The sequence below is a fragment of the Oryza brachyantha genome, chromosome 2 (genome assembly GCF_000231095.2).
Source record: "Oryza brachyantha chromosome 2, ObraRS2, whole genome shotgun sequence".
Classification (NCBI taxonomy): Eukaryota; Viridiplantae; Streptophyta; class Magnoliopsida; order Poales; family Poaceae; genus Oryza; species Oryza brachyantha.
In genome coordinates this window covers 17,577,475-17,696,124 of record NC_023164.2, presented here as the reverse complement: position 1 = coordinate 17,696,124, position 118,650 = coordinate 17,577,475, and the positions used below count along the sequence as shown (strand labels likewise).

The following is a 118,650-nucleotide window of genomic DNA, read 5'->3' as shown; positions in this document are numbered from 1 at the left end:
CTGCTTTTCTTTTGCGCGTACTTCACCGACTTGTTACGTGGTGCGACGAGGAATCATTTGCGTTGCTCCTCCGAAACGGTTGGGACTTGTGGGAGCCTTTCGTTATTTGCGTTCGTGCGTGCTGTCACGCGTTTCTCGTGGGTTTAGCGACCAAAACGTCATGAAAACGAGGGCTTGTCCCTCGGTTTGGTGAGAAAAATAGTATAGCACGCACGACATCGTGGAGCATGTGAGTATTTTTGTCTTCGGTTACTCTTGTATCCCGTTACGCAAGGTGCGATTATGTAAAAGTCCATCTCCACGGCTGCATCCATGTGCTGCCCAACCGGGCTGTGGGCCAAAAGAAAACTATCCCCGAGATCACCGGTGATCTCGTCGATGAATACGGCCCATGTTATCCTATCTGGGACCGAAAGGATTAGGACGTACGTGAGGCCCATAGTACTTGGGCCGGAAAACCGCTACCGCGGAGTCGTCGAATTTTATAGGGGGAAGTCTAAATTGGACTCCTCAAATATAGGTAAGATCTACGTATTAATTCATATTCCTCGACCAGGAAACAGCAAAACTGGCTATAACAACTCATATCATTAAAACCTGTATTTTGATAGTGGTTTTTGTGACATAACGTTTACGTGGCTTCTTTGACTTGGGCCTCATCCCTTATGGTGTTGAGTGTTGACGTGACACTACGTGTTATTAGAATAAATGGCTAAAAACGATAATTGAAACAAATATGTAGATTCCATGTGCCAATAGATGTATGCCCTCAATTGCATCACCCCTTTCCTCCCATCTTCAGCTCGACAAGAAAGAGTGGTAGAGGCAAGTAAGCCGTTGCAGTGAAGGTCCACCATCATCGATGTGCGTGGCGTATGAGGAGTGAGTGAGTGACATGCTCTACTCTTCGGTCACCGTCGTCTATGTACATCGCGTGCGCAACGGGAAAACTCAAGCTTAAGTAAAACCTCACCGACCATCAATATTGCCACCCATCATGTGCCTAGGTGGGAGAGAGCAATGTCAATTAGGTATCACCACTCTTTGCGCACCCTTGGCAAAAGAGCTTGAGTTGAGAAGGGCTTACAACATCGAGGCCTCCTGCAGGCTACAACTTTATCGAAAATGAACCATACGTAAGGTGCTCGTTGTCATCATGGAGGGCTTCTCAGGGCATTACTATCATAGATCCATACTATCTGTCCACCTATCCCAATGGTAGGAGAGAGAGAGTAGAAGAGTGTTGGCAACCAGCCACCACTACTCTCCCTCACCAGTGCCTACGTGCCAACAACTGCACCGGCAAACTTCGACCCACCGTCTCACTGGCACATACCCAACGGTGTTATTGTCAATGTATTTACTCGGTGGCTTGTTGTGTGCCTCACTGATATGTAGGTCTCACCTAGGCCCATTGTATTTTTCTTTTATTTTGTTAGTAATGCGTCCCACTAACTCGAGGGTGACATGTAAGTGTCACGCTATGTGAAAATCAAGTCAACCATGCCACGTAGACGCCACAGTTGAGATGGTTTGTTTTGCACAGTTTTAACGCTTAAAGAAGCTACATGGTTTTGGTTTTAAAGTCGAGGGATACGAATGAGATTCTACCCATATCTAAGATATACATATTGGATCTTTTCCTTTTATAGGCCGCAATTTTATCGTGATGTACATGCGGCCCAGTGATAGTGCTGTGACGCTACTGCATTCGACCTACTGTATTTGCCTGTTTGGGCCAGAATGTTATTGTGCTGGACGTGCGGCCCCCTTGAGGCGTGGGCTGTCGACAGGTGGATCCGTGGATGAACTCGGTAGCGATGCAGCGAAACGCGCATGCGTCGTGCGCGCAGCCACTCCTCCCAGTCCCATCCGCCTGCATGCACTGGTGCTCTTTGCCTGAGCTGAGTTCTTTTGTCGCTCAAAGAATTTGTACAAAAAGTTATCCGATTTTTTCATGGCTATTTGATTATATAAATAATGAAATTAATCACATAAAAGTTAAAAAATCTACTCTAAAAGATAATAATAAACTTTTATATAGATTTTTTAAAACAGAAAATACATCGTTTGATAGTTTGTTAAGCAGGTGTCTAAAAGCCGATGAAAAATCTAGCAAAAGAAACGTACTTTATCAAAAGAGTGAACATCGGATCATATGTGCCGCGAGCAGCAAAGTTAGGAACTAAATTACAGTAATAATGGGTTTATGATCAATTTTTTTAATTAAAAACATATTGCAACCCATCAGCAATATACTAAATGTCTTTGAGATATGAAACCAGAGAATACATACCTTAATTGTTTGTATATCACTTTATTTATGGTTAAATATACTTCTATGTATATATATATATAGTTCTATATTTTTTAAAAAAATAAATAAAACAAACAATTAAACATATATAAAAAAAATCAATGACGTTAAATATCGAGCGACAGAGGCCATGCCACTGACCGTTCCTCCCCGTCTCTGCCACGACTGCTAGCTGCTGCTGATTCCACTACGCGAGGATAAAACGGAAACGTATCTATCTCGTTCGGCGTCGACCACGACAGCGAGGGCATCGTGCGATCGATGGATCGATCTAGCTAGCTAGCGCTTTCCGCCGCGGAACCCGCCCGTCGCGCCGGGCAAGCGCACTGCCACGCCGTCGCCGTCGACGACAGCGACGCTCGCTGCCGACATGGCCCCGCGGAGGGTGAAATTTATTCCTGCGTATTAATACCTAACCACATGTGGCATATCATGGCTTCATGGGAGCTAATCAGCTAATACGGAGTACTCCATACTTTGATTAGGGCATGTTCGTAGAGCCTATTATTTGACTTTTATCTGATACACGTGAGTAACAATAACATATTGTTATAATGATAAATATAAAGGTAAAGTTAGTTATTGTTGTTTTATTAATACAATAAAATATTCTTTATTACGTTATTTTTTTATCAAAGTTTTTTTTTAAGAAATGCTAAAAGTTGACTCTAAACCGTTGTTATGCATAATAACGGTTTTTTCTCTCTTTTCTCTTTTTCTCGACCACGTCACCAGATTTACTTACACTTGCTCTTAACCGTGTTATTACAGCCTCCTGGGCCAGGGGAAAGCATGGGGAAGCTACAGACGAACTGCCAGTCACCCACCAGGGGCCCACCTGTCGGGCTTCAAGTAGGGGCAGCGTATCGATCGAACGGCAAAAGGAAACTCGAACGAAATTATTGCTATTTCAAGATCTGCCGTTTGGTGGAGGATGAGATATGATGATCCGATTCGAGTAGGGGGGATATTTTCAGTAGCTCATCCACTATCAGGTGTTGGTAGGACGCCACAAAATAAAATGTGTCGCCTCAAGTCGTCTCAACCGACCGGATTAAGCACGAACTCGACGTAATCGCCATTCCGAAGACGGGGCCGCGCACTGTTGCCGTTGAGGCGCCGAAACAAAAAAGATCTCCGAAAGAAACCAAGGTTGGACACCACTCCAGAAAGCATTACGTGCTGAGCAACTGTTTTCCCTTTTTGAGGAGATTCCATGAAAGAAACGGAGCCGATTTCATAAATACTTTGTCTTACAAAAAAATATCATAAATTATATTTTTCAAGCTCATCATCTTTTTCGCTCATGCTTAAGCTATTTAAAATTTTGAATTTAATTGACTTTATAGTTTTTTATTGTTTTTTGGCCTTTGTTTTTTATTATAAAACACACATACAAAAAATTAAACTACAAATTATTTTTATCATTAATAAGCGATCCCGCTTATGCTTTTCTAAAAGCAAAACAAAGAGGCTACAAAACTTTCATTTTCTTTCGTCGTAGCAAAAGTAATTAAAAATACCAAACTGTCTAGCCGCATGCCATCCATCATCACTCCACGTCTCCACAAAAGAAACATTATACTTAGGCCATTTCTTTAATGAACCAGTCTAAGCTTGCAGGAAAAAGGGTTTTTTTTTTTTACAACGCAGGAAAAAGGGTTGAAAATTCAACAGACAAGTCACACAGGCACACAGCACGTCCGGTTTTCCAGCTAAGCAACAAACTACTCGTCGGCAAGTGTTCTCACGAAGCGACAAAAAAAAACCCCACCACCAAACCCTCCACCCCACCTCTCACTGACAGCACGTCCCAAAGAGGAAACGGCCCCACCTGTCAGCCACACCGAGCAAACCCGAGCTCACGCTGCAATTTTTAAAACACCAACCACGCGCGCCTTTTTCCCCACGCGGCGGTTATATTCTTTCTTCTTCTAATCTTCTCCCGCAACCGCACGAAATTCTCCTCCCCCCACCTGCTTCCCACTGTTCCAGTTCCATCCCGATGACAAGACGCTCGATGATGATGAGTTGATGACGAAGTGCTGCTGGTATATATTCCGCGTATTATTCTACTAATAATCGGTTAACTAGTACAGTATAGTAGTAATAGTCTCTCTAGCCCCACGACCCCGCCCTCGTCGATCCCATCCCCAATCCCCAAAAGCATCCACACTGACCTCGCCGCGCCGCGCGCGAGATCCCACCGGCCGGCCCGGCGGGAGGAAGGGGTTTTCTTCGTCGGGGTGGGGGTGAAGGTGGAGGTGGAGGTATGGACGCGGCGGCGAAGCTGAAGCGGACCATCTCGAGGCAGCTGTCGTCGGGGGCGGCGAGGGTGTGGCGGCAGCTGTCGCTGGAGCCGGCGGCGCACACGCCGCGGCGGGCGGGGCCTGGTGCGGGGGCGGGGCCGGGGCCGGGGCCGACGAGGTTCAGGCTCGCGAGGCAGTCGTCGCTCGACCCGACGCCGCGGGGGGACGGGGGGGCGGAGGATGGGGCGGGGTCCGGGGCCGGGGCGGCGGCGCTGCTGGCCGTGCCGGAGAACCTGGACGCGACGATGCGGCTGCTGTTCGCGGCGTGCCAGGGGGACGTGGCCGGGGTGGAGGAGCTGCTCAGGGACGGGGTGGACGTCGACAGCATTGACCTCGACGGGCGCACGGCGCTGCACATCGCCGCCTGCGAGGGCCAGGGGGAGGTGGTGCGCATGCTGCTCGACTGGAAGGCCAACATGAACGCCCGCGACCGCTGGGGCAGCACGGTACGACGCCATCCGTCTCGAACTCTCTTTCTCTCCTCCCATTCCTGTTCATGCCTTCATAGTGATCTGTTCTCTGTTATGGAATCTGGACGGAGACTGTTCATGTGGATTGCTGTTGAACTTCAGCTACACCTGTACCTCATCACACGTCGTCGTTGTGCGATCGAACTTTTCCAGTATTCATTTTTTTTCTGCAACTGTCTACAGCGAGCCAGTTTAGACTAATGCAACGCTTTATAAGCGAAATTTAAGGCTTAGCCTATCGAAGTGTATCAATTTGACTGGTTGAGCATTAATGATACGTGCAAGTTCTTATTTTCAGCCAGCGGCAGATGCGAAGCATTACGGGCACTTTGAAGTTTACAATCTTCTAAGAGCAAGAGGAGCAAAAGTTCCGGTACTATATTCAGTTACTTGAACTTCTCCTGGAGTTATTCATGTATCTGCTCTTGCTTGCAGACATATATGAAAAAAAAAATGTCATGTATTTGTTTTGCTTCTTTAGAAACAAAAGAAGACTCCAATGGCAGTTTCAAATCCCAAAGAAGTACCGGAGTATGAGCTGAACCCACTCGAACTCGAGTTCAGAAGAGGAGAAGAAGTTACAAAGGCATGCACTTGTAACTTCCCCTGTTTGCTTTCCACTAATTATTTTCTTCATATTTTTTTTGAGTGAAGTACACCGGCGGTCCTTAAACTTGTCGAGATGTGTTATCTAGGTTCCTATACTCTCAAATTGCACTTTAATGTCCCTAAACTTGATTATGCACCAATTAGTGGTCCAAACCAGCCTCGGGATGACTTTTTAGCCGAGGTGCCATCCAATTTTTTTTTATTTTAGGTGATCTAACTTATATAATTTTTTTTTAACTTTCACAAATATACTTATAACCTAGATCATATCTATTTATACTTATAACATCAATTATTGAGGATATAATATATAAATTAACCGTTAAGATCCCTGTACTTGATGATAATACTTGTAGTATAATAATAGTACACATGAGTTTGTAGGCTTTTTATCCGAAACAACTCAGTTCCTATAAAACTCGCAAGTCTTCAACCACTCTAAATTTTGACCAACACAATACACCAAACGAACATACGTCTCTTTTGTAACTCCTAGCCTTGAAATTAAGTATAAGCGAAATAATTTATTAATGATTAAAAAATTTATGGTTAAAATTTTTATATACATGCTCTTAGCGATCTAAAAGCAAGTGCTAGAAAACAAACTACGATAAAACCCCTAAAATCAACTCTAAATCATTTCACATTTTTGAAGAAAAAACGAAACAACTTATTTACAAAAAAAAATAATTTATAAGTAATTATTTATATACATGTGCATAGCGATTAGAAAAAGTGTTGTTAAATGAATTACAATGAAAGAATCAACTCTAAAAATAAGTGTTACAATTTAAAATTTAGCTTATAAGCAGTTAAGTAAAACTCAAAAAAATAAGAGACAAATATTATTTATTAACATAGGTAAAATTCACTTTTGATCAATTTTACATTTCTGTATGTTATATTTGTGAAAGTTAAAAAATTTTATATAAGTTAGATCACCTAAAATAAAAAAAAATTGGATGCTACGTTGGCTAAAAGGTCATCCCGAGGCTGGTTTGGATCATTGATGGGTGCATAATCGAGTTTAGGGACGTTAAAGTGCAATTTGAGAGTATAGGGACCTAGATGACACACCTCAACAAGTTTGAGGACCGCCAGTACACTTTACTCTATTTTTTTATATTTCTGGTATTTACCAACGTCCGATAAGTGTTACTACCTCCGTTTCATATTGTAACACTTTCTAACCTTGTCTAAATTTATTTATTGATGAATGTATATAATTTATATATGTGGTCTAGATTCATTAGCATCCATATGAATCTAGACAATGCTATAAAATTTTACATTGCGAAACGGAGGGAGTAAGACTTATGATACTTGCAATACTAGATTTATGTTTGGACTTCCAACGAGGACATGATTATTGGACAGTGCTCCACTTCCCACTCCCTATGGGAGCTCAAGTTATATGACAGTTCTTAGCATTTTCAGAACTTGGTTGTTAAATGAAATTTATCTTGTAAATTATGATTATCGTCTTTGGTACTGCATATTCATGCAAATGTACATTTCCATTTTTCAAGATTTTGCACAGAATCTTGACAATCCTACTTGTGATAAAACTTTTTACAGGGTCACTATGTTGCCAAGTGGTACGGATCCAAAGTGTTTGTTAAGATACTTGATAAAGACAGCTTCTCCGACGCCAATAGCATGTATTTAGCTGCCTCCATAAATCTCCGTTGTTTTCTGTCTCATTCTATTGCATGTCTTATGCAATCAACTAGTTACTACCATGATTTATATCTTGTTTTGATGTAAATAAAAACAAACACCCCTCATGCATACCATAATTTTAGCGCATGGATATCTATTATGGATGCATATCCAGAAGTGTGAAATGTTTGTTTTTTGGGGACTGCTATATATTGTGTGTGGAAATCCTATTGCTCAGTGATTTCATGTCCATTTTGTTCACTAAGCTTGATCAACAATCTTTGTTTCCACACAGGAAACAAAGAGTAAATTATATCCTTGTTACCGAATTGCTGCTTATTGATATCTTAAGGGATGTTATTTCATATAATTACTGTGTAACCTAAACTAAAATTAGATTTAAATGATAAACATAGTCTATTTTTTTCCAGACTATAATGGTTTACTTTTTATTTGTTGTTTTCGCTTTTTTTCCTTTTATTTTTCATGCGATGCTTCTAGCTCTAAGTTTTCTTGCTATATCAACTCAGAAATGAATTTAAACATGAGCTTACTTTACTGGAGAAGGCACGCCATCCAAATTTGGTCCAGTTTGTTGGAGCTGTTACACAAAATGTACCAATGATGATTGTTTCGGAGTACCATCAAAAGGTAAGCTGCTGTGATTGATTCAACCTGACAAGGCAATTTGTCCTTTTCCATATTTCTTCAAACCGATAATTTCCTTGGTGCAATGTTGGCAGTTTATGGACTATTTTCACATAAACTTGATAGAATACTATGAGCTTAAGTTACGTGAATAATACACCTCCTGTGTTATCAGTGACTATATCCTCTTTTTTCTGAATCAGGGTGATCTAGCCAGTTATCTTGAAATAAAAGGTCGCTTGCAACCTTATAAAGCTACCAGATTTGCCCTTGACATTGCAAGGTATGGAAGAAGTCATAACCCATAACACCATTCTGTTTTCTTTTTCCTTTTTGTCGAAGTTGTATTTGTCCTGCAATTTTTTTAGTTGCCATGCTAACTCTTTGACTGAAGTGGAGAAGATAATATTCAACACAACATACTTACTCATTTAGAAATAAAATACTAGTATACTACTACGTTGCAGTAGTAGATGAGATAGCTTCTGAATTTTCACTTCAACTTGTTCACTTGTTCAGTATAGTAAAATCAAGCTCATGTCTACTACGCCGAAACCTGCATTTATGTTTTTCTACAAATTGATAGAACTTATCTTTCTTCTCATTTAGGGGATTAAATTATCTCCATGAGTGCAAGCCAGAGCCAATCATCCACGGTAATCTGTCACCAAAGTAAGCTGAATTAAATTTATTTGATCATTTATTGTATTAAATATTTTAAATCATACTGCCTTTCGACTTGTGCACTGTACGTTATGATACTTTGGTAAGGTTGCAGAAGCATTGTGCGGGATGATGAAGGGAAACTTAAAGTGGCAGGCTTTGGTTCACTTAGTCTGATTAAAGTTTCAGAAGATAATACACAAATGGATCAGACGACATCAAAATTTAACAGTATGTTGAACTCCCGTTTGGATTCTACATCCTGAAGTGGCACATTTGTGGTTTATTCCAACTTTAGTTCATGCATATTCTAGTGTCAGAAACTATGGCAGCGACATGTTGTACTACTTAAAAAGTTAAAGTACACCTTAAGGCTTATTCGGTTTGGAGGAATTTCAACCAAAAGGAATAGAAAAAGTGAAGAAATATGAATGTATGACAACACCAATCCATAGAAATTTTTCTAAGAGGTTTGAGTGGATGGAAACTTTCCTATGTTTTCTCTCTATATCTTGTAGGAAGAAAAATGTTCATTTGATTTTTCTATGGTTTATTCCTACAAACCGAATGGTTTTCAAAAGAATTCAATCCTTAGGAATTGGATCATTTGTTTTTTCTTCAAAACGAATAGGTCCTAATATTATTTAAATGGATGCATGATGCATGCATTTTGAGAAAGACATGCTATTACGGTTAAAAGGTTCTAAGCACTCAGCTTTTACTTTATGGTGTTCATCCTTTAGATGAAACATATGCCTTTTGTCCATTTAATTGCCCCCGTTGCAGGTGTATCTGTTCTTTACTGTGAAGTTAAGAATGATTTACTGTATTTTTCTGTATCATTTTAACTGAACTTTCCATAGTTTTAAATAGAGACAGATTGACAGTTTATTACGGCTGTGTGCATCTTTTCATGCAGAGGCCAGGGTTTTTATCCTCTTTTAACTAAAAAAGAGTCATTTTACCACTTCTTTTTATTTTAAAACAATCATTTCGCTACTTGCTACATTCTTTTCACCAGATTATTACTTGGCTTTTGTATGCATGTTTCCCGAATTGTTAAACGATATATTTTTACCAAAAATATATAAGTTTATCGTCTCACATTTTTGAAGTAGATTTTTAACTTTGTAGTATTTAATTCCATCATTTATACTATTAAATAACTATAAAAAATGAGATAATCTTTAATCTTTCATCTACGGAAAGAACACATTAATGTTTCTGTTTTGTACTCAACAATGTTTATTTTCCTAGGTGTATACATCGCTCCTGAGATATACAGAAATGGAACGCTTGACAGAAGTGTAGATGCATTTGCATTTGGTCTAATTCTCTATGAGGTATGCATTAGTATTCAGCTTACATGCAACTGAATAAATTTGTCTATGCTCAAGATTTGTCACACTTGGAATATATTGTAAGAGAAATAAATCCACATCGACGAATTAGTTTTACTGTTACTGATATTTAATTGAACTGGCACCATTCTTAAATGGATGGATTTTTTTCTGAATATATTTTATGGTTCAGATGATTGAAGGAACTCCTGCTTTCCACCCAAAACCACCAGAGGAGGCGGCGAAGATAATTTGTTTGGAGGGTATGAGACCACCGTTCAAGAACAAACCCAAATACTATCCTGATGATTTGAGAGAGTGAGTGAATCTTATTCCATTAGTAACTACTTCATCTGTACTGTATTACCTTGATGGTATCGCAATGAGCTTCGTTTCTTCTCGATCAAATTTCGCATTGGGTGGACTGGGATTGCAAAATTTGCTTCATTTACCCTTTTTTTTCTTCAGCAAGCACAGTGTTCTTTTGAATGCGTAGCTGGATATGTGCCTGTACTTACTCTGTCGTCATGCCATTTTCTTCTCATGGTGGTTCTTTGCATGCAGGCTTATACAGGAGTGCTGGGATCCAACACCTTCCGTCAGGCCGACGTTCGAAGAGATAATCGTACGCCTGAACAAGATATCCGGAAATTGCACTAAGCAGACTCGCTGGAGAGACACTTTTAAGCTACCATGGTACACTGCTCTTCGAGCTCTCAAACTTTAGTTTATCTCCAAACTTTTTTAAAACTTCCTTGTTTCCCTCTAATTGCTCTACCATCAGAATCTGTCTGGTTCTCACGTTTCACCTGATTCAGGAAACAAGCTTCGGAGAGATAGCCTGGATGTCGTCGAGATTTCCCCCCTTTTTGCGTATGTGAGTAAACACGGTGAAAAATGTATCGAGTTGTCGAGGAGATAGTGTTCACTTTTCACGTTTTTTATTCTCCAAAAAAATATGTGTAACTATAATTAGTTCGTTTTTACTTTCTTACGAATTATGTCAAATTTATTTTATTTCAAATGGAATAATGTATTAAGTTTCTGAATGTTCAATACTGTTCTCTGCATTATCACAAGGCCCCTTTTTATTAGTCATATTTCTAAATATTATTAGGACTTCAACACAAATTTAGTGAGCTACGACATCATAGAGTTTCAAAAGGAAGCTCCAACCGATCTCTTTCTAAAGTTTATATGGACATTGACGAAGATCTCTAGTGTGAAAATGGGATTGAGCGGTGGTGTTACTCGATCTTATCCACCTCGTGCCTTCATTTTCCGGTTTCTGTTTGTACTTGTAAGCCTAAAATAAATTGTGAACCTAAAATCTAAAGTAAATTTTAGATTTTTTATCACAGTTTTTTTCAAGTCTTTATTTTCGATCGCTAAGAATATATATAGAAAAAAATTCATTCACAAATTCTATTGCATTTGCAAATGTATCGATTTTCTTTTTCTTTGAAAAAAATGCTACTCCCTCCGTTTCATAATATAAGATGTTTATTGCTTGCAATGTTTGATCATTTGTCTTATTCAAAAAATTATGAAAATATCATTTATTTTGCTTGTGACTTACTTTATTATAAAAAACTTTAAACATGACTTGTTATTTTTTATATTTATACTAAATTTTTAAATAAGATGAATGATCAAACGTTAAAAAAAATCAAACAGGTAAGTAATTTGCTTGTGCCGCATGTTCCCTCGGCACTTCTAAGAGCTTTCCTGGGGCCGTACCCGACGTAGCTGTGTTTTGATTTCCGATCGAACTGTGGGTTCGTTCGTTAGACTTTTCGTCTACGGCCCAGCCCACGCACTAGGTGGCAGCTTGCTCCCTCCCAAACTCCCACAGTCCCAACTCCCAACACGCTTGTCCAACCCTGTTCGCCCCGCATCCTCGCGGATTGGGATTTAGTGACTTTGTATGGCATGGCACGGTGTGACATTGGAGCGATCTGGAGCGTTCAAATTTAATCAAACGGTTAGCTGCGCCGGCCCACCTGCAGCTCCGTTTTCACCCCCCATATTTCCTACTGCCTGACGCCGTCTCGCCCAAATCCTCCGCGCGCTCGCTCAGTCTAGTCCCGCCGCCCGCGCGCACCCGGTCCCGTGGACGTCCCAATCCCACACCGGAGCAAGGCTGCCGGCGGAGGTCCCAATCTTGCTTGGAGCAGGGCTACCGACGCCGAGGAGGTGCAACACGCCAACCAGCCGAGGCCGGGGTGGGGGTGCCTGCCCTGCCATCGCCACCGGATAGGCGGGAGGCAGGCAGACGATTTTACCCAGCTTGTGACAACACCAAGTTGTGATGATGATATTCTCTGTGAAGAAGATTTGTTCTAGTCTTTGCAAGATGGTTAGATGCTTGTGGACAGCATGGTTAGATGGCTTTTGTACAGGATAGTTTCATATTTTTGGACAGGAATGGTTAGATGCCTTTTCGACAGAACTAATTATAGTATTTTGTGGTATCTGTTTAGTATTTGGACAGGGCCAACGATAGTATTTTGTGGCCAAATTGTACAAGTGAATATGACCTACCCTTGGAATAGTTTTCTATATGCTCCACATACTAGTTTGAACGACATGTACGATCCAAAAACTTATCTAACAACATTATCAACTTCTATATGGTTGTTTCCAACTATCTGTGATGCCTGAATGCTCCAAGTTTCAAGTTTATCAACTTCTATATGGTTGTTTATGCTTTCTGTGTTGTCTGAATCCATCCACCAATTATGGGGACATGATGTCAAATTTTTCAGAGAAAAATATCACAGAAGTTACTGATTTATTCATTCATTTAAATTACAGCATACATGAGTCAAATCAATTGTTTTAGCATAATGGAGGGCTTTGCCCTTTGCTAAAAAAACAGCTAAACAGTTGCGAAGACCATCTCCTCCATCAGCACCCCAACGGCCGACCGCCTCCATCGCCACGGGTCACGGTGTTCGCTTCGACGCCACTGATATTAGCCTGATTGTAAGCAGCTAGAACCTGACAACTCCTGTCTTGGATTTCCCTTCAGTTCAAGCTAAACCTGAAAATGATTTTGTCTTAGAAAGTTCAGTTCAGTCACACTTGAAGCAATTGCATAGGCCAATTTTCACATGGTTTATTCTGTTTGAAATGCCATATTGCCATGGATACAAGATAAGCAAGATATATTTCTCATTTCACACAATCAAGACACAATGTACAAAAAAAGAGATGAATTATTTGGAATACAAATTCGGATATTTGTTTGGTACTGTATTGATCAGTATTTTCAACATTTCAGTAGGTATGCCATACCTCTACTAAGCAAACCATCAACACTTTGGATCAAATTACAGTGTGAGAAGTAAAAATAAATCGATACCATACTTTTTAACCTTTGCCCATGGAAGCTGCTATGACTTTGCCATCGCCTGCATCGGCACCCTGACGGGCGGCCGCCTCCATTGCCAGGGCCCCGGTCCCCTCCCCACTAGCGGCGGCAGCTCCCAGCTAGCTTCGGCCTGGCACGGCGGCAACGGCCAGGCGCAGGCGAGGGAGGCAAAGCTGCGGGGTAGTCATCCGGTCCCCTCCCTACTCGCGGCGGCCTGGCGTGGCGACGGTGGCTCCCAACTAGCGGCAGTGGCCTGGTACGAGAGAGGAAGGCGATGTGGCGAGGTGGCGATGCGACCACGGGGGAGCGCGTGCGGGGGATTTGGCCAGTCCCTCCTCACTCGCGGTAGCCTGGCGCCTCTTCGGCCTAGCGTCGCGGTGGCTGGCACGAGCGAGGTGGCGATGCGACGACGGGAGCATACGTGAGGGGGATTTGGGCGAGACGGCGTCGGGCGGCATAAAACGGAGGGGGATGAAAACGGAGCCTGCAGGTGGGCTAGCGCAGCGGACCGTTCGATTAGATTTGAATGCTCCAGATCGCTCCCATGCCACACCGTGCCATGCCATAACAAAGTCACTGAATCCCAATCCCATCCTCTCATCGATGCACGTAGCGTGACTGCGCGAACCGTGATATTACGATTAGCCGCCTGTTGCGACTTTTTTTTTCTTCTTCTTCTTTCTCTCCTGTGAACATTTCTTCTCCCCTACTAGCCTCTCTCTCGCACGCGGCAAAGCCTGCACTTTTTTTTTTCTGTTATCTTTTACTATTTTCTTTCTTCCTTAACACGCCCGAGCCCTCCTCCAAGTACCCAGCGGCTGCTGGTCTCTCCTCTCTGGTTCCCCCCTCCACCCACTCCTCCAAAAACCCTAACCCCTCGACGCACGCAGCTCGACGGCTCGGCCGGGGACGGCGGCGCGCCCCTCGCCCGGTGAGCCACTTCACTCCGCCTCGCTCGAGACGATCCCCGGCCGTGTTTCCTTTCACTCTGGGGTTTCTGCTGGGGGGTTTTCCGTTTGAGGCGCGAGTAGGGTTCTCCCGTGGGGTTTTGCTTTTTCCTGGGGATTTGTTTCGGCTTCCGCGGCCGTTCGGCGGAGTGGATCGGGGGCCAGTGAGCTCGCTCTCTGCCCATCGATTTCGCGTGTTTTTTTTTTTGGGGGGGGGGGGGGGCGATTTTGCGGTGACCATTTCAGGGTTGATTTGGCAGTGTTGATCAACCCAAACGAACTAGTGTTATTTTATTTTATTCGCATGATGTGATGTAGTAGTGGTACACTGGTACTCTAAGCGGCGTGTGTTCGGATTATCTCTGAATTGTTGGTTCTCTGTAGTTACCAGAGCTGTATCTTCCCCTTTGTTTGCCTACACAGGACTGGTGAAATTAGTGTACTTGATTATACTCGGGCTCTGTATCTGTTGAATTTTAGCAGCATGTGTAGCTGATACCAGTTTGTGCAAGTAATTTACTTGTCTGTTAGGTTCGATGAATTGATTCCTACATCAGTTCTTACGTTCATTGGGTTCTAGCAAACTTATTGAGTTAAACTATCATTTCGGTACACTCCGCATTATTTTGGGGATCTCCGGGTAATCCTTATTTCATTGTTGAAACCAGTAAAATGCAGGGAACTCGGCGAGGGTAGCAAAATTTATTTAAACATGTAGCTAAAATGCTTGAAATGGATGTTATTCTAGCTTTCTTTGTTATCTGTGCTGCTTCTCCCCCCTTGTGTGGATAACCCACACATTTATGCTTATGGGTGGTGAATTGTATTATTTCAGGGTTTATCCGAAAGGAATGACCTTGGCCTTTTAATTGGAAAGGTGAGAATCAATCAAGTATGGCTTCAAGGGCAATCATCAGAAGAAGAAAGTATCTATGGGACCATATTAACAAACCTACCCCTTTCTCTACTTTCCAATATGGGAGATCTGGTTCTGAGGATGAGCCAAGAATTGCACAGCGATATCCTGAGCAAAGCTCTGGGGACTTCAAATGGGAGAAAGGGCAGTATGGCATGAATTTGATAAAGAGAGATCTACTAGGCCTTGGTAATGGGATTCTGAGGCAACCTCTATCTGGCTATGAAATCAGAAAGAAGGAAATTGGGTTTCCAGCGGGAGCTAGATATTTGCTGCAGTCAGTCCGCACAGCCTCAACTGCAACTGCTGGGCAACCTAAGTTGGATATTGAAGATGAACAGAGTGAGGAGCAGAAACAGAGCAAAAGAAAAAAGGAGGCATCCCCAGAAGAATGTGATCAGGCTGTGGAAGGCCTAAGCAGTGCAAAAGCTAAAGCCAAAGCCAAGCAGGTGCAAGAATCTCTAAAGGCTGGACAATCGATTGTACAAAAATTCTGGGCACGGCTTCTTGGTATTGGCCCTGCTCTCCGGGCTGTTGCTTCGATGAGCAGGTCAGTTCCTTTTCTTTGCACTCCAGCACATAATTTTAAGACAAGGATATTTGTTTCCCCTTTTCCTTTCCTTATTGACATATGTTTTTTTTTCTCTGTTTGTTAAGAGCTGACTGGGCTGCAAAGCTGAAGCACTGGAAGGATGAATTTGTGTCAACGCTGCAGCATTACTGGTTAGGAACAAAGCTGCTCTGGGCAGATGTTAGGATATCATCAAGATTACTGGTGAAACTTGCTGGTGGAAAGAGCCTTTCAAGAAGAGAGAGGCAACAGCTGACCCGTACAACAGCAGATATATTCAGGCTGGTACCTTTTGCTGTGTTCATCATTGTTCCATTCATGGAGTTCTTACTGCCGGTGTTCCTCAAATTATTTCCAAATATGCTCCCCTCAACTTTCCAAGATAAGATGAAAGAAGAGGTATGTGATTGTAACCACCTGACTTGCATAATATGCCACTGATACTTTTCTAATGCATGTGTACTATCATTATGGTAACACATCAATGGGAGGTGGTTATGCATCTTCTGTGTTTTCTAGTCATGAGAGATTTTTGCAGTTTAAATTGGCTTCTTGTACCACCTATAATATTGGCGTGCAAATAGATTGGTTTAAAGATGCAGTTCACATACCTGTGCAGGAAGCATTGAAAAGGAAACTGAAAGCAAGAATGGAGTATGCCAAGTTTTTGCAAGATACTGCAAAAGAAATGGCAAAGGAAGTTCAAACATCACGTAGTGGAGAAATAAAACAGACAGCTGAAGATCTCGATGAATTTTTGAACAAGGTAAGGTCTATATATCTGCTATTTGTCACTAGAAGTTTAGATGATTTTCTGAATTTATTTCTTGCATAATTTACTTCAAATGGTAGGTCAGGAGAGGTGAAAACGTCTCAAATGATGAAATCTTGAACTTTGCGAAGTTGTTTAATGATGAGCTGACTTTGGATAACATGAGCAGGTTACCCATTTTTAATATCCTTGTAGGTTCATTATCACAATTACACTAGAGCTGATTGCTGATTGATATTTCTTTTTCAATTTTCCTGCAGGCCACGCTTGGTAAATATGTGCAAATATATGGGTATCCGACCTTTCGGGACTGACCACTACTTGAGGTTCATGCTTCGCAAAAAACTGCAAGAGTAAGTACTTTGAGAAGATTCTATGACATGTATGAAAATATTCATCTAAACAATTGAAGCGCCGATTAGTTTGCATATTTGGCGTCTTAAGTCTGTTGTACATAAATAAAACTGGAAGTTTGGAATGGTCAATTTTAAAATACAGTAAGTGATAAATACCTGGGGTAATGCTTGTTGCTAACCTTCTCTCATAAAGCTTATCAGACAACCATCAGATTGTCACACTGAGTTATTTTTGCAATCTTTTAGTAATGTAGTCTCTATCATAATTACATAATATGAATACAAAAGGAGGTAGGTTAACTGCAAATTGTAAAACAAATTAGTGATTTCAAGCAAAAGTCTGCAGCACCTAATTCATATACAAAGAGAAAATAAACAGTATTTCTTTTTCTTTTTCTTTTTGCTGAACATTCAATTTAATCTTAGTGAACACCAGAATATTTAGATCTCTTCACCTAAGTGTCTGCAGAATACATAAGTTTTGAACAGTTTTTAGGGTTTAGCAACTATGTTTATTTGATGTATAGATAAGATCAACACACTGGTTGTTTTGCTATTTATCTTGCTGCTGTTTGCGTTTACTTCAATGCTGTGCATTTTCATAGTAGTAATAGGGCAAAGTATCTCGTTCTTGTTTGTAATGATATTCTTCTGTATGTAGCATTAAGAATGATGATAAAATGATTCAAGCTGAGGGTGTTGAGTCTCTCTCTGAAGAAGAACTTCGGCAAGCCTGCCGTGAACGTGGTCACCTAGGTTTGTTGTCAACAGAAGAAATGCGCCAACAGGTTATTTTGCATCATTTTTGATATACACTTATCCACACAATTTATTCACTTTTTTACTTGTTGGAATTATTTGTTACTCCCTCTATCTATATGCCACTCAAGGCATTTATTCTTTTTTCAGATCATATGCCATTCTTCCTTCTAGGACGGATTAGTTCGTATTAATTTTCCATCCATTCTCCTTCATTAATCCAAACAGAAACAACATATTTGTAAATGATGATATCTGATGAACATGTGTGATGTGTCTAGGGTAAACTTTGGTCATTTTTAACACAACTTTGATTATTGTACCAAGAATGACTTGTGATACAAAGTATTCATTTTTGTGTTTCTATATATTAGAACCATACACCATCAATTTTCATGGCGGGTCTATAGTTTTGTTCTACAAAAAAATATATGTTTGTTCCATGCAAAATTATTTGTTGTAGTTGTCATTATCTCATTCTTTCTTAAGATTCAAATAGCACCTAGCCTCCACAGTTCCACCTTGAATTGAACACATAAAAAGCTTGATCTATTTCCTTATTGTTGTGTGTTACAAAAACCAACTGCTACATCGGAATCGAATATTATTCTAAGCTAGTTATTTTGCTTCCTGTCCAGCTCCGAGACTGGTTGGATCTCTCCCTTAATCATGCCGTGCCATCCTCTCTTCTCATACTTTCAAGGTAACATTTATTGATATCATATATTTCTCATTTGCTATGCTATTACTGTTCCATCTGTTCGCGCTTGATTCTAACTCATTTGGTGATGTTGTTAGAGCTTTCACTGTATCTGGGAAAATGAAACCTGAGGAGGCTGTCGTAGCAACCTTATCTTCTCTACCAGATGAAGTCGTGGATACAGTTGGGACAGTATTGCCATCTGAAGATTCGGTTTCTGAGAGGAGGAGAAAATTGGAATTCCTTGAGATGCAGGAAGAACTTATCAAGGTGATGTATAAATAATATGGGCCTTTGTTTACATATGGAAGATATTTTATTTTGCTTCTGATTAAACTGTTATACTTGGGGCATTTATGAGATCAGTAAATAACTTTGGTAGTACAGATGATAAGTCGATAGAGAACTGCCCTCCATTAAAAATGCTCCCTGTAATCCTGTATTTACTCTTTATGTACTGTATCTTAGTTTAATTAAGTTGTATATGACCTAGTTCAGAAACACATCCATTTATAGGACAACCCGTGATCACATGCTCTCTGCATTTCAGATTCTGATGTGTGAATGTTAGGGTAGTGTATTAGTATCACATGTCCTGTTGTGCCCTTGCTAGCCCTCCTTCTTGAACCTCAATACCTCATAGGATCTGTTCATTTCCTCTCGGTAGTGCATATATAGAAAACTGTACATGGTTTATGCTATTCCATGGTAAAACAATAAGGTGTTTGGATAAAAAATAATTTGAACTGTTCTTATGAGTGTGAATCACACATTCACACGTAAGGATGGTGAAAAAAGAGTATTGGAGTAAACACCATGTATACCATAGTGCCTTCATCTAAATTGTGATGCACGAACTGATTCTTATCTCAGTGTGTTTGCACACGTACCAAAGACTGCAGTTTCTGTTTATGTGCTCGTACTAAGAAGTTTGGAGGAGTCGTTACAAATTTGAGCACTTTCTGTTCCACAGACTTATATATATCAGTTGCATAGTCAATCCATAGGATGTAAATATTATCGTGATGTGGCATATGCTGTATTTTCACATAGCTCTGGAGGACGATAAGTTTGCTGATGAAATCAACTTCAGTTCACTATTATTTAAGGAACAATTTTTTCCTGAGTTGGATTACTTTACTTTCAACAATCAACACAATACTGCTAGAAGTACGACTAAACTGTATCCTAATTAGTTTATGTTCAGCATGATACTGCTAGACCAAATTGTACCCAATTGTTCTATCTAGCATTGAACTGTTAATGATTTTTGATATGAAAATATTCAGGAGGAAGAGAAAAAGAAAGAGAAAGAAGAAAAGGCAAAACAAGAGAAAGAAGAAAAAGCGAAGCAAGAGAAACAAGAAACGGGCAAACTCAAAGAACCAAAGGCTGCTGAAGAAGATTTGGCTTTGAAGGAAATGATTGACCCCACTGCCAGGGAAGAAGAAGAACTGAGGAAAGCGAATCAGCACGATAAGGAACAACTCTGTAATATTAGTCGAGCACTGGCCGTACTGGCATCTGCATCGGTATGGTCCTTGATTCCTAGTTACTCTATACATTCTTTTGGTAGTATCCCTATAATCCTAGAAAACTACTACTACCTCCATCCCGTAGTATAAGGGATTTTGGCAGTAGACATAGCGAAAATCCCTTATATTATGGGATGGAGGTTGTACTTTTTATATCATTGAAAATAATTATGAGCATTGAGCGGTTTTTCTAACTTATGTTGCAGTCTGTTAGCAAGGAGCGTCAGGAATTCCTAAGCCTTGTAAACAAAGAGGTATGATGTGAACTTGTGCAGTGATATTAGATTGCAAATTATTCATGCAGTTATCTTCCATTTTTGTTCCAAATTTGTGGGGAGGTTTAATATTTCTTGGTCTTTGTCGACAGATTGAACTGTATAACTCTATGCTTGAAAAGGAGGGTACAGAAGGTGAAGAGGAAGCTAAGAAAGCATACATGGCTGCTAGAGAGGAGTCGGACAAGGCAGATGAGGTTGCTGAAGAAGAAAAGGTTTCATCGGCGCTGATTGAGAAGGTACAAATTATTTCATCATGCATGCAAATCCATAGTTTACCATGGTTACTGAAATCAGCACTCCCTCGCCCCAACTAATATGGTATATTAGCTTTAAATTGCTGTTTGAAAGTATGAGCGCATGCAAATCCTAAAGGGATAAATACAAAGTCATCCGACACTTTTGATTTATCATTTTCTGATATTTTTTCCTCCATTTGTTGCATCTGCATGATCGTATTCCCCCTTCATATGTTAGCCTGAGAACAAAACACTAAGCTAACATGAACTGCGTTGTACTCCAGCTGATTGCTGGTAGTACAAAATTCAGAATAAGATGCCAGCACTTACTCTGAAATCTCTACTCTTCTCTTGCTTTTTTTTTACCATGTTACATGTTATATACTATCGTGTCGCATGACTGGTACTTGTGTGACTTTTCTTCACCTCTCAATGCTTGAGAAATTTCTCTAAGGAACTACCATTGCTGATCTATACATTTGTGATTTACTGATTAGTTGTTGACACTTCAATCTTTCTGTAATTTAGGTTGATGCTATGCTCCAGAAATTAGAAAAGGAGATTGATGATGTGGATGCACAAATTGGAAACCGATGGCAAATTCTTGATAGGTATGTCCCTTGGTGTGTACTGAATTTGTTTCTGTGACGTGTTAGCTTGTGTGTAATGCTGTTTCACATCTATTGGTTTTTTATTACATGCTCTTTCTAAAATAGTTAATGTCAATTTCCCCCTATTATGATAATATTGATGTGCAGCACATTTACTTGCCATCTCTTACCACAATTTATCTACAATACAAGTGATTTTAAACTTAGAAACCAATTCAATCGTCTATAGCTGTATGAAAATCATAGTTATAGAATAATTGGGCTAATTAATGTGCCTCCCTCAATACAAGAAATATGTCAGGCATGCTCCCCTAACCAAGAAAAAATATGTTTTGGCAATTAAATTTGTTTGCACAGACACTTCTGGATAATATGGGAAGCTTGATGTTTACTTGATTTGTAGCAAAGAAATCATGGACCAAGATATCAGGTTGCACTTAGAACACCTTTCACCAACACGGGGATTTTGTTTGCAGAGATCACGATGGCAAGGTGACTCCTGAGGAGGTGGCGGCAGCAGCAGCTTATCTGAAGGATACGATAGGGAAGGAAGGCGTCCAAGAGCTTATCAGCAACCTCTCTAAAGACAAAGGTCCTTAATGCTCTATAATTCGATGTTCTGCTGATGATAGTGCACAATTGTTCGCACTGTTTCCTAACTGGTCTTCCGGTTTATTTTTGGTATGCTACAGAAGGGAAGATCCTCGTGGAAGACATTGTGAAGCTGGCATCACAAACAGATGAAAACAATGAAGATGAGGAAGAAGCACGACAGTAAATGGAAATGCGTCTGGAAGCTTTTGGCCTGTTAAGATTGATAAGTTTATCATTTCAGTTGAGGCGAAACCTTTCTAGTATCTCAAACCATTTCATGGTTGTGCCGTGTGTAAATCAAAAGCGAGGCAGCCATTCAATTTTTGTGCATCTCTTCCCTGAGTAGACTTGGACAGTGGCCCGTGATTCGCCAAGGAAGCTTGCTGTAAAAAGATGTAGACACCCATATAGTTAGGCTCAGGTGCTGTGGATCGGCAGGTAAATCGCAACCGAAATTTCAACTGGTTGCTGTGGAGGTGGAAATACAGATTGGCTGGATTTGGATGCTACCCACTAGTAAGGAAATCTTAAATGATTTAAGTTAAATATATTTCGAACCTTGGATATCAGTTATATGTATGCTTAGTTCAGTATATGATTTTGTCTATGGTCTTCAATTACACTGCAGCTGCCTGCCCTCCCTACCAGGCCATGCAAATCGTGCCGTTCTGGGATCCATCATCCATGGTTAGTAACTTAGTAGAGTATAGCTCATTCGGGCGCTGGGCGGAGGTGTGAAAATGGTCACGGGAATTTCCACACGAGTGATCGAGTGTCATTTCTGCAACTGTTCCTTTTCCGACCGTTTTTTTATTTAAGGAATATACAGATTTTTTTTTTTAAAAAATCTGCCAGCATCGTATTCTATGTCAATGCTAAATAGTTAATTAAGTAGGTATACGTGATCCCTGATCGATAGAGCACCGTTTTGTAGACATAATACCGATTCTGATCATTTCCACCCGCGCTTTGCAAGAGCAAGGATTTGCTGGAGCAATCAGAGGTCAGCAGGAGGGTATTGGAATAAGTTCACTTTGGATCTCTCTCAAGTTGTCATGAAGTATCAAAATCATTCCTCAACCGCAATATCGGAAATGTTGGACCTCGAAGTTACGAAAACCGTTCAAATGAGTCCTTTGGCAGTATTGGAGGGTGGTTTTGTTGACATAGTATCCCAGTCAGCAAAAAAATATATTAAAAAATTTATGGGATATACCTGTCGGTTGACAGGTCAGAAAAAAGTACTCAATAAAATATAGGGTCCACCTGTTAGCCTAATAAGAAAATAAAAAAATCTCCTCTCTCCCTTCCCCATGGAGGCCGGTGGCTGGAGCGCAGGTGGCGGCAACAGGCGAGGGCGCGGGCGGCTCGGGCGCGGGACGGCGAGATCGCTCGGGCTGGACCCGGTGACGATCGCGTCGGTGTTCTCGGCGGCGGTGCACGTCGGTGAGAAGCAGGTGGAGGGCGAGGACTGCTTCGCGCTGCAGCTGGACGTGGGGCCGTCGATACTGTCGACGTGGAGCGACGACGCAGTGGAGGTGATCCGGCACGGCATGACAGGCTACTTCAGCCAGCGGAGCGACCTCCTCGCCCGCCTAGAGGACTCGCAGCTCACCCACAGCCAGGCCCTGGAGGCACCAGCCATATACTGGAAGACCACTATCGCGTCCAGCGTTGCTAACTACCGCACCGTCGACGGCGACGCCGTCGTCGCGCCCGACAGATCCATCGCCCCCTGGCGCGCTTCGGCTGCCGCCGTCGCCTGCCCTGCCCTCCCGCCGGCCATCGCCCGCCACCACCGCGTGCGTCGGCTGCTGCCCTCCCGCGCCGCCAGCTCGGCCGCCCTCGCACTCCCGCACCGCCCACTGCCGACTGCCACCGCCCCCGCCCTCCCACGCCGACCGATGCGTGTGTCGGCTACCGCCTTCCCACGCCGCCAGCCCGGCCGCCACAGCCCCCGCCCTCCCGCGTCGGCCGCTGCCCGCCGTCCCTGCCAGCCTAACCGCCCCACCCCCGCCGATGCGCTCTGGAGGAGGAAGTTAGGAAGAAGAGAGGAGAGAAAGGGAGAGGAGAGGAAAGGGACTATTATATTGGTTTCTCAGACCTCAATATACAGTCAAGGTTTTCTATCTCTTTTTCGCACGTGCTTTTTAAACTATTAATACGATGTTATTTTAAAAAAAAGCTACAGAAACGTTGCTTAAAATCATATTAATCTATTTAGTTTTTAAGCTACTATTTAATTAATCACGTGCTAATTCATCCATCTGTTTTGCATGCCAAAGAGAACTGAAATTCACAGGATGCACTAAGTATCAGCTCTTAATAACAGGGTTAGTCCAACAACAAAAAACATTTACATATTATCACAGAAATGACCCAGGGATTTCAGAAGTTGTCACCATGGTAGACCCACAAAAAACATTCTCAGCTAATGCTGCTGGAACCAACTAAAAGTATTTTCAACCCTGGAAAACCGGACTGGACTCCAGGATAACCCAACTGAAAAATGGCGCTTGGTGGTGCTCAATTTCTGCAGCACAAACGCTTCAGGTCACACTGTCAAGATCGATTTGATGTACCTATGTTAGTGGTAGCATCCGTTTGAAGTGGTTCTCTAGGGAGCAACTCTTCACTTCTCTGCATATTTACAAAGACCTGGGATGCAGGTATGGGTAGGACGCCAGTTACAGGGGCAAATGTGGCTATAAGGTTATTACAAACTCGATGAACGATCACGCAATGCAGGTTAATAGGGGTAAAAATCAAGAAACCTGTTCTGAGTTCTGACTAAATGTGCAAACTGTTTCAGTCTACCCAGACGCAGGTCCTGGGGCTGGGGTTCCATTTGATTGTTCAGATGTTTCTGTCAGCTTCTGGGCACGGGGCCGCTTCCTTTTTCCATTTGCTGATGTATCTTGCACGGTTCCATTTGGCTGCTGGGGTACCTAAGATATACTAATATGTGAGATGATCCTAACAAGACACGCGATAATTTCTCAAGCCCTAACATAAAAATACACAAACCTGGAACATCTGCTGGTACATAACTGGCATCAAAACACCATTTCCGAATGCCTGTGGGTCAACACCACTCTGAAAAATTAAATAAGCAAGAATCAATTTCACAGCATATATCCTGAAGAATGGTGTGGTACTTAGGGCTTATGCATTAACAAATACAGACTAGTATAAATCCACAAATGTTTGTGCAAGAAAAGCATCCAGATATCCTAGAATTTGTCCTCTGGTTCTGTAGGTACTATCAAGGCTAGTTTTTAGCAGATATAGTCACTTGTAACTGACATACCGGAACCATGTACACAATGCTTGGGCGAATTGCTGTTTGACAGCCTACGAATTGCTGAACATTAGCTGGCAGTCCAATGTAACCAGCAGGAACTATGCCCTTTTCTGCTCCTCCCTATAGTAATTTTTTTTTTAAAAAAAACTAGATATCAATATCCTCATTAACAAATATTTCAACTATGAAAAGGGCAATGCACCAAAATTTACCTTCTGGACATCCAATCCCTGCGTTAATGAAGCCTGCATCTTGCAAAATAAGATCAGTCAGATGGGTAGTGGTTTAAGAAGATTATTCTCATAGTTATTTCCCATAATGCTTCAAGCAAAATAGGTATTTTTGTAATATTTACTACAGGTTGAACTGATACCTCTATCGTTGCTTTGGGCCCATCATTTCCATTGTAAGAGCCAACATTTACCAGGTTTTGACCAGCCATTGTATTTGGTTTATTTGCTTTGGGAATGCGAGACCTGATCCTTGGTTGTGTATCATCATGAGTGTTGCTATTTAACATGAACTTCTCCATTTCCCTCACCAATCTCAAAGCAAGACGATATTTATCTGATAGGACTGCTGAGTCAACAAGCTGAAGACATCTCATTGACAAATAGTCGTATCGATCCACACGATTGTTTGGAACAACATCACTTGAAGGGCGGCCCATCACATGCAACTGTCTGAAATCCTTTTTCCACCTATCAAGAACATACTGTGGAGGAATTTCACGAACCTGTTGAAACTTGAGCACAGAGAGACTATGCCGACACAATATCCCATTAAACTGGAAACCTCCACAGATACAAGTAAAATCATTTTTGTCTGTGTTATACGTCACTGTAAAAATCTTGCTCATAGTTCTTTTACCATCTTCAAGGAAAATCCATTCCTTGACATTGAATGTAGAGATGAGCCCGTCAACATTAACTAAAGATACATGGCAGTACATTATTGCTTCAATTTCATCTTGGAATTTCTTGAAGATGTTATGGGTGTATACCTTGGAAAGCTGCTCTTCCATATAGAATTTTGACACAGGTGGGCGCTGCTTATGGAATGTCTCAAAATCTGCTTGGGCCTCCTTTTCATATTTGCTCTGCAAAGCCATTTCATACTTACCAAGAAAGTGCTTCAGAGTGGTTTTCAAATCTACATACCCATCAAAAAAAGGAATGATATTTTCATTTCTTTGTGTAGCAGACATTCCTGCCCAAAACGTATCTTTAAGAAAGACAGGAACCCATGAGTATCGGCATTCATAAAGTGATCTTAGCCAGTCATTACCCTGAAGCGCGTTGTATGTAATCAGAGCATTCCAATTTCCTTCGAACTCATCTACAGTTAAAGAATCGTATACAGCCTTTTGGAAAGCCTTGCTGATAGCTGTATACTCTGACAGACTACCTAATCGCTCTGTCGCCTTCCTCATTATATGAAACAAGCATATTCTATGATGGCCTCCAGGAATAACCTCAGCAATCGCACTCTGGATGCCCCTGCAGTGGCCAGTGATGATAGCCTTTGGAAGACTACCAGACATGCATGCTATCCAAGCCTTAAATAGCCATGAATAAGTTTCTGCTGTTTCATCTGAAAGCAGGCCACAACCCAATAAAACAGATTGACCATGATGGTTCACCCCGATAAAGGTTGCAAGAGGCATATCATATTTACCAACCACATAGGATGTGTCGAGTGTGACAACATCGTTATAAAACTCATACATGGATCTTGAGCGCGCATCCGCCCAGAAGACATTCCTGACACCTCCTTCATCATCCAAGTCAATGACATTAAAGAAGTTTGCATTCTTGGCCTGCATACGGGTAAAGAAAAGTCGAAGGGCTTCTGAATCTCCAGGTTGGAACTTCAAGCGGCCCCTCTCAACAAAACTATGGTGCTTACTCTCTCCAAACAAAAGCTCCTCAAGTGCACCCAACTTATCCACAGGCATCTTGCTTGGTTCTTCTACTGGCATAGCTCCAGGACCACCCATACGTAACCGCCTCTTTGCAGGACCAGATAGCTGCTTATAGGAGTTCAAGAACCTTGCCATTGCTGGGCTAACAGGATGATTATGATCAAGGATTGCCAGCTCTACATGCAACAATTTATCTCCCCATAACTTTACTCGTATCTTGGCTGGACAGTTGGTGGTTGAAGATGCCCTTTTCCTGAATTTTGGCTCATAACGTGGCCGCCCTCCTTTGCAGCACATGAGCTCCAGATATAAGCAGGTGCCCTCTTGTGAAAATGAGGACCTCCTAACAGACACCCCAAAGCCAACACGGCGAGCATACCTTCGGTAGAATCGGTTGACCTCCATGTGGTTATTGAACACCATGCCAACTTCTGGAACACCAATGTCCTCTCCATCAGATTCCTCTATACTGGGATCCTGAAACAAAACATCAATCATCAGAACATGTCAAATGCAACATGTTCAAACCTAAAGTTGCTTCCAGCTTTTTCTTTAAAAAAGAGAAGCTCTTATACAAATCAACGACAACTAGCCTTCTCCACAGCATAGAAACGGAATCACTAATTACTGAATTTGCAGATATGGAATGTCTTAAATTTAGGTTTTTTGAGGATGGCGTGGCATGATACCTTGTTTGGCCGATTAAAGAACCGGAGCAATAATCAACGATAAGTACTATATCCTAAAATTCTCAGTCTAAACTAGAAGTTGCAACATACAAAACCAATCAAGGATGAACTGTATAAAGGGTGGAACTAAACTGCTTCAGGAACCTGAAATGACACGCCAACTCACCAAAATAAAACAGTAAAGACTAAATACAAACAAGTTGAAACTGCAAAAATCGTAACATTTCAGTCCGAACCCTAAACCCCCGTAAAATCGAAACAATCCCTTCTACGTAAAACCTCAAAATGTGAGTCCAATCTCATCTTAAAACCTCACAAACCCTGCACGCACCAAACAGGCAAACATCTACAGTTGGCCACGAACATACAGGGCGGGTAAAACGATGGGTGATTATATAATACTTTTCTGGGGAAAAAAAAGAGCTGAAGGGATCGATCGGATCAAACCAGTGCGTTGAGGTCGCGGCGCCGGGCGCGGCGGGGATTCCTCTGCGAAGGGAACGCCTCCTCCGCTTCCATCATCGCCGGAGAGCAATCTGGCCGTCGGGTAGATTAGAGAGAGGGGGGAAGCAAATCAATACAGGCCTCAAATCTACGCCACCCTGGAACGCGAAGGGAGCGAGGGATTCGAGAGAACAATCTTGAACTACCTTGCATTCGATCCGAACCGAGATGGAACGAGGCCGGCCGCGTGCGTCGCTCCCCACCCTGCGTCTGAGTCCAAACCTGCTCGCCCCGGCCGTGGGAGCGGCGGGGGAGGAGGCTAGTGCGGGGGCGGGGGATAGAGAGAGAGAGAGAGAGGAGCTCGTCCACACCGCCTCCTTTGAACCTGCTCGCCGGCCGCGACCGCGAGGAGGCGAGGCGCGGCGGAGCAGGTTGTCCGTGCGCTCGTGCCTCCGCCGGAAACGCAGAAGAAATCAAGAAATACAGGTGACTGACAAAAAAAAAACAGCAGAGGAAGAGGGATCGTGTTGACACAAAACTCGTGGCTCGTTAGCTCGCTCGACTCGTGATAAATTCGGCTCGGTTTGATTCAGCTCGTTTTATTTTTCTAACGAGCCGAGCTAGTATTTTAGCTCGTTAGAGATAACGAGCCAGCTCGAGCTGGCTCGTGAGCTGATCGGGAGCCTAATGAGTTAGACCAAAGACACAAGATTTACCGGTGTTTATTGATTTCATCGTGTTCAGTACTTCATGTGATTTATTGGTTCAAACTTTAATATTTAAATATAATTTCATATGATTTGCATGTTTGAAATGAAAATTTACTTGTATAATCTATTGAAAAATTATTTAGGTTAACTTTTTATGCATGGCTTATGAGCCTAACGAGCCAGCTCGAGCTTATAACGAGCTGAGCTAAATTTTTAGCTCGTTAGCAGAGCCGAGCCGAACTGGCTCATTATCCAGCCCCAGACCTTAGGCAGGAGTATTTTTTTTATTCGTTGCACCTTTTAATATTTTCAAAAAAACAGCTCGTCCTAATACTCAGAGGGCGTTTAGTGGCTGAAATAAAAATTTTTGGATATCACGTCAGATGTTTGATCGGACGTCGAAAGGGATTTTTAGACGCGAATGAAAAAAACAAATTTTACGACTGGCTTATAAACCACGAGACAATCTTTTGAGCCTAATTAATCCATCGTTAGCGTATATGGATTACTGTAGCACTTATACTAATCTCGTACTAACAGGCTCAAAAAATTCATCTCACAATTTCTCACATAACTGTGTAATTAACTGTGTAATTAGTTTTCTGTTTTATAGTGTCTAAAGTAAAGATTCGATACGATGTTTATGGACGAATTTTTTTTTAGAACTAAACAGCTCCTTATTATCAAATCTGCACTGTTTGATCATATTATTATGTATTACGCCGTAATACGTCGTAGTTGCAACGATTTTAACCACATCGATTCTTTGTCACTTCATTCCCTGCCAGTTGCATAGCAAGGCTGTCAATCTGCCGCTCTAATCGGTGGGCTAGTGCTGTGGGCATTCAGTTATATTTCAGTTAATTTGCTCTAGGTCTTCGACTAACTTTTTGGGCATTAGAAACCCCAAACCGATTGATCTTCAGAAAAATGAGGAACAGACATGGTTCTATTAAAATTTTCAAATTCTAACTATCAATATTTTCTTAATTTTTTTGGAGATAATTTTTTAATACTTGATTAAAAATAAAAGAAATATATATGTAGATTTACATTTAAACTATATTGTAATATCGTAATATTACTATATTTTATAAACTTAATATAATATAAAACTGATGAGTAATTTTTATATATTGAACTATATACATGGCCAGAGTTTCACAGCATAAGAGACAAACCAACATTTTCACTTATCAACGTGTATCTTTGTAATGTTTGCACTTTGGAGTAGGGTTGAGCAGATTGAGAAAGTTGTCAGATAAAAGCTCGTCTAAACCAACTTTTTTTTTTTTATCGTGCCGTAGTATTGAGGTAAATATCTTTAGAAAATCTCATTAGTCGGTTTTTAGCATATGACAAAACCACTTTTGGGCAAATCACACAAAATAGTGTTGCCAACATGTTTAAAAATGGCACAAATTGATTGAATACATACGTTTGAAAGTTGAGTAAAAAATACCTTCGAGAACTACCACTACATAATTCAAAACTTCTAGCGTTAACATATCCATCGCCTACTATGACAACATAATTAAATGGTTCTATCCATTTCTTTTGTAGCCCGTAGATTCCCTTCAGCATCCTTAGCACTGATGAACTCCGATTGCTAAACGAGTGACTGTTTAGTTTTTTCATAGAAAAAGTCAAACGATATATTTACAAACTAAAAATAATTTATAAATAAAACTTTTATATATGTATTCTTAGCAATATAAAACCAAGGGTGAAAAATAAACTAGGCTGAAAAAACTTTAAACCAACTCTAAATTTAAGGTTAAAAATTTAAATTTTATCTTACAAGCATAAGCAGAAGCAAAAAGACAAGGATGCTAATACCTTATTATGAAAAGCATCTTGTAGATACAGTTTCTTACCAAATCTCTAGTTATCATAAATTTTCAAAATTCATGAGAAAACATAGCCTTTTATGATTCTTATTAGGTGTTTCTCACCGATTTCTTATTGGAATCTGTAAGGTCGAAGAGAAACAAGCCTTAGAGCTATCATGGTAAATGACAGGCGTCAAAGACTAGGAATGGAAGCAAAGTTGGAAGAGACGAGGCACGAATGTATGTGAGGTGAATGTGACTGAGAAGGCAGCAGCAGAGAGAGTGTTGGGTTGACGAGACTGAGTTTGGCCAAGGTCTAAGATTCTAAGAAACATATAGAATTGAAGTTGATGGGGGTGGACGTTGAACGATGCTTTAGAGGTGAAAATGATGTGGTTATTTTGATATGATGTTTTCTAGTTTCTCTGTACGATACAAGAAAAACAGATGTTGCTGAAAATATATGAAAGAAATGAGGAAGATATAGGAGAACTTGCCGAAAGAATGGCGGACTGACTATTGTAATGTTATATCAGGAAAAGAGAAGAATTATAGTTAATGGTTCCAATTTGTTCTGAATTTTTTAGCCTATGACAGAAGATTTGACAAAAGAAAAGTAAGTAGAATTAGATTCAAGATTAAAAAAAAAGTAAGTTTTAGTAAAAAAACGTGGATTAATACTTGCTCTTTTTTTGATTTTAGATCATATTTTTTTTGCGACATGGCCAAGCGGCAAGGCAGGCAGGGACTGCAAATCCTTAATCCCCGATTCAAATATAGGTGTTCAAAGAGAGGTGGACGGTTAAAAAAGTGGACGAAGATAAGGACATTTAATGTTATTTCCAAAATTTTACAGCCTCGTTATAAGCCAAAATCTAAATTTTTCATCATAGTTTATTGTTTTTACCTCATAGTTTATTTTCAACATTGTATTGTCTTTTAGATTACTAAGAACACACATAAAAGTTTTATTCATAACTTATTATTTTTATTCACAAATATACCATTTGACTTTTTCTGTAAAAAAACCAAAGAATCACACCCCTTATTTTCTAAACCCAAACAAAAATAATATCATGTCAACAGATGGGCGGGTTCTCGCAAACAAGCGAGATAGCACGGAGTCTTTCGAGTTAAAAAAAGGAATTCCGCGGTGTGTATTGGAGCACCTCCAACAATATGGAGTATTTGGCAGCACACGGTTTCATGTAATAATTCACCAATCTGCCGCAACTAGTAATGTACACATTGACTATCTCTAATGCTATGTACAACTTGGAGTCAACATATATGACCAGTAACAGCAGCTAACAGCCAGGAAACAACAAAAAAGTTACAAAGGAATAAAGGATGTCCTTTGGATTCATCTACCAGCTAATCCGACGTGCCTTGTAATGTGCTACCGCCCCAGCATCCTCAGGTTAGTTAAGGCAGTAACTACGAACGGCGGAGAAGTCATAGTATCTGAAAATTTACCAAGGTCGAGTTAACACACAGCTAAAATGACATGACAAATGCATATGATGCGTGCTGCTTCACTGGAAAGAATTTCAAGTCTCCAAAACATATCATCTTAGACAAGGGAACACCCATCTTACCGAATTTTGTGAACAAGTCCAAACGGAACTTGGATAGGTTAGGTAGGAGCTGTTGATTATATATTGAAAATCCAAATATTCTTGCCAGTCAACCAATTTATGCTCAAGAGTGAAAAAATCAGAGCTCCAATTGAATGAAACTGCAATGCCCAATCAGATTTGTGCAAATTCTAACAAAAATTCCTGAATCTTAAGTAAATTTGGTTGGCATGTCTTAGGGCAGCAAAAAAATTCTAACAAAAAGGAGGGTACAGAACTACGCAGGGCTGTATGCTGCCATTGGTCTAGTTTATGTAAAAGATTTTGCTGTTTTAAAGCTGAATATAAAGGTTTCTTATCTACTATCCACTCCGTGCAAATGATTGAAGAACATAAATTTTCACATGATGTTTGGTTCCATTAGGGAAAAAGTCATGAAAAACTAGCAACAGCAAAGTGTGTTAACATGCAAAGGCTTAGGTAATAAAATTGCAAATTGTAAGTTCACAAATAAGGTTTACGCCCCAAAATTTGCAGACCCTATGCACCTCTCTTACCTGCTTCACAGCATTAATATGTGACACAGGCATTACCATGCCAAGCCAAAACATCTCAAGAAACATGAGCTTCCTAAGAAGGAAAGCAGTGGACTTTATGCACCTCCGTTTGTATGTATAGAACGATAATTCCTGTGTTCCTTTTCGATGCTGTCTCACAATGTTACTTTTGTTGTCACTTTAGATTTTCTAGAAAATATTTTCCTAAATTGCCCTTATTAAAAGCTAGCTATCACAAATGTCATTGATCTAATTCAGCTCAAAGCTAGGAGTAGCATGTTCTGTTCTTAGTTGATACAGATTGTTAATATCAAAAAAAAAAAAAAAACTGGTATGCCGTCTTCTTCGGACACATGGCAGGGCATCACTCGTCTGTGCTCACCCAGGGCTGTAGGATTGAATGAAGACCAGACTGGTGGACAACCTAGACTGCCATTAATATAGAGAATATCATATGGAATTGCGTAATCACTAATCAAGTCTGAAATGGAAGAACTTTTCACGCCTTGGTCTTTGTGATTTAAAATGATAGAGAATTCTGAATGAAGCTCCAGAATAGTCAGTAGTCGACGGCAAACTGACTCGAACAGGGGGTAAATGGTGAATTAGTCGGTGCAACCGATTAGTCAGTCAAAATCAGTCAAGTCAGACAGAATTAGTCGGAGACTAGTCAGCTAAACGGGCCCACTAGGATATAGAAAAGTGGTGCAAGATGAAATTTTGGACCAAACAAATGGGCTGAGGGGCGGGAATGTATGCTAGCGTTAGGACCTCACTATTATTCCCATCCGTCACACTGTCTCTTGCCTCCTAAGTGTCCTCCCGCAATAAATTTAACAAAGCAAGAAATGCAATACCTTCAAAATAAGCCATGCTTATCAAATCTCAGTTTTGTACTTCTTTGTTTTTTTAATAAACAATATTCAATACTCACTAGTCCAAAAATATGCTATAAAACATGTTAAAAATAGGTATTAGTTGTGTGCAAAATTTTATTTTTGGCGTGTTGGAGCCACTGACTAGTCGGTTAGATGTCGCCTAGTCGGTAGTCGGTGGGTCACTGACCGACTACCGACTAGCGTCTAGGTGAACACTGCCAGAATCACATGTATTTTTGTAATAAATAAACTGTAACAAGAAAGATCATTGGGGAAAAACTAGTTGGAACAAAATTAGAAATGCTTGGAAAGAGGTGGGGTTAAGTGATAAGAAAGATCAGGTGATATGGAAATTAACAAAAGATAGTAAGTTTTCTGTCAAATCCTTCTATAAAGCCTTAAAATTATAGTACGTACCATATCCTTATAGGATGTATGGCAATTCAAGATCCCATTGGAAGTTAAAGTGTTCATTTGGCTGATGTTGAGAGGTAAACTTTTAAAAAGGATAACTCAGAGAGAAGGTGATCGAAAAGAGGATATAGTAAGTGTCAATTTTGTCAGGAACCTGACAAAACTAGAAATGTGATAACAAGTACCTTTGGCTTGAAACCTACTAGTAATGTGTGGATGATGAATTTTGACAAAGAACAGAAAAATCAATTGGCAGTAGGATGTGCACAGTCATACGGGCAATTTGGAAAACCACAAACGATGCATGTTTTAGGAATAAATTCCCAACTAGTCCAATTGAGCTAATGAATTGTGTTTGTTTCTGGATCAATGAATAGTCTGCTCTACAGAAGTCGGAGGAAAAAAACAAGAAAGTTGTTGTGGGAGTGCAACTTCTAAGCCAAGTGATCAAGGAGGTCTTTGGTGCAAGTCATGGATGGTGCAATGCTGGAAGAGGACTCCAGTGAAGAAAGCTGAAGAATATGTAAACAGATTATGAAGATGGGAGGATCCCAGATGGCCTTTTGTTGGTAGTTTTATTTTCCTCCTGGGAACTTGGAGTTATTTTGCTGGTTGTAATCTGGGACTCGGTAGATCTTCTAGCTAGTTAGTAGCACTGTTGTCTGATGATGGAGTCAGTAGAAGCTAGTTAGGCACGAGCGTTATTTTTTAATAGAAAAGAAAATTCATCCCAGAACGGTCACGTGTATATTAAAAAAAATAGCTGAAGTGTATGGGCATGATGGATAAGAATAAACAGACACCTTACCTAAAATTCTACTGCTGTAATTAGGGAGGAAAAGGGTCTACACTCCTCTTCGAGCAGCAGTTCTTAGTATTGAGTTATCCTGGAATATAACCATATCTGTCATTTCCTTATATATGTATATCTGTAGGAAGACATACCAAATTCAAGAACCAAGGAAACAGACCTGCAAGGTTGGGTAAGCCCATTGATTTCCATACCCCTGGGAATCTGCCTGGGCCTGCAACATTTAAAATGAAAGGCATTGATAATTGTACTAGACAAATATGGACAGGCAGTGAGTAGAATTATTACTTTCCTTAATGATATAAGAACTAATAAGTGCAAATGAACATTATGGAATATTATAAAGGTTTGTGCAGTTGTATGGTAAAAACCTGCAAAAAGTTGTTTGGGAGCATCCTCGGTTGGGTGGGCACTTGTTGTTGGTGATTAACATCCATTCCAAAAGGAGGATTAAATGAAAGGTTTGGAGATATTCCTTCCTGTGCAAATTCAGAACAAAATATTTACACGCAATAATAATAGCAGTAGCTAGCAAAGGGTAACAAGTACCATCAAATCAATGCTTCCTTGAACTCCCATGTGAGGACTTTCAAGATGTGAGGCCGAGGGTGCCCCTTGAATCATATTAGACTCATCAGTGACAAATGATGACCGTAGAAAATCCTGCTCAGAATTAGATACAAACCAATGAAGGCATATTCATATAACAGAAAGTGAAATATGAATCTTAGGTTATTCAGGCCCCAACAGGATGAGAAAAAAACAGACCTGCTCTTTATTTGGCCTTAATACAGTATCAGAATTTGATTCTATCAGTTTCTTTGTTGGACGACCTCGACGCTTTGCATTTGTTGACTGAGAATTCTTTACACCCTCCGAAAACTCAGGACTGAAAAGTCCTTGGTCATTTTCAGGTGCTTCAGCCTCAAATGAAAGAAGCCCTGGCTGCCTGTCCCTAGATAACCCATCATCGAGAAGAGTCTTTTCTGCTTGTCTCAGTAACTTTAGAGCTACAAGGTACCTATTCTCAGATATGAACCCTAGCTTAAGCACCTGGCGAGACTGTGCAAACAGGTTATCATGACGCTCAATTATGCCATCAGGTAGCACAGCAGGTATCATTTCATCATTACGGTAACGTGCCGAAGCATGCAAATTCTTATAGTCTCTTTTCCAACGATCAAGGACAAACCTGGATGGAATCTCAAACATCTCCTGCAACTTTAACACAGATAATACATGTCTACATAGGATGCCAGTGAATTGAAAGAAACCACATTCACATTCAACAACGGTCTGTTGCTTGCAAAAGTAAACCTCATAATTCCGGCTCTCCGTCTCTTTTCCATCTTCCATATATGAGCATTCTTTCACTTCAAAGGTGACAAATTGTCCATCAACTTTAGTTGGCATACCATCACAATACATTGTTGCTTTCAACTCATCCTGAAACTTCTTAAACATGCTGATTGTATATTCTTTGGCCAGCTGCTCTTCCATGTAAAACTTTGTTACAGTCAAAGGAGTCCTATGGGAGGATTCTTCGTCAGCTTGCAACTCTTTCTTGTATTTATTCTCCAATATAATCTCATATTTACTGAAAAATTGCTTCAAGGAAGTTTTGGGGTACACAAACCCATCATAGTACGAAACAATAGACTCTCCGCGCTGTGAAACTGATATCCCTGCCCAGAATTGATCTTTGAGATAAGCAGGTGCCCATAGATGCCGATGCTCATATAGGGAACTAAGGCATTCATTTTCTCCAAGTCCATGTTCCTCAATAATCTTCTTCCAATCAGCTTCAAACTCTGGGGCCTTCAGTGACCCATAGGTTACTTTCTTCAGTGCTTTCTTAATTGTTTTGAATTCTGCATGTGCTTTCAAGTTCTCTGTTACATCTTTCATGATACGATACAGGCAAAGGCGATGTTTAACTTGGGGTAGAACATCTCTTACAGCATCTAAAATAGCATTGTAGTGCTCAGTGATTATTGCAGCTGGGTAGCAGCCCTTCATGCATGCAAAAAATGCTCTAAATAACCACACATAACTGTCAACACCTAGATCTGAAAGTAATCCGGTACCAAACAAAACAGTTTGACCATGATTATTCACCCCAGTAAAGAAAACAAGTGGCAAATCATATTTTTCAGTCAAGTATGAAGTGTCGAAGTAAACAACATCACGGCCAAAGTAATCATCTGCTACCTGTGACTTAGCATCACTCCAAAATAAGTTCCTTAGACGACCTTGTTTGTCTAAATCTACTAAGTAGAAGAAATCCGGATTCTTGTTCTGCATGCTGCCAAAAAACTTGTAGATATATTCATCATCTCCTTCCCCAAATTTAAGCCTTCCTATCTCAGTAAAGCTCCCTTGCTCTTTGTCGCCTATAGGAACATTCCTACGTCCTTTTGATCTTGAAGCAGTTTCCTCATTCTTGGCATCTGTCAATTTCTTATAACAGTTCATGGGTGACACCGAAGATTGATTGGGTGGATGGTTGTGGTCCAGCTTAGCATCATCAATGTGAAGCCATCTATCTTGCCTTAGCTTCAGCGAAATCCTAGCTGGGCAATTTATCTTCGTTGATTCTCTAGAAAGATAGCATGCATTTGCCCTACCTCTTCCAGCTCGACTACATCCAAGCACCAACCTCCGGCACACCCCTGACTTCAAGTAGGACGACTTCAGAATGATAGCTGAAAAGCCAGAATCTGCAGCGTACTGCTTATAGTACTTCAGAGCGTCATCGTAAGTTTTGAACCTCAATCCGACCCGGGGCACATTCTCATCCACCTTGCCGCTCCCATCGTCTTCCTGCTCACTGTCGTTGTCATCGACGAGGATCACCTCTTTGCCTTCATGCAACGGCAACTCTGCCGTGCAATCACCTCCCATACCCTAGCAAGCAAACAATGCATCACCAGTCATTTCAAACCGAAGCAAACATCAAAATCAGGTACTTCCGAGAAGGCCATAGCACTTTCAAACCTGGGATCCCTCCGCATTCTTCAGTGATGCGCCATTCTCTGGCAGCTCCGAGCTCTTGCCACCCAAACGAGCGGCCACGTCCACGATTGGCAACTCCGCCGGCAGCCCCTCTACCATATTCCTTTGAAGTTTAGGAGCATCTACCACTACTCCACTACGCACCAAAGATTTCCGCAGTAAACTGCGACTGATTCAGAGTATCCCTCCCAGAAGAACAATTTAGAACTGAACCCCCCAGACTTTTCTCTGGGAGAACACCAGCTGCGATTGCTACTCCATCACCAACGAAATCTATAGGAAACTGGGCGAAATCAATAAAGTCCGGACGGATTTCCCATGTACGGGCACGCCTGCTCTCGAAGTGGCCGCGGGGGCAGAGAGGGACGAGGATACCTTCGGTTCGTCTCGAACGGAGATGGGAGTCAGGTGGTGGAAAGGAAGGAGGGAGGCCGGCGGCGTCGCGCGCGCCCCTCCGAACCTGCTCGTCGGCCAGGCGACCGCACGGGGGAGGAGGCTAGAGCGGGGCCGGGGAGGAGGAGGAGGAGGAGGCCGTCGACGCCGTGCCTACGGCCTTCTCGCCGGCGGCGAGCTCGAGCGGGCGGCGCCTACCTCCGGCTCGCTGCGTAGATTGGAAACATGGAGTAGAATCGAGACACAGAGAAGTCGACAGTAGGAGCAGAGGGAGAGAGGAATAGATGCAGAGGAAAGACCCGAAAGAGGGGGGGCATCTTTGTAATTCGCCACTTTCTCAGCTCCCAACTACTAAAATTTTACTACTTGAAACCCAGCCTTGGGTTTTACATATCGCTTTTTACATTTCGCTTTTGCTATATATCTATCGTGTGATCTTTTTACTAAAATTACATAAATATAATTATAGTATAGTTATAATATAATTTATATTATAATTACAGTGCAACGATCATACAAGTAGCGGTAAGCTACGTGTATTTTATTTATTTACATGAGATTCGTATTATTTATATACTAGTTATATTTGCAACTATATATGTAACTAGTCTACGACTACGTTCGTGTGATTTTAAGTAAAAATTTACTCGGATGATATATATGTGCTGCCTTCGCATTTTGGAATGAAAATAATGGGAACCGAAATTACAAGATTTCAAATAAAAATTGAAATGGACATATAGGATTGAGTATATTTTGAAACAAACAAAATATAGGATTTTCACTAAAATAGTTTATTTTTTCTGAAATGTTATGAAATTCCTTTATTCCAAAAGAGACATTGATTTTTTTTTGGCGGGAATTACGTCCTACTATGAGTGTAGGACCCACCAACGTCGTTAAACTTAAAACCCAAAATTTAAAATAGATATTTCCAAAATTGTACGCCCATATTCTCCATTTAAATTGTTATCGAATCTTACCCGCTTAAAAAATAGGATGGTTCTATCTTTTTTTCGTCTCTCTCTTACAATTCGATGACATAGTGCTTTATGTATCATATTGCTGCCAAGTATATTAAGGCTCAAGTCCATGACCTCCTCCCTCCCGTATTGGCGGTCTTACACCTCGTATAGATGAGAAGTAGCATAAGTCACCTTAAAGGTTCTCACAGTATTTCTCCTGCCATCACATGAGGTAGTCTTATAATAAAGTTCAATAATTAAATTCTTTTTACTATGGTGTGTAAAAATATTTTGTAATAGATTACAATTTGATCCACTATTCTATCCTCTACAAACTTATTTATAGGTAAGGAAATTATAATAGCTTTGTGGTAATATAATACCCAACATTCCATTAGGAAACAATATCAACACTCCATTAGGAAACAATGTTCGAGTGTTTAGTATCGTTTACGCTGTGAAAGAATATTTCCCTTTGATGGCTCTACATGAGCTACTTCTTAATAATATGAAAAAAAATATTTCTCATGTTTCTTCTAATGAAGCACATATAAATTGTTGCAATCTTCTCATGGTAGGGGACAGTTCACAAGTCACTCATCCCCACCATGTGCAGCCCTTAAAAAAACCCTAACAAAACATGTCTGCCACAAAAAGAGGCAGATAAAAAAGACTACAGGCTCCATCGTTTTGCGTTTTAGCATGATAGGTTGCTGCTTAAAAGCAACAACAATTCTATTGTTTTGCTTATGAGGAAAGAATAGCTGATTAGTGGATATTCACTTTTTATGAGATTATACATGTTTTTGGACTTCACTGGATGTTTTCTATTTTACAAAATGAGAACTAAATATTGAACACAAAACAACAAATTAGTAAATGACTCGTTGGCATATTACTTATTACACACATAATCTGGTTGGTTTATTAGGAGATAGTCATAGACAAATCCAGTATCACATAGGACCCACTATCAAAGGCTGATCTACATTTAGCATGATAAACGAATCGATGTGCTTATATTGAAAATCCTTAGCCGCATCAGCTAACCGATGGAGCCCTACTAAACCATACCGAACAACTAGAAGCATGTCCTTCCTAATCCAATTGCAACGCATCGACGTAAAGCAACTATTTATTTAATGGCTTATCAATACAGATAATCTGTATAGTGCGTATGAAATCAAACGGCTATGCATTTTCAATAGAAACCAGTACCGTTATCATCACAACACAAGAATAGATACTTGTCACCCTATACCTAATACATATATAGGCATTTTGTATTTTTGAACCGCCAGTTTTTATATTTATAGAATTGTGACCCTAATGATGGGCTACTGATACATAGGAAGGGTTGTGCTTCTCTCACGATATCCAAACAAACCCTTGGGACATTTTTCCGCTTGTTAACCAGGGATCGACCAGTCCCAAGGCAGCGTCGTTCTTGGGCTCTTTGCAACCTCTAGCGCTATTTAAAGCATCTTCTGCATACGGAGAGAGCTTCCTTCTCTTTCGCTTATAAATTAAGTTTAGTGTGTAAATCTCGTAGTTTTACCTCGTGTGATCATGTGACGTTGTGAGAGATTTATAGACCAAACCAGGGTAGTATAGCTGTAGTCTGTAGACTGTAACTAGTAAGCTAGATCGAACGATAGCTAATCTCGAATTGTGAACCCATATGAGATCAATACACATAAGCTACATGAAACAACGAAACGAAATAGTTCATTACAGCGTCCACGTGACGTATATACTGGGTTATTTAGATGGGGCTAAACTTTTTAGGCTCATGTCACGTCGGATGTTTGGACACTAATTTGAAATATTAAACATAGATTAATAAAAAAACTAATTTTATAAACGGGTGGTAATCACGAGACGAATTTTTAAGCCTAATTAATCCATAATTAGAGCATGTTTACTGTAGCATCACCTAGGCTAATTATGGATTAATTAGGCTCAATAGATTCATCTCGCGAATTAGCCCAAAATTATGGATGAGTTTTATTAATAGTCTACGTTTACTATTTATAATAAACGTTCAAACATTCGATAGGACAAGTGACTAAAAGTAAGTCACCTGTCCCAGACACCATCGTAGGGTGTGAATTTTTCCTGTAAATTTTACTTTCTGTATAAGCTAGAACAGCTGGAGCCCTCAAAGTGACTTATCAGGGTTGACACTGCATGCAAATAAGCTTAAAATAAGTAAGCTGAACGAAGTGAATAAGATAGGAGGAAAAAGAAAAGCTGATCAAGATGTGAGCAGTATATAAAGTACTATCCGTTTTTTTTTACTGCATATATAGAGGACTTTTCAACGGAATAAAAGAAAACGGTAAAATGCGAATGTCAAACTATAAGTGAAAGGGAAACGATCTTATACAAACAGCTGCAATCTGTACATATTAAGAGAAGAAGGCGTATGTTTTCTACATTTTAGGCAGCTGGTTGCTACAAAAGTCTCGTAGTAATAAGCTGAAGCAAAGACCGTGCTGTTTACCCAAAATTTGAAGCAAAGACTAAACATATATACGTTCACGTGACTAGACGTTATTTCCCTTTAAGGCTTGTTTGGCTACTAGGTTTATGATATATTCTCCCACCCTTCAAAAGGTAATTTTTAATCTTAGCTATATCTTTAAAAACATGATGATAAACTGGCCGCTGCATGCATGTAATATGCACAAAACCATAATCAATTATTACACTCATTTCACACAATTTTGGAAAGATAAACATGTAACAAGTTTAACAAGCACATTTTGTAATCTTAACAATTTATCCTTTCCATTCAATTTTGTCCTAACTCTTCGTTCATTTCCATCTAATCCGCACATAGGTTCGACCAAGATTTTGGGCTGGCAAAAAGGACCCAGCAATGGTGGGCCAGAGATTCGGAACCACCTCTTGAGAAGCCTGCGGGGCTTATATTAATTAGGAATAAGTTCACTTGAAGTCTCTCAACTTATCATTCAGTCTATTTTTTATCCTTGGATCGCAAAACCGGATACAATTGGTCCCTGAACTGTCAAAACCGGTGTAGAAGAGGTCCCTTGGCGGTTTTGAAGGCGGTTTTGGCTGACTTGGCGCCTACATGACTAGTTTGACTAAGTTTCCGTCCCATGTGGCATTGACATAACACTTACGTGGCAATTATATATCAAAAAAGCAGTGGGCCCACCTGTCAGCTACACATAAAAAATGATTTAAAAACTGCCTTCAAAACCATCGAGAGACCTATTTTGCACCGGTTTTAATAGTTCAGGAACTAATTGTATCTAGTTTTACGGTACAAGTACGAAAAATAGACTACGCGATAAGTTAAGGGATCTTAAGTAGACTTATTCCTATTAATTAGCAACCCAAAGTGTAAAACTATTTACCGGGCCGGGCCTGGTCCAGAAAAACCGATTATTTGTCTGCTCCGACTTGTCCAGCTCGCATGCTGCCCTGTGGCAGAATTGTTTAGAGATTATTACAGAATTAGAGAGATGCACAACAGTACTTAATATATTTTTTCGAACGTATATAAACTCACACCTATAAGCACACGTACATAAACACTACCCTCTACGGCTCTACTATCTCCAAAAGACTGGCCTCACTAGTCTAGAGCATAGCTAGAACAAAAAATTATTGGTGTCATCTCTATTACTGGTTAGAAATAATACACATAAAAATAATATGATACATTAATTCTTAATAGTGTTTGTAAGATTTCACTGCTATCATTGGACACCATAAAAACCCTCTGGCTCCGTCCTTGAACTAGTCATAATATCTCGTAGTCGAAGAATACGTCGCTTACCACCTAAAAACCAACTAGTCATAGATTAACTTTTTTTAAAAAAAATGTTGCACTGGAACGGATCAATCGGCGACTCCGCCAATAGTGGTTGCGGCGGTGTGTAATACTAAAAACTTTGGTTGCACGTGTACTGCACCAACATGACTGCACGTGTCACACGTGTGTATATATGTACTTAATTAGCTCAGACGTCTTGACTAAGCGTTTCTGAATATAACTAAACAAACTGTTTTTTTTAAGTCCCAAAAGGCAAAGACAGAGCCAGAAATCGTACTGCCGTAGGCGTATATGAGTTATACACGGTTTGGACGGTGCAGTGAACCACTAAACAGCTAACCCAAAGCTATCTATAAACATATACATGATAGCTAGCTAGGCTAAGCCACTGGCAGTTTTCATAAACCCTAATTAAGCAGCGAGAAGCACACGCTAGTGGACTATCTTAATTAGCTAGCCGCCGTGCTAACCACTATTGTGCGCCTGTGCCTAATCAAGCTCGATAATATAATTAGTGGCTGAGAGAGCGAGCTAGTTTTTCCTATTTGTGTTTTGTAACTAACGTACTACTCAAATCATCCTCAAATATAAATATACTTATAAAGATAGAAAGAAACAAAAACTTGGCGTTACTCCTCTTTAGTTGATGTGACAAGTAATATTCTAAAAATGATTATACGTTTATGGATGAATTTTAAATGTTTGGAATGCTTATTTATATTTATGGTCTGAGGGGTTAGTACCTTGTGTAACAGTACTAAAAGTAATAATTAAACAATGATGGTGAGCAAAGTCTGCGGCATGCGCACCGGATCGATCAGAGTTAATCACGTGGTCGGTGCCATCGCGTCTCCACACTAAACAATGTTAAGCTCCATCTCATTTTCAAGCCTGAACAACCATGCGTTGTGCTGATGCTTGATTAATATTGTAACTAGCCTTTCGTGAACCTAATATGCACTACTAGTAGTTCTCTAATCCTGAGAGAGGGTGCTGCGTGACAGTGGATTATTCCGCTTTTGATGTCACTTTGGTGTAGTAGTTTGGCCGTTAGTTTCTTGGGTGCTAATTTAAATTACTATGCTACGTATTGCTTCCTCTATTTTTTATTTTTTATTTAAGATAGTTAACTTTTAAATTTATGTTTGATCTTATTCAAAAAATTACATAATTATTAATTATTTTATTATGACAATTTATTACTAAAGAACTTCGAACATGACTTATAATTTTATATATTTGCACAAAACTTTTGAATAAGATGATCAAGTCAAATATAAATTCAAAACCCAATGGTATCAAATAAAAGAAAACATGAAATAGTACTACTTAGTAGGAGCCATGAAACGTGAAAAACGTGATCCCGACTATATCCCACATTCTCATTTCTTCCTCCACCACTTAGGCCACGTTCACAAGTATGGCTAAGTTAACTTATCTCTCTCGTTTTCACGTGCACATTTTCTGAAGTACTAGACGGTGTATTTTTTTAAAAAATCTATAGAAAAGTTGTTTTAAAAATCATATTAATCTATTTTATTTTTTAACAATTAATAATTAATTAATCATGTAATAATCTATTATTCTATTTTCCGCGCTGGGTAAGTTAACTTACTCCTCTTTTGCCGAACGCGGCTTTAGCATGTATTAGATGCGGGAGTTGACAGCCGTTTATTACTGTAAAATTATGCATTTTTAAAAGCATTAACTCTACTAAAAGAATGTTATTCAAGTTAGTTTATACCATGTAAGTTATTCTGGCCATGTTTAAAAAAAGTCAATCAATTATTATAGGGTTGGTATAATGAACAACCATGCATTAAATATCACAATCGATTATACATGAAAATTAATTAGAACACCATCTTAATGATAAAACCACTGTCCAAACAGCCATGATTCGACTTGAAATTCCACCTACTTCCGCTTCAGAGCAAGTATAATAGGAGGCTATAAGAGCAGGTACAATAGCAGGCTATAAGTCAGCTATAAGTATATTTTAAATAGATAAGAGAGGAGAGAAGAGAGGTGGGCTACTAATTTGTAGTCAGCTGCACGTGGACTTGAAGACAGAGTGTGTATATAACATGTGAGACCATGTAGTAATGTTTTGTAAACAACTATTGTATGAATGAGCTATTAGATTGGCTATAGATGAATTGGAGCTATTAGTTGGCTATACTATTTAACTTGCTCTAAGCTGGTTAAATGCTTATGTGGAGGAGAGAGAGGAGGACAAAGAGGAGTAGTGGGTTGTAATGTTATAGTCAGCTTGGACACAAGAACCAAGAAATTATGTGAGAGATATGTGGATCCTGCATTAATGGTAAAGAGCTAACTATTATATAAGTAAGCTAAGAGAAGACTACAAGGAGTCTTATAGCCAACTTGTTGGCTATATATTATTAGGCTTGCTCTCACAAGAAGGCTTTCCACTTACGCCCCTATAGAGGTTGCAACGGGATTTATTGACACCATTCGACTAAAAGTTGAAGAAATGTTTTTGCCTGAAAACAAGTGCGATAATGGAGAAAATAGTTTTCTTTAACATCTTTAAAAAAGTATAACATCTTAAAAAAAGTGTCTCAATATATCACATTTCTATAAAAAATTAGTACCCTCAGAGTACATTGATTGTACCTTGAGTTAACAATTATGCCCCATATACAGAGAAAATGATGCCTATGGATGTCGTCGCTGTCATTTACATTCATGAAAAAAGAATGATTAAAAAGGAGAACTAAAAATTGACAGTTTGTAACGTGTACTCCAACAAAGTAATTAAGATCTAGGGTGTGTCCAAATTGCACCTAAATACCTAATTAGTCTATTATAGTTTCCGGGAAGAAATGGGACGAGCCGTTAATGTTCGCGTATAAACGTGCGAGTCATGCTTGATTGGAGACATAATTTCCATTCTCCACACATCTCGAAAGTGAAATTTTGATTGTATATCCAGTATATCCGGATGTGAGAGTTTAATTAATCTGACTCGGTCTCGAGCAGCCTAGCGACCAAATTAAGAACTCGAAGACTTCAGCAAGTCTACTTCTGTAGTAGTATTTGACAATTGATGCTCGTTAATTAGCAACGACTTAGTATTAAGGGAATTGTTCGTTTTGTGACTATTATTACCCTTTTTTTTCCGGATGTGAAGCGTGCAAGTGAGGTCCTTTTAAATCCGTTCGTGGCATCAAGAAATAAAGACCACTTGATATGCAGGTTTTGCATATCGATCTTGGCAAAGAACCAATAGGATTTATAAGTGAGGAAATCGTGCGCTTTATTCAAGTCATCGCCTATTTCAATTCTCATAACTGGGCAAATACTGGCGATTAATCATTAAACACCAAAGAAATGTTTCTTTTAGAAATAAAGGTGCCCGTAGTATAACCGAATTTTTATTATTTTCAAACCTTTTTATTTAATTAATTTTAAAACTAAATCTCACAAAACTTATTTTCAGATTTGAGTCTTTTGGCTACACCATCCTGCATGGTGTCACTAAATATTCTGGATGTCGTGATAGCGTTATTTCATCGGCAGTGTTATTACTTTAGCCATATCAGTCATATCATGTATGACAATATTAGTTGGCTACGTCAGGCGGGTTAGTGTGTTAAAAGGATCGGTATGGAAATAAGTTTTTGGAGAGTTTAGTTTCAAAATTTTAAAAAAGTTCTAATAATAATTATAAAAATCAGTACAGCCATAGAACTTTAGATATATATTACAATAATAGCTATCAGTAGTTGTGTATGGGTGGGTGAACATAAAGTTTCCGCTCTTTCACGCACTTGATCCTCCTTTTTCCTAAAGAACAGGATCGCTTTTCTTCCTTCACTAACCAGTCTGATCTGACGGAATCATGATCTCTTGATTGAACTAGGAAAAGGCGGTGTTTAGTTTAGACTACTTCATCGACGACCCATGCATGGCCATGGCCATGAAGCACGACAAACACGAAGACGGGCAGGTGCTGAAGCTGAACAACCGGTCGCTTCCGTTGGATACAGGGAAGAAAACTTCCAAGGCTCCAAGCTGCCCCACTTGCATGCCCAAGTGGAGAACACCGCATGCAGTACGCCGATCGCTTGGCCAGATTAATTATGAAATTGAGGGGCACTTTTTACTGGTCTCTGGCAGGTTTTCCTCGATCAAGGAACGCTTTCAGGCACCCCAACTTACCATCTGTGCTGGCGATTAAAAAAAGAGGCATTGAAAAGGTAAAACACATTAGTGTTTCTTTAGTTATATGGAAGGCATGTAAACACTCTGCCACTGTGTACACATGCCAAGAACACCCACGAAATACACCTCGCTAGAGCATCTCCAATGGCCTACCCAAATTAAACTCACCATTTTAATTTACAATTTGACAAGTTTGCTAAAATGATTTCTTTCTATATTTCATTCGCTCTATCCATTTGCACTATTATCTTCGAGCTCAACTCGTTGATGGCCCTACTCCCAACCACGGTCAATCCTACTTTCTACAGCTGTCCACCGTCCACCGACAGCAACATTAACATTTGACAACAAGAGGGGGAAGTCGACGACTACAGTGGTGAGAAGAAGCCGGCGGCAGCAACAACATCATTTGAACAAGGAGAAGAAGTTGACGACGGGAGTACCATTATCTGGCATCAGGAATTATCAAAGGTGGGGATCGGGTGCGATCGAGGAGGAGGCTAAGGCGGGGACGACGATGACAATGGTCTCCTATGGAGAGGCGGAGACACGACGACTAGCAACCTTGGTTAGTGGTGAAAGGAGTGCTAACCTTGACAGGCGAAACAGTGATGACCTAAGACATCGGGTTGCTACTAGTACCTATAGGGTGACGATGGTTGGCTCGTGTGGTGGGTCGGCAGAGACATAGGCGACCGGTGATGGTGTGTGCTCATGCTCTAGGGGAGGTGGCGGAGTAGTGGCTTCAAAGGGATGGCGGGGGAGTGGAGAGAAGGTAGGGTGTGGGACCCCTATTTGGCAAGGGGTTTCAACTTGCTGGATTTAGGCCACGTTCTTTCGCCTGGTTAACTAAACCAAATTACCTTGTTTTTCGTATGCGCGTTTTTCAAATTACTAAATTGTGTGTGTTTCGTGAGAAAAATATATTGAAAAGTTGGTTAATCATATATTAATCTACTACGACGTTTTTTGCGCCGATTACTTATCCAACGAAAGCCTTAGAGCATCTCCAACAACCTCTCTAAATTGAACTCTCCAAATGTCTATTTGGCCTCTCTCCATTTTATTTGTCAAATCAAATTGTTTTTTTAACTCTAACAGTCTCTCCATCCATCCTCTCTATTCTGAGTGTATAACATCCGGACCCTACATGTCAGCCCCTCTCTCTCCCTCTTTCTCTTTTCTTTTCTCCATCTCTTTCTCTTAGCAGCCCGTGAGGCAGGAGGCGCAGGGAGACGGCGCCCGGAGCGGCACAGAGAGGTGGTGCGGCGTCAGCTTGGCAACCGAGCGGCGCGACCCTCGGCGGTCTTCGACAGTGGTTTCGTCCGGCGGCGGTGTCGGCTTGTGGCAGCGCTCGGATCTGGATGGCAGCGACGGTTGAGCTCGGCCTCGGTAGAGTGGTAGGAGAGTAGATGGTGGGCCCATGTGTGAGGTCCACATTTGGCAAGTGAATGGCAAGTGTACTAGGCTGGCCAAGTTTAGCTAGTGAGGGAAGAAATTTGGCTATTCCGATGGCTTGGAGAGTGGAATGGAGAGACGGTTGGAGTGCTTGTTCAAAATAGTTAAGTTAAATTTTGGCTTAGAGAGTGAGATGAAGAAGCTGTTGGAGATATTCTTAGTTAGCCATGTGAGAAATTTGGCCAGCCATTCTGCTTGTCATGTTGGATGAGAAGTATGTTGAAGGATTATTTTTTGCTTAAAATTACCAAAATAGAGTGAGCTGGAAAGGCTACGGGAGATTCTTATATATTGCCTCAAAGAGATGGATTTCAGCGGTAAATCATTAGTCTCATTAAATTCATTACCTAACTAGCGATAGTTGAAGTCTTAAATTATGGGATGTGCTTATGCATGTGTGGTGGTGGCAGGTATATGCATGTACGTAATCAGTTGGCCCCCAAATATATTAGAAGATTAACGCTTATGTTTTTTCTAACTAACCAAATGTTTTATAAACAATTTTTCATACAATATACTTATATACTGTAGTTTATAATATACTTATATACTGTAGTTTATATTGAGACTGAACTGCCATTGTTATTCAACTCTTAAACATTGTTCCGGAAGGTATAAATGAAACTCTTACGAGTTAATTAAAAAAACTATTGGTATACCAAGTCAATTTGCTCACTTTGCCCTTAAACAATTCGAGAAATTTTTCATCGGGTAGTAATGAGAGGGGTGGAATTAAATTAAAGATGCTAGTAATTGGTTAAAAAAAACTACGTGAAAAAAATTTAAGCGAGAGATGATTATGATCGGGGTGGGATGGTGAAGCACATGTGGATCGCAAAGTTGCTATATTCTGTAACAAAAATTGATGCTAAAAGTGCTATACGCCTATACCGTGGGATAGAGATAACGCGCAGCTGCAATTTTTTCAGTTATACTAGCAATGTGCTTTGTAATTATACATTAAATACTTCATAGATTCTTTAAGAGGGGTAAAGTTATATTCTATATATGAAATAATAAGATATTGATAATACGTAGAAGACTAATTTTTAACACTAAAGGATACTGAGTAGTTGGTAAAAAGACAAAGACACCAGTAAATTTCTCATCTCAGCGGCCGGGTTATCATTTTTTATTTAAGAAAAAGTCAAACGACATATTTATAAATAAAAATAATTTATAAATAAAACCTTTATATACATGTTATATCGATCTAAAAATAATAGTTTAAAAAATAAACTATAATAAAAAAAATCCCGAAATCAATTTTTAAATTTAAGGTTTAAAAGAATTAAATTTTAGCTTATAAGATTAAACGAAAGTGAAAAATGATACCCTTATCCACGTATGACTGAGGGCAAGCGTTTTCACGCATCCGAATTTAATCTCCCGCAGTCACAAAATATAAGCAGTTGTAGACTGTTTAGCATACATTAAAAAGATATTAAAACATTTCTTTTTAGCCACTTTAATGGTTAAATTTTTAAATTTTAAATGGATTATATTCTCTTTCTAAACATCCAATCAACTCTGAAATTATTGAAATAATTAAAATCATAAAAATAAATATATAAATACTTATATTAAATTTAAATATTACAAATAACTATATTTTAGTACGGAGAAAGTATAAGGTTCACATCATGTGTCTTCGTTATTCATTCAGACTAAGCTCACGTACATACTCATCGAAAAATTAATATAATATATTAATATATGATATATCGCTTTACAAATATATATGATTAAATTTGACTTCTATGAGTTAAAAAAACAAATATAACTCAATTAGTAATCAGAACTTAATTTATTCTTTTTGTTATAATTCGTATATCATAATTAAAAGGCGAGAAAAAAATCCCTAGACAATTTAGAATCATCTCCTGAACTATGACGTTAGAGCAAACAGATACACTGTACTATAATTTGAGTATGCAATGAGAAAAAATTACTCCGGCAGATATTTTATATTATTTAAAAAATAGAGCTTTCTCAAGAACACAAAAAATATGAGATAATGTGAATGTTTCGTTAGAATGATAATAACTAATACAAAGAGAGAGTCTCAGTGGTATGATTATCTAAATAATAATATAGATTATTAAATTTATACGAGTTACCGAAAATACTATTAAACTATAGCAGCAGGAGGGGCCTGCATGCATGCCACTGGCGATGCCCGTTCATAGTACGAGCAGTTAGTAATTTATTACTATACTCCCATTTGATGATTCGATCGCCGTCAGGATTCAGACGCGCTCGCTCGCTCGCTGTCACAGTGTCCATACGCCGTTTACTCTGCCCGGTTGACTGGCTCGCCCGCGGTTGACCGCAACCAATCCGCTGGCCCACGTTGGCACACACGAATATCAAAGCTCGTCCTCTCCGCCCCGCGCCGGCCCGTGTCCAGTCGAGCCGTGTCCCTATATATACCCGGTGCCCCCTCTCCGGCTGCCTCCAGTGTCCCAGTCAGTCCACCACCCACTCCTCCAATCGAAGCAACCGCAGCCGCGCGCCATTGATGGATTTGCAGAGCTCCAAGGAGACGACGACGACGACGCCTCCTCCCGAGTAAGCATCTTACGCTACCTTTGGCTGGGCTGGTTTGATGTTGATCGATCGACTGGATCGATCTGGTGCCCTGCATGCGTGTGGGATCGATTTGATGGGGGAGTACATGTGTTTTTTTTTTTTTTGCCGATCGATCGAGCAGGGCGTGGTGGACGGGGGAGACGGTGGCGGTGGTGACGGGGGCGAACCGGGGGATCGGGCACGCGCTGGTGACGCGGCTGGCGGAGCAGGCGCTGTCCGTGGTGCTGACGGCGCGGGACAAGGCGCGCGGGGAGGCGGCCGCCGCGGCGCTCCGCGCGAGGGGCCTCCGCTCCGTGCGGTTCCGCCGCCTCGACGTCTCCGACCCGGCCTCCGTGGCCGCCTTCGCCTCCTGGCTCCGCGACGAGTTCGGCGGCCTCGACATCCTGGTCAGTCCCATCATATCAACTCACCAGATCCACCCTCCACCCGCTTTTCTGCTCAATTCCCCCGACCTCCTCGTCTCGTCGATATCATCATCATCCTATGCACGTTTCGTTTCACTTGTAGCACAGTTCGCAACACTTCGCGTCTACGCAATTAGCGGATGGATCGGATGCATAGACAGACAGATCATAGAATGAACGACAGATCATTTCAAAATAACCTGAAAATTGTGTGCAATGACAGTGTATTATTGGCACCAACCAGTCAATCATGCATGTTATACCGACCCACCTATCTGCATAATTGATTGGCTACAGATACCTCCTAGCCACTCTACTTGGTAAATAAAAATAAGAAATTTACACCCCACCCTCTGGCTTTTACCCGTTCTTTCCAAAGTGTGGTTCCTAAGTTACCTTTCCTTCTGTGCTTTGCATTACACTTTAATCAGGAAAAATGAATAGGTTGCTTGCCAAAATATAATGAAGACCAAAGTTAGGAGGAATATGGTCGAGCTAACTTCACGCAGAGAATATTATCAAAACCATAGAATGGTAAGCACAGGGCACAGCCAAATGGTCAGATTGGTTGCTAGCGTCACAGTGTGACCCATCCAACCTTGTTGTTGCTGTGTAGTCAATGTCGCGGTTAGCTCCTCCGATGGGATGTGCCCCCGTTTAATTTATACTATGTCGCAGGATAAGAGAGGGTGACGAGAGCAGGAAGCTGGTCCAAGTCATGGTCATTGATGGTGACTCTAGACACTTGTTAGTATTATAGATTGCTCTTGATTTTGGCTTGAGAGTTGAGAATTGCATCATTTGCATAGCTGTCGCTGTACGCCTGTACTAGGTCCAGTTTTCTTCTCGAGTTCGGAGACCGACCAGCTTATTACTAGACACTAGACAGTCAGGTGGCGTCATCATTCACTTGTTATTTTGATTTCGATCATCAGATGCATATGGCTATGCACTGTTGACTTTTTTGGCCTGCACTCTTAAATACGGTCAGTTTCTTTTATTTGTATATATGAACATATTTTTCACCAGTGAATAATAGTACTTTATACGACCAGAAACTGAATGATAACGATCCAATGCAATAATTTCTGTATTAAGTTTCGTGGCCTTGTCAAGGCACTTCAGTAGCAAGCTAAATTTCCACAGTTCAGTTTTTCATGGTATTAGATTGAAATCTATTTCGAGGTAGAACTATGTTTCATATATGGTATTATCTTTATTATATATTATAAGAATCTATGATTATTTCTAGATTCATATGAATGCTAATAAATCTTGACAAATATATAAGACATGATCAAATTTGAATTTTACTGTCCTATGGAGAAACTTTATCGTCCTTTAGCAGTGGCAATAAATTTTTAGTATAAAATTTTAGTATCTCGAGGCATCTACGATCATGATATATCAAAGTTTTTACACTAGTACTGCGTCATTTCAAGGATAGTAAAAAAGCTTATAAAATAGATACTTTGATTCATTGATGAATCTATGGTAAAATAATCTTGTAATATAAAATAGATGGATCACTTGCTTCTATTTAAATACAATTTTATCATAAATAATCTCAATTGATCGATTTACACCGTTATAATATGATCACCAACAACGATATATATCTTACTAGTTTTTTCTTTCAAGCTATGTGTTAATTTCAAGTCCTCAAATTGAATTTGGCAGTTTCTGTTAGCATTTTCTTTATTATATGAGTAATTTTATCATTCTTGAGGTGGTATCAAGAGGTACCACTCTTTTTTATATAAAATTTGGTATCTCTTAGTACCTAATCTTTTTCATATAAAATTTAGTATCTCTTAATACCTTAGGTACTAGAAGATACCAAATTTTATATAGAAAAGAGTGATACCTCATGGTATCTCCTTAAGTATTAAAAAAAGCTCTTATTATATACACACATACGTACACACGCCAATGCATAATTAACTGAGTGCAAACTACATCAATTGGATGCGCGTGTGTGTCATGTTGATTGTCCTGAGTCCAGTAAGGCCGACCAGGTAGCAATATAAAGAGGTAAAGGACATGTCCTCATGCTGTGATGCATATTAGCATATACTCGTATATACATACAACTACATGCCTCCATGTCTGGCAAGGACTTGAAATAAAATATGTGGGCATCTGACCAGCCTTGAATCCGCATGATACACGATACACCGTTTTAAAAAGTACCAGCACGCACGAACTATCAAGATAGAAATGATCCAGTGCAGATCTATCTTAGATTAATTAGTCGTTGTACATCTTTTCCATGCGGGCCAATGCAAGTATTCTACATTTCTACGTGAAGCTGACAAAACTACTAGGAATCCTGTCTTTCATGACGATGGAACAGTGCTGCAGATAGAGCTGTTCTCTGAAATCTAAACGATAAAATAATACTCCAAGCTAAGCCGTGGCAGTTGGGTCATTAACTGATTAGGATCCAATTGCAAGTTGTTTTCTTATTTTTTTTCTCGAAACAGAGATTAGGATCCAAGTCATCACATTAATTCACAACATTATTGTAGATGCCATGCTGTTCTAGGTCTTAATTATATGTTTACGTTGACGTAAGGAAAATAAAAATTTGCATTTGAAGTTACTTATACATTCATATTTTCTTTAGTATTTAAGTCCATGAAAATCCATCCTATAAGGTTCGACTTCCCCCACCCCCCATCAAGTAAATCAAAAAAAATAAGATCAGAAAGGAGGTGACTACTCCTATGTTAACTATTGAATCATAAATCTGGTTTGCCTCTGTCAAGGACATGTTCTGCAGGAACAAACTAACATGCTTATATACTGTGGCATAAATTCGAATTGGCTAGTTCTATTTGTTATTCAAGATCGACTAGACAAATTAAAGCTCACAAGAGTACCTAACTCGATAATGCAAAACAAGAACACTATCTATTGGAGGTTAAAGTACTTCTAAAAACGATTGGAGCTACACATAATCATTGTAACCACTTCAATTTCGTGTCATCCTGTACTGAACTGCTTTCTGACTTTTTTTTTTCTTGAAAGAAAATAGTGGGCGATTATTTGGTTTATTTAGAGAAAAAGACAAATAACATATTTATAAATAAAATCAAGTGTTTGCCACTACTGAAATCCTTCGTAGAACCACCTCAGGTCGATGCGCGTACATTTTTCCTGTTGTTTATTTTTTGGGCTATCTCTGTAGCCTGCCGGATGCTCCTATTAACTCTTTTGTCGCCGGCTTTAATTAATTCTCCAGGTGAACAACGCTGCGGTGTCGTTCAACGAGATCGACACCAATTCGGTGGAGAACGCTGAGACGGTGCTCAGGACCAACTTCTACGGGGCCAAGATGCTCATCGAGGCACTCCTGCCGCTCTTCCGGCGATCGGCCGCCAGCAGCCGGATCCTGAACATCAGCTCCCAGCTTGGCCTTCTAAACGTAAGTGATGATCAGGTTAATTCATGGTTCATGGCAATTTTCAAGTGAATTACTGAGTGTATTGTGACCTTTCTGACTGTAGAAATGTAAACCAATAGTAATAGTTACTACACATTTACTGCATCCCTTAGGGCAAATAACCGGAGAAAATTTAGTGTATGGTATGATAGTGGCCTAGTGGCCTTCACTTTTAAAAGGGACAAGAGTGGCCTAGTTTCTTGTCACTTGGAAGTCCAAACAAATAAAAACTGTCGGGGAAAATGGCTGCATGCCTGCATGAGTCACCTAACACTCTGATAGCACGTAAGATTCAGGCTACGTTAAAATTTCTGAAAAGTCTGAAGAGAGAGTCTGGAAGCAATTAAGCAAATCTTGCCCCCACACCTTCTCTGATGCCGGCAAGGCGGCACTATAATTGTCAGGCATTGTTGAAACTTCACACCTGCAGAGTAACGAGTTCACATGCTGGTGTTGGCTTACAACTTTGTTTGTATGTTTTTTTGCTTTGTGGGCCTAATCAAACAATCAACTCTGAGCTCATCACTCACTCATCAGCTGATTGAGAGGCCGTGGACTTCAACGTTTGAACGCACTAGACTATTTCAGATGATAAGGTTATTGCAGAGTCTCTATCATTGCACATGACATCAGTATTACACTGCCTAGTAATATTCCTACCAACTCTCTATCCACTTCTTGAATGATGACTGACGAGGCTGTCTGAACTCCATAGTCATCTGAATTCCCAACCGAAAACCCACCACATATACCCAGTACTGAACTCTGAACTAGGAAAACATAAAAAGATTAAAGACAAATTGCTCGATCATGGCAGTAGTGCTGTGCACTTCTGTAGTTTGACATGTGAGCAAGAATGCCAAACAGTGAGCATCTTGACATTCTGCAGTGACATTTCCTCCTCCAGTTAAAAATATCTGTTGTTTAGGATTAAATTTTATCAAATTTATAAAAATCTGACTATCGATAATTTATCAAATGCTTAATTTAAATACAAAACAAATGATAAACATGGATTCTCCTCGAAAAGTAGTATCATAGGATCATAAACTTAATATATTTTATAAATTATTTCAATACAAAATTGTTTGTTGGATTTTTACAAGTCTGACGAAATCTTGTCTTAACCAATAAATATTTTTGACTAGAGCAGTAGAAATCACAATATTTTTCTGTTAACTGTTGTTACTGGAGTAGTATATGCGAGAGAAAACAATGCACTATACATTATTGAATTAAGCGGAGGTGTTTCTCTTGCATTCTTCAGAAGGTGAGGGACCCGTCGCTGCGGAGCATGCTGCTGGACGAGGGGGCCCTGACGGAGGGGAAGATCGAGCGCATGGCGTCGCGGTTCCTGGCGGAGGTGAAGGACGGGACGTGGGCGGAGCGCGGGTGGCCGGCGGTGTGGACGGACTACGCCGTGTCCAAGCTCGCGCTCAACGCCTACTCGCGCCTCCTCGCCGCGCGCCTCGCCAGCGCCGGCGACCGCGTCGCCGTCAACTGCTTCTGCCCCGGGTTCACGCGCACCGACATGACGCGCGGGTGGGGCACGCGCACCGCCGAGGAGGCCGGCCGCGTCGCCGCGGGCCTCGCCCTGCTCCCGCCCGGCGAGCTCCCCACCGGCAAGTTCTTCAAGTGGTGCACGCCTCAGCTCTACTCCAAGCTGTGAAGCTAAGCTAGCTTAGCTATAGCGCCATGCTCCTCCAAGCTCCGAGCTGAGTCTGTGACACTGTCGACGACACACGTAGGCTCAGCTGCCTCCTGACGTCCGAGTACAAGTAGGACGCATTACTACTGTAAAACTAGAGCAGAGAACCCACGAGGTGCTCATCATAAAGCATGTCAGTTGACGGTGAAATTATAATATATATGGCAGTATGCATCTTTTGTCTAATTCCTAAACTGCTTAGGTGTTCATCTTTTTTATTTTTAAGAGAAAAAACAAAACAAAGTATTCACAAAGGAAAAATAATTTACAAATAAATTATATATATATATATATATATATAAACTGCGATTTAATAAACCCAAAACCAACTTCAAAATTGAAGGTTGAAAATCTAAATTTTAAATTGGAAAAATATGATGATACTGTTAGTATGGCAATGTTAAGCTAACATTCGTTAATTAAAAACCAGCCACACACGTACTCCACATGTTTTGTGCGGTCCAAATTCAGATGGATTATTCGTCCCTCGTACTTGGAAATCCACGGAAGAAATTGACTGAAGATTATCTCAATGAACACTTGTCATTAATCACATCAATTATTTCACGATGTTAGTAGATGTCAGTTACCTTCCTTCTCTTTATATACTTCACTTAAGACTGAACTGTCCATATGTTGCTGTTAAAACCAGAGATTGCATGGAGAAAAAAAAATACGGGCGACCTGCGGAAAGGGTAGCCAAATGCCCAAATGGCACTCATTCATTGTCCACGAGAACATAGTAAAATTATTGAGTAATTTTATAGTAGTTGACTAGTTAACAAGAAGTACTTAAATTTTTTATATAAAAATTGATACATGTACCTAGGTACCGGTATTAAATTTTAGTGTAAAATTTTGATACCTATATTTTCTCAGGTAATATAAAATTGCTAAAAATTGTTTTTGATGGGCCTAGTCCAACCTTGACGGGCATCATTTTTCCAGCTCAAGTGAGAGCCTTCTTTTTTAGTTGGATAAAGGCTCTGGATAATTACATCTATGGGGATTCGCCCTACCACGTTTCTTACTTGAAGGAGTTAAGTGTGGACTTTTCCTTTTCAAAAAATAATAAATCATGCTTAAAGTTCTTTTTGATAATAAAGTAAGTCACAGGCCAAATAAATGATGTTTTCATAATTTTTTAAATAAGACAAATAATTAAATATTAAAAAAATCAAACATCTTACATTATCAAATGGAGGGAGTAGAACGCTAGTAAATTTCTAATCCAGAACTCAAGTGACGATGAAATTAGTAATCTACTAATCCAGATGGTCAAAATTTTCCGGCCCGTCTCTCTTCTTTTTCTTAAAAGGGAATGTGAGCCCGTTCGGAAATATCCGGCCCATTCCAACCCCCACGCTCCGCCTGCCATCCCACGTCGAGCTTGCGGCGTCGGCGCCGCCGCCGCCATGGCCGGGGGCCCCGGCTTCCTCCTTCTGCTCCGGTGGCTCAACTTCTTGCTCCACGTGGCTTCGAACTCCGCATCTGTCTGCTCCCCAGTAGCGCGCTGCCTATGCCTACTCTTTTGGCATGGCATAGCTCGGGCGGCCAAGGCCGTGAGCCGGTGAACCGGTGAGGGCGAGGAGAAGGGTGGAGGAGGTGCTAAGCGAGAGCCGGAGGAGAGAGATAGAGGCTGTGGCTGGGAGTTAGCCGGAGGAGCAGAGCTGCAGAGGACGAAGGAATGGAGCCATCCGACGGCGCCGCCGAGCGTCGGAGCCTCGGAGGGTTCGTTGATCTCCGTGCAGCGCGTCGGGGCATCTCAGTTCTGGCAAGTTTTTACTGAGATAGTGATCAAGTTCTGGCAAGGTTAGATGGTGCCTTCTTATTGATGTTTAACTCAACTCAGTATGGCCCTGTGTTTGTGACTTTGAGGTTTGGTTCTCGTCCTCCCACTCTCTCCTCCTCCTCCTCCTCTCGTCTGCTCCAAGACAAACCGTAAGATTCCTTCTCTTGTTCCCCAATGGCGATGTGTTGGTGGTGCTGTTGCTGATCGCTGGCCGCTGCATATGCTCTTCTCGTTCTTGCTGTTTCGTTCGTTGCTGCGGAGTACTTGATCAAGGAGCAGTGCGTGTATGTTCTCTTTGATCGAGGCGCTTTCGTGAGGTTTTGGTTTGTCCCTGTGTCTCTGGTGGTGCAGTGGTGTGGTGCTACCTCGTGTTCTTGCATTTGGTTTGTGTTGGTGTTGGTGCTCCGTGCTCTTGCTTTTGAGTTTTGATGTTGTTGTCGCAGTGGTTTGCTTGAGGAAGGTGACGAGCACGGAACACCCAGAGCCATGGTGATCTTGCTTGCTTGCTGTTTCTGTCGTTGTTCCTTTTCCTGCTGCTTTTGAAGTTGGTGGAAGTTTTCTTGGCGGGGATGGAGGTGACGAACACCAAAGCAATGGTGGTAAATTTTTTTGAAGTGGTCCAATGGTGGTAATTGTTGTCTCCTTTCTCTCGATCTTATTTTTCATTTTTTTTCCGCCTTGTTTCTTGTTGCTGCTTCTGCTGCTTTCGCGTTGCTGCTGTTGCAGTTGATATGGGCTCTAATGGAGCTACTACAATCCCCATGGTGATCTGCATTTGTCCCTTCTTCTTGCCAATGGATAGTACTAGTGTATCATTGTTCAATAGAAAACTATTTTCAAATTGCAAGAAATTAAAAAAATGGCAAACTAGCCGAGTGGCCTCATTTGAGAATGACATTGTGAGGAAACCCAAATCCAAAAATGCCAAAAGAGACGGAACTCATCTTTGTAATGCATAATAGCAAATTTCTCTTCCATGCCTAATCATCTGCTAGAAACAACATGATCGGATTGGACTCGACCGTTGCCACTGTGTCACTCGCCGGCCTTGCACTGCACTAGCTGTCGATTGCCCGGCTTCCTGTCAGTAATCTCGTTTGTTCCTCTCTTGTTCCGTTGTTTCCGAGCCTTGAGCAAAACTAATCTGATGCAGTACTAAAAATGCTGGAATTGTGCTATAAACGTGCACTGTACTGTATGATAGGGGTAACATGGTATGAAACATGATCCTTTGTTCCAATTTTATGGCTGGTCATTCTTATGAGTTATTGATTTTGTTTCATATCGTAAGACTTTCTAACCTTATCTAAATTTATCCATTCATAAATATATATAATTATAATATGAGCTTTTTTTATGATACTTGAGTACGTACTGAGAAGTACCAAATTTTTAGTCTAAAATCTGATACCTTCTAGTAACTAAGGTACCAAGAGATAGCAAATTTTACACTAAAATGTTGGTACCTCTCGGTTCCTTCCCAAGACTGTAAAATTGCTCTTTATAATATATGTATATAGATCTATTAGCTTTTATATAAATCTAGAAAAGATTAAAAACTCTTATACTGTGAAATGCATAGAGTAGATAAGGATATCATCATTAAAAAAATATAGAATTAAGACATACTTAGCCACTAATTTAATTCCAAACATAATCATTTGCAAAACAGAATTAACAGGAATTAATTCTACTGCAAAATTAGTCAATAGACTTAACAAATCAAAACTGCATAAACCATTCTAGTATATATTCATATTGCCTATCATGCTAGCTATTGAACAAAACATAATTAGGCAAACCAGCATGCATGTCATTAGGCTAACAGTACCACACACAAAGATACGTAACAATTTTGGACTAGACAACAACTGAGTTGGGTGAGATGGATCGAAGGATTCAACACATATATACTCACTGAACAGATCGATGCAGATCAACCTCTCGATGCAATGTAGTCACTCGAGTGATTCGATGAAGATGAACATGGAGTTTCGCCTCACGCACAGGTGCTGCAAAACCAAGAAGAAGATCGAATTGTTGATGACATTGAGCGGCCGCGTATATTTACGCTGCCCAGAAACCTTTACACCGCCCCCGTACAGGTGCGTACGTGGCGAAGGCTCGGAGACACCGTTCGCCGGGATGCTCGTTGCACGACGAGCACCATAGCCGGTTCGGAACGGACGACGATGCAACACGATGACAATGGAGAACTAGAGAGAAGAAAAGACTATTGTTCTATATATTTCCGAGGACGTCTTCTTGAGCTTAACATAAAACGGTAGTATTTTCTCTCATCCGTTATTCCGTTGCGTCAAGGCTAGATCAACTGCACTAGATACGTTGTTGCCGTAACAGTCGCACTCGCACGTGCACGTTCTTGCGTCACCAAGAAAACCAAGCCTGACTTGCTAAGAAATCAGCACAAGCCGTTGTTTCTGCATGTATCCATGTAGCCTGTTACATATTCATGTACCTATGCAACCATCTAGCACACACGCACTGTGTGACTAGCATTAGGATTTGAAATTGATGAAATAATTCAACTTTAACCGCACATTATTTCTATAAAAAAGAGATTTACTGCAGTGCAATAAAAAATAACAAAAAGTACCCCGAGATACCGGTACCTCACGGTATCAAATCGTGTCTGTTCGTTGGATCTAAAAGTGCATATCCTACTCAGCTAGATCCAATGGTAAAAAATAATTTGGTATGATACCGGTACCTCGAAATACTTTTTGTGGACCGGAGCAAATCTCGTAAAATTTTTTGATTGACGAAATCTATATCTACTAGAAAATGCCTGTGCGTTGCACCGGGTTAAGCTAATTTTAATTATCCAAATTTAAATAAAATTTGAAAATAAATTATGTGTTTAGCCGGAAATAGTAAATAATGGTTAATGTACAATTGATTTGAGAAGCGTACGCTAAACCCCGTTATGTCATTTTCAACCAATTTCTCTAAGCCCTAGTCCCTTTATTTTTTTTATCTAATGTAATAAAATTAAATATAAACATTGTGTGTAGAGAAAAACACAAATAAATTTGAGATTGGCTAGAAAAGCAAAAATAAATAAGTTTCGGAATGTGTACAAAACACACAAAAAATGAGAATTTGTAAAAAAGATAAAAAAAGTTTCTACACAAATCATTTTATGTAGAGAATACACACAAAAAAAATTGAGATTAGGTAGAAAAAAAGAAAAGGTAAAAAAAATAAAAAGAATGAGAATGGGTAAAGAAATAAAAGTTCTGCTTGGACATCTTTTGTTTAGGCCCTAGCATAATTAAGTGTATTAGGGTACGAAAGGTTGATATGTATGAGTGGTTAAGAAAGCATACCTTTGGCTCCATCCGCGCAAGTTCAAACCAGCTGTCGACTTTTTTTTTTCCATTCGCGTCAAGCAAGCGCGCGGTGGACTCCGGTATTTGGCCTGACGCGCACGATAACTCGGGCCAACGCGAACTTGACCCGCTCGGGCCAAGTGTGACCCATTTATCCGACGGACTCGGCCTGGAGCACGAACCTGGCCCGCTTAGGCAAAGCGCGACCCATTTATCCGACGGACTCGGCCTGGCGCGCGCGAGGTTGCTGCTGCTGCTGACGTCATCATGGCGTATGGATGACGTCAGCATAGACGGATGAAAATTTTTGGCAGAATCGTTACCGCTTTTTATAATAGTATAGATATAGATTATAAAAAGCGGTAACGATTCTGCCGAGCAATTTCGTCCGTCGGTTCGCCCGTCCGCAGCGCGCGTGGTTTTCGAGTCGGTCACGACACGACGTCCCATTCCCACACGAGGATGAGGTAGTACTTGGTCGCACCACAATGTCGGTTGCGCCCATCACCGCCTGCATCTGCATCATGTTTGCGTAGGGTAGGGGCACCCTCGTGGCGGGGCCAGTGCGATGGTCGTATTTAGCGTTGGTGACCTCGACAAGGGGAAGACCAGCCAGGCGAGCGCCGCAGCGGCGATGGCCTCGCAGAACCCTGTCCAGTTCAGTATGCCTTGGAGGAATGGCCCGCTGGCTTCATGAACGGCGGGTCGAGTACTGATCCCAGCACCGTCGGGCCGATGGTGAGCAGCACGACGGCGTTGGCCGATCGAGAATGGGGTGAAGCGGAGCCCCACGAACAGGAACACGAACATGACGGTGAATCGGTGATTCCGATGAAGGCGAGCTACGTCGCCAACAATAGGGACGTGGACAGCGGCAGCGCCTGCGAACCCAGCCCGTACATGAAGCACATCCTGGCGTAGAACCCACCAAGTGCGGCAGCCACTTCGACGAGGCGATAGGCGCAGGAGGAGGAGGTTGGGATCCCATGCCTGTGGCTACGGTAGAGCGACACGCGAAGCGGTGGAAGCAAGAGCAGCCAGCTGGAGATCTGGAGCATGGTGGACAGCTAGAGGCGACTCCCACCGTGCGCGAAGTAAACCCGAAGGAGGAGCGGCCGACCAGCGCCGAGTGGGACGACGGGGCAGGCTCTGAATATGACCAGCAACGATGACCAGTACCTCGCCGGTGACGCACTCCTAGTGGACGATCGAGTTGCTAGGCATCGCCTTGGTTTCTTGCAGGCTGCAGAACTAGCACTAGCAGCAGCAGTGGTGGCCATGATCAAATGAGGTAATGCTTAATTACCGCAAGCTTGAAACTTTGGATAGTGTTAGACCTAGATCTTGCGTGGCTGGACAATGGGAAGTGGCGGTATCTGTTCTACGTCGCCGCATACTTGGCTCCTTCCAAGGTTTGCAAAATTCAAACTATGAACTGATAGGGTTTCGACAAATGTCACGACTCTAAGAAAAATCAATCAATAGTCCTTTCACCGATTCCACCCATCGTTTTTTTCAAACCACTAGGTTTTCGACGCATAAAATGAATGAAGGGTCATCCTGCATGTTTCATTTATTTGCTAGCGTTGCAGCACGGTTTCTTATGTAAAAAAAGATTTAATCTCATCCACCCACTATGTAATAACATTATTCTTATGCAAACCCGTTGTAACACACGGGCATTTTTCTAGTCTCATAAAAAAAGGATCACATGAGACTCCAAGCCCTCAGGGCTCATCCACTTTGGGGGAATTCAACTGCTTTTGGCTCAGAAGCAAGCGATCGCAGTTAACCCGTAAATTCCTTAAGAAGCATCTGCTGATCGTCACAGTACAGAGCAAACACAGTCATCCTTTAGGTTAATTACACAAGTAACAACCCGAGCTGAACTTTCGCGCGAGGCCCTCCCGAGCGGAACGGCGGCGCCGACCGATGCGGCGGCTACGGCGGAAGCGAGGCGCTGCTCCACGTGTGCTCCGCATCGGGGCCGTACACGTGGACACGATCGGACGGCCAAGGCGGTGCGAGCAGGCCCAGGTCACGAGCAGCGCAACGGGTTCTCCTGGACCGTCGGATCAGGCGTTAGCAGCCTCAGGCTTCGTATTCGCTTCGCAACAAAAAGAGCAACGGAATTGCGGAGAAGCGAGGACTTGATCTCTCCTCCTCCTCTCCTCTGCTTTCATCTGCGCCAAGACAGCCGTAAGATTCCTTCTCCTATTCTCCCATGGCCATGTGTTTTGTGACTTTGTGTTGGTGGGGGGTGGAGCTGTTGCCTGTTGCGAGCCGCCGCTCCGCTCGTTCTCGCGGTTTTTTGGTTCGTTTCTGTGGAGTACCCTTCGATCGAGAATCGAGCAGCGTGACGCTTTTGTGAGGTTTTACTTTGCTCTCCAATGTTATCTCGTGTTCCTCATCGGTGTGTGTTTTGTTACTGCTGCTGCTGCTGCTGCTGCTGTTTCTTTGTGAAGTTGGCGGTGTGGTATATGCTTCGAGGAGGATGACGAGCACCGGAAACAATGGTGATCTACGTCGCCTCTTCTGTTTGTTCTTTTCCATCTGTTTCCGTGTTGCTGCATTTGAAGTTGGTTGCAGTTTTCTTTGAGGAGGGTGACGAGCACACCGGGATCTGCGGTGATCTCATCTTCGTTGCGATCTTACTCATCCATTCCAACCTTGTTTTCTTGTTGCTTCTTCAGAAATTGCTCTCGTGTTTTTGTTTCTGTGGTTGGCGGGGAATCGCATGGAATCATGGTAATCTGTTGGAGTAGGGGCTAACGAACGAGCACCGCAATCCATGGCGATCTCTGTTTCGTGCTTCCTCTCTGTACTGGATGATGGTGTTCATGAGCCCATCCTTCATCAGACGATCCGATTCTACCATCTACCTACGCATTTTCGTCTTGCTATTCCTTCTGCATGTCGGTGTCCTTTTTTTTCCTTCTTTCACAACTCATCAGCGCACTCGGAAACGTCTTGATGATTCTGTGCACGGAAAACTCGATTATCTCTTTCTCTTACTCATCAGCGCTGTTCTTTGCTGATGCGTGCTGACATGACAAGAGGCCTACGACCAATCATTGCTGTTCATTCATGAAAGTACTTTTGATTCTTTACAATCTAAGTTCCTGTCATGATCGGGATTAAGTACGGCAGGCGACGCAGGGCGTGCGACGTCTGCAGCAACGCCTTGAGGAGTCCGGATCAAATTAGCCTAAAGTTTGTTAGGATTAGATCATAAGTTTGTTTAGTTAGTTATCCACTAATATTTAGAGTTTGTTAGTAATACGTTAGAGATGTAAGCTTATTTAATGGGGCACAGATCAGGCGGCAATAACGTAGCAAGAAAATTATCTCTGTCTCTCTCATCTCGTTCTCTGTTTTCTCTCGTCTTCTTCACGTCTTCAGCCACGGAACGGTAGCCAGCCAGGTTGCCGAAGCCAAGGCCGCCGATCACCCATCGTTACCCTATCCATTCTTACACCCATCGTTCTGGCAAGTTTTTACTGAGATAGTGATCAAGTTCTGGCAAGGTTAGATGGTGCCTTCTTATTGATGTTTAACTTAACTCGGTATGGTTTCAAATGCGATAATGTTAAAGTGTTAAGTAGCTCGATACCGGCAGCAGCCAAAAGGAGTAATTGAAATCTTAGCCTGTAAATATTTCTCCCTTATTGTAATCACGTGCACTGCTGGCTCCAGTGTTTCTTCTCGACACACTTTTTTGGATGCTCTTTTGGGTTCTGAAATTAATGGTGAAGAGCTTGTCGTTTTGGACACCCTCTTATTTTTAAGATGTAGTGACCTGGATAAATATTGAACAATATTTGGTTATTTTAAGTATCAGTGTTCACAGTTTTTTCTCTCTTTTTTTTTCCAGGAAAGCTGGTCCTGCCATGGGTGCATCTGCCAGCACTTCATTAACGTCGAAGCTTAGTAATGAAGGAGAGAATCAGAGAATTAAGTATGCCTCATCAACTATGCAAGGATGTTGTATTAAGAAGGAAGATGCTGTGAGTAATCTTGCACTCTTTATCAATATTGTTGGGATCATAATATGATCAAACTCTGAGCTTAATTTTTACATTTCTTATGATCTAGCTTGCAGTTGAACTAGATTTAGATGCATTAAAGAACACGTCATTCTTTGGTGTTTATGATGGCCATGGAGGTTTGATCTTCATTCTCATCTTTTTTCCCAACAAATGTCCAACGATTCATCGCTTAGCAGACCTTCATGCATTGGCTAAAATATCGTAGAATTCATAATCCTCTAAAATAAGACAGAATAGCAGTATGTTGTGCCATCTGTTGGCTCAATTTCCTATAGAAGTTTCTAGGGACACAGGATTATAGTTGTCTCGTCATTCATTATCTATTTTATAAGATCTCAATACTGAGTTCTTTAATATTTTCTACTTAGGAGCTGAAGTAGCAATGTACTGTGCAAGACGATTTCATATTATGCTTCGCGAGGATAAAGACTATTTCAACAAACTGCCCAATGCAATTATCTCCGTGTACTCCAGGTTATTTTGTAGATAATTGTTTGATGTACTCTGCATATTGTGCTACATAAGTTCTCCCTTACTATTTCTAAATGATGGAAAACAAAAGGACCACATTGCACCCATTTTGTTTATAGTTGCAGTATGTCTTGAAAATCCAAGTACCGTTTGTTGGATGAGAAAAAAGAATTAATTATGTAATCACCATTCCTTCTTAATTGCAGGCTTGATGATGATTTGCAACGATCAAATGAATGGAGGGAGTCGCTTTATCCCCGTGGTAATGGTGATTGTTTCCAGTTCCTCAGTGCGAACCTCTGGCCTTCTGCAGAGGTGATATACCATCTTTTGAATTTTCTAGTTTTATAGTGTTCATATTATTATCTGTAAGAAAGATCTTGAAGGAATGTGTGTAATAGGATGTCTATATTTTTCTTACAATATGATCTGGAGTTCCAAGTGGTACATTTCACATCTAGACACAGTTTTCATGTCACAATCCTGTTTGACAGAATTGGCAGCCAAAGCTTTTTAAGTTCTTACAATTTTGATATATGTCACTTTACTGGACTCATCATGTCTTTCTTACAATTTTTTCCCTTCTTTTATGGACATCATTTTTTCCCTGGTGCTATTTCACACCTTTTTATATCTTTTTTATTTCATGGAATTATTGTATTTATTGTGTTATACTTTGGTTGGTATTTTTTTTCTTTCATGGAATTATTGTATTAATTGTGTTATACTTTGCTTGGGATTTTTACCCCCTCAGCTGCCTGAGACAACAAATTACGTTGCACCATTACGCAAAGGAAGCACAGCATGTGTGGTAATTATTAGAGGAAATCATATCATTGTTGGAAATCTTGGTGATTCTCGTTGCGTACTTTCAGAGAATGGTCAGGTGTAGTGACTTTTTCCTTGTCAACTGTCTGGTTGATTGGATCATCTGTCATACCAAATGTGTATTAAACTGCTGTCTAATTTTTTATTTTGTACTTTTGTTGCTTCAATTCCAAAGGCATTTAATTTGTCTATCGATCACAAACCAAATATCCAACCAGAACGTCTGAGAATTGAAAGAGCAGGAGGACGAGTATTATCAGAACGAGTTCCTTTCGTAGGTCCAGGAAAAAAAATCAGGTACCGTTGCGGTGTGGCTCGTATTGAAGGAAGGTTTGGCCTGTCCAGAGCGATTGGTATACTCTTATTATTTTTATCTTCTGGTTTTTTTTGGTACATAATCTATTTTGCATCAAGTGTAATTGGTGTTTTCCTTACTTCCATCCAGGCGATTTTCAATTTAAGCAGAACAAAGATATGCCTCCTTCGCAGCAAATTGTGACATGCGTCCCTGACGTTCACCTTGTAAGTGTAACTAAGTTCTTTTAGAGGACTATAAATTGTGCTCGGTCTGATCTGATGGTCTTTTTTTTTTTGGTTAGGTAAACATAACTGATAAAACTGAATTTCTTGTCATAGCAAGTGACGGCGTCTGGTAGGCCCCTTAGCTGCAAAAGTTTTTCCTTTCTGTTATGAATACTCCTGATTAAAATTAATCTCATGCAGAGTTTGTCCAATCCAGATTAATTTGTTAGATATATGTAGCAATATAGCATATGTATGTACGCTTAGCTTGGTGACCCATGAGAGCCCATATACCCATGTATATACTCTTCTCCTGTGATGCACAGCATTGATTCATCTCAAGTTAACCAGCTTGCTTGCTTCTTTTAAGACAGTTTTGTTTTTCCATAAGGGTTTGTACATTTGGTTTAATTTAAATTGAATGTGGCCTGGACTGCTACAATATCTAATCCACCCCCTTGTGTAGTTTTATGTGGTTTTTCATGGTGAAGAAATCTTCATTTCTGAGTTAAATGTTACACCCCTTGAGAGGATGAATCTACTGAAAAGCGGAACATCTGCCAATCCTTGGACTAGCTTGTGTTTCAATGAATCCAGATATTATTTAACTTGATGGCTTAGTATGCGATAGGCTTATTAAATTGGAAATGATCACTATCCCCCTTATATATCTGACTTATATAATACTGCAAGGACATGCTTCAAGAACCATGGCACTTCCTTAAACATTTGCACCGGTAGGAATCATGCTATGTTGCAGAATCAGAATATAACTTGTGTCACTTCTTATATTGATATTGCACTCTGCCATATATGTTTGGTCTGAAGTTCATTTCCCATCTTTCAGTCACATATGCATTTATCATCGTGCACAATTTCATTCATTCATATTCTCAAAGTTCAACATATTTTTTTTTTCACTTTCAGGAGTCAAATGTCAAGTAAGGAAGTGGTTGATTTCGTACGTAAGGAGTTGAACTCGGTGAGCCCATCTTCCTCATTTTCTCTACCTGTCATCACATTATGATCAATGTTATGCTGTTCATCTAATGGGATCTGCGCGCGCTTGGCTGGTTGGTTGTCATGCAATTGAAATCTGAAGTCTCCACATTATGATCAATGTTTTAATTGCTGTTCATCAATTTTTTGCTATAATTGTTATTCACGTACGTTGCCTTGACATATACTTGTAATCAATATCAACACAGATGACGAATCTACGCGCCATTTGTGAGAAGCTTCTCGATCGTTGCTTGCTTTCGAAGGACAACGTGACGGCCATACTGGTTCAGTTCAAGCCCCGCGCCGCAGTTGCTCCTAACCTGTCCGGCATTGAGGAGCCCGGCATTAAGAAAGAGATCGATGACGACAGTGAGGAGCTCCCATTGTCCCATCATCCTCAGGAATAGTCCCTGATAGAATCTTAGCTACCTGCAGAGAGTTCTATTTCCCTCTTTGCTGATGACATGCAACTGTATAAGTAGGATTAAACGATGAAATTAGTCCATTACCAAGTCCACGTAAAGTCATTAACTCGTGCCTCTTGAGCGCTTTTTTTTTTTTTTTTTTTTGCCTTTGGTTGGATTCGCTTCATGCTCCCTTTGGTACTGATCGATCCTCAGGAATCCTGGAGATTTTGATCGAGTGTTAGGTTAGTTTGCAAATGCTCACTTCTATAATTTTTCTAGCTATGTGCGTGAGTGCATGCTATGATATACTTCCTCTGGTTTTTTAAGTTTTTATTTGGATCTACGTTTGACTATTTGTCTTATTTAATTATATATATATGTAAAATTATAAATTATTTTAAAGTTTCTTTAGTAAGAAATTAAATGAAAATGAAAATAACTAATAATTATATAACTTTTTTCAATTAGACAAATAGTAAAACATAGATGTAAAAGTCAACGGTATCAAATTTAAAAAAACAAAGTGAGTATCTAGCTACTCTTTTAGATAAATGATGTTTTTATTAATTTCAGATGATTATACCAAGATGATACAATCACTCGAAAACTACTTCCGGACTCTGTATAACTGATATGCACATAACCAAAAAAACTAGACACATACTTTGCCATTTATTACAAAATAGAGCAAAACATTTCTAATAAGAAATCCTCACTATACACCGCTGCCCATATTGCTGGGTAAAAAAACCTCCATGGTCTTCCGTTCTAACTGAGACACCGTAAGAAAAGTATTTCGTGAACCAGACTTATGAAGTATAGCCCATGTATAAAACAGTGAATAATTATGAAAATAACCTATAGAGAAGAAGAGATTATCTTTTTGTCAAACACTATTTTATTCCTGTATAACCATAGGGACCAACAGGTCGATGTTGCTCCTGGCAAGACATGTAACTTTATATCTTTTTCAAAATCCCATAACCAATTACCAAACATATGAGTAATAGAATAAGGTTGTGGTAGACCTAAAATCATCTGAATTGCGAACCACACGTATCTCACAAAACACTAAAAAAACAAATGAAGAACTGGTTCATCTTTATTAAAAGAATAACAAATCTTACTACCCTAAGCGCAATAATCTGTACTAGTGGATTTTAAGAATTTAAGTGTTAGCTAGTGGACTGTTTTTTTTTTCTATTGGCGTGACGGGAGTATGTAATATCCTACCCAAAATAGCATTCATCGGTGAACTAATTTACAGAGCAAGAAATTAGTCTCAGCGTGACAGAGATCGTGCCGGAGGCTAGAACAGGAAAGAAACGCAGATGTGAGAAGCCTAATTACGGTTTAGCGCGCGTACAAAACCTACGCGTTTAGTTCTAACTAACATCATTAATTCGACCCGGATTCGGAAAAGCGCGCGCGCGCGCCCGCTCCATTCTACTTGGGATTGATAGATTACCCGGCATCTTGGTCGGAGTCGGCGTGGGCATGGCAGTATAAAATGAGAGAGCGCGTAGCACCGCAGCATCCATCGCCTCGCCGCGCCACGTAACGTACGTACCAACGTGCAAGTGCTCTTCCTCTCACGAGTCTCGCGCCTCCGCTCTCCCGCCGGAGTCCGGAGCTAGGATTTGATCATCATCGATCCCTGCCTTGCTCAAGACATGCTGGCCCCAAGGTTCGGCCCTTTCGCCGCCGCCGGCAGCGCCGCGCCGCAGAAGGACGTCGCGGATCGTGACTCGTATCTCCGCGCTGTTATTGGCGCGCTGCCTCCGGTTGCACCGGCAGCACGACCGCCACCGTCACCGGACTCCCCCCGTACCCCACCTGCCGCCTACGGCAGCTCCCTCCTCAACTACGGCGACGCCGTCCACCCCCACCACGTCCCGGAGCAGAAGCCGGTGGCGCCGTTGCCACCTCAGGAGAGCGAACCGGCGCAAGGAGGCGCCGATCACCCGGTGGTGGTCACCAATAACAACTCGGCGACACGGCCGCAGCTGTGCGAGCCCTACGACGACGATATCGATGCCACCCTCCGTGCCATGGAGAGGAACACAAAGGAGCGGCCCTCGCCCCACTTCCTGGAGATGATACAGCCTGGCTATATGACTGTCGAGGTGCGCACCTCGATGATCCGCTTCATGGCCGGTCTAACCAAGCAACAAGACCTTGCCGCCGGCACGCTCCACCGCGCCGCCTACTACCTGGACCGCTACCTGTCGGTGACGCCCCAGTCGGACGACAGGATGCGGCTGTGCCTCGTCGGCGCCACGGCTGTCTTTCTCGCGGCAAAGTACGAGGACCGGTCCACCGTGAGCAAGCTCAACGCCAGCGCGGTCGCCACCTACTGCGGGTACATCGGCGAGACCCGGAACAGGCTGGTGGCGTGCATGGAGAATGAGATCCTCACCGCGCTCGACTACAACCTCAGCGGGCCGACGGCGTACACGTTCGTGGAGCACTTCACGAGGTACTATGGCCAGGAAATGGAGGACCAGGTCGTGCAGCAGGCGGCGCATCGGCTGGCCGAATCGACGCTGCACGACTACGGCTTCCACCGCTACCTGCCGTCCGTCGTGGCGGCGTCGGCGATCTTCCTGGCCAGGCTGCACGTCCTGTGCGAGCGATGGAGCAAGGAGCTCGAGAGCCTCACGGGCTACAAGGCCATCGAGTTGATGGACTGCGTGTGCAACATATACAACCGCATTCCAAATCCTAGGTTCCAACTCTATCGAGAGTACTTCTTGGAGGATCCATAGCCCATGTATAGGAAGAACAAAAAAGAGCCTGTAAAAGCACAAGCATGCAATGATGCTTGAATATTTTTTGTAGTATCCATATGAACATTGATCTGTAAACGGTAAACCCAAACATGTGTATTTCACTACAAACATATATATGTGATTCATCTTTTTAATATTTGTGTGAGATCCATTTTAAATTTATCTTTTTGTACTCTGATCTCTGTACATCATTATCGTTCTGTAACGGTTCGTTTCTTGTACTGGGCATGCATTCGCGAACTCTCGATATGTCACGAGCGACGCCATGTTGGATGGTAATATCTGTTGCTGCTAGGATCGATGCACATACAGAACAACTGAACGTACCACAGAGCTTTCAGAGCCAAGGTTGATACTGATTGAACTGAATTTCGGAGCGCAAGCTTAATAATTATCGAATTCACATCGAGAAATCTCTATACGCTCTAATCAAATCCAGTTAAAAATCTTTATTACTTTAAAGGGGTTTCGTCAGTCCGTTCATCCCTCCTCCCTACAAGCGTCGCATAGGAAAATCAGAAAAAAAAAATCAAGCACTCACACACGCAAAGAAAAAATGAAAAAAATTAAGAAAAACACGCAGGCTACCCACCCACCGCGCTGGCCCCCACCACCCAACCCTCCATGTTTTCGTCGTCCGTCAGTTCAGACCGTGCCGTGACCCAATAAACATTGTGCTCTTGCTCAATCTGATTAACAAGTGACTTGATGGTCTAGTTGATAGAACCCTCGTTGCATCTTTTTTTTTGTTTTTCTCATTTAATTTTTCCACTGACGACACATCTTTTTAATTTTTCTCATTTCTTTTTCTCAAAATAAATCTAGTAGAAATACACATCCCATGCAATTTTTCATTTGTTTTTATTTTTCTACAGAAAAATCAAAATAAAGATACATTTAATAGTAAAGGTAAAAATCACAATAACGGTATTATACTTTTTAATTCTTTTTAAAAATAAACCAAGAAAATTTCTTGTGTAGTTTCACATAGGAGCTTTAAGCAAGAGATATTCCGGTTTTGATTTATGGCCAATTCTGCTGTTTTGGAGCTGGATCTTGTTGCACAAAGGCATGTCTATACAGCAAACGTCCCGCATCTGCTTGGCTGTTGTACCTATATAAAAGGTCTTAGGGTTAACCTAGATGAATTTATGATGATTATCACCTCTATTAAGATTGTTCGTAAAAGGGAGAGTCGGTCGTCCATTCTCTCCTCCTCTTCGTAAGGAGAAAAGAAAATACGAGTATCCTCCAACGTATTGCCACATGCGGCCGATGTGTTGTCCTTGCTATGTGGCTGTTGCACTACGCGTCTCGTCATGGTGACTAAATGGAAGCTCCTTCCACTCCTCCACCTCCAACACTCCGGTGAGTCCACCGATCCACCTCCCCAACCACCAAACCTGCATCTTCCTCTCCCACCCAAATCCTCCTCCTCCTTCTCAACCATGCATCCCTCAGCCACCAATGACGGGAGCCTTCTCATCGAGCTCACCTCCGTGCCCTTTTCCTCAGGCCCGGTTGCATGTGCCTCGAGATTCACGCGCATGGTGCGCTGCATTAATGGTACGTCTAGGGTGCTCCACGTCCCCCACCGTCGCCGTTGGGTTGGCGGCGCAGCGTGTACCCAAGGAATGCAATCTCGACCAACAAGTACCGTGCGGCGAGATTTGTGCCCAAGTTGTTGTTCGAGCAGTTCCACCACGCCGCCAAGGCGTCAACTGCTTCTTCCTCGTCCTTGGAAGCGTCTCCTTCGGGCCGCTCGCGCCCTACCAGGCTATCTCATTTTGCTCCTACTCGTTATCGTCATCGGGGTCACCATGGCCAAGGGGGGCGTCGAAGACCGGCAGCGCAAGCAGCAGGTGCCTGTCACTGGCACTGCAACCTACACTACCTACATGTATCTTTATAAATATAATTTTTCATATAAATATAGTTTCGTTGGGAAGCACGGATATATAACTAGTATAAAAATCGCAATGGGTGCACGCACATCAACCTAACGGCCTTCCTCAAATTGTTTTTATCAAACAATATACTTAATCATGTTGGCACATTATTCATGACTAATCAATTAATCATCCTTAAGTTATTTTGTTCATCTACAATGTTTCATATAGAAGTGTATATACAAAGATTTTAAAAATCTGAACACACAATAGTCTTTTTGTGTGTTCCGGTACGTGTATATGTGTAGGTAATATCCTAACCAAAATACTCCTTTTTTTTTTTGTTCGGAGAATTAATTTACATAGAGATCGAGTCGGAGTGCAAAAAAAAAAAAAAAGGGAAAGAAACACAGATGGGAGAAAGCGGAAAGCCTAGTTACAGGCTAATTTTAGCTAATCTTGCGCGCGTGTTTGATTACTACTCTGAACACAAAGCCTGAAACCCAATTTTATCCACACGGGTGCGAAAAAGGAAAAATACTTACTATTGACGATTAACTGTACTTGAGTAATTACAGCTATCGTGATAATCCCATCAGGAATTCAAGACAGAAAGAGGAAAGAAACGCAGGCTAGCTAGTTGCCTTTTTTTTTTTTTTTTGCAGCCAGTACGCGTCCAGACCTACGCGCATAGTTCGAATCGAATCGATCAATGCGACCCCGATTCGGAATAGCGCGCGCAAAATCTCTCTTGGGTCTCTCCCGCGCAGCCTAACCGGAGTCGGATCCAGCACCAATGGCGGTGAGGAGGATAAAAGGAGCGAGAGCGCGACGCCATCACGATCACGATTCACGGCATCACCTCCGCCACGAGCGTGTGCAAGTTCTCTCCAGCGCGCGCGTCACCGCCACCGCCACTAGCTACCCGCGCCCCGTACGTTTCCGGCCGGCGGCGACCATGGACACCATGATGAATCCCTACATCGCCGAGCTTCTCGCAGACGACATAACGGCCTCGATGATCGGCGTCTTGTACGGCGGCGGCGGCGGCCACGCACCGCTGCATACGGATATTGACACGTACCTCCGCGCCATCGGCGCGGTCCCGGCGCTTCCAGAAGCGCCCGGCGAAGGCTACGGCGTGGCGGACGCCGCGGAGGTGGAGACCCTGGCTTCGTATGATGCCGCTTACGGCGTGGAGGAGATCGCCGCGGAGGTGGAGACCCTGGCTTCGTATGATGCCGCTTACGGCGTGGAGGAGATCGCCGCGGAGGTGGAGACCCTGGGTTCGTATGATGCCTCCTATGGCGCGGAAGCGGTCGCCGCGGAGATGGAGACCTTGATGTCGTATGATGACGCCAATGGCGTATTCTACGACTGCTACACGGAGATGGATGTCGGGGTGCCTGCACGTCTTCCTCCGCCGCTGGGCTTTCCTTCCCTTCCCGTTCCAGCGCTGGACGGCGACGAGCCCGTGTACGCCGCGCCCGCTCGTCTTCCTCCACCGCCCGGCTTCCCTCCCCTTCCCCTCCCAGCGCAAGCTGCGGAACCCCTGTACGCCGCTCCCGTCGGCGAAGGCCACGGGTCAATGGAGCAGCTGGTGTGGAGCGAGCAGCACGACGACGCTCCGGTCTCCGACAACTCCATGGCGTCGCGCCGGCAGCTGTGCGCGCCCTACGACGACGACATCGACACCACCCTACGGGCCATGGAGAAGGACGCCGCCGAGCGCCCGTCACCGGAGTACCTGACGACGGTGCACGGGGGTCGAATCAGCGCAGACCTGCGCGCTGCCCTCGTCGCCTGGATGGATAGATTTACGCAAAACTACGACCTCGCCGCCGGCACGCTCCACCGCGCCGTGTCCTACGTCGACCGGTTCCTGTCCGCGAGAGCCCTGCCGAGCTACACCAACCATCAGCTCAGCCTCCTTGGCGCCACCGCCGTGTACACGGCGGCCAAGTACGAGGAGCAGAGAACGACGTCGAAGCTGAACGCCAAGGAGATCGCCAGCTACTGCGGGTTCACGTCGGCGCAGGAGGTGACCCTCATGGAGAAGGAGATGGTCGCCGCGCTCGACTACCGGCTGGGCGGCCCAAACGCGGAGACCTTCGTGAACCACTTCACCCGGTACAGCCAGGGAGGAGGTGAGGAGGAGCTGCGGGTGCAGCAGCTGGCGCGTGCCGTCGCCGACCTGTCGCTGAAGAACTACGGCTGCCTGAGCTACCTGCCGTCCATGGTGGCCGCGGCGTCGATCTCCATCGCGAGGTTGACGCTGATCCCGCCGGGCGCGCTGGCGTGGAGCACGGAGCTGCAGGAGCTGACTGGGTACAGCTCCCAGGACCTCCTCAGCTGCATCCTCACCTTGGGGAACACGCAGTGATGGGATTGATCCGTATGGGAGCAGCTAGCGAGTTCTTGGTAGAACAGCACGAGATTTCTAGCAGCAATGTTTTGTAATTTGCGAACCCATTGTAACTTGAGGTTTTCCCCTCTCGCATGTATATATGTATGAATATACAACAAAATTTACAAATTCTTTGTAACCATGCGTATTGGATTCAATCACTAGTCCCTTTTTGTTGGCAACATACAATATTTATAATTAGGGCGTCGCATTTCATTCAGCAAATGCCATCAGGGTTTACAATTTATAACCATGCAATTCAGTCAACATACAATATTTCGAGATGCTGTGTGTGTACCACGGTCATTGCACGGTACCCACTAAAACCGTGACAAAACCGTTTTAAAAAAATAGAACTATAGGGTCTCTATGGTTTTAGGCACTGAAACCGCCTAGTTTTCTATCGCAATTTTTGCAATTTGTACTCAAAACGTAGTATGTTTGATCCGAGGAAAATAAAAATAAAAAAATGTTACAAGTTCAAAAAATATGAAAAAATAAGAAATAAATATTGTGATATATTTAGTACATGTAGGAGAACAGAGAATGCATCATCGTCCTATTCGAGAATGAAATTCAAACTTCCGTAGTGGCGGGAGCAAGGATGCATGTCTTCATGCCGTAATGTTGTGCTAATCCTTTGTGTATGTGTTTTTCTCTCTATTTTTTTCCCGAGAGGCTTTTCGCAATTCTGCTTTTCTTGTGCTCCGTAACAACTTTTACACTATTTGGTCGAGAAAAATGAAAATTTAGGCATGTCCTGCTATTAGTTAATTTAGAAATTAGAAATGAGAAAAAAATACATGGTAGTTAGGATTATTGTAATCCATGTTATTAGAAGTAATATAAATAAATAGGTAGATTGTTATGAAAACTTATTATAGTTTAGCACTCAGATTATTATAATATAATTTAATAAGCTTCTCTAAGTTTTTTTTTTCAGAAGAGTTTAGGGTATTTTAGTCTTCTGTTGCAAACCCAGTAATTCAGATCTCCAATAATCTAAATAAACAAACAACTTACAAACTATCCTAATACAACTTATAGTAATTTAGCTTATACTCCAATAATCTGGCTCATCAATCTTGATTATAATAATTCTAAGTGAAAACAAATGGTGCCATGGAAACAGAAACATGGCCTTAGTACTCTCTCAATCCCAAAATAATTTTATCTTTTATCATCTTATTTGTCCTAAAATAACTTGATATTTGGAGCAATGGTTGCATTGGAGTACATGGATGCGGGGACAAATGCATTGAGACTATATAAAATAGGGATATTAGTATTAGGATTTGACGAAGTAGAGCGTAATTTTTTCTTCTAAATTGGCATGTGCGTAATTTTGTCTTCTGTATTGGTATGTGTAGAATAGGTGAAAAATAAAATTATTTCAGAGTATAAATCAAGATAAAAATAAAGTTAAATTTATATTATTGTGTATTTCAACCGAAAAATAATGCAAACAAGCAGACTTGAACAAATGAAATGAATAGGAGTAGATTGGTTTTGCACCTGAATCAGACACCGGCATCCCCTGCATCTTATACTGGTACTTGCATTATTCCTTCCGCTATTTGGTACTGTAAAATCTATAGCTAAAGTTCCCATTTTTTATGATATTGTTTCGTCCGTAAGTCAAATTATCATTCCGGCACATACTTCAAAACAAATTAAATGTTATGATAGGCAATGAAAACTTAGAAGAAGCAAAATAAACATCAAATGTCCCTCTACTTTTTGACAAACTTAAGTTTAGTTATAGACAATGGAAACTGGGAAGCAACAAAATAAACATCAAAGATCCCTCTACTTTTGAGAAAATTAAGTTTTATGATGGACAATGGAAACTTAGAAGCAGCAAAATAAATATCAAACATCCCTCTAGTTTTGACAAAATTAAGTTTTATGGCCAGCAATATCATTGGCTACTTCTTCCAGAGTGATTGGGATCAATCCCATGTATCGACTCTAAATAAACAATAGTCAATTAAAAAATCCATTGCACAAGAGTTGACACTAACAAACATCCCAGCAGCAATAGTAAACCATAATGTGTTATTCATAACTGTATTCAACAATAATTGTTAGTAAATCCACATGTTTACTCTCCTAACCAAAATAGCCGGTTGATCCTAATTTCAGTTTCCTCATGTTTGGCAAAAAACAAATATCTCAACCCTAATAAACCATGTTACTCACAACTCAATCGTAATAATTGAAATCAAACCGATAATAGATAATCTATTAATTGCTCAAAAGTTCATTCCGCATCCTTTACGCAATTAATGATACGGAACTAACGCACCACCAGTGCGATAAACGCCAATACGTTACGCACAATAATTTTCTATAATAATTGATATTAAATCATTATATCAACACTACTAATGTATATCTGTTGCCCATACTTTCTCTTTTCGGTAAACGACAATAAACCGACGTCCCAATTATCATAATAATTGATAGTCTATTATTACTCGCAGTTTTCTTCCGCGACAAGTAGCATCAAACCGACATCGCAACCCTAGCAACAGAGAATATGTTTCTCAAAAGCATTATATAACCAAAGGGACTGATGAGTGATGAGCAACCTGGGCTATAGCTAGCTAGCCTCACCATGTAGCAACCACTGCACAGTGGCTAGTACAAACCGTTAGGTCTCTCCAGCTTCGTCTGTGGCGACATGAGCCAGCGACATCCGGCGGAAACGGCTTGCCCCCGGTGCCCGCCACCTCCTCCGGCGATGGCGGTCGGCAATGGCCATCTCGCCGCGGCGCGGCAGCCCCTCCTGCGCCAGCAGGAACCGCCGCCGCAGCTCGTCGTTCCACAGCGAGTCGCCGCCGCTGAAGGAGACCCTCCTCCTCGGCCCCTCCACCGCGGCCGCCGGCGCCACGGCGACCGCAGGGGATCTGCCCGGAGACGCCCTCCGTGGCGGCGTGGGAAAGAGGAGTACAGTCCTCGCTCCCTGCCCCGCCGGCGCCGCCACTACCACCGCAGCGGCCCTGGCCGGAGACGCCCGCCGCGGCGGCGAGGGAGAGAGGACGGTCCTCGCTCCCTGCCCGCCCGCCGCCGCCGCAGGGGCCCTCCCTGGAGACGCCCTCCGCGGTGGCGAGGGCGAGACGCCACAGCCGGCAGAGCCGGCGACCATCCTCGGCGCCACGGCGTCGACTTGGACGCCCATGATCCCGTCGAAGGAGCACAGCGGAACGCATATGCACAGCTCCTTCGTTACCGCAGCCGACGTCGCCTTCAGAGACGACGCCCACCACCACCGTGGCCTCTGCTCCGCCGTCCGCGCAGCCGGCGCCGGCGCCGGCGGCGCAGCTATGGCAGCAGGTCGCGCCCACGGGACGAGCCCACGCAGCGCCCGCCTGTACCACGGCTGCTTCTCGGCGGCGCCGTCACCACCATTCCTGCATCAAAATGAACAAACAAACAAACAAACACGACGAGATCACCATCAAACACGTCCAACACGGGACAGATCTGAGCATCGTCCGATTCTCAATTCTCAAAAGGGGAAACAAAGAGAGCATCATCAGAATCGTGAAACCTATCTATCTGCTCTCTTCTTCCAACCAACAACAAAAAAAGTAAAAAAAGGAATCCTTTTCTGTTCTTTGTGTGTGCAAACATATGCTCTACTCTACGATGAACAACCTTGGCTGGCATTGCACGGAGTTGGAGCCCTGAAGCTGCTGCATCATCATCATCATCAACCCGAACTCCAGTTCGAATCGAAAAGAGAAGAGAATGAAATCGAGTAGTTGCCTCTAATGTTTCAAAGAAATGATCGAGAGCGTGTATCTACAATGTGGCAAAACCATCGATCAAGCATTAATGCCGGATTGCTGGATTCTTCTAGTATTCATTTTTGTTGGTGATGCGGTGTGTGCATGGGAGAGCCTGGCCAAATCCCTCCTGATAGAGCTAACTGTACATTAACAGAGTACATTTATGGAGATATGTTCCGGATTTGTTCATTGATAATTAGACATATAGAGTCAGATAGATATGCTCACGTTGGCGTTTTGGCTAGCATGGCGTATGTGGTATGTCCGTTACGTTTACAGAGAAGACTTGCTTACCTTGGAGTACGGACCGTTTAAAAATGGAACCTGTGAAAAATAGAAGGCCAGAAACTAAACGGGAAAATGGAACTCGTAGGCAGAAACTTAAATCAAGAATGGAACTTGTGAAAAATAGAGAGAGATACTAAATGAAGAAAAAAAATGGGGCGTGGTCGGCAGGATTCGAACCTGCGCGGGCAAAGCCCACATGATTTCTAGTCATGCCCGATAACCACTCCGGCACGACCACTTTGCTGATGTACGAAAATTTTATTAAAATATTATAGTGTATTCAAGCCGCCGTTGTAGTACGGGAATATTTGCATAGTGTCTAACATTGCTAAATCACACCTTAGTTAAGGTATAGTTTGTTGTATGCGGGACAAAATTATTAAAAAGTATGAGTAGCTAATGTTGTGACATTAAACAACGATTGTGTGAAAAAAAATATGGCGTGTTAAATTAAACATGGTAAGGTAAGACAGTGAACCAAGTAGTGCTACCCGCTACTCTTTTCATCCAAAATAAATCAGCTTCAACGCTCTTACTTACTATCGACCTATAAAACCAGAAATTTTATTCAAATAATCACCCCTATTTTTTTAGTTTTTGCTTACGCTCATAAGCCAAATTTAAAATTTAACCTTAAATTGGAGTTGATATTGAGGGTTTTTTATTATTGTAGTTTATTTTGCAGCTTTGGGTTTTAGATCAATATGAACATGTATATAAAAGTTTTATTCATAAATTATTTTTTATTTATAAATATATCGTTTGTTTTTTTTCTTATAAAAACCCAAAAGATGACCCCTGCCCAACTACCAATGTTACCTTTATATTAATTAAGCGTATTTTGGTATTTTCTTTGTCGTACTATTGTTGCAATCGGAATGAAGAGATTCATTTTTGGGAGGGATAGGATAGAGGGAATAAGGCAGCGTTTGAAACTGCTAGATTGAGAACTTCCCACGATTCTATAAGGGCCGGATTTGCCACCGTGCTGGGCTAGAGCCCTCCTACCCTATCCATATCATTGGAGTCCCTTTAGGCATTTCAATAAAATATTTGTCATTACTGAAGGGAAGAAAGTGTTGGAGGTGATGAAGGCTAAAGAAGACATTAACCCCTTCTAATATTTTTTTCTAGATCTACCACTGTTTATAAGCATGTTTGTAAAACTACTAAATATTGTGTATTTAAAAAATACTATTTAAAAGTCACTTTAAAAATTATATTAATACATTTTCAAATTAAAATAAGTAATATTTCATCCGTTGAGTATGCTTAGATTTATTTATAAATCAATATATATTATTTATATATATGTCTAGATTTATTAATATCCACGTAGATCCAACAAACACTAGAAAGTCTTATATTATAAAAACAGATAGTAATTAATTAGTTATAAGCTAATTGCTCACCTTTATATCTGTCCTTTTCTTCTTCTCTGTATTTGCTAGCTATTCGCTTCCACGGTATCGCGTGCACACGCACGCACAAATGCACAGTACGCTGGTAGGCAGGCCGGATGAAAGCCCGTCCGCGAGTGCGACCGTTCTTGGGCCCAACGAGCTGCAGGATCACGCGAGTCTGGGCCGCCAGCCACCGCCTATGCTTTGCGTGACGTCGCCTATCGGTTTATTCGAACGGCCCACTAAAATCCCTACGCACACGGCCCAATAATTAATTTTTATTCATAATTTATTTATTTATTTATTGTAAATATGTTGTTACGCTTTTTTTCTCTTCAAACAGCCAAGAAATAAGTATGTGATGCCCAACTCTAATGATTGCTGAAAGCACCACCCAGCAGGCTAAAACAATTGGATGCTCCGAAAACGTACGTGCCTTTTCTTTACTTTTTTTCCCTTCTCTTCTTCTTCACCTGCCAGCCACCATCTTGGCTCAACACTTTACAGCTCGGCCGGATCGCTGGTATCTCATCATCCCTCCTAATCGATCGAGAGATTAACTAAATCGAAAGCGACCTAAGTCTAGTCGACCCAGCCCAATCATGCATCGCGTTACTTAAATTTGTGAGCTTAATTTAGCTGAAAATGTTTGTGCTACGATGCGGCTAGCTAGCTGTTTGCGCGGCTTCTGAGAGCACCAACAAATGCACTGGCAAAGTTCTTCGTGATGATGGTGTGGCGGGGTTTTCGGTTGCACTTTGCCGCTCCCAATCATCAACTTACACAAAATACTAGTCCCTCCGTCTAAATATTTGACACATTTAATTTTTTGATACATATTTAGTTGTTTATTTTATTCAGTTTTTTAAAATTTTGTAAAAATATATATGCATAAAAATATATTAACAATCAATAAAATAATATAAAAATAATTAATAATTATGTAATTTTTTTAAATAGGACTAATAGTCAAACTTGTATAAAAAAAATCAACGACGAACGGAGAGAGTATACGTCATGCTTTCTCTCCGTCTCGATTTTAGCAGTCCAAATCACCGAATTGTGTTTATGTGAAAGCTCCATCGCCGACTGTGGTGTTGCTTTGCCTGTTGGGCATTGACCATCCCTGTCTGTCCTGTCTACTACTCCTTGCACCATATACTTCGTTTAGAAAAGAACGGAGATTAATGGTGCCATGGAAACTAGAGGAATATTGTCGACGTCGAGTAATGGCCGAGATAAATTAAGGCATGCAGATCGAGTGCCAACCAATGAAGAACTTGGCCCCGTTCAAATGTGAGTTTTGTGTGACGCGCAATTAGCACACTTAAGTACTAACCATCGTAGACTCTATTAAATGGATTTATTTGTATTTTAAGATATATATATATATATATCAATAATTAAAACATTTAATAGCTTGGAGATTAAAGTGTGCACGTGATAATCTAGATGCTACAATTTAAAAATAACAGGGCAGGCAACTTAGCAAAAATACCTGGTGCCAACAGGTACTCCCTCGGTACCACAATGTATCTTATATATATGTTAATAAATTCATACATATATATAAAATATATATATTGATCGATGGATAAATCTAGATAAAATTAAAATGTCTCACAATACGTAACAAAAGGAGTATTAATGTACTAGGCGGCAAAAGGCAATCGCTGTAGCAAAACACGACAACAACGCCCAGTCTGCAACTCTAATCCCTAGTTTCCTACAGCCGAATTTGGGAGGTGCAGTGGGCGAATACTAAACCGAATTACTGTCACGTACTCACCCGCAAAGCAAACAGGACAACAAGCGTGCGTGTAACGATAAATGAAAAGGAAGTCATCAAGCATGCCTGCACGTACATTTCTCTACGTCGAAATCAAATGCGCCCTCTAATCATTGTAGCCTTGTGCCTTTCGGCTCCAGGGCCAAGCGTGTCTGATATTCTGATCTCGCCGTTGCCCTTCGCAATCTCAGCCTCCCAGTTCGCTGGTTTTGCATCACCACCACGCTTTGGCTCGCTTGATAAATGTAATGCGCGCCACGCTGCAGGAACGGAGCGATCAGTGCAGTAGTCAGGTCCGGCCATGGAGGCGGCTGCTGCAGGGTTCGGCTCGTGGATGCGGGGCTTCCTCCTGCCGTCGCTGTGGGAGGCCGAGGTCGCCGTCTCCGCGGCAGCGCTGCTCGTCGCCGCGCTGCTTCTCTTCTTCCTCGACCAGGCGGTCCAGTCCAGCACCAAGTCCTTGCCTTCTTCTTCTTCTTCTTCTTCTTCTTCTCTTGCAGTTGCAGCCGCGGGCTATCGCCGGGATGGTGGCGATGGTCGCCGGCGGCGGGCCAAGGGGAGGCAGGAGGCCGCTGAACTTGGAGGGACCAGCAATGTGAGTGTATGAGCCACATTAGCATTAATGAATATTCGTTTCAGGTTATAAAATATTTTGGTTTTTGTTATATTTATACAGATAATAATTAATCTGAACATATATATACGAAACATAATATATTGGTTCATAGATAAATTTAAGAAAAAAACAAAATATCTTACAGCCTGGAACAGAGAGAGTACTGGTTACTACTACAATTCCTGCTATTTTCACTGGGACTGCACTTCCTACTGATATACAAATTTGGTTGGCATTGCAGATTGTTCTTCCGGGTGTTAGCTCTCACTCTCGGGACAGAACCGGCTACGTGATCAACGTATGTTTGTCCCTTGATTACAATCTACAGGGTCAATTGGCTCCATTTCTCAATTGCAGGCGTCCGTGTAAGTTACTAGTTATTTACTGGTGTGTTGGTCTCTGTCTCTGCATCAGCTAGAGCTGCTCTCTGCTAAGTACCTGATCGGCGCCAACTTGAACGGGAGCTCTGATCCTTACGCCGTCATCTCCTGCGGAGAGCAGAAACGCTTCAGGTGATCTCCACTAGAAAGTTTTTTCTGCTGCTATGCCTCTTTTTTTTTTTTTCACACAGTACTTGGTTCATGACTTATTGTGATCATGCCTGAGCTAAATTGATTCTAAAAGGTAAGCATGGGTGTCTGATGTTTTTGCAGTTCCATGGTGCCTAGTTCAAGAAACCCATTGTGGGGGGAGGAGTTCAACTTCCTGGTCAGAGAGCTCCCGGTTGAGGTACCAACAAATTTGCCATTTTCCGAATTCAAATTTGTCATATGAATCATATGATTCTGTTTCTCCATTGCATTCCAAGTTTTTGGATAGCTGAGCAAGTGAAAAGGAGATGTATCATTGCAATTCCATTTACACCAAGAAACTCTAATAAAGGATTTCCCAGGTTGCCACCCAAAAAATAATAGCTAACTCAGCTTTAATCCACAGTGTGTGACATATTTTTCTCATCTCAAGCGTGCGGGAAAAAGTGAAAACGTATGAGTGTGGTGGGTTCAGATTAGACAAATGCTGTGTCAAAAATGGCACAGGGTGTATGCCAGCCTTGGTCCCTGATACAAAGCTATACTTTTGCACTATTGTACTAGTACTTTTCATCCATGCTCATTAGATATTTGGATCCTTCGGCCTAGCAGTATATACTGCTGGCTTGAAGTCGCATGATAAATCTGAAATAACAAGCAGAACAATAAATTATACTAATGTTTGGCTATGTCTAGATTCATATATATATCAATATGTATTCTTTATATGTATATGTCTAGATTCATTAGCATCTATATAAATCTAGTCAATGATATAAAGTGAACGGAGATAGTACCTAGTATAATGCTTGCATGACCTTGCACATGCAGCATTAGAACTAGTCTGTGATATGACATTTGCACTGCTCCTGTCAATGATTCAAAAAAGTATGGAAATTAAGTAGTAAAAATCTGAGTAGATCCAATTCCCCCAGAATGTTCTTACCCAACAGCTGTAACTGATACTTACAATGAAATCGTAAAAAAGATCGCTTGATACCAGAACATTGGGTGCTCGGATGATTTCCTATTTTGTATGGATAGGTAACCATAACAATATATGACTGGGACATCGTGTGCAAGTGCAAAGTTATTGGATCTGTAACTGTAGCAGTTATTGGTGAAGACGAAACAGGAGCTACTTGGTTCGACCTGGACAGCAAATCTGGTCAGGTAAAGTATAAAATTTATGAATAAGTGATATCATCTCATTTACCACCACTTCTGTACTTCAAATCTTCAATAAACTTTTCGGCACGTATTTACAATTAATAAAATATGGCTGCAGATTTGCATGCGTTTTAGGTCAGCTAAAGTATTCCCGACTTCTGAGAGGTAACCTTAATTAGGAAGGTGAAAAAACCAACATATCTGATGATAAACATTCTTATATCCTTTTTCTGTTTGCAGTCTGTTTGACCAATGTGTTGGAATCGAGTCCCAGAGAAAGATGATACTAAACAAGCAATACCTGCCAATGATGGAAGATAGTGGTCCTATACAACCTACATTTGGACTTCCTCATGACGAAGTATTGATTCTTGATATCATAATTGCTTATACAGTATTTTCATACTCACCAGAAATGACTCTTCCTCATGATTGGGGGGTATTCCTGTTCCTTATGCTGAAACATCCAACCTGACTCTTGTACTTCCAGATTGTTCACCAAAGCTATTCTTGTGCTCTTGAGAGGTCTTTTTTGCACCATGGGCGTATGTACATCTCATCGTGGCATCTGTGCTTCCACTCCAATGTATTCTCCAAACAGTTGAATGTAATGGATCAGAAGCAACATGCGTTACTTATTTTACTTGAAGCTAGACATGTTATTAGGTTCCTTTCTAGTTATCTCCATGGTAAAGCAATGACATCATGAAAATAGCGTCAAGAAAATTTAGACTAAATTTTCATGATTAGTATTCCATAGATGATTTTCTTGAGCTTATTATTTTTATTCTAAGAACTTTAAGTTCACTTTCTAAGACCTGAAATTTTTTAGGTGATTATTCCATTACAAGATATAGATGAGGTATGCAACCCATGAAGCTCTTTCTGTGTCCTTAGTATTTGCTTTCTATTGGATGAGATAGAAGACACCTACATGACGTTATCCTGCAGATAAAAAGAAGCCAGCATTCCCTTATCAACCCAGCAATTACTATTTGTCTTCATACCGGTTCAGGTGGTCATGGAACACCCCCTTCATGCAGACAAAATGGTAATCTATTGGTTCGATCTCATAAATTTTAATATGTTAGATTCAAGAAAATGCCTAAATTGGAAAAATTAGTTTACTATTATGGAATTGAATAGCCACATTTGCGCAAATTATTATTCTTGAACCATATAATTTTCAAGCTGAGTTCGCTCTAAAAGAAACGAACTTTTACTACTAAAAGCTGCACCAGCAAAGAAATTCATAAAACTAATAGGTATACCATTTAGCTTAACTTTTCATGTTAGAAAACTATGTAGAGATTTTATGTTGAACATACCTGGCTTGATTTCTCAGGAAGAATCAGGTACAAATTCACATCATTCTGGAACAGAAACCGCACATTTCGGGCCCTAGAGAATGCACTGCAGAGTTACAGGGCAACCTTAGAAGCTGAAAAGCAGGTTTTCAGAAATTATTCTAATTTTTTTCTGTCGGTCTTCTACAAATTATCTGAGCATCTGCAATTCTTTTCTACAAACAGGTCAGAATGCATTCACTTCAACAAGGAGGAAGCAGTGATGCCATCTGTAGCAAAACAGATGACCTAAAGACAGCAGAAACAAGCATTGAACGGGCAAAAGCATTCAAACCTTTCATCAATGAGAATGTTCTTGTAGATGCAACCAGTGTGAGCATCCCAACTTGTTTCCCTATGTATTCAATTCATAATTTGTAATCCCTTTCTTTTACCTAATTTTCAACATGGCAATGTCCATCAGAAAACCTTCCCTGGCACATCTGAGAAGTTCTTCAGTATCATATTAGGTAACAATTCAAAGTTTTTCCAGCAGTACCGTTCTGGAAGAAAAGATACAGATTTAAAGGTGCCTATTTTTCAGTAGTACCAATTACTTGTTCTATTTGCTATGTCAATTCTTGGATTTGTTAATCTGATGGCTAGTAGCATAACCAACAGTATTTAACTTATAGTGTTTTATTCTTTTCCTCTAGTTGAGCAAGTGGTATCCCTCAGATGAGCACGGTGGCAATATCCGTGAAGTGATGTTCAGGTCTCTATGCCACAGTCCTTTGTGTCCCCCAGATACTGCGGTGACAGAATGGCAGCGTGCTTCCTTCTCAAAAGACAAAACAGATCTGGTAAGATAAAATTAATAACATATAGGTCCACTGCAAATCAAGTTATCTTGATTTTGTTTCTTTAATGAAATCATCTCTTACTATCTAATTTCAGATCTATGAGACAAAGCATCAGGCACATGATGTTCCATTTGGTTCTTACTTTGAGGTATTTGCCACCATCATCAACACTATGAGCAATTAGAAGTAGAAAATTTAAAATTTTAGAAATTCTTTTGGTCAGGAAATTAGTAGTTCTGTGAAAACTTGTTACTGTCTTTTCTGCAAACTTTTTCTACTATCTAAGAAGGTTAATATAGTAAAGTACTCTGTACTTGCATTTTGCATAGTAGATACAAATGGTAATGAAGAGGAGACCAAGTGGCCCATCTTTAATCATTTCTTTCTCAAAATACTCAGTCTTGTCAGTAGAGATGTCACTACTTTTCCTGAGAGAGGAATTGCCGTTGACACCTTGGTTATAGATTCACTGCAGGTGGTCTCTAAGAACAACCTCCAGTTCAACATGTGAAGTTGATATAAAGATTGGTAAGTTGGCTATACATCATATTGAGCTGCTTTTGCTTGGCAAAAGATGCTTCAATAAATATTACATTATTTTTATGATAGGAGTAAACATGAAGAAATGGTGCATTTTGCAATCCAAAATAAAATCTGGAGCAACTGATGAGGTATGCTATACTATCTTAATGTGCCATAAAATGAATACGGTACTAGAAACACAAGATTTTACTTCAGATTTCACTACTCGGACAAAAAAAATGGATGATCAATAGTTTAGAATTTTAACCTCTTGTGCCACATTGTAAAATGACTGCACCAGTCACCAAAGTTTCCAGCCTTAAGAACTCTTTCATCCTAATCCAGTGGTCCAGTGGGAAAGGACCAGTTTGACCAGAGAACAAAATGCTCAGGGCTTCAGGCAAGCTTGATGCTTATCAGTCTCCACCACTGAAAACATAAATGCAAGACAAAAAGGTTGATAAAAATTGCATCCACAGTACTCTATGCCAGAAAGTAAAGTCATCTAGTAATGCAAACCATATGGTAAAGAGACACGGTAAAGATTTTTTCCCCCTCCAAAACAGAATCTGATGGTTTCACCTTGACATGATATGTTGCAGTACAGGAGAGAGGTTTGCAAGATTTTGGAAGCTGCATGTGACTATGTCCTTAAAGAAGAGTCAAACAGCCAAGCAAGCCATGAAATTGTAGCAATATCTTAAACATGAAAAACTGTAGTTGTAAAACCAAGTGTAATTCCCACACGCAGATACAGCTAACACATTGAAGGAGATGGCAGATGATCCAAATGCACTTCATCTCCACAATTTATATGTACTTACTGCATGATATAGGAAAGATCAAACACTGTTACCTCAAACTAACAAGCGAATTCAAGAGAAGCTGATTTTTCTAAACCATATCTTCTTATTGTACATGAACAGCCAAAAGTATGGTGAACTGTATGGAAGTGCTAGTTATTATTTACAGCAACTAACATATACCACCCTAGTTTGACCAATGAACGGTACTAACACTGTAATCACGACATCCCACAGTCACACTTTCCCTAACTTAAACTCGTTCTCAAGTTTCTTCAGCTTGGCCTCTTGCACTTTGAGATCCCGTTCAAGTTGCTTAATCTTTGCTTCTTGCTCCTTTGTTGTCAGAGTAAGGGTCCTGACATCTAAAGCCCCAGATAGCTCATTCAGTGACTGGGCCTGTAATAAGGTCAAAATAATAATTAAGACAGATATCCTGTTTGGGAACAAGATTCATGAGCAATACATACATATTTCCCTTAATATGATGGGTAGAAAGCCCCAGTTGGATTCAGAAATTACAACTTGGTGTAAAAAAAAAAGTATACCCAGTCGTGCAATATCTATAATTCTCTGAGCCAAAAGCTCAGCAAATTAATCTGAGTACAGACAACCAGTTGCTTGTTTTTCAGATGAAAAAAATTCAACACATGCAGCTCTTCGGCATCACACATCCTTCAATAAAATGAGTTTAAAACAGGTATTCCAATATTTGGTTGTCCTGATTACAAGCTGTTGGTGGGCAAACTGAGAGTACAGGCTCACACTTGATTGAGCAATTAAAATTAGTAATAACTAAAAAATACTGACTTCGGTAATTGTGTGTCTTAAGTTATTCCAGTGCCCAGTAGTACAGTACTAGAGCAGATATAATTATGTCATTTTTGCCTTCCAACAAACCCTGGGTACTGTTTCATTCGTTCTACAATTACATATTACTTCCCGCTGTTGAATTGAATACTTGAATATTTGCCAACCCGGTTAAAAAAAAGAATACTTGAATATTTTTAAGTCCTTAAATCTCTAATTCTACACTCAGCAGATATCAAGCCAAATAAAAAGAGAAGGTGAACTGTAAGTATAGTTCGAACATGGGTCAAAAGGTACAGTACAGATTCCACTAACCTTCTCAAGGAGGTGTAACCGTTGATTCATATCATTAACAGAAGCCTCCTGTCTTGTAGTCAGTTGGAGAATATACAGAAGATGGGTCTGAAGGAGCTCTGAACAATGCTTATTAAGAACACACTGCGGAAAAGCTGTTTCACAGCCAACCTGGTAAAAAGGGCAATTAACAAGCTTCATAGGGCAAACTGATGCACAGTGCATGTCCATCTCACACCGCATAACATGCTGCTCGCACAACTGCTCACATGGTAGGGCCTTAAACAGGCAGACAGAGTCATGCCTCTCAATGTGATTAGCAGAAAAGGAAGCTATACATCCATCATTTTGGCAGTTTACTATCCTAAATCTACACATACTTCTGTGTTTAGCTAGCTTATCTTGTGTGTCAAATCTCTCAGGGCAATGGAAAGTGCATTTCATGTCTATGCTCTTCAGAATGGTCCCTGCAGTAGACTCTCTTCCATCCAGTGCCCAGCAGTCCTCTGCCTCCATCTTATGTATGAAGTCTTTAATTTTGTTCAAGCGGCTTTCGCTAGACAAAAACCCAGATACATGGCTCAACAAGTTTCTTTTTGGTGCTACAAAACCATCGATCAAGTCTGACAGGAATTCCGTCGGCGCACTGGATGCTTTTATTAATTCTTCTGAGTGATCCTCACCTCCATCCACAGCCTCACCAACAAGCATCGTGGATCTCTGAATCAAATATTCTGCTAGCTCAGCCTTCATGCCAACAGCTACAGACGATGGGTTCTTGAAGATATCACCAGTAGTGCTGTCAACTGAGGCAGTGGCCAATCCACGAAGCAGGATTTCTGTCATGGAATGCACTACCTCTGAGTCACAGAGGTTGCACTGCAAATTTAAGCTATCTTCTCCAACCGTGCATTCAAGGTTGTCCATTTTAATACCAAGCAATCGTTTAAAACATCATAACAGTTTCCTAGAAAGGTCAGATGAAACAAGTACTTAGACCAGTATACGTCATGCAAGCCTATAAAGAGCATTCATGAAATCTTCAAAGCAATGAAGCCAACAACCTTTGCAGATAAGATCCTCCAAAGATGTGTCACTGTTCAAACCACACCTCAACAGTTTCTAGAAGTGGGTCAGAAATATTTTTTTCTTAGTAATTTGTGATGGCAATAAGCCAATAATTGGGTTATGCATCGCCCCAGTCAGAAGCATTTCATGTGCATTAACTATCTAGACTTCTAGAGATCAGCAATACACAAGAAAACCAAATTCCAACTACAGAACCATTGCCCAATCAAACCCAAATAAACAAATGTGTGAATTGGTCATTGGCCATTTTAGAACTGAATAAGCTACTATATTTGACACTCCAGCACTTCATCATCCCACACACTAGCCATAATTTCTTGGGGCTTTTGCAAATTTGCCACTAGTTTTTTCTATATTGCAAGGATGCCTTTATAATGATAGTTACGTTGTTTTGCAATTTTCTAATAACAATTTTGTAATAACGATTCAAACTAGCAGCAAATTTGCAATTGCTCCTAATTTCTTTGGACAACGTGGACAAGGATGGAGGGTGGGGGACATTGGGATACCAAGAACAACAACACGAACGAAAGATGAAAGCTGGTAGCTACAATCCATCTCTACAATAAGCAATTGGTGATTCAAGCTAACGCATCGGATGAACGGACGCTTGACACCCAGAACGTCCACACCGCCGCACACCTCGAGGATCCTGGTAAGCGGCGCCGAGCGACGACCAACGCCGGAAGGAAACTAGGGGTAAAACGCTAAGGATGCGGGAGAGGGTGGTTACCTCCGCAGAAGCGAGGGTTGGACGAGTGCCCGCCAGACCGCGAGCTCGCGGGCAACCAGCCACGGGCGCGCGGCGCGCAGCGCTGGAGAGTGGAGAGGCGGCCTCGCCGGAGAACTCGTGGAGCTCGCGGCGACCTTTAGCCCCACGAGGAGGAGGAACAGGTCATCATGGGCCGCGCCGTAGCCCCTTCTGTGGCCCATCTGGACCGTGCACCGTCGATCCGACGGCCCATAAAGCGTAAACTACGGCTTAACTACTCCCGCAAGGCCGCAACGATCAAAATCGGTAAAAAAAATGGACTTTCTTCGTCGGCTTGTTAGTCAAACACAGTGACTGCAAAAAACGCATTAGGCCCACATGACAAGGGAAAACACACGACCAATAATACCATATTATCGTTTTCTTTTCTATTAAATTTATTTATACTGAAAAAAAGACAATTCACCAACCCCAAACATGTTCTTTTTGTTTCTCAATTTGCAGGTCAAAATTGAACTTTTTTAGGTGATAGGTGTCACTATAAGACCCTGTTTAGTTCCAATTTTTTTCCTAATCTGAAAACTCCTTCCGACATCTGATATAAAACCTAAAAATTTTCTTTTAGCGAACTAAACGGGGCTTAACATTGAGAGGTGAAGTCCCAAAGAGACAGCCTAGAGGGGGTGAATAGGTGTCCTGAAAATTCTTTCAAATTAGCAGTGGCCAGTAAGGGCCAGACCGTCCGGTCGGTGCTCTCGGGTTGGGCCGAGAGCTCTGGCCAGATCATCCTGGTTAGAACACCGGACCGTCCGGTCAATAAAAAAAACAGACTTGACAGTCTCCTTTTTCGGTGATGTTCCTGGAAACGTGGTGTGATCGTGTGTGAAATATAACAGCAGAAAGATTGCAGGAACAAATAGAACATAGAAATCACAATAACAATAACACGAGAGATTTATCTCGAAGTTCGGATCTTTCGATCATACTCTCCGTTGAGGCGCTCCTGCGAGCGGGATCTCTCTCAATCATTTCCCTCTCTTGGCTTCCTCCCACAAGGCCAACACAGGTCTCCGGATTCACATCTAAGTACTAGCAACCCCTTCGATCGACCACCAAGGTCAAGATCAAGGCGGCTTGCCTAGCCCTAAATTGCAATCCGCTCTACCCTGCAGCCTTCTATGATAAAGCATAAGAATCCACTATCAATCTTGCCTATTTCCTTGCGGAGGTTAGGCACCAACCTTCACAACTTGCTCCCGGGCAATCCACATGAATCGGAAGCTTGCGGGCGACGCCCATCCGTCTAGGAGATCAATCTCCAAGAGTAATAGGCCACCTTGACTCCACATGCATCCATCAACGCCCGAGAATGAACACTCTATCACTCACTAACCTTAACACTCTCTTTAAAACATGATCCAACGATTAATCTCTCTAGAAGGTGTTTTAGGTTAGTGGGGAGGCTTGAGAGGTGCTAAACTTGCCCTAGCAACCAGAAAACTTGAACAGAAAGCCTCACCAACAGTTAGATCTCAAGAGCCCTTTTTATAGGCGGGCAGACGTCACTTAGCCGTTGGAAAAGAAACCTAACCGGGCTGTCTGGCTAGGGGGCCGAACCATCCGGCCGACACTTAACTCACTTACTCAGAGCAGGGGCCGGACCAAGATCCGGACCGTCTTGCCACCGGACTGTCCGGCCAGGGGGCCGAACCGTCCTGTCCTTGCTGCTAAGAAAAACAGCACCGAGACTCTCCTCGACTTTGACTCAACTCTGACCACTCTTGGATACATGCTTAGCTTCTGGTGACCCCTCTTAACAGTATGGAGTTCCTATGACTCAAAACAAAAAATAAAATCTCTTTCGTCTTCATAGAACGGTCGCTCCGGGTCACACATGCATCAAGTAAGTCGCGCAATCCTTCAATCGAATTGATCCTTTAAACTTCTCTGCAATCACAGCTCATTAGCGCACACATGCTTGGCTAGCATTGTCATTAATCATCCAAAACTTTGTTTAGGGGCTAGATGCACTTTTAATCTCTCATTTTTGGTGATTGATGACAATACTAGTCAACGCATGACAATAAAACAAAATATATGCAGAGATACAATAAATCTAACTCCCCCTAAATGTATGCCAACATCAATACACAAATATGCATGAAACTTAAGCCAAAAACAACATAAAGCAACAAGGTTCATGCAATCATCACACATCATAGGCAGGGGATTAAAAGTGTGATCTATCCTACAATCAGAACATCCCAGTGACACAAAAGTTCAGGAAACAGGATAGAGGGGTCGGACTGTCCGGCTTCAGTACGGACGGTCCGGCCGACACATACTCAGAAACATTTTGACCCCTCTCAATTCTGTAACTTCTCCCCCTTTTGGCATCAATACACCAGAAAAGGGAGCAAGCAGGGGAATGAGATGGTCAATCATCATCTGACACAATAATCTCAGTGGCACCGGAGTTGACGCTCGCAGTCTCGTCCTCTGTCTGGACGTCGTCACTCTTAGTGACCTCTGCCTCTGCAGCAACCTCTGGCTATGCTGGTTCTTCCATCTGAGGCGCACCAAACACAAACTTCTGCTGAGTAGTGTGGCCACCTAAAACCTGAGGCTCTGGGGCCTTGTGCGTTGCTGGTTGCTCTGGCGGCTGCTCCGCCTACGCTGCCTCCCCCTCAGCCCGAGCTTCTACCTCCTCATCCTCTGCTGCCTCGGTGTTGCCTCGGCCTCATCAGACTCGGCCTCCTCTGACGATTCGGTAGCTGGTACCTCGAACTCCTCATCGCCCTCCTCCACATACTCCTCGGTGTCGACATCACTGTCAACAGGAGCAAGGTGAGAGGAGGAAGCACCGACGTCGCCAATGATGGTACAGGTAGCCTCATAGGCAGCAAAAGGTTCCTCGTATACCTCATCCTCAGATTCAGAAGGAATCTCATGCCCAGACTCACGCAGAAGCTGATTGATCTTCCTTTCATTTGACTTAACTTTGACTGTGGTCTTCTTGCAGATTCCAAAAATGGCAGAGAGCGCTTTCTTGAAAGGAGAAAGCGATCCTGAAGAAGGGCGCTCTGGAATCTACGAGGATGACAGTTGAGCTGAGGTGCTGGACTTTCTCTTGGTTTTGCTGACCTTGGGGAGAATGGACTTATAACTCCGATGAACACAGTCTGCCACAAACCTCAGGCTAGTAACAGTCCCAATCATTAGATGTAGAAAAGGAGCATAAGCCAAGCCACGAGAAGCATCCAAAATGATCTACTGCAACTCATACCAAAATATACTTCATGATGCTGAAGGGGGCCGCATTCTCCCTCATGCGCAACAACAAGGTATGGTGTCTGGAGGTAAGTGTTGTTTTGTCACCGCTCTTGGGCGAAATAGTAGTCTTCAACAACTTAAGTAGCATATCGTAATGTGGAAGGAGCCCCTTGGTCGAGACAAGTGCCCCAATCGGCATCCGATCCGCATACAAAGTGTGGACCACCTCCGAAAACATTGGGGACTCGGCATGAATGCTGGACTTGTTCAGATCGAGTGCATCGAGTCCCAAGATGGTGGCAAATTGTGACATGGTCACAGTATACTCTTCCCCTTCAGTCAGCCACCGCATCTACTATTCAGTGCCATCCTCCGTCTCCTCAAAGAATACAGTCGCAAAGAACTGCCAAATTAGCTCCTCATTCCAATCCTTTTCCAAGCACATGATGCTGCCGACGTCATTGTCAACGCATATCTTGATCACTTGTTTCGCCACTAGGTTGCTTGAGGCCTGCAGATAGTCCCAATGTATCCACTTCATCTCTGTCAAAGAATTTGTTCTGTCAAGAAAAACCGAGTTATACCAGTCCACTTGAACTTGTGTCTTGAACCTATAATCGGCTTCACAGAGATACTGTTGTTCGGGAGACTTCAACCGATCAATTCTGGTCTTCCCCATGCACCTCATGTAGTCCACACTCTTCTTGAGGGTCTCGATTGGCTGCATCGCCCCACAACCCTTCTTTTTCTTAGCTCAAGAGGGCGGTTGCTCGACTCATGACGGGGGGGGGGGGGGTCGAGAGGAGCTACCACCAACTGGTTTCTTCCCTTTCTGCTTCTTGAATTTCTTGGATTTTTTTAACTTTCTTGGCTTTCTTGCACTTGGCAGGAGGGGATGAGGGAGAGACAGGTGAAGCTGTCTCTCGCCCTGTCTGACTGTGAGTGCGGGGATGCGGAGGAGACTCAATCACAATACCCATGGAGCGCTTACGGGTAGCAGCTCACTTGCCTCCCCCTTTTGTTGCCACTTTCTTGCCCTTAGTCATTTTCCCTCTTGGCAACTCAACCGGAGGGGATTCCTCACTGTCTGTCTCTGTAGATATCTCCTGACGAGTCTTCTGACGCTTTTCTAAAGTCATGACTGAGGATATAAAGTGCAAGAATCAATAAGCATGACAGAATTGAAGTATGGTGGAAGGTGGAGTCAAAGAATTAATCGGACTGGTTGTGGGCCGGACAGTCCGGACAAGCACACAGCAGTCCGGTCGGTGCTCATTGTTTGGTCAGAGAGGCTGAGCCGGACCGTCCGGTCCAAGTGCTATGCCAGACCGAGAGGACCGGCCGGACCGTCCGGTCTTGAAACCGGACTGTCCGGGTACGAATAGGTGGTTGTGCATGCGTTTTTGGCCAGTAGATCAGTAAACTAGACATCTAACTAAGTGGTTTTCTATGGTCGAAAGATGCTAGAACCTAACAGATTTAGAGATCGGGCTAAAACAAGGTGAAAACCCTAGAAGGAGATTGAAACCAATACCTGGAGTTGGGGAACGTCGAATCTGCGTTTGGGGGCGAGTTCCTCACCACCAATGCAGTGAAAAACGTGGAATCCGAAGCCTTTTCGATGGTCCAAACCCAAAATCGCCTCTATGGGGTGAGAGGGAGTTAGGGTTTGAGGAAGAGAGGAAATGAGAGAGATTTCCTCTCTCTGCTCGGCCTGGGGGCAGTTAAGGGAGTCGTCGGCCAGATCGTCCGACTGAGATTTGGTGGAACAGGCCGAGGGGGCTGGCCGGACCGTCCGGCTGGGGGCGGACTGTCCGGTCTAAACTGGTGAAGGTAAAAGAGGCTGAAGCGAAGCTGACTCGAAGAAAATTTGTCTATTCAACTTGAGAATCAGACAAAGCAATCAATACAAAACTATAAATCTTAAGTCAACAACCATTTTCGCAAACTAGAAATCAAGTTTTCGCAAAGCACTCAACAATTTTTTCTATCAAGTTTGAAACCAAGAATTTTGAAATTTTGTTTGGGAATGTTTGAGCCTTACTCCTGGTATTTAAGACCTATCCTATTTAAGAATTGACCTCTAAAAATACGAAGACTCATGTTGTTCTAACATGTGTATGAAATTGACTTAACTATTGAAAAGTTAAGCCGTTTTTCATGCAATGCTGCGAGAATCCAAAATATTTAGTTCATTTCTCAACTCGCAAAACATTTTCTCATCTAGGGGCTTGGTGAAGATGTCGGCTAGTTGGTGTTCGGTTCTCACATGGGTTAGAAAAATGTCTACTTTGGTTTCATGGTCCCTCAAGAAATGGTGTCAGATATCGATATGTTTGGTTCTTGAGTGTTGGACTGGGTTGTTAGTTATTTTGATAGCACTCTCATTGTCACAAAGAAGGAGGATCGTAGTCATGGTGTATCCAAAATCTTGTAGAGGTTCTTTCATCCATAGGAGTTGTGCACAACACGCACCGGTGGCTATGTATTCGTCTTCGGCGGTGGATAAGGCTATGGAATTTTGTTTCTTGGATGACCATGAGACTAGAGACCGCCCAAGGAATTGACAAGTCCATGTGGTACCTTTTCTATCAACCTTACACCCGGCGTAATTCGAGTCGGAGTAGCCTACCAACTCAAAATTGCACCCTTTTAGATACCAAAGCCCTAGGTTTGGAGTGCGAACCAAATACTTCAAAATTCTCTTAACGGCCACCAAATGACATTCTTTTGGAGCAGCTTGAAAACGAGTACACATGCATACACTAAGCATTATGTCGGGCCTAGATACGCAAAGGTAAAGGAGGGAGCCGATGATTGAGCGATATACCTTGATATCGACCTCCTTAACATTTACATCAAGGTCGAGGTGTACATTTATAGGCATTGGCGTCTTGATGGGTTTGGCGCCGTCTATGTCAAACTTCTTGAGGACATCTTTCAGGTACTTTGTTTGCAAAATGAACGTGCCATCCTTGAGTTGCCTTACTTGCAAGTCGAGGAAGAACTTCAATTCTCTCATTATGGACATCTCAAACCTTTTGGTCATGATCCTACTAAACTCTTCACTAAATGAAACATTAGTTGAGCCAAATATTATGTCGTTGACATAAATTTGGCACACAAACAAATCATTCTTAAGTTTCTTGGTGAAGAGAGTAGTGTCGGCCTTCCCGATTTCGAAACCGTTCTCGGTTAGGAAATCGCGAAGACACTCATACCATGCCCTTGGTACTTGCTTGAGCCCATACAAAGCCTTGTGTAGCTTGTAGACATGGTAGGGGTGCTTTGGATCCTCGAAGCCCAACGGTTGCTCCACGTATACCAATTCAAAGATTGGTCCATTGAGAAAGGCGCTCTTGACATCCATTTGGTACAACTTAAAATCATGGTTAGCGGCATAAGCTAATAGAATGGAAATGGACTCAAGACGGGCAACCAGCGCAAAGGTTTTACCGAAGTCAAGTCCTTCGACTTGAGTGAAACCTTGGGCCACTAACCGTGCTTTGTTCCTTGTGATGACCCCGTGCTCATCTTGCTTGTTCCGAAAAACCCACTTGGTCCCGATGACATTTTGCTTGGGCCTTTCCACGAGAAACAACACTTCATTTCTCTTGAAGTTGTTGAGCTCTTCTTACATGGTCATTACCCAATCCAGGTCTCCAAGCGCGTCTTCCACTTTCACTGGTTCCAAAGATGAGACAAACGAGTAATTTTCATAAAAACTTGCAATTCGGGATCGAGTCGTTACCCCTTTTCACATATCACCAAGGATGTTGTCCACCGGGTGATCCCTTTGTACTGTTTGATGAATTCGAGGATAGTGCACCGTGGGTGCCGGAGCCAATTCTTGTTCACATGCGCCCACGGCATCAATTCTATCCCCAAGGTCTTTATTGTCACCATCATCATCAACTAGTACAGGATCATCTTGGGTTGAGGATTCTTGTTGAACATCTCGTTCTTACTCTTGCTCCCCCTCAACCTCCTGGGGTCTTCTATCTCCAACGACCTTGCTGTCTATATCCTCCCGTGAAATTCCAATTCCGATTAGAAGTGCGTATACAGTTTTCTTGATAAGCTTGTGAAGGTATAGACGGATGAGGGAGTGGCACGCGGTGTTGACGGCTTCGGCCCAAAAGACATCCGGAGTCTTGTACTCATCAAGCATTGTTCGAGCCATCTCAATAAGTATTCGGTTCTTCCTCTCCACAATCCCATTTTGAGGAGGATCATATGGAGCGGAAAACTCGTGCTTGATTTCCTCTTCATTAAGAAATTCTTCAACTTGGGTATTCTTGAATTCTCCTCCGTTATCACTCCGAACTCTTTTTATCTTCACTTCAAACTCATTTTGCGCTCTCTTGGCAAATTTCTAGAAGATTTCTTGAGTTTCGCTCTTATCATAGAAAAAGAAAACCCAAGTGAAGCGAGAAAAGTCATCAACAATTACTAGACCGTGTTTGTTACCTCCTAAGCTTAGATAAACTATTGGTCCGAAGAGGTCCATGTGCAATAAATCCAACAGTCTTGTAGTCGTCATGATGTTCTTTGTGGGGTGGAAGGTTCCAACTTGCTTCCCCGCTTGACAAGCACTATAAGCTCGGTCTTTCTCAAAAATGACATTAGATAAGCCAAGAATGTGCTCCCCTTTAGAAGATTTGACAAATTTCTCATCCCGTAATGGCCAAGGTGACGATGCCAAAGCCATCCAAGAGTCGATTTGGCGATTAAGCAAGATTCAGAGTTAACTCTATCATTGTCGAAGTCGACAAGATAGAGATCCCCCTTTAGTCTTCCCTTAAACACCTCCGATTTGTTATCTCTCCTAAAGACAGAAACATCTATATCGGTGAAGAGGCAATTAAATCCAAGCTTACACAATTGAGAAACCGAGAGTAGATTGTAACTAAGGGACTCAACAAGAAGGAAATTTGAGAGAGAGTTGTCTTTGGAGATTGCAATTTTACCTAGGCCCATTACATTTCCTTTGTTGTCATCTCCAAAGATAATGTCGTCGCAATTTCCTCCATTCTCGTCGAGTGAGGTAAACATATTTCTTTCTCCGGTCATATGATTAGTGCATCCGCTATCGATCACCCAACTCGAGTCACCGAAGGAGTATGCCTACAAGAAACAGGTCAAGCATGCAATTTAGGTACCCAAACTTGTTTAAATTTGGGTCCCTTAACAATAGTGATCAACTCCTTTGGGATCCATATGCTTGGCCTTCGCTTCTCTTGACTTGATCCAATGAAGATAGCAACCACACGTCCACGGTTGTTCTTCATGATCACATGAGAGCCATAGATAAGCCTGATTCGAGCTAGATCCTCATGAACTGAGGAGAGCTCAAAGTCAGCCTTTCTGCCCTGCTGGGGTCGGACTGTCCGGCCCGTAGGACTAGACTGTCTGGCTGGTACTCTCTGCCAAGCAGATAGATCAGGTCGGACGGTCCGGTCCTCTTCCGGCCGGACCCTTCTGCCAGACCGAGAAGTCTGATCGGACTGACCGACTCAGACCGGACTGTCTGGTCTGCCCTCTCTGTTGAACAGAGGGGTCGGATCGGACCGTCCGGCCTGCCTTCTCTGTTGAACAGAGGACTTAGGCAGGACTGTCTGGCCCTGTTCGGACTGTCTGTACTCAGGGCTGATTTTTGCGTCCTCTTCAGCGTTGACTCCCCTTCCTTCACAAATGCAACACATGGTTTACTATTGATCATTATTCTTTTTGGGCTTGCATTTGAGTCGGGGGAATATCCAAGACCCCTCTTATCCTTGTTGTTATAAGAGGTGATTGTCTTGAAGAGAGCATCCTTGGATTGGTAAGTTCGAATGTATCCAAACTTTACCAAGGTCTCCAACCGCTCATTCTCTTTCTTCAACTCCTTGAGAGCTGCATTGTTAGTCTTAACAACACTTAAGTCAATAGTTTTGCATTTCTCACAATCAAGAATGATATTGATTATTGTATTGTCCTTAGAGTTGGAGAGGTTGCGCTTAAGATTGTCAATTTCATTCTCAAGATCATTGTGTCTCATATTCATGGACACAATAGTTTCCTCAAGAATTTCATTGACATCATTAAGATTGGTTATGGTTTGATTTGCTAGCGTGAGCTCCTTAGACAAATCAACCAACTTTTCATTCTTTCCGGCAAGGACCTTTTCAAGAGAGTCATTTTTTATCCTCTCTTGAATAAGGAGATCCTCTTGCCTCTCGAGAGATCCTTTCTTTTCTTCTAGCACTTTCATGAGTTTAGTGATATGAATGAGAGCGGGTTTGCTAAACTTTCTAAGCAAATCATCATCATTATCATGGTCTATATCATCATCATCACTAGAGTCAACATGATGCTCAGGAGCTAGATATACCTTGCGCCCTTGCGTCATGAGGCACAATGACGTATGATCATCGTCGTTGTCATTCAAGTTGGAGAAGAACCGCTCCGTGCTCGATGACGATATGGCCACGGTAGCGACGCCTTTGCTCTTGGTGTCACTTGACTTGGGCTCCTCCTCTTTATCGCTCTCATTGTCGCTTGAGAACCACTCTTCACCAATGTGAGCTCTCCCGGGCCTTCTCTTGAAATACTTGGTCTTGCCCTTGTCCTCCTTGTTCTTAACGAGCTTAGGGCAATCCGCTATGAAGTGCCCAAACTCCTTGCACTCATAGCATGTTTTCTTGAATTGCCTCTTGTACCGATCTTCATCCTTTCTCCCATAGCTCTTCTTGCGGAGGAATTTCTTGAATTTGTGGACCAACAGAGCGAGTTCTTCATCCTCACTCTCCGAGTCACTTGAGCTCTCTTTTTGAAGCTTGGAGCTAGTCTTCTTTGCCTTGAATGCAATCTTCTTGTTCTTGGCTTGGGCGGCATTGGTGGCGTATTTCTTAACTTCATTGGCTTCTTCCTCCAAGAGTTCATGCGAGATGATCCTTGAGAGCACGTCACTTGGAGTCATTCTCTTGAAACCGCTTGACTTACGGATCAAAGTCACCAAGGTAGGATTCCTTGGTGAAATTGCCCGGAGCAAGCGCTTCACCACCACATGATCCGTCATGTCTTCACTCCCAAGGCCACGGATCTTGTTCACTATGATCATCATCCGGTCACACATTTCTTGAGGTGTTTCGTCATCTTTCATCACGAACCTCCCTAGCTTCCCTTCAAGAAGTTTAATCTTGGATTCTCGAACCCCTCTTGATCCTTCATGAGCAATGCAGAGTGTGTCCCAAATCTCCATAGCTTCATCAAGTTGATCGACCTTGTTGAATTCTTCTGGGCTCAAAGAGTTGAGAATCATGCTTGCCGCTTGAGCACTGCTGTGGATGAGGAGCTCTTGCGCCGGAGTGAGATCTTCTTCATCTTCCGGCATATCCTTCACACCTGTGCACACAACTTCCCAAACACTTGGATGCAAGGAGATTAGATGAAGTCTCATTTTATGTTTCCATGCACCATATTGAGTACCATCAAAGGAAGTTGCACGACCGGAAGAGATAAAAATGTTAGATGAGGAAGTATTGAGTTTAGAGTAATCAAACTCAATAGAGGCTCCCTTTTTGGTAGAGCCTTCTCCACCGTCTTCATCTTTACAGTGGTTGTTGGAAACGTCGCTAGTCTTGTCTCCCATTTTGGACCACTTCAAGCTTTTAAGTCTTTTTAGAAGAATAGACTTTGATACCAATTGAAGTCCTAGAGAGACAGCCTAGAGGGGGGGTGAATAGGTGTCTTGAAAATTCTTTCAAATTAGCAGCGGTCAGTAAGGGCCGAACCGTCCGGGCCTAAGGCCGGACCGTCCGGTCGGCGCTCTCGGGTTGGGCCGAGAGCTCTAGCCGGACCGTCCTGGTTAGAACACCGGACCGTCCGGTTAGTGAAAAAAAACAGACTTGACATTCTCCTTTTTCGGTGATATTCATAGGAACGTGGTGTGATCGTGTGTGAAATATAATAACAGAAAGATCGCAGGAACAAACAGAACACATAAATCACAATAACAATAACACGAGAGATTTATCTCGAAGTTCGGATCTTTCGATTCTACTCTCCGTTGAGGTGCTCCTGCGAGCGGGATCTCTCTCGATCCTTTCCCTCTCTTGGCTTCCTCCCACAAGGCCAACACAGGTCTCCGGATTCACATCTAATGACTAGCAACCCCTTCGATCGACCACCAAGGTCAAGATCAAGGCAGCTTGCCCAACCCTATATTGCAATCCGCTCTACCCTGCAGCCTTCTATGAGAAAGCATAAGAATCCACTATCAATCTTACCTATTTTCTTGCGGAGGTTAGGCACCAACCTTCACAACTTGCTCCCGGACGATCCACATGAATCGGAAGCTCGCGGGCGACGCCTATCCGTCTAGGAGATCAATCTTCAAGAGTAATAGGCCACCTTGACTCCACATGCATCCATCAACACGCGAGAATGAACACTCTATCACTCACTAACCTTAACACTCTCTCTAAGACATGATCCAACGATTAATCTCTCTAGAAGGTGTTTTAGGTTAGTAGGGAGGCTTGAGAGGTGCTAAACTTGCCCTAACAACCAGAAAACTTGAACAGAAAGCATCACCAACGGTTAGATCTCAAGAGCCCCTTTTATAGGCGGACAGACGTCACTTAGCCGTTGGAAAAGAAACCTAACCGGGCTGTCTGGCTAGGGGGCCGAACCGTCCGACCGACACTTAACTCACTCACTCAAAGCAGGGGCCGGACCAAGATCCGGACCGTCCTGCCACCGGACTGTCCGGCCTGGGGGCCGGACCGTCCGGTCCATGCTGCTAGGAAAAACAACACCGAGACTCCCCTCGACTTTGACTCAACTCTGACCACTCTTGGATGCATGCTTAGCTTCTGGTGACCCCTGTTAATAGTACGGAGTTTCTATGACTCAAAACAAAAAATAAAATCTCCTTCGTCTTCATAGAACGGTCGCTCCGGGTCACACATGCATCAAGTAAGTCGTGTAATCCTTCAATCGAATTGATCATTTAAACTTCTCTGCAATCACAGCTCATTAGCGTACACATGCTTGGCTAGCATTGTTATTAATCGTCCAAAACTTCGTTTAGGGGATAGATGCACTTTCAAGAGGCTGTAGAAATCTCAGGCGCTGACACTCATGCCGCTTTGTACGTATGCAAGCATAGAATTAAATTGTTGATTTAATCTCCATCAATTACTCCATGGATTAGAGCACGTACGAAGTTAAAGGTGTTCATTTGCTGACTCTACTAATCGTCACAAAAGTAAATTTAATAACGTGGAGGAAAGTGATTGAAGGGGAGAGAAAAATCGTTATTATACATGACAACGGTTTAGAGTAGACTCTTAGCATTATTAAAGAAAATTTTGTTGTATGAGAATGAATAAAAAGGAAAGTAGTGCAATAAAAATTATTTTATTATATTAATAAAGAAATCATACTTCACTCTATCTTTCTACGTAAAATTATAAATATGGTTTGGTTGCTGACGTGGATTAGATAATAGTCCATAGTGGTTCTATATTTGAATATGTCCTTACGCATGCATGAGACGAGTGAGGTGACTGGCAAACATTACTTAGAGTGGGTGGCAATCAATGAGGCCCGTGTGTAAATATTCTCTTATTCGTCGGACGGTCATTATCTCTCATCCATGCGTCCTCTGTCACATTAGATTTCGCACCTAGTGTTATATTTTTTTCACCAGCTGGGTGTAGTCTGTATAGATTTAATTTTTTTATTACAACAATCTATTTTTTGAACATTTTTAATATAGAATAAAAAAATAAAAAAAATCTGCAAGTTACAAACTCGGAGACCGTGAGGCACGTTTGGGCCTGTCATCCTGGGCAAGGCCCATCCTATAGAAAGCACGTTTGTGCTTGGGAAAGTCCATTTGGCGTCCTAACAAATCTACGTCACGCACCCCAAACTCCGTAGGCCGTAGCTGCATCTTCCAGGCTCTTCCACCGCCACCGCGACTAAACCAAACCAAACCCCTCCGAGGCGCGAGAGCCAGGCAAAACCCTAGCGAAGGGGAGGGAACCGCCATCGCCACCGGCACCTCCGGCCGTGCCACGCGCGGCGGGAGCGACGGCCATGGACGCGATCCGGAAGCAGCTCGACCAGCTCATGGGCGCCAACCGCAACGGCGACGTGCGGGAGGTCAGCCGCAAGTACTACGACCGCGACGTCTGCCGCCTCTTCCTCGCGGGACTCTGCCCCCACGACCTGTTCCAGCTCACCGTGCGTTCCCCGTGCTGTTGGCTCCCCCCTCGCGCTCGCGGAGTCCCCCTCGATATCTCCATTGTATTCGGTTATAGCGTGGCCCGAATAAAATCTCGCTGATGTGCGCCTGCGTTGTTTGTTTTTGCAGAAGATGGACATGGGGCCGTGCCCCAAGCTGCACTCGCTGCAGCTGCGTAAGGAGTATCCTTGGAGATCCCCTTCAAATGATTCATGCAGGGTTTAGTATGTTTCAGTTAGATTTTGTATGTGAACAGATTGTGGTGCGCCGCTGCTTAACGGTTTAATTTGAAAAAGAGGTGGCGTGTTCTAAGGCGAGAGCGAAATTCTATCGATTAGGTGGATTGTTTGGTCTGTGAATTGTTGGGCTTGGGTGCTCGTCAGTAAAATTGCAGTGACATATATTTAGTATTCATTGTGACTTCTACAGTTTTTGAGATATGGGCCATGTGGCTTCAATATTTTTGGAGTTGATTCTGTTTACTTATCGCGAACGTTAATTGTTTGATGCTTGGGTATGTTACAACCATTTGGTGTCTAGGGTTTACTTTCTGGAAGATTTACATTATGAATAAATATTAGTGGTGTGGCTCTATTTTATTGCATTTCTGAGGACAGGAAATGGAATTCCTCTTTTAAGCGTTACATTGTGCCAGCTATGATTTTTTCCCTTTTTGGCTTTAATCATGTGATGCTTCTTTTTCTCCATTGCCAAAATTAACTGATTTGAGGTCAACTTGGTAAAAATAGAAAATTGTTAAGGAATTGGTAGAAGATTAGATTAGCACTATATGGTTATTCTCAAAACCAAAACTCATATAAGGTGTTTAGCATGTTCCTGTTGGAAAAGCTGTGGCACGACATGAAGAGGTTATGTTTCTTACTCTGACCGTCCCAAACTATAAGCACTTCTGAGATTTTCACGGGGATTAAGAAGAGGGATGAAATCAAATGGGGGTGATTACGATTGGTTGAGATGAGGAACTAGATGGAGGAATAAAATGAGAATGGTTGTGATTATTTGCAATGATGCAGTAGGTGGAGAAGTTGCTGTGCTTTGGGGCAAATTTTGAACACTAGAGCCTAGAAGTTGCTATATTTTGGGATGGCGAAAGTGTTATTTACATGCTAGTCTCTACTTATGTTTGCTGTTGAGTGCAAGAGTACTTTCTTATTTGTTTCCTGAGCTTTGTAAGATATGAAGAAGCCAAGGCCAAAGGTATGGACAATTATGACCGTGAATTGGAAGAAACTATAGAAAGACTAATATCTGAGTGTGAAAGGAAGATTCAAAGAGCCCTTAAGCGCCTAGAGGATGATGATGCCAAGGCAGCTATAGCAATTTCTGTCACTGAAGTCACACAGGTATCTTCCTTTAATAGATATTTCTCCGCGGGTGCCATCAATTAAGTTTGTATTATCCAATTGTGGTGATAACTAAATGGCAATAATATGTATTTGCCAATGCAGAGTAAAGAAGTGCTTGAGTTCTCCAAACAAATTAAGGAGAAGATGAAGGAGATTGATGCTTTTGGTAAATCTGATTTTACATTTGTCTTGTTTCAAATTCCATCATGTCCACATACTATACGCTTGAGTTGACCATATCTTTATAAATATTTCTCCTGAAAATTATTCAACACATTGGCTTCTGCCTAGTTGTGTTTTACTATTTTATCGATGGGGTATTTTTAAACAAGTAAAGTCAAAGGAACTAAACTAAAATATGATCCTAAGAATGTTGTAAATTCATACAATAGCTGGAATCATGATAAGATATGGAAATTTGACCTCTGTAACCAAAATGAATGCTTTCTTTTTTCCATAGTTTATCAATTTTTTTAATTTATTGTGCCTAATGGGGTGGTATTGATTTAAGGAAAATAACCAACTCTTTCTCCAATATAATTTTCTTTCCTCATCACTATTTTGTTTCTTGAATCTTTAATTCTTTTGCTATTCAAATCTTTTTAGTTTTGCCTGCAATTGTAGTTAGTTTCACCTCAACCTCCCCATTTGAAAACTTCAAATTTTCATGTGCACTACATAAAACAACTTAGCATTCATTTCTTCATGCCTTTTGTTGTATCGAGCTTTATTATATCAACTTTCTCTTCCTCTAGATCTTGAGGGAAACACTGAAGGCAAAATTCGCGCTACTGAAGAGGTTGACAAGCTAAAGGAACAGAGGGCGGAAGAGCAGGTATTGACCTTGTGGTCAATGGTCATCAAATATGTGTACCACAATGAAGTTTGCGTAGTGTGTTGACTTTATATTTTTACATGGTTGAATTTCTTCCCATCCTATTGCTTTATATAGAATGTTTTACCAATGGAAGATTAACGGCATATTTGTGTTTGTATAACCTTTCATACCCTCTCAGGCAAAGCTTCTACTTGAAGCCTTTAATAAGGACCGTGTCTCATTAATGACTTCTCTCCAAACTGCTAATCAATCAACTGCACCTGCTGCTGCTCCAGATGCACGCACACAAGAAATGATTGCTGAAAAACTCAAAAAGGCAGAAGAACTAGGTATGTTTTTTTGACCATGCTTCCTATAGACTCCACTGAATCACAAAAGCACGTGGCTAATCGTCTTCTGTTCTTCTTTAAATACATATATGAAAATGCAGATAGTGGTTTCTAACTTCCATATTGTTCAGGTGAGAATGGAATGATCGATGAAGCTCAAAAACTGTTGGATGAAGCAGAAGCTCTGAAGAAGGTTGTTTCTACCTTGGATTTTAGATTTATTGGTGCAACCAATTAGAAATTTTAGAAATAAATCCCCTATGTTAGTTTCCATGGTAGTGTTCCATATCTTTCTTATGTCTTCTGTTGTCATGTCTAAACAGCTTGGTGCTCGGCCACAGCCAGTTCCAGATTCTGCAAAGATGTCAACTCACGTTCAGATTGTAAGTTTGGTGAATTGTCCTATTCCGGTCCACATCAAAAGTTGATATATTTAGTTTTGTCTTCTACCCCAGAAATCATCACCGTGTTTAACTGTGGATACAATTTGTTGTGTTGTTTTTATATATTGGTGGTGTTTATCTTTCAATTTTGTTTAGACAGATCAAAAGTTGCGCCTGTGTGATATATGTGGGGCATTCTTGAGCATGTATGACAGGTAAATTCATCTTCTTAACTTCACCATCAATTTCTGCATGGGGGTCATGAATGTATGAGAATTTGGGGTTTCAAGTGCTTCAGCTTTTGACGAACACCTGTACCTCCTTTCACCAGCAGGCTATTGGGTCTACTTTTTCGAGGATTACTTTTGCAGCTAAAAGAATGTGCGTGTTTATTTTATACATGTTTCATCCTTATGGATTGTAAATGTCTTTTTAAGCGTTATAATAAATTATCACAATCTTTTACCGAAGAGCATGTCTACTGTTTATGATTAATATCTTAGCTTACATTTTTTTCTTCCAAACAGTGACCGGCGTTTGGCAGATCATTTTGGAGGGAAACTTCATATGGGTTATATGCTGATACGTGAGAAGTTGCCTGAACTGCAAGTGAGTGTTTAGAAGTTGTGCTCTTTTGAATGGAGTTTAGCTTGGTAGAGTTGCATGTTAGTACACAGCCTTTTTTTATGGAAACAGTAGGTTTACCATTCTGGAATACTATTAAAATAAGTTTAAAATATGGTATAGAGGATGGACAGAGTCAAACAGCAAATCACAAAGGAACTAACCAGTGGGCATGAGAGATGACTAAGCTACTAAAAAATAAAGAAGCACAAAGGTCAACTTGCACTATAAACAAGATTCGCCAGGATAATTAACAAGATTTTGGCTAACATGGATGGTTAATTAACCTTTTTATTTGTACTTAAATGTGTTTTTTATTGGAGATGAAGATGTGGTATTTTTTATGCTTTTAATGTTTACAGGAAGAGAAAAACAAAAGGCGCAAGATGGACCGAGCTGAATATGACAGAAGGTATTCTATAGTTTGAACTTAGAAGGCTATGATTAATAGCAAAACAACACTATTTCATATGTGTGCCTAAATACATTCCAACTTTCTCTTATGTAACTAGTAGGTCCAGGGAAAGGAGCCTAGAACGTGACAGAGCATCTAGCAAGGATCGCCATAGAGGAGACCGAGAGAGCAGCCGTGACAGGGATTATGGCCATAGGAGAAGCCATGATCGATACCATGACAGAGAAAGTAGGCCGGGCAAGGACAGAGAATCAGGGAGATCCCGTAGTTATGATTCAAGGGGCCATCGAAGGTCACGATCCCCTAGGGACAGTTCTAGAGACTATGACCAATATGGGTATGCTTACACTTACTTGATTTCGCTGTCATATAAATTATGAATTTGCATAATAATTTCTTTGTCATATTTTTATGACTGCACAAACAAAATAAGTACACTGAAAGAACCAGATACATTATGATGGTTATAAAATTTCCCATGAAAAAGTATAGAATAATAGAAATATGTTCTTCATAGATCAAACCAATTTTAGTATCGGCATATATATTTGCTTAAGAGTTTAATGTCAACTTCCAAAATGTGCATTATGAATTAATTAAATTGTCTAGTCAAGGTATACCCAGCAAATGTGTATTTTTTTTCTTTTTTGGAAAAAAGAACCTTTCTTACCATAGCACTGCCCAGAATTTTGGTGAAGTGCGTCTGAGTCTGGTTTTATGTCACTGCAGGCGTGATGACCGTCGGCATCGGCGCTAGACACAGGGCTGAGGGTTTTAACATGCACTGGATCCTTTGGTGTTCCAGTTCAGAAGTTCATATGGGATAAAATGCCATTGCGGGCGACTAGCTTTGTGACCGGACGAATATGCTTCTTTCCTGTATATCGATCTGCGCTGTCACTAATGAACATGTACTGCTGTAATAGCTACATTAAGTTAGGACTCCAGTTGAGGTTGATCATGTACAAGCTCCTACTGTTCTAAACTTGTGGTATGTCTCAGTTCATCCCAATTTAAATTTATGTTATCATTTCCTTGAGAAACCCGTCTGTCTATTTGGTGTTGTTAACATCCGATTAAAAAAAGATGGAAGTTTTACTCAACCGGATTCCCTGATAACGTGGACACGTTTATCTCGTAGGAGGCAGATTCCCTCCACAACTTCAAATTCTTGGAGCCCCACATTTTTGCTCTTTTTGCTTCTGCTTGTAAGTTAAAAGTTTTAACTTTAAATTTGAGTAGATTTTAATATTTTTTAACGTATCTATAGACACACAGCATAAAAGTTTTATCTTTAAATTATTTTTTTACCTGTAAATATATTATTTGATTTTTGCTCCTTCACCCCCTTGAATTATAAATTGAACCATAGGCTTCAACGTGTTTAATTCTCCGTGAAAATTCTTGAAACTATAGTTTAGATGTGCAAGCTGTCCGTGGAACTGTGTAACCGTGGAGCGCACGGATATGATCAGCTGGTTCACTTCGCGGGCACACGGCCCAGGCTGGCGAACGCACTGGCAGCTCGGCAACGTTGGAATGGGCATGCGCGCGTACGATTAGAAGAAAGACTTGCCCCGGCTGCATGTGCGTGGCCGTACCACATTAGCCCGGTTGATTTGCCGAATTACTAGGTTGCGCCGGCCGGACGCGGAAGTGGCGCTCACGGTTGATTTGCCGGACTGCCTGCCCGAATATATAATCCACCGGTGTATAGTTTGTCCCTAGCATCTGAAGTAAGAATGCAAACGTGGGTTTACTTTAAAGCCCTTTAATCACAGTTCTAGTTGCATTTTTTACATTTATGTTATGTTATATTTTGACATTTACTTTTATACTAGTGGATGGTAAGAGTTCTTATGCGGGTTATCTAAATCCTTAATCATGCACTCATGCTATCTATTTTATACATGTTCTACATGATACCATCTTCAAGGTATTCATGTCAGCATTAACTTTCTCGTTGCGTTTTATATAAAAGCGGTTAAAAATAGAATCAACACGTTTACTCCTCAAATATATTTAAATATATGTTACATATATTTCTTGAAAAATTATAAAAATATTTTTATTATCATCTAAAAATAAATTTTATTGTGAACAATAGTCGCACAATAAAATCATGAATATAAACTTATACACTTTCAACGGTATGTTCCACTTTGATAAAAGAAAAGGTATGTTCCACAAATCTCAAATATATGAGGACAAAATGAAAATTTTCAAATGAATTAAACGGTCAATTTTAATTGACAGAAGGAACATGGAAGGGGTAAAATCAAAATGAGAACTGCTATAGGGTACTTTAATGATCGAAGCAGCAAAGGACAACCGTATATAACACAAGCAGCAAAACAGAGAAGCGGAGCGTACATGATCAATTTATTTAACAATTTAGTTGACAATGGAATACCGTTCTCTAGACTTTCTAAATCAAAATTGAGAATATGTATAGCAGAATAAGCAAAACAATAGAAAGTAGTGACAATTTTTTAGGGTATATAATGTATTTTCTCAAGAAAAAGAAAAAAACAAGTAGACCACCACCTGTTCGGTCATGTCCGCACGCCTACTATCGATCACATCACTAGCAGACGTACACTACACGATCCCCCAGCATGAACGCATGTGCACGGGCGCAAGGCGGTCAACGGCAACCGGTGCCCCTCGTGAGAAAGACCCATGCATATGCGTGTGTACTCCTCGCCTAGCTGCGTTCGGGCCAGATTTTTTTCTCGTTTTTCAGGTGTATAATTTTTTACTGCTAAATGACATATGCTCTTATAAGAATTATGTAGAGAAATTCAACATTATATATTTTTAAAGTGGATTTTAACTTTACAGTATTTATTTTTTTCATTATATTGTTAAATAGCTATCACGAAACCGGATAACTTTTCATCTATCATCATCGTTAATATTTAAAAGAACGCAGGTTAGTTAATTCTGGTATTATATCGCGGCACGAAATCCGTAATCTGCGTCCACCCTCGTGCTCGGCGCCGCGGCCCGGGGCCGAGAAAAGTCACACACCTCCCTAGCCAGCACCGCGCGCGTCGTCGGGCGCCGTAAACAAATCCCCTCCTCCTCCGACCGAGCCGACGAAACCCGTCGCCCTACTCCCTGCGACCCGCGTCGCCTGCGCGCCCTCACCCACCCGCGTGTTCGCGGCCGCCGCGCGGATGCGATGCAAGTGCAGGTGCGCGCTACTGTGCTGTCACTGTGCAACCGCGCCCCCGGTCGCGTGATTTTTCCTTCGATCTCGGCGTCGCCGTGGCTCACATGTGGACCTGCAGTGCTCAACCGTACACGGCAGCTGAATTTGTTCGCGAGTCCTAGCGCCCTACACCCCTAGACAATTGAACTGGTGTTGTACTGCAGTTCAACTCGACGTACACAGACACTAGCCAGCTACTAGCTCGATTCGTTTAATTTTAGCTGAAACGACAGTGTGCATTTTAATATAAGCACGAAATCTGTAGCCTTGGTTTCATGTACTCGCCATGTGCCTCAGACTTTGCTCGTGAAAAGACGAGAGTTGGCATCCTGGTTTTGTTTAGGCCCTGTTTAGTTTTCGAATTTTTTTTCCAAAAACATCACATCGAATTTTTAGACACTTAAACGAAGTATTAAATATATATAAACATTAAAACTTATACGGAAAATCGTGAGACAAATCTTTTAAGCCTAATTAGAACGTGATTAGCTATAAGTGCTACAGTAATCAACATGTACTAATGACAGATTAATTAGACTCAAAAGATTCGTCCCGCGGTTTTCAAGCGGAATCTAAAATTTGTTTTGTAATTAAAGTACGTTAAATACTTCAAATGAGTATCTAAAAACTTGATTTGATATTTTTTTTAAAAAAAGGCCTAATTTCTTTTCGCGCTACAATTAATACGGCGAGGCGAGCTCACGGATCAAAGAACCGTTGTGTGCAGACAAGACACTCTAGTTTTTCTTTAACAGATCTAAGATGGTCTACTCCGAATGCAAACAAAATCGCTGTGGGCTAGTTCATGCAAAACCGGGGCTCAGCTCATATATACTGCAACTCGCAGCAAAGCTTAACCTGAAACAAATTAAGGTGTGCAACAGTTAGCGCCAACTGCTGCTTTGAGTGTGTGCATGCAGAGGCATGGAGCCGGTGGCACCGCTGCGTGTGTCCGTCGTCTTCTTGGTGATCGTCGTGGCGCTTCAGTGCGGCGCCCTCGCGGCCACCGTCGACGCCGCGAGGCAGCTGCGGCCGGTCGTCCAGCGCGGCCATGACAGCGCGGCCGCCGCGGCGGCGGCGTACGCCACGCTGCACGAGAGGACGCCGGGGTCGCCGTCGACGACGGTCATGGCGTGGACGGCGCAGCTCCCGGCCGGGCCGAGCGCCAAAGGCCCCGGTCACTAGCTAGCTGGACGTACGTACGTGGTGCGACCGACGAAGCTAGATGAGAGAGCTCCCTTTGCACGACGGTTGATTTTTTTCCCCATGGTTCGTGCATTTGGAAGAAGCTCCTGAGTTCAGTCATTTTTTTTGTCTCTTTGTTTATCTTCAGTTTTAATTTGCTTCCCTTCCTAGTGATCCAGCTCATTTTTCTGATGAAAAAAATGTGAGGAGAAAATTACGGTTGCCTGTTGTGATGCCAGGTCGATATTTTTTTGCTCTGTTTTCACGTAGTACTACTCTACTACGTAAATTAACGCACTACACTGTATTTCGTTCGTTTCACTTCGTATGCATGCTACTTCCTCTAGTCTGATAATTTATGTTAGTATTTAGTTTGAAAACACTTCACCAACACGTATAGATATGCTTTAAAAAGTACTTTAATAAAAATACAATTTATTTATTTATTATATATATTATAATAGGAAATGACAGTGGAAGATATGTTTTAGAGATCGATCATATGGTGTTTGTTAAATCGGTAGGAATTATCAAATTGAATGGAGTAGTATTTTAAAACTAAATTTACACGGGGTAGTAACTTTTTGCTAATTCGACCTTTACATTTGGCACTTCGTATATCTTTTTGGCGGCAAATGCTAGGGAAGTTAACGCAACAAACCGACGACCGAAAAGTATGCACATAACTTGGGTTTGGTCGGGGCCGTAGCAGGATATGTTTGTAGCATTGCATGCTTGCTTCTGCAAAATTTAGACGTTCCACATGCATGATAAGCTCCTCCAAAATAGGGGTGCTACGGATCGACTCAGAACAGACAATACAACTAAATAAACTTAGGCCCCTTTGATTTAAAGAAATTCCATGAAATCAAAAGAATGAACTATATGAAATCCTATGAAATTTCTATGGAATGCATCTTCCTACATAAGTTTTGGAGAAAATTTAACGAGAGGTTGAACTTCATGGAAAAAAAATCCTAAGTTTATATCTCTCCTTAAATTACTGTGTTTTTCCTATGGTCCAATTAAACGGTTATTCCTACGTTTTTTTTTGTTTTGTAATCCTCTGTTTTACACCTACATTCCTATCAGAATCATATGTTTTACCTATTCCTCGTTTTTTCATTCCTGTAATTCAAAGGAACCATTAGGTTTTTTTTTTAACAAAGCAATAACCAGGTAATGCAAATTCATAGAACAACAGCCTGGTTGTATGTTCATGATTTCCGACCGCGATATTAGCGTGCTCATAGAAATCAATTGTCATCCTTGATTGCCATTCGACGACGACTGACTCGGGTAGCATCAAGATGGAGCCTTGGAGGAGAAGGGTGGCGGCCGAACTAGGTTTCGCTACCCACGTCGCCTTTAGAGAGATAGGATCAATTTTTTTTGTTTCTGGCTAAGCTCCTCCCCCTTATGCATGCCTGACATGTTACTAGTTGTAAAAAAGACAAATGCTAACATGATATGACTTAACTGTACTGCTAAAATTGTATAACTCTTTCTCGAAACAAACAAAAAGGAAAAGAAAGAGAAAACAGAAATCATGATCAACTAAGCCCTCTCGGGGGCTTGCTTAAGAATAAGAAAGAGGAATCTTATGAAAATAGCATGGAATAAGGTTTGATCCTATTTATGGGGATTCCGTAAATATCCCATTCCAAAAATCGAAACAATCGGGACTTTTCGGAGATTGGATGCAGTTACTAATTCATGATCTGGCATGTACAGAATGAAAACTTCATTCTCGATTCTACGAGAATTTTTATGAAAGCGTTTCATTTGCTTCTCTTCCAGGGAAGTTTCATTTTCCCAGAATGTATCCTAATTTTTGGCCTAATTCTTCTTCTGATGATCGATTTACAAAATACATCTAGAGATCAAATGTATTCTCATGGGTCCGCCTATTGATCAAATGTTTAAAAATTCTAATTTCATCGATCAAATTCGGTCATTTTCACTGGATGATAATTTGAAGACATGTATATAAGTTAAAAATTACATATATGTCCTTCCCATAACCCCCGCATGCATTACGTGTGTGTTTGACAGACAAACAAAAAATCAAACGTTTGATCAATAGCAAAAGTGTATTCTCATAGTTATAAAATATCTTATAGAAAGACCGCACAACGCGCTTGGATTTGCAGTTTTTTTGAATAATTGCAATTACATGGTGATGAACATTAGAGATTTTATATAAAGGATGCCAACTGTAATTTATAAATAGTAAAACCTGCCTATCGAAGAAAAAAAATCCAAAAACACAACAAGCAAACAAAATCTCGTGGAGCATTCAAGGGCCACAAAATTTGACTGAGACGACAAAGAAAATATGTCCACGGAAATATGGAGCATACATATATATAGCAACACCATTTACGTAATGCAGTACGGTTTTATTTCGCTGTATATGTGACAATTATTGGACCCAAACTGAACCTAGAGCAATTAATGCGTACATCAATACGTGTAAACACTACTAGTACTCGTAGTAGTACTCCAGTAAGCATGCCAATCAGCACGTGAGGTTGCTGCCGGGGTCGACGCCGAGCTGCTGGCAGAGCTGCTGGTAGTAGGCGACGCGGCTGTTGACGGCGGCGGGGTTCTTGCCGTCGCACTCGAGCGCGCCGTTGATGGCGCGGATGGTGGCGCCGAAGCCCTGGCCGGAGACGATGGCGTCGTGCACGTTGTTGGCCCAGTACCAGAGCGCCGTCTGGAACGCCAGCACGGGGCTCCGCGCCACCGCGTCCGGGTCGCCCAGCCCGTCGAACCCGATGCTCTGCCCCGCCGGCCCGTAGTTGAAGTTCCACGAGATCTGCAGCGGCCCGCGCCCGTAGTACCCTTTCCCCGCCGCGCACGGCCACTGCGTGCTCGTCTCGTCGCAGTAGTTCTTGCTCGCTCCGTCGATCTCCTCGATGTAGCAGAACTCTGCAATAACCCCATTGCCATTCTCATCAGAACAGAACAGAACACGGTGTTTTTACTGTGCGTGCGTGTGCGTGTGGTGTTTGAATGGTGCTTACTTATGGTCTCGTGGTTGGCGTGCGCGAAGAAGGCGGCGATCTCGCGCTTGGAGTCGTCGTCGGAGCCCGTGCGGCCGAAGGAAGGGTAGCCACCGGCGGCGCTGAGGAAGGCGTCGCGGGTGTAGAACCCCTTCGCGGCGCAGCCGTCGGCGGCCTGCGCGACCAGCGCCGCGAAGAACTCCGGCGTGACGATGCTCGCCACGGACACGCTGTTGGTGGCCGGCACGTCGCAGGGCCCCGACTGGCACCCCGTGCCGCAGTAGTCTTTGCCGGTGCCGCAGTAACCCCACTTGCTGCAGCACCGGTCCGCCGCGCACCCGCAGTTCTGCGCCGCCGCGGTGCTCGCTGACACGCCCACCACCAGCACGATGGACAGCATCAGGGAGGAGAGCCATGACGCCGACGCGGCCATGGCTGGCTGGCTGTCTGGTCGGTTACTATGCGTGCGTCGAGTTTGCTGTGAGACTTTGTGATGTCAAGTTTCCGGTGGCTCGCCGTGGCCGCTTTATATAGCTGACCGATGGACCTAATGCGGTCGATGCATGGATGGATAGATAGTTAAGGACGATAACGATCGGCGACATGTGGTCTGACTTTACGCGCGCGGCTGTTCAAACCGGGAACGAGTCAAATGCGTTGACGTCCACACACCGGCATATGCACGTTTCTGTTACTTGCTGGCCGAAGCTCCGAACCATGTGTCCACTTGTGTGGACTAAACGCGCAAGTGCGTGCCGTTGGCTCACTCCTGGGCGCCGCGGTGCGCGTGTCGTGGTAACGATTGGACTAGTTCGACGACACGGGCGTATGGAGGTACTAGAAGCGCAGGCGTTCGCGGCCTGTTCAATGCATGTAAGCCGTTCGTATGTTACAAAATTTATAAAAAAAATTTATCTCTATCTAACAGATGACCACAACGTCTCTTCGCGGTATGGATGTGTGCTCCAATGTCAAACCGACACTGCTAGTACTGTTGTACGCTGCGTCTCATCTATTCACTGGCACTATTGATTACCTTAATTTATGTGTTAAAGGATAAATTAAATGTTTTACAGATAAACAAATAGATAAGTTATTATACAAACTGTCTATTTAGCTGTCTATATGTGTCAAATAGACAATAACCATGTGCACTATTGTACTTGCCCAACGTAGCCGTCGACGTTGAACCTTGCAGCCGACTTGATGTTAACGTACGCGAGGTGAGGATCACAGATCGCATGAGCTCCGTTGCAGCTCGCGGCGCCGCGTTTCGCCGTGCAGGAGGGGCAAGCTAGTTGCTCTCCCCCGTTCCGTGCGGGCCAAAATGGGCGGGGACTTTTGTACGCTCACGGCATTTTCTCTGCGAAAATTCTAGCAATTTTTTTATCAAACGCGGAAAAGTTTTGCATATTTATATATTAGAAGATGAAAATCAGCATACAATGGTGACATGTTGTGATGGTGACTTGTGAGGAAACGAGGGGAATGGACGGGCA

The 118,650-nt window shown here is 41.9% G+C and overlaps 12 protein-coding genes, 1 non-coding gene and 1 pseudogene across 25 annotated transcripts; 8 read left to right on the top strand and 6 right to left on the bottom strand.

Moving 5' to 3' along the window:
• Nucleotides 1-4,263: 4,263 nt before the first annotated feature.
• On the top strand, nt 4,264-10,909 carry LOC102716282 (integrin-linked protein kinase 1-like). The gene is made up of 12 exons (XM_040521241.1): nt 4,264-5,072; nt 5,395-5,469; nt 5,578-5,682; nt 7,284-7,366; nt 7,898-8,018; nt 8,219-8,298; nt 8,625-8,687; nt 8,794-8,909; nt 9,936-10,021; nt 10,212-10,336; nt 10,583-10,714; nt 10,837-10,909. Exons 1-12 carry the CDS (start codon nt 4,590-4,592, stop codon nt 10,856-10,858), a joined length of 1,491 nt encoding a protein of 496 aa, XP_040377175.1. The 5' UTR covers nt 4,264-4,589; the 3' UTR covers nt 10,859-10,909.
• Nucleotides 10,910-14,205: 3,296 nt separating this feature from the next.
• LOC102715169 (mitochondrial proton/calcium exchanger protein-like) lies at nt 14,206-22,282 on the top strand. The gene is made up of 15 exons (XM_006664839.3): nt 14,206-14,325; nt 15,177-15,807; nt 15,915-16,227; nt 16,448-16,594; nt 16,681-16,769; nt 16,861-16,953; nt 17,618-17,744; nt 18,354-18,418; nt 18,514-18,685; nt 19,705-19,947; nt 20,157-20,204; nt 20,318-20,464; nt 20,993-21,075; nt 21,552-21,667; nt 21,768-22,282. Exons 2-15 carry the CDS (start codon nt 15,236-15,238, stop codon nt 21,851-21,853), a joined length of 2,301 nt encoding a protein of 766 aa, XP_006664902.2. The 5' UTR covers nt 14,206-14,325; nt 15,177-15,235; the 3' UTR covers nt 21,854-22,282.
• A 1,656-nt stretch (nt 22,283-23,938) lies between these two features.
• On the bottom strand, nt 23,939-28,502 carry LOC102715723 (protein FAR1-RELATED SEQUENCE 6-like). Of its 3 annotated transcripts, none has more exons than XM_040521025.1 (7): nt 28,237-28,502; nt 28,034-28,122; nt 25,347-27,374; nt 25,186-25,224; nt 24,980-25,093; nt 24,697-24,765; nt 23,939-24,608 (listed from the first exon to the last, which is right to left on the bottom strand). In XM_040521025.1, the coding sequence occupies exons 1-7, from the start codon at nt 28,241-28,243 to the stop codon at nt 24,483-24,485; spliced, it is 2,472 nt and encodes an 823-aa protein (XP_040376959.1). In that variant the 5' UTR covers nt 28,244-28,502; the 3' UTR covers nt 23,939-24,482. The 3 variants fall into 3 exon arrangements, with proteins under 3 accessions (XP_040376959.1, XP_015698942.1, XP_006664904.2); XM_015843456.2 differs by having other exon boundaries at nt 23,940-24,617; XM_006664841.3 differs by having other exon boundaries at nt 23,940-24,617; nt 25,186-25,218.
• A 3,203-nt stretch (nt 28,503-31,705) lies between these two features.
• LOC102714882 (protein FAR1-RELATED SEQUENCE 6-like) lies at nt 31,706-38,480 on the bottom strand. Of its 3 annotated transcripts, XM_006664838.3 has the most exons (8): nt 38,200-38,480; nt 37,807-38,097; nt 35,578-37,716; nt 35,359-35,472; nt 35,181-35,288; nt 34,970-35,023; nt 34,807-34,885; nt 31,706-32,036 (listed from the first exon to the last, which is right to left on the bottom strand). In XM_006664838.3, exons 2-7 carry the CDS (start codon nt 37,921-37,923, stop codon nt 34,844-34,846), a joined length of 2,574 nt encoding a protein of 857 aa, XP_006664901.1. In that variant the 5' UTR covers nt 37,924-38,097; nt 38,200-38,480; the 3' UTR covers nt 31,706-32,036; nt 34,807-34,843. The 3 variants fall into 3 exon arrangements, with proteins under 3 accessions (XP_006664901.1, XP_040376501.1, XP_015698941.1); XM_040520567.1 differs by having other exon boundaries at nt 37,807-38,480; XM_015843455.2 differs by lacking the exon at nt 31,706-32,036 and adding an exon at nt 32,052-33,135 and having other exon boundaries at nt 37,807-38,480.
• A 12,635-nt stretch (nt 38,481-51,115) lies between these two features.
• LOC102715443 ((+)-neomenthol dehydrogenase-like) lies at nt 51,116-56,961 on the top strand. The gene is made up of 4 exons (XM_040521184.1): nt 51,116-51,213; nt 51,356-51,620; nt 54,886-55,068; nt 56,354-56,961. The coding sequence occupies exons 1-4, from the start codon at nt 51,164-51,166 to the stop codon at nt 56,753-56,755; spliced, it is 900 nt and encodes a 299-aa protein (XP_040377118.1). The 5' UTR covers nt 51,116-51,163; the 3' UTR covers nt 56,756-56,961.
• Nucleotides 56,962-60,544: 3,583 nt separating this feature from the next.
• LOC102704593 lies at nt 60,545-63,219 on the bottom strand (annotated as a pseudogene).
• An 846-nt stretch (nt 63,220-64,065) lies between these two features.
• LOC102704314 (probable protein phosphatase 2C 21) lies at nt 64,066-69,546 on the top strand. 7 transcript variants are annotated; one of them, XM_015833637.2, is made up of 11 exons: nt 64,072-64,138; nt 65,814-65,946; nt 66,035-66,104; nt 66,357-66,462; nt 66,666-66,774; nt 67,214-67,345; nt 67,463-67,640; nt 67,733-67,809; nt 67,887-67,939; nt 68,737-68,791; nt 69,018-69,546. In XM_015833637.2, exons 2-11 carry the CDS (start codon nt 65,830-65,832, stop codon nt 69,216-69,218), a joined length of 1,098 nt encoding a protein of 365 aa, XP_015689123.1. In that variant the 5' UTR covers nt 64,072-64,138; nt 65,814-65,829; the 3' UTR covers nt 69,219-69,546. The 7 variants fall into 7 exon arrangements, with proteins under 7 accessions (XP_015689127.1, XP_015689123.1, XP_015689124.1 ...); XM_015833638.2 differs by lacking the exon at nt 64,072-64,138 and adding an exon at nt 64,204-64,311; XM_015833639.2 differs by lacking the exon at nt 64,072-64,138 and adding an exon at nt 65,284-65,466.
• Nucleotides 69,547-70,891: 1,345 nt separating this feature from the next.
• Nucleotides 70,892-71,986, top strand: LOC102704036 (putative cyclin-F1-2). The gene has a single exon (XM_015833175.2). The coding sequence runs from the start codon at nt 70,892-70,894 to the stop codon at nt 71,984-71,986; it is 1,095 nt and encodes a 364-aa protein (XP_015688661.2).
• Nucleotides 71,987-74,857: 2,871 nt separating this feature from the next.
• Nucleotides 74,858-76,282, top strand: LOC102703756 (cyclin-F2-2-like). The gene is made up of 2 exons (XM_040520314.1): nt 74,858-75,038; nt 75,216-76,282. Exons 1-2 carry the CDS (start codon nt 74,858-74,860, stop codon nt 76,280-76,282), a joined length of 1,248 nt encoding a protein of 415 aa, XP_040376248.1.
• A 4,265-nt stretch (nt 76,283-80,547) lies between these two features.
• TRNAS-AGA lies at nt 80,548-80,629 on the bottom strand. Its single transcript has one exon. It is a non-coding gene; the product is annotated as a tRNA-Ser (tRNA).
• Nucleotides 80,630-83,884: 3,255 nt separating this feature from the next.
• Nucleotides 83,885-89,340, top strand: LOC102703465 (BAG-associated GRAM protein 1-like). The gene is made up of 18 exons (XM_040520628.1): nt 83,885-84,175; nt 84,438-84,494; nt 84,611-84,708; nt 84,850-84,925; nt 85,771-85,899; nt 86,015-86,061; nt 86,137-86,257; nt 86,387-86,503; nt 86,729-86,758; nt 86,848-86,947; nt 87,242-87,348; nt 87,429-87,575; nt 87,667-87,771; nt 87,899-88,045; nt 88,140-88,193; nt 88,510-88,573; nt 88,655-88,716; nt 89,170-89,340. The coding sequence occupies exons 1-18, from the start codon at nt 83,885-83,887 to the stop codon at nt 89,269-89,271; spliced, it is 1,854 nt and encodes a 617-aa protein (XP_040376562.1). The 3' UTR covers nt 89,272-89,340.
• On the bottom strand, nt 89,333-92,434 carry LOC102701141. Of its 2 annotated transcripts, XM_015833866.2 has the most exons (3): nt 92,297-92,434; nt 90,496-91,441; nt 89,333-89,769 (listed from the first exon to the last, which is right to left on the bottom strand). In XM_015833866.2, exons 2-3 carry the CDS (start codon nt 91,399-91,401, stop codon nt 89,608-89,610), a joined length of 1,068 nt encoding a protein of 355 aa, XP_015689352.1. In that variant the 5' UTR covers nt 91,402-91,441; nt 92,297-92,434; the 3' UTR covers nt 89,333-89,607. The 2 variants fall into 2 exon arrangements, with proteins under 2 accessions (XP_015689352.1, XP_006647484.1); XM_006647421.3 differs by lacking the exon at nt 92,297-92,434 and having other exon boundaries at nt 90,496-91,769.
• A 13,057-nt stretch (nt 92,435-105,491) lies between these two features.
• On the top strand, nt 105,492-110,783 carry LOC102700865 (U1 snRNP-associated protein usp106-like). Of its 2 annotated transcripts, none has more exons than XM_006647420.3 (13): nt 105,492-105,784; nt 105,915-105,967; nt 106,981-107,149; nt 107,255-107,318; nt 107,908-107,987; nt 108,169-108,319; nt 108,451-108,512; nt 108,643-108,702; nt 108,859-108,917; nt 109,230-109,311; nt 109,689-109,738; nt 109,842-110,078; nt 110,471-110,783. In XM_006647420.3, the coding sequence occupies exons 1-13, from the start codon at nt 105,638-105,640 to the stop codon at nt 110,496-110,498; spliced, it is 1,242 nt and encodes a 413-aa protein (XP_006647483.1). In that variant the 5' UTR covers nt 105,492-105,637; the 3' UTR covers nt 110,499-110,783. The 2 variants fall into 2 exon arrangements, with proteins under 2 accessions (XP_006647483.1, XP_015689639.1); XM_015834153.2 differs by having other exon boundaries at nt 109,839-110,078.
• A 5,744-nt stretch (nt 110,784-116,527) lies between these two features.
• Nucleotides 116,528-117,636, bottom strand: LOC102703190 (chitinase 6). Its single transcript, XM_040521006.1, has 2 exons — nt 117,173-117,636; nt 116,528-117,077 (listed from the first exon to the last, which is right to left on the bottom strand). Exons 1-2 carry the CDS (start codon nt 117,582-117,584, stop codon nt 116,665-116,667), a joined length of 825 nt encoding a protein of 274 aa, XP_040376940.1. The 5' UTR covers nt 117,585-117,636; the 3' UTR covers nt 116,528-116,664.
• Nucleotides 117,637-118,650: the final 1,014 nt, after the last annotated feature.

Excerpts from the sequence above, each read along its gene's own strand:
- LOC102704036 (XM_015833175.2), top strand. The coding sequence starts at position 70,892 with ATGCTGGCCCCAAGGTTCGGCCCTTTCGCCGCCGCCGGCAGCGCCGCG.
- LOC102715443 (XM_040521184.1), top strand. The coding sequence starts at position 51,164 with ATGGATTTGCAGAGCTCCAAGGAGACGACGACGACGACGCCTCCTCCC. Across the intron at positions 51,214-51,355 it reads ACGACGACGCCTCCTCCCGA|GGCGTGGTGGACGGGGGAGA; the intron begins GTAAGCATCTTA and ends TCGATCGAGCAG. Across the intron at positions 55,069-56,353 it reads CCCAGCTTGGCCTTCTAAAC|AAGGTGAGGGACCCGTCGCT; the intron begins GTAAGTGATGAT and ends TGCATTCTTCAG.
- LOC102715169 (XM_006664839.3), top strand. The coding sequence starts at position 15,236 with ATGGCTTCAAGGGCAATCATCAGAAGAAGAAAGTATCTATGGGACCAT. Across the intron at positions 16,228-16,447 it reads AAGATAAGATGAAAGAAGAG|GAAGCATTGAAAAGGAAACT; the intron begins GTATGTGATTGT and ends ATACCTGTGCAG. Across the intron at positions 18,419-18,513 it reads TCTCTTCTCATACTTTCAAG|AGCTTTCACTGTATCTGGGA; the intron begins GTAACATTTATT and ends TGATGTTGTTAG.
- LOC102704314 (XM_015833637.2), top strand. The coding sequence starts at position 65,830 with ATGGGTGCATCTGCCAGCACTTCATTAACGTCGAAGCTTAGTAATGAA. Across the intron at positions 66,463-66,665 it reads ATTATCTCCGTGTACTCCAG|GCTTGATGATGATTTGCAAC; the intron begins GTTATTTTGTAG and ends TCTTAATTGCAG. Across the intron at positions 68,792-69,017 it reads TACGTAAGGAGTTGAACTCG|ATGACGAATCTACGCGCCAT; the intron begins GTGAGCCCATCT and ends ATATCAACACAG.
- LOC102715723 (XM_015843456.2), bottom strand. Across the intron at positions 25,225-25,346 it reads GGCCCAAAGCAACGATAGAG|ATGCAGGCTTCATTAACGCA; the intron begins GTATCAGTTCAA and ends TTATTTTGCAAG. Across the intron at positions 24,766-24,979 it reads GCATTGTGTACATGGTTCCG|AGTGGTGTTGACCCACAGGC; the intron begins GTATGTCAGTTA and ends TTAATTTTTCAG.
- LOC102701141 (XM_015833866.2), bottom strand. The coding sequence starts at position 91,401 with ATGGACAACCTTGAATGCACGGTTGGAGAAGATAGCTTAAATTTGCAG. Across the intron at positions 89,770-90,495 it reads GGTTACACCTCCTTGAGAAG|GCCCAGTCACTGAATGAGCT; the intron begins GTTAGTGGAATC and ends ACCTTATTACAG.
- LOC102703756 (XM_040520314.1), top strand. The coding sequence starts at position 74,858 with ATGGACACCATGATGAATCCCTACATCGCCGAGCTTCTCGCAGACGAC. Across the intron at positions 75,039-75,215 it reads AGCGCCCGGCGAAGGCTACG|CGGTCGCCGCGGAGATGGAG; the intron begins GCGTGGCGGACG and ends ATGGCGCGGAAG.
- LOC102714882 (XM_040520567.1), bottom strand. The coding sequence starts at position 37,923 with ATGGTAGAGGGGCTGCCGGCGGAGTTGCCAATCGTGGACGTGGCCGCT. Across the intron at positions 37,717-37,806 it reads AGAATGCGGAGGGATCCCAG|GGTATGGGAGGTGATTGCAC; the intron begins GTTTGAAAGTGC and ends TTTGCTTGCTAG. Across the intron at positions 34,886-34,969 it reads GGGCTTACCCAACCTTGCAG|GATAACTCAATACTAAGAAC; the intron begins GTCTGTTTCCTT and ends GTTATATTCCAG.
- LOC102703465 (XM_040520628.1), top strand. The coding sequence starts at position 83,885 with ATGGAGGCGGCTGCTGCAGGGTTCGGCTCGTGGATGCGGGGCTTCCTC. Across the intron at positions 86,504-86,728 it reads TATTCTCCAAACAGTTGAAT|GTGATTATTCCATTACAAGA; the intron begins GTAATGGATCAG and ends GAAATTTTTTAG. Across the intron at positions 87,772-87,898 it reads GAAAAGATACAGATTTAAAG|TTGAGCAAGTGGTATCCCTC; the intron begins GTGCCTATTTTT and ends CTTTTCCTCTAG.
- LOC102703190 (XM_040521006.1), bottom strand. The coding sequence starts at position 117,584 with ATGGCCGCGTCGGCGTCATGGCTCTCCTCCCTGATGCTGTCCATCGTG. Across the intron at positions 117,078-117,172 it reads CGCCAACCACGAGACCATAA|AGTTCTGCTACATCGAGGAG; the intron begins GTAAGCACCATT and ends GGGTTATTGCAG.
- LOC102716282 (XM_040521241.1), top strand. The coding sequence starts at position 4,590 with ATGGACGCGGCGGCGAAGCTGAAGCGGACCATCTCGAGGCAGCTGTCG. Across the intron at positions 5,073-5,394 it reads GCGACCGCTGGGGCAGCACG|CCAGCGGCAGATGCGAAGCA; the intron begins GTACGACGCCAT and ends TCTTATTTTCAG. Across the intron at positions 8,910-9,935 it reads GACGACATCAAAATTTAACA|GTGTATACATCGCTCCTGAG; the intron begins GTATGTTGAACT and ends TTATTTTCCTAG.
- LOC102700865 (XM_015834153.2), top strand. The coding sequence starts at position 105,638 with ATGGACGCGATCCGGAAGCAGCTCGACCAGCTCATGGGCGCCAACCGC. Across the intron at positions 105,785-105,914 it reads ACGACCTGTTCCAGCTCACC|AAGATGGACATGGGGCCGTG; the intron begins GTGCGTTCCCCG and ends TTGTTTTTGCAG. Across the intron at positions 105,968-106,980 it reads TCGCTGCAGCTGCGTAAGGA|ATATGAAGAAGCCAAGGCCA; the intron begins GTATCCTTGGAG and ends GAGCTTTGTAAG.